Source organism: Buteo buteo, chromosome 3, assembly GCF_964188355.1.
Source record: "Buteo buteo chromosome 3, bButBut1.hap1.1, whole genome shotgun sequence".
Classification (NCBI taxonomy): domain Eukaryota; kingdom Metazoa; phylum Chordata; class Aves; order Accipitriformes; family Accipitridae; genus Buteo; species Buteo buteo.
This window is the reverse complement of record NC_134173.1, coordinates 75,005,227-75,149,405: the sequence shown is the minus strand read 5'-3', so window position 1 is coordinate 75,149,405 and position 144,179 is coordinate 75,005,227.

Genomic DNA, 144,179 nt, shown 5'->3' with positions numbered 1-144,179 from the left:
AGCACAGACATAAAAGGAGTAAATTAATACTTATAAATCTTCTATTTAGCAATGAGGAAATTAAGAATCTATAAGCTAATGTTTGGCCTCTGCGCCTGCTGAGCTGAGAATATTGTTTCCTAACCAATGAAGGAGCTCTGCTAGCTAGAGAAAAAAACAGAAACTTCAGAATTTTTCACAGTCCCTTATTTCATAAACACAAGGTTTGGACATCTGTGACCACAAATCAAGCAGTAACTCACAACAGCAACAACAGGTCCTCTCTTTAGATATCAGAGGCTATAAAATATGAAGATTGCAAGAATTTTGGTAATTTATCCTCCTCTGTTCATTTAGATTGAGGATAATTCAGTGCCTTTCAGCTTGAGAAAGGTGAGTTGGACTACACTTTTTTTCTTTTTTCTCCTGCCAAACCAAAACCAGAAAGGAGTAGAAGTTGATATGTGATAGTAGTCATCCAGTACCTGCAAAAGAGGTTGCAGAAAATAGAAGATATGGATTAAATCTACCTGTTACTGAAAGGACATGTGCTCAGATCTCTGTGAAATTGCAAGGAAACTAATCTGTGATCTCTATCATGTTCTGCACAGAAAAATGTTTCCCAAATGTAGATTGGACAAATAATTCAACACTTCCCTCCTGTCAATGCATAGTAAATGTCAATACCCTACAAGCATCTTATGGTACAACATTTCTTCTCCAGCTTTTAGTTTACAAGTTTAGCTGCTCTGAATCACATTGGCTAAAATGGATTGTGATTATGCCTTCCTTTTGCCTTTGGCTTTTGACATCAGCGTTCTTTAACTGTATGAATGCAGATCACCACAACCCAAAAAATCACTCTTTGACTAATAACACACAGCCTAAGTCTCTGGGACCAGCGCTGAATATTGGCAAAATAAGTGAAAGTACTTGAGAAAGACAGGAAGGTGTTTGGATAATGAAATGATGCAAAGAGATCTTGACATAGCGACCATCAAGGAGGAGATGGGACTTCCTTTGATATTTCCCTCCTTTTCATTCAAGTGAGGGGAAAAGACATAAAAAGACATAATTCCCATGCAAGTACAAGAGAGCAGTGCAGTCAGCATCTCCACTCTGGAACAGACACTTATTTACAATACAGAAGTCAACTGACAGAGAAATGCAAGGACAGATCGGAATTCAGGTGGAAGAAGACTGAAAAACTTGTTCTGTACCTGATTTTACTCAGAAAGCTGACAAATAAGAGAGTACAGAGTGACAGAATGTGCTTGTGAATGTTATACAGAAGGCAGACAATGGAAGTTTATTGTTCCTACTTCAGCATACGTAACAAGAAAATTTCCAGGAAACTGAAAGCTGAAAAATTTAGAACTGACCAAATACAGTTTTTATCCAATGCCCAACTGAGTTGTGAATTTCATTGTATGAGATACTGTCCATGTAATCTGCTTATCAAGACTCAGGAAGCATCTGGTACCCATGTATATATTTTATCTTGTAAAATAGCATGTTAACAGAATGCAAAAAATTTTTTTTTTAGAGATATAAAGGGTGAAGTTGAATTGTAGCTAGTGTGTTGAACACACACAAATATGCAGGAAAAGTTTCTATCATTCCCTTGGTTTGGACCAAAATTTGAGGCAAAACATTTGAACAGCTAGACTAATCTAATCCTGGACAGCAATTCCTATGTTTCACATAGCTTTGTATATACCACAAGTGAATTTTGCAAGGTATTGTTCTCCTGCTTTGCATAATGTGATAGTGATTCTGAAACTTCCAGAGATTTCCTTGTAAGCTTTGACAAATCTTTATTCTAGCATGTCTTTTTCAGCTTTGGGGAATACCACAATAAGATCAAATTTAGACTAGATAATGCCATGAAGCCAATAAGAATAATATTACTTTGCCTTTACCAGTGAAGGCACTCGTGATAAAGGCAACATAAAATACTAGAAGAAAGGAGCTGTGTAAGTTTTCTGCAAGACAGGTGTTTTCATTTCATTTTGGTTTCTTCTTCATTCCTGCTTCACAACCTTGTGCTTAGGGATAAATACTTGTCAGTGCAACATATCAGATGTGCCCAGTTTAAACCATTCAACGTGTTCCTAAATTAATTTTACCACTTTTCTATAAATTTTCCTTCTCTTTGGACAAGATAAGAGCTGTATACAAAGACCTCTAAAGTCACCCAAGGACCTAACAACTGTGTAATAACAACATTCATAATTTGCCACAAAATTTTCAACATTTTTTGAGTTGTTAGGAAAATCCTTCTGTCTCAATTGATAACCCTTTAACCAGAACTGTGTTTTGACACTTTTATTACATAACATCTCTGGATGCTTAATACTCTTCTCAATTTAAATGATGCAAGGAAACATAACTAAGTTTTAAGAACATTTATTTAAGGAAGAAAAAGATGAAATATCTTCTTAAATTACCTATACGTCTAGAATGTTAAAAGTCACTTGTTTGATCAATTGCATTACTGTTTTTACTATGATTTGATCTAGCCTAAGGACATGGACCCTTCTAATAGGCTAGGAATGGAAGAGCTGATATTAAAAAAATGTATTTTTGCTGATAAAGTCTAAGTTCTATCCATTTAGAGTTATATGTGCAGTCTAAGAAAGTTTCTAGGCTCTATCTGCAGTCAATGCAGATAAAGATGAACACTTCCAGATGGCAGCTCATTCCAGTCCCTGGCAAGGTGTCTGTCTCTCCTCACTGACTGTAAAGAGAGCTTGAAGGTAGAGTTTAATGTGGGTGTTTTCTGTGTGGGCATCACCTTTTAAACAAGTTACTCTGTGTTCCTTTTTATAGTTGAGGAAAGATAGTCATAAAGTTATTAAAGTGTAGATGCAATGTATCTTATCCCACAGGGTATGCCTACATTTGGTCAGAGGAATCACAAACTCACCCTGTAGACTGCATCGGTGTCCTGTGCCACCCTGCCTAGCTTCACATTTTGATGTCCACAGGGATGTGGATTCCCAAAAGTCCTGGTCGTATCTCCTTGCTCTGTGCAGATGCCTTGGATACAGTATGGCACTGCCAGTGGCACTAGATACCCATGTGTTCAATGAAGTTTGTCTTTTCTAGTAGGATTCTGGTGGAGATTAAGGAACTTAAATTTAAGGGTCTACTTGTGGACTATGTGTTTAAGGTCCCTTTGTAATAAATGATAATGTAGCCAATAGAGTCCAGGGGGCACTTCAGCTCTGCTCGAAGTAGACACTCACTACCTGGTCACCTGGACTGCTCTCTGGGCTTGCTTGATGCATTGACAGAGCTTCCCAGGGGATGGAATGATGCTTTAAGATGTATTTGCATTTCCCTCTTCCTTACCACTAAGGCAGGCCTCACCAGTTGAGAAGCACTCCCTAAATCACCCAAGACATGCCAGCCTTTCTGAAGTTACTCCAACCCATTTCTACCAAGCAGCCCTGGGGAAAATCATTTGCAAAATCAGAAGGTCGAAAGCATCATCAGAGTCTCGGGTAATTTTGACTGCAGGGGCTGCCCGAGAATTTATATAAATAGGCAGCCGGCCTGTTAGTTTGAGGACGGTACTCAGGATAAAAGTCATAGGTCTTCCTAAGTGTAGACACAATCTGTGCAGAGCATACATAAATTAGAAGTATCAGATGAGCACAGAGAATTATGAGTTTTAGACAAGTTCAATTCAGCTCTTTAGCCCAAACCTCAGGCACCAACAGGACAAGCAGCTAATCAGGATAGCCCGAAGGCCACCAAGGAGCATTGTGAGATCAATTGGCACATCATTTTAATGCTCACTGGAGGGAAAGGGAGTCAGTAAATTACGGATTCTTGTGCTGCCTGGGACATCGCACATTGCTGCTAATAAACATGTTATGGTGTGAAATACGGTATGGCATGAGAATAATAATAACTTGGAGCAGAAGAAAGGCTATAAAAAGAGGGAAGTTGTTGTGGGTGAGATGGCTTAAACCCCTAAGTTTTCTTCTTTTTGCATAAACTTTTTTCAGGTAGATAAATGGATGCCATGCATTTGAACAAGTAGATATTTATATCTCAAAGAGAGAGCACTTTGTTGAGGCTAACAGAGACCATTATCTTAAATAGTCACACTCTGGTATATCATACAGCATAGAGCCTTATATGGTTCTTGAATACAACCTACCAATATGGGTTTAAGGTGAAAGATATATTTTTTTAAAAAAAGACATACAATCTGTGTGTAAGGGCACAGAATGATACTGAAATCCAGTCTTTGGAAATTATACTTAACAATACTATTGAAAACTAGCAATGTGCATACTGCTTCAATTTTCTTGTTGTTGATGTCCATTCAGTGCACTGGCTTTTGCTGCATTCCATTAGATTAAAGTGTGCTTTAACATTTAGTATTTTCTCTCTGTGAATATACTCAAAGACCATGATTAAACCATATCCCAGATCCTTTAAAGCTAAATGGCATCTGTCTATTTATGCCAGGGATAATACTTAGGTAGAATAAAAGAGTACCAGGTTTGTTTATTAAACCTATTCAGTATGGATTTTGAGTACCACAAGGATTATGGGCATTTTCAAATTTATTTTCATGCAAGTAGTTTGTTGAAAAATCAAAATCCTATGACTCCAAAGAAAACTATTCCAACAATACTTGATCTGCTTTATTCTTGTAGTAGCATAAATCATAGACACATATACTAACTTAGGTTACAGAAGACCTCATGAGGTCATCTGTTCCAACCCACAAGGCAAAGCAGGGTTCGTTAATATTAGGTCAGGATGCTTGGCGCCTGTATTGTAGTCAAAGTAACAATCCTATTGCAAAGTCTGTAGGTAATAACCTAGAACAAATAACTAAAATGGGTACATTTCCATATATGTTTTGTTGTATCGGCATTTTCAAATGGAAGATTGTTCCATCAGAAAATTTTGAACCTCTTTTATTCACTTTCTCTTTTTTAACTAATAGATGGTGAAAGCAAAAAAGAAGATAGAAAATGAAGAAAAGGAAACAAAAACCCCAACTTTGAGAAACAGAGTGGTTTGAATGCCTAAATTTTCTTGGGAGTCAATGAAAGTATCTACACAGAAAATTTCTCTTTTCTGGGACAGTTATCTGATTATATACATCTAGCTTAGGTGTTCAAAGGAAGGCAAACTCCTGCTACTACAGCTCAAACTTACTCAAAAGAAATCATGTTCAATATGAAATTAGAAAGAGCAAATATCAGGTTATGATCCCTTCTCACAGCACTGTTCTTCTACACTATTATTAAGCATAGATTAGTGATCTTATTTTGTATCTGTAATTCTCTGAATGACGCAATGCTACTGACATGTACACAGTTGCAGTAGAAACAGAATTCGTAATTGTTGCCTAAATGTGGCATAGATTTCTGTAAGAAAAAAAAATTGTGACTTTCACTTCTATGCCCAAGAGAACACAGAAATTGACAGAAGGAGTCAGACGGAAAAGTCAATTATAAGAATGATGAATTCTTTCTGTAAGCATCACATGTTCCAAGCACTCAATTAAGCTATTAGCTAGCAAATGTGGAACAACTAACTGTAATTACCCTTACTAAAGACTTAGAATCTGTTTGCAGAATTCAGTGCCATGGGCTTCACTGCGCTGATGATTGTATTTAGCCTGTTTAGAAGAAAAATGCATGCTGGAATTTAAGATCAATATTAATATTACTTATTTTTGTATATGTCTAAATAAAAAAAAAATCATAAAATGCCCCAAGGAAAATTGTTCAGAATCTAATAGGCAAGAAACCATTAAAAAATATCATGATTCTTTAAAAATATATAATATATACACACATACAAAATATGTGTGCATCTAATAAAGTATTATAAAACATATAAATTTATACAATAAAATTATATAAAATGTGTATATATACTTACGTACATAATTATATAATATATTAAAAACATACACATATATATAATTCACCAAAAAAATCCTATATTTTTTTAACCCCCTGCTATAATATTTCAGAAACTGTACTGTGGATGTATCGTGTGAGACAGATACCTGATCTAGTTTTGATTAATTGTGGCAAAGGTTCTGAACAAACTACTTCATGTTTGTGAAGAAGGAATGTCTTGTCTGTTTATCCAGCTTAAAGGGTGACGTGATTGCAATGCTTCAGAAACCAGACTGGATTTTCCAGAGGTTGTCTGGACATACTGTATCCTAACAATTTAATCTCCAGGATGTTCCAAACTACAAGAGGAAAATCATCACTTGCTATCCAGCTGTCTAAGACTTTCTATTGCAATGGCCAAGAAAAAATCACAGTCCTTACTGCAGAATAGTTCATTAACACTGCTTTGTTTAGTTATTCACCAAAACAGGAACAAAAGTAACAGGAAACTTTTCAAATTGTGCAAGTTACATATTTGAACTGATATTTGCACTGAGCATAATGAGGAAGACCTATGCAGCAGGATGCACTTGAACCTGTTCTCATTTCCCATTTGAGTTCCCTTCCACTCTTCCAGTATGATGAAGGGACCATAAAAACAGTAAATTAAGGGAGTATTGAATTTATTCAAGCAATTCCCTATTCTGATTTATGGATCAGGATGGAGGAAGAACAGAGGGAAGGGAAAGGAATTACTGACTGACTGTAATTATTGCATTTTCAGTCAATGTAAAAGTCTTAATCCTGATACCATTCCCCATCAGAAGTATTCAGTAAAAAAAAAATAAAAAAAAAAAATTAAATGTGATGGCTTTGGAAAGTGTCTTTAAAGCAATACTTTCTGCAGATAAAAAATCTATGCATATTTGAGCATCTAAGACATTTTGAGGTGAACTGGGAACTGAAAAGAATGTTTAATTCAGTGGTCAAATGGGTATCTGAATATAAAATATATCCAAGCAGAAATCTCTGAACATTTTGACAAAAGAAGTACCAGGTACCAGCTTGCTAAAATTTATCCTAAATCTGCAAGTTTCAAGCAGTAAAGTAGGGGTTGTTCTTCCATCATCCATGGTCTTTCTCAGCCAGGTGTTACTGTCATCTGCAGCAAAATTGATTAACCATGTTTTCTACAAGTTTATTATCACTCTGTGCAGGTGTGTGTTTGGACTTTGGGACAAATTTTATATCCCTCTCCATAATAGAAAGTTTAACTAGAAGAGAATAACTGGAATTATGCCACTCACAAAGCGATTTGAGGAAATCTGAAGAAAAGTTGCAGACCGCTTATGTGCCACTGAAAGCAATACAACAACTTGCAATTCCAGAGCAGAAATAGCTTACAGCAAAGTCAAATAAAATTAAGTCCTTAAGCCACATGTCCCAGTAAGTGTCTGACCAGTCACTTCATGAGACTTCCCATGTCTTTCAGGGCTGTTGGATCAAGCACCCTTAGAAGAAGAAATATTCAAGGAAACTCGAATATTTAAGATTGTTCCACTACCTTAGGAAGAAGAAATGGGGGATGGACTTCTCTCATACGACAACTTTCCCTACTTAAACAGATTCTTGCTAATTTGCTTTGGCACAATGGAGAGGTTCTGAATTGGGTTGCATTAATCACAGTTTTGAATTATCTGGCAATATCCATAAAATATTATAAATAATAGCCGAACAACTGGGCCTTGATATATTGCCTGAAATCCAGACAAAGTGACTTGTTCCCTGCTAAAATCCAGGCTGTTATTGCCTCATAAAATGGGGCATTCATCTCTTCTGTGTAATTTACTGACTACCTAAAAATGAATAATAGAACAACACCAACCTGTGACTGCCGTCTATGGGCCCAGTTCTGCAGCCCTTCTGATGGCAAAGCTGCCATGGAAGCCATGATTAAGTATTACAGGAGAAGACCCCAGTACTACTAAAATGAGATTTATTTTTATATGACTGGTTTAAAATACATACATTTGACAGTGCCGAGGCTATTATTTTCCCCATTAAAGGAATATCATTGTTTATGGAGTGCTTAAATCCAGGGCATTATGTTTATGATATCCACCCTTCCCTTCACAACAAGAGTCAGCTGCAATGAGACTGAGAGAAGAGAGAGCAAAGGCATTTCTAGGGTATATCCTGGGCAGTCAACCTTTGTTTCCTGTGTGATCAGCTCAGAGAAATGTCCCCCTCTCTTCAGAACCCTTGATGAAACTGCTGCAGAGTGGAAAGAGCTATCAATGATTCTTTGTCAAAATGGAAGGGTGTATGCTGAAGTCGTCGGCTGAGTCTGTCAGTTAACTTTGTGTATTTTTTTCTGTTGGTGTATCGGGTTTGTGTGGCGGGGTTTTGGTAGTGGTGGAGAAGCTGCAGGGCTGGCTCCTGTGAGAAGCTGCTGGAAGGTTCCCTGGCTCCAAGTCAGACCCACCTCTGGCCCAGGCCGAGCCCATCAGTGACGGTGGTAACACCTGTGGGAGAACAGATTTAAGAGGGGAACCTGCAGTGAGTGAGGGGATGGGGATGTGAGAGGAACCCCTCTGCAGATCCCGAGGTCAGTGAGGAAGGCGGGGAGGAGGGGATGCCCCCGCAGCCCGTGGTGAGACCAGAGGGCAGGCTGTCCCCCCCCAGCCCACGGAGGGGAGCGGGGGAGCAGATGCCCACCTGCAGCCCGGGGAGAGAGAAGCCCACGCCGGAGCAGGGGGATGGAGGCCCCACAAGATGGCCGCCGCTCTGTGGGGAAGCCTGCATTAGGGCAGTCTCTGACTGAAGATCAGCCCGTGGAAAGGACCCACCCCAGGGAAGTTTGTGAGGAACTGCAGCCCATGGGAAGGACTCATATTGGAGAAGTTTGTGAAGGACTGTCTCCTGTGGGATGGACCCCACAGTGGAGCAGGGGCCGAGTGAGGAGTCCTCCCCCTGAGGAGGAAGGAGCGGCAGAGACAAGGTGTGAGGAACCGACCCCAACCCCCATTCCCCGTCCCCCTGTGCCACTGGTGGAGAGGAGTTAGAGAAAATCGAGAGTGGAGTTGAGCCAGGAAGGAGGGAGGGGTGGAGGGGAAGGTGTTTTAAGATTTGGATTTACTTCTCATTATCCTTGTTCTGATTTGATTGGTAGAAAATTAAATTGGTTTTGTTTTTTCCTTGAGCCTGTCTTTTGCCCATGAGCATAAGTGGTGAGCGATCCCTCCCTGTCCTTGTCTTGACCCACAAGCCTTTCTTTATATTTTCTCCTTCCCATCCCAACAGGGGGGAGGAGTGAGCAAGCACCTTCGTGGTGCTTAGTTGCCAGCTGGGCCTAAACTGTGACCATTGCCTAGTTAAAAATGAAACACACTTACTATGCTCATGGACAATGCCAGGCTAGAAATGCTTTGGAGACCAACATTAGAATTCTAAATCATCTTGGTGAACTGGTGCAAGAAAGAAAGAAATTCAGTAAGGAGAACAAAACAATACAGTTGAGTTTGGACTCAGCCTGACCTTATCTGAACCACCAAAGCATTAAGTCTCTAGTCCAATTTAGTCAGCTGGATCCCTTATAATTAATGAATACTGACTCCTCAAGAAAGTGAATCAACCTTCCCATTTAAGATACCTGTTGTAGGAAGGAATAATATTACCTTTTGAGATAGTTAAGTCTTTCCAGGATGACCACTGAGACAAGCGTGTTACGCTGGACTAGATGCTGGATTCTAGCTGCTTTAAAGCTGATGATGATAGAGTGAATCTCTTCCATTGTTTTGTAACTTAGGGGATATAAGTAAAGAAGCGATGCTCTGGGCAGCAGTTTGTCAGCAAAGGATTTGGGGATTAGAGTGGATCAAGAGCTTAACAGGAATCAGAATGTCATGCTGTCACAAGGAAGGGAGGACATCAGAGCTAGTTCTTCCATTCTGCTTAGCACTGGAAAGCTGTCAGGTGAACATCTGCATTGATTTCTGGGCACTGAATTTCAATAAAAATGTAAATCAACTGGAGAGGTTCCAGGAGACAGCACTAGGAGTGATCAGAGGTCTATAACACATGGCCTTTAAGGGAACATTGAAAGAGCTGGCATTGGTTTTGCTAAAAATGGGTAGAATCGAGAGAAAAGACATGATAACAAAAATTCAGTTAGACCTAAATAAAATCTTTCAATTAGTGAGGATGGTTAAGTACCAGGGATGCTTGCCTATATGGTGGTTAAATCTTGATCACTGGTGATTTTGATAAGTTGGGCATCTACATATTGTTTAGCTATATGTTATATCATTTCAAGAGGTGGAACAGTTCAGTGATGGTATTGAAGAATTATCTTTTTGGAGGAGTGAAAAAAGTTTGTCTTATGCTGTGTTGCCGCAGTGGTCAATTAATCCGTCAAATAAAGATGTGTTTAGAACTGGAAGTTCATTAATTACTTTTAAACCCTTTGCCTTCATTCTCTTTGCTTCTTTCTTGCATACAGGAGTGTGTGCACTAGTGTTTAAACCACTTGTGTGTGTTTTTCAGATCACCTTCCAATTACAAAATTCACAGAAGCCGCAGTCCACAGGCTGAGCAATGCTGGGCTACATGACCTCTTGAACTGCCTTTTAGACCTGCTTTACTGCAAGGTCACATTCAGTAAAAAGGCACAAGAGTTTTGTTCAATCAGTGGCATTACACAGGTTCTTAAGTTCACCACATGCTTAAGGACTTTGCTCAACATGAGACTAAAGCCACAGTAATTGAGTGGTGAATCAGGCTTCACATTTGATCTGTATATATAAAAAAGGTGAATGTAAAATTCCCTCCTCATGCCAAAAAAATGGCTATTTCTGGGCCTTTATTGCATTTTTAATCCCTCTAAATATTTCATCTTTATGGTTTGTATTATTTATATATTACGATCCTTGTCATCCCCTCAAGCTGTGTCAGGACACTACTTCTCCCTGTACAAAATAAATTGCTTATAAGATTTTTCTTCAGGGGAACTCAGACACAAATAGTAATGTGCACTCCTTCTAAGTCACAGATAACAGGCTGATAAATTGTTGTTCTTAGTACCTGTTTTGAATTTCTTGCCTTCAAGGATATGCATTCCTGTGTATAATACAAGGTGGCTCGTTATAAAACATAGACTACTTTAGGAGAGAGTTATCTCACCTAAATTTGAACAACTAATTTTGGTGTGCCTAGCCTTAATTAGTTAGCTAGGTTTCCCAGATACTCAGAGGAAGACAAGGACTTCCAGCAGGTGTTTTAGCCCAGCTGATCTGAATTATCCTCTGGAGATGCTTGACAGAGATCACAGCCAACATAGACATCTTACTTTATTTCCTAAAGTGTGGTGGGAATGCATCCAAATCTTAAAGAAAGATTGTTCCCTAGCTTTGTCAGATGGTTAGGCATGTGGGAGTTAGTGGTTATATTAAGGTTTCACAGATAGCTGCTCCCAGACCATTGATTTTAATGGAACGATCTGAATTCATCACCCAAGGAATCTGTTCTATTAGTTTTCTTCTTCCATGTCTTACTCTTGCTGGATTTCATGCATCAGCTCATGTATCTACTCCATGAAGAAACAATTTTTCAAAGATAGATGTCCACAAATCAGGAAATCCCAACAACAAAGCTGGAAAAGCACCCTTAATTCTGCTGTTTCAGTCTTCCTAACTTAATTTCTTCCACAATCATCAACTTTGGCCAGACATTTTTGAGAAGGGCCAAGATCACAAAGTTAGGTCCCTCGAAAACCATGGGAAAAGGTGACAAGAGACAAGACAGTTCCTATCAATGCTCCTATTCAGAGAAAGATGCAATAGCTGATTATCCTTAATTAGAGAATCTATACAGGGAAGGGGCTTTATAAACAGCCCAAACATCAGAAAAAGACTTACTCAACCTTTATGCTTTATTAGATAATCAGGAATCTAGAACTCATATCAAGTAGAAAATAGGCTTCAACAGCTTCACTGTTCTAGGCATAGCCTGTTTATGCATGTTTTCCATGTTTGTCAATGTATATAAATAATATTAATTCATTGTTGAGTGAAGCTGGCATTGTGCATAGAGGTCCAGTTTCAGGTTTCAGCATGCTTTGAGATGTGAAAATTGCCTCTCTCTGAAAAATATTTTCAAGGAACTGGGATGCTGAGGCATGTTAAATCATGAAGGACAGATTAAAACTGAATATCAATGTAGAAAGGATCATAGAGTGAGGACCAGAAAGAGAGACCATAAGATAAAAGAATACAAAATTATTTCCTGCTGTTCTCATTGCAGAATTACTTTGATCATGAGTGTGTAAAGCATGAAAAAACTTAGGATACTGGTTACCATGCTGGGGTGGTTGGATGCTCCTGACTGATATGGCCTCTGAGAACTCTCTGTTATTCTACTTCATCCAGAGTCATTCTAGCCTTGAATACCCTTTGCCACACAACACTGTATGTCTTAATCTTACCCATCTCATGTTCACTGTAAAACTCCATCTCAGCACAGCCATACTTCTTGTGCTTCTTTGCTTATACAGCATTAAGTACAAACTCCTGGATAAAGTCCCAAATCGTGAGATTCACTAAGTATTGAAATGGATGCCTTTGGAATTTGACTCTGAATAGCTACTAGGACAGCTTCTTTGGACTGCTGGCTTTTGAAAAGTTTAAAAGAGTTTAGAATGCAAGAAGCTGTTAAAAATTTATTCTCTCTCAACAGTTGTTTTCTTCCAGTGACCTGGAAAGTAAATTCCTCACAGTCTTTCTTTTAAGGTTACTGGTATTTGCAGTTAAGACATCTACTTCCTTCTCTGCATCGCAGATAATATCAATTCCCTTTACTGGACAAATTCTATAATACTACTTAAAGTAAATACACAAAACCCCAAAAGTAGCTGAGGTGATCAGTGGCTCTTTTGCAGGATCAGTAGAAAAAGAAAGTTTGGTCTGAACGTCCTTCATTTATTTAACTCTACTTGGGATCCAAATAGGAGCCCTGAGTTATCCCAAAGACCACTGAAAATAAAGACTTGCCAGAAAGAATATTCTGGTGTAATGAGGGCCATCTCCTGGAGTCCTCTGGAGAAGCTAACTGATATAGAACTGATTTGTAAAGATAATGTGGATTAATACACCAGAGTCCCTCAGGAGCAGGGGTATGTTGGAAGGGAATTATGCAGTACTCAAGGCTGGGAGAATCTTCTCCTGGATGCATATAGATAAGGCAGTGAACGGTTGGGTGTTGTCACAGGAATATGTTGAGCTGTCACTAGAAGGAAGAGGCACCCTTCAAAAGCTATACTGCTGGCAAACAGCTTCAAGTGGTCCACCAAACAGCAAAAACATGCATATAAAGCATGAAGTATAGACAATATGTATCAGCAGCCAGCGTGGGGATTGCACAGGCCACTGTGCAGGAACTGATAGTTCACTGGATGGCTTTTAGGTGTTCCTGATGTCCCGCCTCCCCTGACAGAGCAAAACCAGCTACAGCCCTGATCCAACCCCTTACCCTGTGGAGATGGAGGGGAACCTGGCAGTGGAGGCAATGCAAAAGACTGAGAGGCAGCCCTTGGAGGTCTCACAAGCAAACACATGAACTCTACAATTTGTACTGTTGCAATCATGCTGTAGTGGCTGCATCTCATCATCCTGAATCTTATGCTTTGGAATCCTTTCCCATTATCGTCAAATGCCAGAATAGTTTCCCTACTTAGAGCATTTGAAAGGGATTTTTCCCAGGTAGAGCCAATGACCACCATCATTACTCTCTCCTCTGACTGCCAAAAGTGGAAATTGGTTTGTTCAATCACTGAAATTACACACATCTCTCCATGCAAGACAGTAGATTTTTTTATTTGGTTTTTTTTTTAAACCCCCTTCCACATATGTGTTAGAATCACACGATCATATAATGGCTGGGTTGGAAAGGAACTTCAAAGATTGTATAGTTCCAGATTAGTCAGGTACGATTTCTCCTTTGTGAAGCCATGTTGGTTGTCTCCAATCTCCTCCCTGTTTTCTGCAAATAGTGATTATTTCATTTTTTTGTATTTTCTCAACATTCATTTAGAGAGGGGTGTGAAGTATAAATTTGTTATTACTTCATTCAGGTATTTACAGGAAAAAATGTATATGGTAGTTCCTTTGGTTTGGCTTGAGTTTTCTTATTTTATGCAAGAAAAAACTATTTATTTTGGAAAACAACTGTTTCACCAGTTCATTTGATTGAATTTTTTTATCTTTAATTAGCTTTCAACTGAAATAGGAACATTTAGTTGCTAGAAAGCAAACAACAGAGCTCTTAATTTTCAGCTTTTTAGTGGAAAACATTTCACAATTAGTTGTAGTGCTGTCATGCTGCCTCTGTTCATAAAATTGTTTCTTTCTCTTAATTCCAAGGATTGCATTTGCAAATAAAACTGTGTGAGAACTGCTCAACTGGATCAGTCAGCAATCCCTTCTGCCCAACATTCAGTGTCTGAAAGGAGAATGTAACAGATATTGATGGAAATAGCATCAGAAACAAGGCAAGTATAGATTAATATTACCCTATGTATAAATCAGATTTAGACCTGCCCAAGAAGTTGATTCATCTGAATCATCATACTTCACAACTGCCAATATACCTCTGAATTTGTCCTAATCCTTTTTGAGTCTATGTCTACAATTGCCTTCCAAAACAGCTTCTGATGATGAATTCCATGACTGAATCACGCATTTTGTGTAAAACTATGTAAATTATTTATTTTAGGTAAAACTGTGCAAAATTCTTTTATTTATTTCAAGTCTACTACCTGATCATTTTGGAATTTATGCCAAAGTTAGGTACAAACTTGCACAGAAAAGAAAGGGAACTATGTTCAACTGCATGCAGAAAAGTCTGTTGATTTTTGCCATTGCAAATCTGCAGCAGGATTTCCTGTGAGTATGCATACAGCTGCTGTGCACAAAATGTGTTTAAAATTAGTCTTTTATGTCATGGTTTCTCACCCACTCTTGTCTCTTAGTGTCATTCCTCATCATTCTCAGAGTATTCCAGGAAACCTAGAAATGATCTGTTAAGCTCTATAACCTGCCTTTTGGGGACAAACTACATTAGCTCCAATAGCCAAATATTTCTCACCTTCAGCAGTCTTTTGCCCATCAGCCTTTGTTTTCCTGTGGTTCATGTCATATACCTCCATTGCTTGGGTTTGGTCTTGATGAACTTTAAAGTTCTATTCCTACCAAACCCATTCTGTGATTCTATGTTATTCTTGGAATGTGATAGTCTTATCTTGGCATATAAATGGTCTCAATATTCACTATCCTTTATCCTTCAAGTTGCTTTCAGTGTGATTTTTAGTCAGGATAGTTCACCCTGTTTGCCTGTACAGACAAAGTAACATTGATTTGCTTATGCACCTTTAAGTCATCATGGTGAGGATGTATCATGCACATAGAGTGGTGCTGGTCATGGCAAGATTTCATTAGATGAATTGGCATCCTGGTGAGTCTGGAAGCATTGTAAATATTGGAAATGTCCTGGAGATTATTTGACACCCCTGAGGCTTGCTTAGCCTTCCTTTGTGAATGTTGTTTGCAATACCTAAACTTTCTGAGCAATTTTAGGCATATATTATTGTTTAACTTTATAGTTCAATTTTAATTGTGCTCTTATGCAACTATGGAAAAGCAAATATGACATTCCTAACTCTGAGGATTAGCCAGTCTGTCTGCTGTATAAATAGAAGCAGCTGGGGAACTGTTTCGTCTTACACTTTTTGGTAAATGGTTCATAAACCAACAAAGTGCCAAAGGTTTCTTCTGGACTTATGGATCCTGAAGGGATCCCTTGATGTCTGCTAAGAGTTCAGTTTATGGAGCAATTTCTCTCTAAGCAGGGACATTAACACATCTTTCTCTTCAATTAGGCTGTCTATTTTCACAAAGTATGTAAGAATTTGATGTTTCTGACTTCTGCCTCTCTGTTAAATTTGTCTGAAATTGGCCCATATTCCAGATATGGCTGAAGTGGGTATAAACAACAATGTTACTTACAGATTACTTTGAGACTGAGCTCCTGGTCCATGTGTGGACAGTATAAATTAGGAATCTGACTTGGTATAGCTGACCTGGATTAAAATTTAATGGGAATGAGCACTGTGCAAATCTTTTCTCACATTGTGCAATTGAAGCTGTGTTACTATATGAGTAACAGCACCAAAACCTATTCTTCTTCCCTGCCATACCCCAAAGCTGGATAGCTTTATGTGGAAAGGATGGCTTGGGAACCTTACACACATAGGTCAGAAAGATGAAAAGCAGCAGGAAAATCAGCCATGAATAAAATTGACAAGATAATTTTTCAGCAGAAAGTGCAATTTAATCTAAACATTTCAAAGTAATGTGCCCTATTTCAGTGGCTTTTTTAACACAAAAATGATAACATGAACCATCATCACTTCATCTTTTAGTTTTGACAAAGTCAAAACATTTTCTTTTCAATAAAGCAAAAACACTCCTTTTAATTTTCCTTTAAATTAATATCTTAATATTACTATTGTATGTACTCCTTTCTGTTGTGCAGAAAGTATTGAATAAAACATACTGTACACTAATGAAACATAGCTGATGATACTAAACTGCATTTTTTATCTCATGGAGAAAAATATGATTTTTTTTTTTCACTTTTTAAGATATCGAACATTGCCATGTTGAAATTCTGGAGAAAAAGGCATGGGTTTTGATCTACTCTTGGTACTAGACAGGCATGAACCAGCATGCTTCTGGAGAATACTAAGCAGCAGAAGCAGGACTCAGCATAATGACTATGCAAGGTATCATGGCTAGCATTTGGCTGTTCTTTGTGAGCCTTCATGAATTCATGGATCTAGTGGCTCTGTTTCTACCACATCTTACATGTGGTCCTTGAGAATGTCTTCTCTTTTGTAGAAAACAAGCCTGAAATCACAGGCAGCAATGGAGCATCTCCCTGGAGTGTGTTAGGCTGCACACTGTCAATGTGACACCTGAGCACCTGCCTCGTTAGCAGGATGTGGCAAGAAATGTGGCACATTAAGGGTATTTAAAACTTCCTCCAAGATTATTCTTTCAAGGGATATAGATACAGCCATTGCAACAGGAAAACACTTTCTCTTCATCCAAGGTCCTTTGAAATCAGCAATGCCTTTTCATTAACTTGGCTGACTTCAGCTCTGGCTCAGTCACACAAAAGGTGTTTCTCCTTCCATGGAAGGAACAGAAGGTTCAATTGTTAGCACTAGAAGGTTAAGTCAACATGGGCTGTTCTCCTTTGCTTCTCTACAGAAAGTGAGAGACCAAAGACATTTTACCTAAGTCTTTTCAATGTGCACCCACACTGCTCTCCAGCCCTCTCCTTTCCTTTTGCCCCTGTTAATCCAAGCTAATAGTCAATGTAATCAAAATATGACCCCTACTAAAATGTTGCCAGCAGTTTAAGAAGGAAAATTAAGCAGAAAAGATTTGTTTTGCTGGCTGTGTTTGAACAGCAAGACGTGTCTTTAAAAATAAACTAATGCAGCCTCAGGCTGTTTATCTGAACATGATTGGAGCCAGGGGATTTGTATGGGTACCCACAGTTATAAATAAATGCACCGAGTTTTCAACACATGTCAGATTTTGTGGTCATATAAATGATCCCAGAGCTCTTAGATAAGAGGGATGTTCTGATAACTAAGGCTCTCACTGTATTTTCAATTTTGCCCTCATTATTTTTAGACAAAATCCAAAGGAGACAATTGCAATAAATATGATGAAAAGTCCATTGAGATATAACAGGGAAACCAACCTCTGAGTAGGCTGGGCATTTAACTAATGCTGCAGGAGATACTTGCCAAGAGTCCACAGGGTGAGAAGTTGGGTATAATTGCTGGGAATTATAAGTATTTTAAGAGGATTGACAGTGCTAGTGTGCATAGTTCTGCTTTCGTGGTATGCAGACCTTGCCTTGCAGTCTCAGAGCTTCCTGGCCAGCTGCCAAAAATAAGTGTTATCATGGAAGATACTTTTCAACCTATTTTCACTTAAGAAAAAAAGTGAATAGTTGACTCTGCTTTTTTAAACCTAACAGTACATGTTGGACATAAAAGCATATTGGAAACAGGGGTGCAAGGCTGAGCTCATAGGACTGATGACTGTTTTGGAAATGATCCTTTCAGGATGGTGGAGACACATCTATGAAATCTCCTACTTAAGTATCTAAAGCTGTTGTGACTAAGGCAGTGAGATGGAAGGTGAATATACTGCAGAGCCACAGATAGTATTGGGTGTCCTTGATCGTGTTGTTTAGCTGCTCTGGGGTTCTCTTCTCCAGCCATGAAAAGCAGTGAATGCATCCCAGTACAGAAGAGCAATGCCTTCTAAAGTTGTGAGGACGCTTCCACACTTTATTTTTCAGGTAACGCTGTCTGAGGGCAACAGTTGTGTGAGGGAGAAAATAAGTACTGCATGGTCCTCTTCTGAGGCACTTCAGACACTTACTTTTCATTTTGTTTATAGACTGTGAAAAGATACTTATTTGGAAGAGAAAAACAGATGAGAAAATATCATATCTATCACCCCACCCTAAGTAGACATTGTAATGTAGAATCAAAGCCAAAGAAGTCTTCTATATAGTCTTCTCTGATTAAACTACCAGGAGGGCCAGGATCACACACATGTTGCTTTAAAGGGTAAAGAACTCTGGCAGAAAATAAAGCGCCTTGCATTCCAGCTTATCCTCAGATATCAGAGGGGCTGGGGGTGGCTTGGCTTAGATTCTGAGTGATGCCCAATTCAGCACTATAAGTCCAGCCATGTTCAATATATATTGAACTACCACAATTACAAATGCACAAATAGTGCACTGTACTTTCAACCTAGCTGCGTTCAGCGAACTATCACAGCCAGACTTAGGAAGTTTGGTTGCGTTCAATTAACTATCATGGCTAGATTTTAATGAACAGTACAGTTTATTAAAGAAACAGAAGCACAGTTTCTTTTGGATTGCCAGTGATAAATACACTGTCTGCAAAGCACCTGCAAGTACCAAGAATATGAATAATGCAGTTGACTACAAGCATACTAAGTTATGGAAAAACTCTACAGAGATTTCTAAGTTTCGAGGGAAGCACTTGGTATAACCGAGGGTTCAAATCTTACCCAATAGGCATCCCTATGGGGGGGAAGAGAGGTTCAGCCTGTTGACTAATCCCAGAAGTCAGCAATGTCCTCCTGACTTGTCTACAATGGTGTCTTCCCTAACATTCCTCCTCTCTTAAGCCCTTTTATACTATTTTCTTATTTTTAGGTGGAGCTTGAGTGACTAGTCATCCAAACCTTTATTATGATTGGTATAAAATCTCCTTGCTTTACTTTTAAAGGTATATGCTAGAGAATATTCAGAGCGCATGCTCAGTGAGGGGTGGTCACACCTTGAAGGCGGGTAGCTTTTGGGTTGGAGGTGTGTTTTGTTATTATAATGATGATATAATGAGCAAAGTTCACCCAGAGGACATGATTTTGCAAGTCACTACTCCAGACACTGGGCACTTCTGATATAAATCAGAAGTAAGGCAACAGCACTGACAGAATCCCCATTATTTCACCTCCTTGCTTCAGTGGATTCAATGCAGGCACCTTCCATTCTTGTTCCAGTAGTTCCAGTTCCCCATCCCTCTGGTGATATCACAGAACCTGGCCACGGTGTTTCCACTCCACTCCACCCTCTGTGTTATTTCTCAGAGTCAGCAAAACAAGCTCCCCTGGTGTTGCTAACATCTAAGGTTGCAGGTTATGTTGTTTAGGGAATTATTATGGAACAGATTTTGTGTATATCCACCGCATTCCACCCTGGAGGTTTACCTTCCCTTAAAAGGGGGACATATCACTAAGTCACCTCCAGCAATCATTCCACAACATATCCCATCTGCTTCAGTATGTGAGATCCTTTATGACATTGTTTTGGCTAATACACAGTCTGCCTTTTCATCCAAGTCAAAGTAGTATGGAAGAGGAAGTTTAACAGTAGTAGACCCTATTAAAGAGGCAGGAATATGGATAAATAGCTGTTGAGAAGCATTTAGCCCTGAATAAGCAGGAAACTGGTGTGGCTAGAGTGATGGGACAGAGCAAGAGGAAAGTCCTCATGTTCTCCTTGAGCAGGGAGACTGAAGGCCTGTCTGCATTACCTTATGGGAGGCTGCCCTGAAGGATGAAGGAGTCCAGGTGAGCTGACTGATCTCTTAGGACAACCTCTTAAAAGTGCAGAAGCTGACCAAACCAATGTGAGGGAAAACAGACTGGCATAGCAGAAAGCTAGGCAAGTAATTCTTGACAGAATACAAACCACAGAAACAAGATCTTCCACAAGGTGGAAGAGGGTCCATGCTGCTAGGGAGGAACATACTAACATCATCTAAGACTGGGCTGGATTAAGGAAAGCCAAAACTTCATGATAGCTGAGAAATCCTTGAAGATTTTGCAACCTCATTGGACTAGCAGATGCAGAGTTCAAGAGAGTCCTGCTTTGAGCAGAAGGTCAGGTTAGAAACCTCCAAAGATCCCTTTCAACTGAAATTTCTCTATGATGGTTCTGTGATGTTATGACTACATTGCCCTGTCCTGCTTATGAACATAAAAGCTGAAAATGGATGTTCAGAGTTTAACATTTCCTTTTGTAAGACCAAATTAGGTCTTAAAAAGATTTTACTCCTTGTAGGAAGCACCCAAAAAATGAAACTTGCATTAAAATCTCAGTCAGTAGCAAGCATTGTAAGGAAAGAAGAGACATATACCAGCAGGATACCTATGGTTTGCAAGTAGATAAGGTATTGGCAGGAAGAAAGAACATACCAGAACCTGACCAGAGGGATAAGTCATCTGTGCTAAGCATGGAGCCAAGCCTACTTCTGAGACGAGTGCTACTTATACTATGTGCCCTCCAACCTGCTCTGAATGAGCATCTCAGTTCTCTGAGCAGCCAGTGCCTTGATGGTGTCCTCTGTGCATGACTACCAGTCCTCCAGCACTTTCTTTGACTTCAGTTCTTCCAAAGAACAGTCTATGTGCTTGACCATAGGTGCACCCATAGGGATGGAGGGTGCACGCAAGCTATGGAACTCCTATTGTTTGCATCCCCTTCCAGATGTCACAACCCGGGCTGGACAGACCAGGGAGTCACATTGAGTTCAGAATTCCCTCAGGCTAAATTAAGGTGAAACGACACCAAACAATCAGTTAAACATTTTATTCATGGCAGAAGCAGCCTGAACTTGGGAGGCGTTAACAGCACATGGTGGGGTTTCTCTCAACAGGAATTGGCATGAAACTACATCAGTAAACCGTGTAATCCGTGGTAACCATATACATAAATTCAGGGAAGAAAATAAGGAAAGCCCTCCTGTTGAGTCACGAGGTTCAGAGTGGACCCCTTTGCTTTCTAGACTCCTTCTCAGAGAAGAGCCTAGGGGTGGCTGGATCCACTCCTAGTCCCAGACTTGGTCAATGGCTTTATGTATTAAAGGGATGAGGTGTAGGGATTATAGAAAAGGGGAGAGAGGGAGAGGGGGGAGAGAGAGAGAGAGAGAAGAGAAGAAAAGATAAATATTTCACCTGGGTCCTGGGTCCAGCGTTGGTCTAGTCAGTCTAAAGGTCCAGTTCCAGTGGCTGTGCACATGTGGGGCTTCAATTCGCACCCTTTTATCATCTCCTTGCCCCTCTTTCTGGTGGGGACTCAAATTCATTAGGCTAATTAGGTGTCATAGGCAGTTTGTGAGCCTTTGGGAAATGGGTTGGTGTGCTTGGGGGTCGTTTGGGGAGTAATTTCTCCTTCCTTGCAGACATGACCATTGGTTGATCTTTGTCCAAGCATGATGAGCTGCCCTGCTCAATGTATCAGAACAGCACATCAGAACATGGAGCTGCGCACCCTCCAGCACGCTCTCGCAGTCTTGTTGCTGATGCCCTGTGCTGATCTGTGCTGATCGGCTGCTTTTCACCTGTGGTTCTTTACTATGCAGGGTTGTTATATAGAGTTTGTTAAGCAGAACTTGCCCCATGACAATGTTTGAGACATTCACTCTTTCAGTCTCACACAGACCTGCTCTTCAACACTATTTAACATAACTTCATGTTAGTGTTTGCTTTTGTAAGCATGTGGGAACACCACAAAATGACTTGAAAAATGCATTCAAATGATGTAAGGGACTGTGGGTGTTTTATATGTCCTCTCAGGGGAATAGAAGAGGGACTCTGACACTCTCAATCATTTCTCTCCTCTTCCACAAAATAAGCAGAAGGTTTTTCCCTTTAGCATTGCATTTATCTTGTATTAGATATCCATCTTTCAGTTCATTGGTGAACTGTGCTATTATGAGGAGGAAAAAGGTTTTTTTCAGTAATCAGTTGGAAGAAGGAAGACTCAAACACACAGAGACACAAACATGCAAAGCTCCGGGAGGGAGAATCAATTCACGCTGAAGACCATTTGCTCATCTATCTATGTTTGCTAGGTAATTTAGGCCTTGAAAGCAGTACAGTTAGCACACTGAAACAGCATTACTTGTTACTGTTCAAGGTGAATAATGTGGCCTTCTAAGGCCAGGGTCATTATCTCTCTGAGCCTGCTTGTGGCAAGGTAGAGGAAAGAAATATAGTGTCTATCTAATAAGACCAATATTTTCAATTCAGATGTGCTTTGTATGAAAGAGAAGCTCAGTATTTTATGGGGTGCAGCATCATTTCCAGTATATCTTTCATAATATTTGCTTGGGGCTGGCAGAAAAACTGATCCTGTTGAGCCAAACCCCAGAATTGGACAAGTTAACCACAAAAAGCAGTTACACTTTTCCATATTAATCATAGGATATCTGCCAAGGATAACAGGCAATAGCAAAAACAAAGGAGTCAAATATAAGCAAGTCAGAGCCAGGATGATGGTGTTAGAGCTGAGCTTTCCATTTGACCATTGTTCACAAGGACATGTTCAAACTGCCTGAATTCAGTCTAAGCAGGATTCATCCACACTAAATTCACATGCCTACAGTGTAGATGTCAATGCTAAACCAAGTTATCTGAGATTCTGTTGTAGCTGGAGGACATTGAGTCAACAGAATGGCAGGAGTACAATTCCTCTGACTCACTGTGTAGGTACCTACATTAGGAAGACTTGAATTACACACTAAAATCTATCAATTCTATTGACTACAGACTCAGTTAAGGTAGCTAAACAAAAGCATCCAGTGCTGTTGGAGATGCCTTAGCATATCGCTTTTGGAGGCCATTTGGTAGTCCAGAAGAACTTGAGTCTCCCAAAGGTCTGGTGTCCTATCTGTCTGATGTCACAGGTACCTTAAAGCATTTCAGATATTACTAGATGCCAGTGCTTGCCCAACTGATTTAAGCCACAGCTCTTCACTGGGAATAAATGTAGCTTAGGGTGATTTGTTCAGATGTAGACAGGTTTCAGTAGCTTTTCAGATGGATTTCACCTTCTTATTCACCAGAGGTTTTACCACATCTAATGTCAGGGCATGACTGAAGTATTTGTAACTCCCACTTCCCACAGTGATGGCACTTTCACTCCAAGCTATCAGAGAAGGAAAAACATTTGAAACATGTAAGTTAAATGGGTCTTCTAATAAGAATGATGGTAATTTTGATATTATTTACTATGGGGCAAAGTTGACAAAATTAGTATTCTTCTTAAATGGTTTTAATACAATGCCTACTATTCTCTCCCATTCCCTCCTCTCTACAGGGAGCCAAAGTTTGCCTGCCTTAAGTAGAAGACTGATTTACTCATCACTTTCCTATTATGTCATTGTTGTAACCATCACTAAGTTAAATGATAATTCGAATGTGGCCCAAAGTAGTTCTGACCAATGAGATGTTGACTTTTCCCTTGGTGGGTTATAAATAGGAACTGTTTCCTTCTTTGATGAACTAAAATAGCCAGGTCATCTGGAGGAGAAAAGATCCTAACAGCAGAATTATCATTCTTGCATGTGAATAAGGATAAAAGATCTGGAAGAAGTCAGAGGTCCCTCTGTTCCCCACTTTCTTTTTGTACTAGAAAACAATGGAGAGACTGAACCAGGATCATGACTGTGTCATTGAAGAAATCATAATACACATTCAGAAGAGAAACAATTTCTTACTGTAGAAGCAATACTATTTCAGGTACTTCATAACTACTGAGTGCTTGACTATTGTCCTTGACATTCCTTTCAATAGGGCTACTATAAAATTTATTTTCATAAAAAATGACTAATAAAAAAAATAAACAAATATGATAAGAGTTTTGCAGCTATTCTAAACATTGCAGGAGTCATCAGCAATCTTTAGGTACTTCACTCCCCAGAAAAATCATCTTTCCCTGGAGCCAATGGAATATTTCCATTCTATCTTCACTGATGGCATGATACTATAAGCCCATTTTACTGTAAACTACTATCAAGCCCATCTTACTCTCCCAGACTCTTTCCCTTCATCAGCCCTCTTCTGCCTTTAAGTCTGTCCCCACCTCAAGGCTATCTCCTCTTCTTATGTCCTAATATCTAAAGGCTTATAATTTAATTATGTTTGACAATTCATCATCTGAGAAATACAGGCAAATCTCTGACAGAGGTGACACACTAGATTTCAAGTCCTCCCTCAAAAACGTGGAGGAACTAAAATGTCTAAATCAAATCAGATCTATGCAAATCAGATCTTGGCATCATTTATTTCTTAACAGAGATGCATTAGGAGTATTATTCCATAATCCTGTTCTTAGGAAAAGATTATTTAATTGAGTATGGCAAAATTTCTATAGAAAGCTAAATAGACGTTCCCAAATTGAGAAATCATCATTCTATGTGACATTACTTGTGCCTTGACTGGAATTAAATATATTAGCACTTGAGCTGTTCAAGTTCAGCTCCTGAGGCTGTCTCATGCTGGCAAGGTGCTGATTCTTAATCCCAGTTCCCAGCTGTCAGAAAAACTAAGCCAACAAGAATCTGCTACTGTGGACATGGTTCATTTTCTTGAGATTTAGCTGCATACTCTGGGTTTACAGTAAATCACTGTCGCAGCCCATCTTAAAATCATTCCTGTAGCTGTCTCAGCCCTGAATTCTCCTTCATATGTGATACCTGCCATGTGGTTTTCAGTCATCTGACAATTTTCATGTGTGGTTTGTAATGTCAATAATATAAATTACTTTACCTTCAACTATGTCTCCATAAAAAAGTAATTATTATTGCAATAGAGTTGGATTCAGCTTTAAAACTGGGTAATTTTGGATTTTGGAGCAAGCTAAACTATCATCCTAGCTTCACAACTGCCGTTTCAATGCTCTATTGAGGTGGAAAAGGGCTGAAAAAAGCCTGTGTCATTTTGCCCCCCTTCCATAGAGCGTGCACTGCATACAAAAATTTACTTTGCATTCAGCACAAACATGTCATTCTGAAAGGACTGTGTCAGCAGCCTTAATTGCTTGGCTGGTGCCACAAGACTGATGGATTGTAGGCTCCTGCATTTCTAGAGGAAGGATGAGAACAGATGGGATTTTGCCAATTTAAACTTCTGTACATGTTTAATGTCCTATTTAGCTCTTCCAGTGAGCCTGAAATGGTAATAAATGAACTAGATTTTTACTGGAATCTGTTAATGTCATGAGAAGTGTTTGTGAAGAACAAAAAGCTCTATTAGCCTACATTGACCTGCAAATAAACAACAGGCTGTGAGGAGTGGTTACCACTTTCTAATTTGCTTAATGGCCTTTTAATGAGTGGGCTTATGGCTGTACAGTAAATACACTGGTCTAGCACCTTAGAGGCCTCTATTCATGCTATTTACTGCAACTTTGAGACACCTCCTATTGTTTCTATTCCTCTATTTTTCATTCAGACGAGCCTAACAGTTCATCCAACCAATCCTTAAACTATGTGAGGGGCCGGAATACAAATAACAGTACTAAGACATCCTTGTTTCAAGTCTAAGAATCTCAGTGCCCCATTCATCTGCCTACCAGGTGAAGTTTCCATATCTAAATCCAAATCTAAATCTAAATCTCTGTCTAATGAGTTTCTGTACCTAAAGTGTATTTATATAGAAATGCAGCCTATTTTTGCTGCTGCAGAGATTAAGATTTACTAGGGCACAGAGCTGTAAAACCCATAACATAATGGAATCATTATTGTCTGGGAAAACAAGAAGAGGAGGCTGCACACACCAGGATGACAAGGAGGGAAACAGTTTGTGTTACCTTTAAATTTGTCAGCTGAATCTGCAACACATTTTAAGCTTAGTACAGGTACCTTCTGGTTGTAAGATATTTGTTTATTCTAGCTTAAATCCCTTGGGCATGGAAATCACAACAGAATTATCTTTCTGGTACTGCTGGGTAGAAATTCATGGGAAACCACCCTCCTGTTTGGTCTATAGGAACACCTTCAAGAATCATAAACTCAATTACTTCTGAGAAGGAAAAATAACAGGGGAGAACAGCTTTACATCCGTTTTCAAAACTGAAAAAGTTTGGATGAATTCCAGACTGAATTTTAAGTGATAGAAATATTTTCAACATTGGACATGTTTATAAGGAAAGTATAGCATATCTATCTCATGGGTTTTAGGGCTTTATGAAAGAATTACTTCTTATAGTGCACAGTCTTTATACACTATAGGCACACACAGAGGCACACGAATTACACCATTAGCCTCTTCTACTGAGAGTCACATTTTTTTCCAGGATTACTTACTTTTTAACTAAAGTAAGGGCAGCAGCTTTTGAACCCCTGAAAAACAAAGCCCTTTTTAGATGCCCTGATTTAATCATGCAAATTAGAAAATGTTGGCTCAAATGATTTAAGACCATACCATTAACTTTCAGGAGTGGGTAAATCTCCTGAATCCCCCAGTTTAGTCCCCCATCCTCCAATGAAGAGTATTAAAAAATAGCATGCAAATTACCTTAAGAGGTCATTTGTTCCCCCCGGCCTTACTGAGCACCTTTGTTAATGATTTAGTGCCTGAACACTAAACCAAAAACACTTAGGAAGAGCAAAAAGTCTGCAAATAAATTAGAAAATAGCAAGTTCCAGTTAGTCTCCAAATATAGTTTATGATTAAATGGTTTCTATTTAAGCAGCAGCAATATCAAATTCTTTTATGCAAAATTGTTAAGGCTAACTTAAGAGAGAAAGAAAGGAAGGAAGTGTTTTCTCAGCTTAGATAAAATGACTTGTATTTCAAACATCAGTGTACAAATACATTTACCCTTTTTGCTTTGCTTTCAGAACAAGGTAAGTAGTAAAGCATTAGCACTTATATGTTAATGGATAAGGACCAAAAAAAGATTAAAAAGAGGTAAAAATATAACTAAATGATAGAGATGTTGATCTAGAGGTCACTGATTTAATCTACTTGAATGATTTTTATAAACAGAATGCCAGTTTATAGGTAGGTGCAATCTTTCTGGGAGAGATAGTGCTGGAAGGAGAGGTAGAAGGATCACAGGATATGAAAGTGGTATTTAAAATATCACAAAATGACATCTTCACAATGAAGACTGTTGACAAAAAAAACTGGAAGGAGGAACATAAAAGACAGCTTTGACCTACTCTCTTTCTTTGAAGAGCTTAGAGAAAAGGAGGCTGCATTATATCTACACCAACATTTGCAAGGTCTAGAATGGATGGTGGGCTTTCAAACGAATCTGGAGCCACTGGAATCTCAGTGGCTGCTGAGATTTTTTTTTTTTTTTAGTTGGTGTTATTTTTTATAAGTTCAACGGTAAGGTAAATTGATAACTGTCACACTATACCAGTTGACAAGGTAGCATGAAGTTAAAATCATAATCTAGAAATGCAGATTTTGTAGGAATTGTTATTCTTATATGTTAGACATAGGGAAATTTGGACTGTGCTAGCCCAAGCACAACTCAGAACTGATGTAGTTCACTGACATTGTACAACCAAGTTACACAATGAGTTACACACTGGTTCTTCAGGTGTCGAAATTTACCAAAATGTTTTTTAAAATCAAAATAAACCTAACAGTCAGAGATCACATACTTAGAGTACTTATGTAACGTGGGTCTCTATCCAACAACCTGTGCTTGGAAAACTATTAGCACACAGAATATTATTCAGACATAGATTAATCCCATTTAACTTTCTGTGCCTAACTAAATCACCTTGTGAGCAAGGATAGTGATCTATGCTCCATCTAAATTGAAAGGAGACGAATCTACACTTCAGAGTGATTCATATCTTGGATAGCTTCAGTTGCCCATGGGAATTATGCAAGTCTATCTCCACTGTCTGGAAAGGAAACAAAATAGAACGAATCCTAAGGCTAGCCAAGATAAACCATAAAAGTACACAGAAATAAAGGCTTCAACATTTCCTTAGTAGTTTGTTGTATCATCTGAAGCTCATGATTAATTTCTGTTTACTGTTTGTCTTCAAATTCCAAATTTTGAACCTTGTGAGATCAAGCATAATGCATTGAGCATAAACTGGGAGCTTGGAGTATGCAAGGGGTCTCAAAGGTCACGTTAGCACCTTATGGTCAGTAATACCTTAGCCAGCAAAGTGCACAGGTTTCTAAGATGAAGCCATTCGGCAGCAAAAATAACCAGTGCAATTAGAGGCACAGCAGTGCAGAAAAGTCCATTTATGCATGTATAAATTCAGAGATACTGACTGCTAAAAGTGAAGAGTTTTTAAAGATAAATCAGGAAATCCTGACATCTGAAGAACGTCTTCACAGTCAGTGGAACAGGGTTTCTAGTCTTAAGATATCGAGAATTAAAATAGTGAAAAGTATGTATAATATTGCCATTAATGGAAAGTGTCCACTAAAATATATTTTACATAGTTAAATGAAAATATATTGCTACTAACTTTAAAAGAAAGGATAAAGCCTGAGGGTGAAATTCACCCCATATAACTTTATTTGCACTAATTATTTTCACACTCAGAGAGAATACCTGAGGAGTTGGGCTGTCATCTATTTGGATGACTGATAACATGTGATGGCACAGACCAATCACTTCATCTAGATAGTGACTATCAAAATCAATGCAAGCTCAGGTACTTTGTGAACATAAATCATTAATGAGTGAGTGCATGTGAATAATACAAGAACAGAAGAGGCACTAACAACCTTGAATTAATTGCTGGCTTGGGATAATCCTTTACTCTGTAGTGAATAATGAAGAATGAAAATAAATAAAAGGGAATTTTATGACCAACAGCAAGATAACTTTCCAATGGCTTGTTTCATTAGTTGGGAGGAAAGTCTTTGCAGCAAAAAGGCTCATTTTTTAATTTGAAATTAAATTTGAATACAAAGAAACATGTAAGTAATTGGAAGTGATAGAAAAATAGATTAGATGTTAAACCTTGGATTTCACAAATAGTCCTTAGAGTGGGGAACAAGTTTTCCTGATGTCCAAGATTTCTGGGGTCAAATTAAAAGACTTTTTTTTTTTTTCCTAAGTTAATTGTATATTCTAACAGCTTCTAGGTAAATATATGGAAGTCGCCCTATAAAAAAACTCTGTTAGGGCAGAGAAGAGAAAAGACAGCTGTGCATTTGTTGATGTTGCCTGCACAGAGTGGAAAGATACAGGGAGTCTCACTGACATTGTTGTTCATTGGAAATTTGTAGCTCAGCTCTTCAACTGGAGAAAACTATTTTCTGAAATTACATATGCTTGTGCAAGCATTGCACACCTTTTTTGTAGGTAATTAAGCATTGGCTGCTGAATAATAGAGTGAGGTTTGATGTAGTAAGGTGCCTCTTGTTCCCTTACATATCTTTTATCTTGAAAATGAAAATTTGAAATAGTGTGTGCTATCTGCCTGTTAGCAAAGTTAAGGATTGGATGGTAATGACAAAGACTAGGCAAACCTACAGTTCTTCCATCAAACCTTCTTAGTCAGTCAGTTCAAGAAACTGTTACTCCTGAGCTCCTAAATATATGTTAGGATGCAGATTTGTTTCAAGTAACTTCAGCAGTCTGAGTTAGATGTCTAAACTGTCTACCTATTTTGGTCCCTTTGTAGCACTGGGGAGACATAACATGTCTGCTGAGTGATTCATCCCACTTATATTAGACATCTATCTTAGATTGGGATGAATCACCCTCTGGAACTACCAGTCCCTCCTGTGTGATTGCTGGGGAACTTTAAATAACTAGTTAAGAATTGTCTACTTAGAGGGGAACTTTTACGGACTGCAGCCATATGTGTGTTATCCTACTATTGGCTGCAGACCTTCCAGGATGGTATAGATTACAGCAACTGTGAAGATGGTTTTTTTCCCCTAATTTCTCTCATCCTTTCCTTAGAAATAAACTGACTGACCATGTGTGATAGCACCTGACAGCTCACCAGAAAGGAAATCAGCAGATCTTGTTTGCGTGTTTACTTAAAGAGGTAAAAATTACCAGATAGCTTAAGTAAAGCAAGGTCTACCAGGTCTTACAGTTGATCCCAAATAATTTTCCCTTTCTGACTCTTGAAAGAAAATTATGATTGGAAATCCTGGAGAAGAAAGTCTCACATTAACTCCCCCTGTGCAACAGTAATCAAACCTCCCATTTATGCCCTACCGAAGTGCTTGATCCTATTCTGGAGAAAGGTAACAAAAATTCGGTACAATTTCCACAGTTAGAATTAGGATTTCACCTATTTGCTGAGACTACCAACAAGAGGATGATTTGGTGCCACTTACAGTCTCAGCTTTTATGCCATGAATACATTTCTCCTGCAGTTCCCAGTTCTGTTTCAGTTAAAGAGTTGATGTGTGATAAAAATTCTGAGTCTGCACAAGTCTAGGCTGGGTTGGAATCAGATACCTGCAAGTGATATTTCCTACCTCTCAACTAAGCTTCAGTAAATGTTGCCCCCAGCATCAATATGATTGCAATAAATTACTTATTTAAGTGCCCTCAAGCACCACCAATACAAAAACTAGCTGCTCCTAAAAACATTCTAAAAATATTTCAGTTACTTTTAATGACAAATAAGATTTTAAAGGAACAATATTTAAATACCTTAATTTAAAATGTAACTCACAGTAGAAAATTACTAGCTGGTCACCCTTCACTTAGAGTTAGGAGGTACTCCACTTAACGCTAAGTTTATTAGATTGTTTTCCATCTCCTCCGATTTTAGTCATTTAGCCTAAAACTGCATAGGGAAAGCATTTCTCAAGCTTTTGTTTAATCAAGGCAACTTGAGATTGACCAAATGTTTTTACAGGTTTGCACCAATTTGTCCTTTAGAGATAATGGCAATGACACTCTCATATCTGTCCTTTAATATGCTTCTATTTCACTTCTAATATGAAGCTCAATTAAGAAATAAGTAAGACTAAAACAGGTATAAGAAAATATCCTGAGCCTCCATCTAGCCCCCAGATTTAAGTAGGAGAGAACACTAATTTAAGACTAGAAATTATTTATACATTTTACATGGTTTCCTATTAATCAGCATCAGAACGAGAGCAATTTGCAAAATTCATGTGGCTTCTATTAAACATTTTCTTCTAAGTAAGTAATTCTGGTGACGCTTCATGGATTGGTAATGGGTGAGAGATACTAAACACAGAGGGACATATTAAATCTGTACAAAATGCAAAATACTCCTCAGATCTCAACTAAATTCATTTAATCCATTTTTGCATGGTTTAAGGCCTGTCAGATTTTATAAATATTGATACAATGTAGTGAAAGGTGACTGCAAAGAAAGGACAAGCATCACAGGGAAATATCGTTCAGCATGACCACAGTGTCTGCACTGGAGTTAGACTTTGGGACATTCTTCATTTTCACTGTGACTCTAAATCTGCCTGAAAAAGCCAGTTTCACTGAATACTCTATTCCAGGGTGGGAGGAGGATGTCTATTTTAGAAATACCTGGGATTCGAATAGCTCATTAGAAGCTATATGAGTTTATAGATATCCAAATGAAATCCATTCAGACGAGATTTAGAAAATGTTTCTGAGGTGACAAGCAGCACTGAGTAATGGTTTAAAAGACAGTTTCCTAGTTTTTTGGACCAGCGCCATCAATGCTCAAAATTCCTGCTGAATTAATATGAACTTTTGACATAAAAGGTTCAGTTAACGAACTTGCTAATGTTTCTACTCTATCATATCCAGTGAAGCACCCGCAGAACACACGTCATGGCCTCATCTACCATGAGTGTTCTGTGAATCACGGTGCTTGAACCATTCTCTGTCCTGTCTGTGGCTTCGATGTACCCTGGGGAAGTCAACTTCTTTTCACTTGTTTTTGGAAATCCCTGGTCTTTTAGAAGTCCCTGGTCTTACTTTGCTGACCTCTCTTTGCTCACTGGTCATTTTGTCAGGAAGAAAAGCTCATCCACTCTTATGATGTTGCCATTTGTATTGCTGTGGCGTTCAAAACAGCAGCCAGACAGAAACTGGTAGTAAGAAACATGGTCATGGGTAGGTCAATAGCAGTGACTCTGAGTGGGTCTGTGGGTACCACTGGAGTACAGATGATAAACAAGCTGTGCTTTAATTGTAAAGACCCAATGGCAGTGAGGAGAAGAGGAACCTGTAGATGGGTTTATGATTGGAGAAAGCACTATGCCATGCACAAAGGCAATCCCTGGCGGTATGATGGGACAGCAACGTTCACAGCGTGTTCTTCAAAGAGACAGATGAAACCCAAATATTGGGAAGTGTTCACTTGAGCAGCTTTGCAAACTGGCCTTCAAATGCATAAACCCAACCAAATCTGGGTTCTACCCAAGCCTATAACAAAATTCCCGCAGATTTTGATCCAGTTCCAAATTAATTAGAAAACATGGCACAGTTTTCAGTTTTCCCGACTAGAAAAACTGCTTTGTAATTAAACTCTATGTCCATTTGGGCCAATTGGTGACTTCAGCACAGATGGAGATGAAAAGTCAATTCTTGCGAAGATAGTGGGAGTTTATTCCTGCACAAAACAAATGTAATAAAAGAAACATTGACTTGCATCTTTACTAGAAGAAGGTGAGGATGTTATTGCTTCCAGCTGTCTCCCCACCTTTTCCTCCATCCTAGTGGATGGGTAGCTGAAATATTGGTAAGCCTGAACTGCCACAAGCTATAGCACAGTATTTCAACATAATCCAAAGTCAGATGAGGTTTTCCTGGAATTCCTGATGGCATCTGAAGCCACTTAGAAGTGACTGAGTTGCATTGCACAAAGGAGGGAAGGGTGGATGACTGGAGGGTTGCTTCCTATTAGCCACACTATGATATGCCTCCCTCCTTGTCAGGTAGGGCAGGACCCTCACATCGCTTTGTGGGAATGACCATGCAATGATTTAGGGAAATGCTAGCTTTGCAGAAACAAACAAACAAAATCCTGTTTCCCCTTTGCTTATAGTCTCCCAAACTTATTTAGCTTTAGCTGGCAAGAAATTGAATGAGTGTAAAATTCAGTTTTACTTCATGGTTCTCTTTCTTATTTGTTTTATTCAGCTATGCAGTGCTGTGGTGCCAAAACATTATCCCAACTTATGCATTATTTACTAGTTAATATCTCAAAACAGATGTCTCTAAATAAAATAATTTTTTTTCCTCTTGCTTCTCTGCCTGAGGGCCAAACCTGAGGAACAGAACACCTCCTTGATAATGTGCAGTATAATCAAATCATGACATTGGGATCACCAAACCCCTGTCAGATTTGGACCCTGGGACACTGAGAAATCTGTAGCAACATGTGTCTCTTCAAGTCAGTGTCAGTATTTCCCAGTTCAGATCTCTCTTATACCTCTGGCTTTTAATCAGCCATTTTAGCCCTGCATACCTACTGATTTCGAGGATTATATATTTCTTGTAGATCTCTGTGTCATAAAGTCCATGTATCAAGGGATGGTCTGGCTGGGTCAGAAAAAAACATTCTCTGGAAGCAGGCAAGTGCCCATAAGAGCAGGCACAACTCTGTAATTAGCCAAGTGGAACATGCATTTAACCAATGTATTTGACTATGTATTTAGAACATATTGCCTTATCTCTGTGTTTTTCAAGCTGGTGCAGAACATTTCATAAAATATTGGGATAGGGTCTTTATGTTTCTTTTTTCCCTCCATGGGTAATTATTTTGTATCATGTTACTGATCTTTCCTTTAGGTACTGGTGAGATTTGTGGAGTAGCAAAAGGTTTCATAGCAAGAAATTTCATGAAGTTGAAATGCCCCTGAGAACCCTGTTCACAGTCTTCTCCCTAACACACAAATGACATGTCTATTAAGTCTCTGGAAAACATATGGGCTGCAGGGAAACAAGTCCTCAGCTGGCATGGGCTAATTCTCTGGAGGACTTTGACATTCAGGACCAAAGACATGAATGGGGTTGGCATTTCACCAGAGCCCAAAACACATCTGAGCTGTGCCTTCATCTTGTTGATGAAAGGATGAAGGACTGATCAATGAATTCTGGTAATTGGACTTTCTCCACAGGTGGAAGCTTTACCCTCAGCTTTAATGAACTGTAAGAAGCACATATGTAAGTCAGGACTCTGTAGTTGCCTATGACTACATCTGGACTTTCTGTCCAGATAGGAATTAAAATGGACAGTTTTAGGGGAGTCTTTAAAAGGGTGCCAGAGAGAATCTAAAACTGGTCGTTGGTAACTTGATTGCAGATATCGATTTTTCCTGTATTTGTTCAAATCTGAAAGTCGATCTGAAGGGCAAGAAACCCAGAAGGTTTTTAATTTGTATATTTTTTCATTTATCTGTTTTTGGGGGGCATCACTTACCCTATATTCTCATAGTTTTCACAGAGAAAGTGGGTTTTCTTACAGTCTTAAATGAGTGTACTAGGAGAAAGGTAAGTTTCTTCAGCACAGGATCAACCTCCCAAACTCTCTAATTTTATCTAAACAAAGCTTGAGATAAGCTGTTTTGTGAGATATTTTGACCTATGCAAGGCTTTGTCACTATACATGGTAAAGAGATCTCCTGACCTGAGAAGGTTGCCATTTATGGAAAAAAGAAGGTCATGAGTGGGACAAAACAATCACTCTTGTCCTTATTTTTAAGAATGGGACCCAAGAGACTAGGCACAAGAAGGCCACAGCCAATCTTGTGGCCTTCACGGGAGCTCATGGTGTGCCTGGGAGAATGAGGATGTATTGAGTGTCTATAGGAAGTGTAGAAAAGACTACACTGTGATTTGGGTGGTAGTAGGTAGGCAGAGCTTATATTCTGGGTGCTAGAAAGAGGAAAAGACAAGCATCTACTGAATAAAAGAAGAGGATGAAAATATGATGAAGGCAGTGAAGACAGCCTAGAAAAATATATACTTTATGATCTACTGCTCTGGGTACAGAAGAAAGCCTGAAGTGATTAATTCATGTGCCAATAATCACAAAGCAGATAGGAAGCAAGGCTAGGAGTAATACCCTGCTGAGTCCACGGCCGGAGCTGTAACCACAAAGCCATTCTGCTCACAGCTGTGCTCTGCATCTTACAATTTGCATACCTTCCCTATAGATTTACTTGCCCCTGCAACACTTGGCAAAGCACATGTTCTGAATTTCAGGGAAATTTGCAGAAGCAGCAAAACACAGCCATTTCAGAGCTTAATAGCTTGCTGGAAAGAGTGGAAAAAGGTAAAAAAAGGAAAACAACAGTCAGGGTACCTCGTCACTAATAGCAAATTATCTAATTATAAAGGAGTCAAGACCAAAGTTAACTAATTGTTCACAGATTTCTCATCCTTACCCCTGCCAACCTCTAATATACATGTACCCCTAGCAATTACCTGGCAGTTATCCACAACATTTACAAAATTAAGCAAATTACAAATGGGCCTACTATGGGCAGCGCATGCCAGGCTTGGCTCTCCAGTGAACCACATAATGCTCTGCAGCATTTGGCTTCTCTCAGCAGGTACATTAGTTAGGGTGTATGAACCTAATCAGTTGGAGTGAATGCACACCAGTAAGCAAGCCTGGAAGAGTGGAGACATTTGACTTTCATGAGAGATGAGGAGAAAGAGAAACTCTGGCTGCTCTGCTTTGGCTTTTCTCCCCTCCAGCGGCATCTATGCAATATGGAATCCTGTCTTCAGTCCCATAGCAAGTGAGGTAGTGTCCCTAGGCTGCTAGCTTTGACTCTATCGTACATGTCCAGAGTTGGCAAAGATACCTAGAAGGGACCTGAAATAGAGCAAGGCAGTTACCAAGCATTTTCGGAAAGAACTGCTGAAACTTTAGAGGATGTTGTTGTCATTTCCCAGTCAGCAACTGGGGATTTGTTATGGAGGCTCACGCAATCAAATCCAAGAGGTGTTAAAAAATCAGATTTATTTTCCAGTAAAAAAGTTAGTTAAAACTCTGCTAACATCAGTGAACCACAAGCTCAATGATGTAAGGGGAATTAGTACTGCACGGCCGACTTAAGCATTCTTGAGGTTTAAAAATGATGACTCAAAATGAGCATATCACTCGCCTAAAAGATGAGGGTTCTCAGCCTCAAGGAGTTGCCTAGGGTGGCATCCCGATCCACTGGGAGAGTCCCTGACTGCAGACCCACTGCCTCAAGGAGAACTGACTCAAAATGTCCTCCAGAGGGGCCCCATTTGTACCCTTGCTGAATCTGATCTGTGGTCATTTTTAATCCCCTTTGGCCAAAAGGTCAACACGTCCATGTACCTAACGCGTGTTGGATTGGTCAGTTCAACTTTCAACCCGCGGCCTCTAGGGTTTTGGGTTTTTTTACCTCTCCTCCCTGTCCAGAGAAGTTTTGTTTCTTGTCGGGGCGGGTGTACAGGATTGAACCAACTAGAGTGAGAAATGACCATAAGTGTTAGAAAATAAAAACAAGCCAATTGAGACAAGACAGAGATGCCTACGTTTCAAGGGCTGGATTTCAATATCCAGTCTCTGCTGAGTCAGTTCAGCCTGGTCTGCCTCTAAAAACCACATCTGGTTTGTACCTGAGCTAGCTATTAAAGATGGCTCTGGGAAACTTGATTGTCTAATGTTTCTGGTCTCTTTTGAGAGTTGTGTTGTTCTTTCTTGGCCTTGCTAGTGGGTCCTCTTGTCCTTCCTCTTGCCTTTCTTCTTTGCAGAAGGCCCAACACCACTATAGAGGAAGAAAAAGGATCAGTCTCTGCCTCCAGCCCAGCTAAATGAGCAACTGATACTATTTCTGACAATACCTCTGCCCTTATCACTTGATCTTGGGTGACCATACTTCCAACTTCACATACTAGAGAAGTCTTCAGCTAGGGTGACGTTTCATCCACAGTGATGTATTTATTTACTGTGTACGAACACTCGTCCTTCTCTGCTAAAATTATTTAGGATTAATCTCCAGGAAGTACTAGCTTTTGCAACTGGTACAGCAGGAGAAAAAAAGGTATTTGTATCCTTATGTCATCTGGAAAACATGGAATAATATATTGAGAAACTCAGAGAGATCAAGATAACATATTTGGCATATGCTGAATGTTTTTACTATATCATTCTGTAGCAATAGCTATATTGTCATTTTACCGTCAAATAAACCAGATACTAACATGAGATGTTGTAATCTCTGAAGCTCACTAGATCTGTTTCCCAGGAGAGCTCTGAACTGTTTGGAGAACAAAAAGGCTGATATTCCTCTCTGGGGATAGATAATTCAGTCACTTTGAACGCCAAGATATCTCTGACTGAAGTTCAGAGGGGAATGTATGGATTGTCAGTATCTAAAGAAATGAATCATAAATATTACACTCCGAACTTGCACCTGAATTGATGCAAAAAAATGGAAGGAAGAAAGTTCATATGAGAAACCCTTATAACTGCGAGATAGAGTCCATGTCATCTATCTTTTTTTTTCTATCTTAAAGTTAGGTGTTTACTGTTAGCTTGTCAACCAGAATCCTTCTATGGTCAATAGAGATGAATAGGCACCTACAGAGAGTGAATCATCCCATCTATCTTAGGAAGGGATGAATCATCCACTAGAAGTGTATTTCTTTCTCCATCTTTAGTTTCAGATCTGAAGAGAAGTGTGAGCAACTGAAAGATGTGTTCAGGTTTTTCCAACTGCATAAAATGCCATAATAAAAATACTACCTCTCTTTACAAACTCTGTCTTGCTTATATCTTCGAACCATCATAACGGCAACAATAAAGTTCTTCTCTGTAGAGAGAGTTCAGTTTAGCCTAGAGGCTTATCTTCCTGGTAGATGAAGGTAGGTGACATGAATCCCATGCAAACTGTTTACAAACTTTTGTCTAAAAGTTACACATACTTTTCCAAAGGCAATGAAGGAAGCTTTGAACACTTTTAAGTGTTTTTCAGATATGTTTATCTGATTAGGAGATAGGTAGTTCTCTTTCTTTGAAAGAAAGTTGTCTCGGGTACGTTAACACTTCTTATCAAGCTTTGCATACAATTGCCATGAGATTCAATGTGATTAAAAATAAAATGTTTTTAAATGCTTTTGCTTTGTTGTTTTTTCCTTCCCCGTGGAATGGAAATTGTTTTCTGGCCAGTTCTGAGTAAACAGTGTAAGAAATTCAGCTTTATTGAAACGTTATGAAGGGAAAAAAATTGTCAAAGAACTGATATTATGTCCAGACATATCCTTTAATTCATTATCAACTCTCCCAAACAAACTTAGGAGAAAACTGAAAGGATATGTTTCTGGTTGAATTAATATGAAAGTTATCCTCAGCATGTTTAGCATACATGGTCTAACTCAGTCAAATATTCTAAAGGGAAAATATTTTTTTCTGTTCCAGAAATATAAGACAACATTTCTAAAATCTGTTCTACACTAGAGCTCAAATCAGATGATTGTTGTTCCTGGCCATAAACCACATGAATCATAAAAATGGTCTCATGACATTTCTAGCCCGAGACTCTAAATCCTAAAGGCCTTGACATGTAAATAAGGCTTGATTAAGGCAAAACAAGTCTACAAATCCTTAATCTGCCTAAATGGGAATGTATGTGGAATTTGGGGGAAACATCTAATTTAGCCAGATTGAAATAATCCAAAATTTCAGATCGCAAATTAATTTCTTTATTGTTTTTGTAGTTCATTGAAATTGTCTCTAAATAATGTTTGCATGCATGGCCACAACAGAAACTAGCATATACCTGCTTTTTCTTCTGTGTGGCCACATTTTCCAGTGTGGATTGAAGTTTTTGTCCATTTACCTATGGTTATCAGTTGACCAGAAATCGTAGGTCAGCTATTACTGTGAATGGCCAGGAAATGCACATTAGATTAGAATGAATCCAGAAATCCCAGCACATGCATGACAGCATAAGTCTAATGATCAAAGTTTCAGATCTCTTACGCATGTCCAGAACTGCACAACACAAGTGCAATGAAATTTACTATAAAGTTATGAACATGTTTCTTTTGTTCATTTTTCTATCATTAGACAAAGATGAAGACAGTGTGATCTAGTAGTATAGCTAAGTTCTTTTAGACCTATTAATGAAAAGTGCAACAAGGTTCAGCTCGTGAAAAGTGACATATTTCAACTGGCTCTGTAGGTGTCACGTCAACATGTACCAGCTGAAATTCTGGCATAACAAACAAAGATATTAAGATATGGCCTGTTCTTTCATGACTAAAGCCAGGATGCCAACCCAATGAAAATCTGTGGAACAGCCATTAAAAAGCATTTTAGCACTTTGGAAACCAAGAGACCACATTAAAAAGTTTAAGTGGACTAATTACTTGAATTACATTACATTACAAACCTAAGCTGGGTTTTTACAGCCCTGTATTTCAGTCCTTGCTGTTTCTTGCTAATGAAGTTAGCTATAAAATAAACAGGATGATGCTCTGGTTTTTACTGACCTGCCAAACATAAAGACTTTTTACGGCTCAGAGCAGGGGCAGAATGCAGGGGATGAGGATTGAGTTAACAAGCTCTGTGAAAACTTGTGTTCTCCAAGCTGTAGGGAGAAGCAATATTTGTACGTATCACAAAAATTTGGCTCGGCTCACAGTCAAACATGTCTGTCCCCCAATCCAGCAAATATGCAAGTCATGCTTTGGCACTTGTCCCGATGCCAGATGGTTACATATGTGAAAACTCTAAAAGCAGGATCGATGTGATCTCTTAACAGTTAGCATAAGGAAGGCTTTGTATGACTAAGTGATGGGGCATTAAAATTCACTATATTTGATAGTACAGACTATAGGGAGTTCTCTTTATCTCTGATACTGTGATAATACATTTCTCATGCAGCATTATTGATCATTGTGCCTCCTCTCTTATTTTGATGGTCACGGGGTCATGTAAATAGAGCCATGGTACTAAAATCTGTTCCCCAAAACATAACTCCATTTCTATCCAGCAACACCTTTCCAAATTTTAGGAAGAAAAATTTTCTTGAGCACAATAAAGAGCAAAACAGTGCTTCAGAGAGTCCAGAGTCCTTTTGCTTGGGGGCTGCAGGATGAACCTCATTCCTCAGGTTTTGAGCACTTTAAAAAATACAGCTGCAGGAATAAGGTCTTAGCTATTAAACTATTAGATTCGAGTAGTATTAAAATTCATGCCATCCATTACCACAGAAAAGGTAAGCCTGTTAATTGCTGTGTAGCATATTTGTTTTACTCTGCTAAACAGACTTCAATTTTGTGAGTAGAATGATTTAAAAGAAACAAACATCACCTGATGGAATCTGTTTAAATGATGGAGAATCCACTGGCATCAATACACGCATGCTGAGACACAGCCAGATCGTTTTACCATCATGGCATTCATTAGCAGACTTGGATCATCGCTAGATTTGCATGGACGGTGTATCATTTATGGCACATTGTGCATAGTAACAAGAGTGCTTTTCTCTTCAGGAAATGGCAAGCTTTTCCTCTGGGCACAGTGTAACTGAGAGCAGTCTGCAGCCTGTAGTTTTTGGATGATGCTTCTGACAACCTTAGAGAAAATGCTGCGAAACCTCTCCTCGACTTTTGCTGAGTTACAATCATTAGAAGTGCTGATGTTCCACAAAAGAAAACTGTATAGTAAAATATGACCAGATTGGCCTTCAAAGAATCCCTAAGAGAAATTCAAAGGTAATTTTCTTTTTATGACTTACCTGATTGTATCATAATTACATTTTATTTATCTATTGTTTTTAAAATTAACTCAGGGCACCAATTCAAGACTTTTGGTTAAACTTTTGGATGGGTACTGCAATACTGCAATCAGCACCTTGAAATCAAGTTCTTATTATATGATTTCTATTGCAATTTCTCCATGATGTATTTTATGTTGTACTGCCAAGTTCCTGACCATTCATTAGTGGTTTAGCACAGATTCAAAGTTTATCCACTTGGCTTAGGAACAAATAAATCCTCTGGTGTTTTATTAAAAACTTCATATTCTACTCTGATGAGGAAAGGAAATGTTAATAGTCCTTTCATAGAGCAGCAAAAATGAGGTTCAGACAGGCCAGGCACTCTTTAGAAGTTGCTTTCAGTGTTTTGAATACAACAGGAAAAGCTCTTGATGTAGTCACCCAAGCACTTAGGAGAAGGAAATTGCTGACCCCACATTCTTTGTGTTCACCATGCTTGGAGGTTGCTGGACTGTGTTCAGAGAGGTTTGTTTTCAATGACACAGCGTTAAATTACATGTAGCACTGGGGTTCAGAGCATTTGGTTTTGTTCTCTTATTGATGCCCTAGTATTTAATTAAGCCAATACCAGATCAATGATATAGGAGAAATAGAGAGGATGTCACAAGAGAAATAGCAGCCAAAAGAGCTTGTCCTGGAGAAAGAAATGAACTTAGAAAGCAGTGATAATTGTTCATCTTCCAGTAAGTTTTGGGAATCAAGACCATGACATTCACTCTTGATTTTATAGGCAGCTCAGATGAAAGATCTAAATTGTTTATTAAAAATAGAGAAAGAAAGAGAAATTTTATTTCACAGTCTCTCTGAATAGATTATTTAAGTTTGGGAAGGTATCCAAGACTATGTATCTTGCAGTCTTTGTGAAAGGAAATTTGCTCAAGACAGACTGCTTGTAGGATGAGAACCAAAAGAATAGAATGGCTCTTGTAGTAAATTACAGGAATGGTGTGCAGAAATTATCGGAGAGATTAATGCATGGATGGCTATAAAAACGCATACAAATGCTATTTTTCTTCCTTGGACTGCAATGCATAGCATACACCAAGCCAGTCATGTTCTGGTGTTCATTATCTGTGGACAGTTAATTTAGTTCAAATGCAGAAAATAAAAGTAACTCCCAAACTCCCCAAGAAATAAAATTAAAAAAAAAAAAAAAAAGAGTGTTATGTGTTACATATTCACCTGTGAAACAGATACTACCTAGATCAATAAAGTTGAGAAACAGGGGGCTGGGTGATGTTAGACCTTCCTATGTGCTCACTACCTCTAGTGAGAGAGTTGGTGTCTTTATTTGGATTGTTATATATTCTATCATGTTACTTCACAGCTGTCTCGTTGAACAGACAGCAACATGACTAAATGCCTCTTTGTCTAATGATCATGCTGGAGTTTGATTAGAATGAGGTGTCTTTGGAAACATGTTTGCCAATTATATAGATGGGTTATGTATAAAGACATATGCATGATGCTTTTGATCACTGTAAATATAATAATGGAGAAAAGCAAGATGGTAAAGACTGTCTTCTTGGGTAAAATGCCAATGAATAATCTACAGTGAATTCACAGTCCACGGGCATTTAACTGGGATGTGAGGGTGCTATTCACACTTTGAGGTCTCTCTTCTGAATTCCTGTAAACATAAACCTCCCAGACTGTGTGTTCTGGCTTCATGGCTGAACAAGCTTATCCAGCCATACCAGACCTGTGTATTGCCCTGGCTTTCAGCTGAGAGAAATTGATGCTCTTGTCTTCAAAATTGCTGAGATCCTAGAAGCAATGACAGCCAAGAAAAATTTCCTAGCAATAATTTACCAGAAAGGATGGTCCTTGGGATGCCATCCCTGAAAGTACCATGTTCATGAGTAGGTCATTTCAGGACTGGCAAGATGCAGCTTGTTTGAAGAGAGAGTTGATCTAAACACATAGAGGTTTAGAAACTTAAGTTGAATTTCTAATTTTTGCAATTTTTTTTTTTTTTTAAGGAAAACAGCTGCCACTTAAACTCAGATAAGCAGCCCAACAACTCTGATAATGTGTCTGAATAGACATTTCAGAGGAATGTGAAAAAGAAATAACCACCTCACAGTGAAAACATTTGCCCTGCAGGAAAAAAAAAATGTTGGATGAAACATAAGCTTCAAAGTTTTGTGGCTGATGAGTTTTTTCTGAATATTTCCTATTTAAGCACTGATTATTCTATTCAACCATTTCAATGTTAATCCATTATTAAATGGGTTAAAGAGGCTCTGAAAAATTCATGACAGACTTTGTAACTGCCAAAATAAGATTCTCAGAAAGTGCTTTTGGAAGGAAGGAATCTAATTAGTTCATTGGTTAATGAAGTAAATCGAAGGAGATTGGCTATGGAACCAATCTCATTCATTGCCTTCACTAACTCCTAAAACAGGGTGGGATGTTTCTCTTCATGGCCTGGTTATTGTCCCTGTGCAAAGCAAGAAGAAAAATGTAATTAGCATCTGGGCTAATCGGTGACACATTTTGTGACATGCTGCCCTGGCAGATACATTATGATGGAGTGTCATTCTGTGTTGTCAGAAAAGAGGTATGACACGGCCATTTATGCTATAAAGGGGAAAAGGAGGAAATGCTCCAGTTTCCATTGAATTTCAGTTATAAAAGGTTGCTGGAAGCACCATCCCATGATTACATTTAAAACTGTTTTTCCGTATCTGTGCTAAAGCCATTTCTCAGTATGGATACTGTACGTTGACTACTGTTCTATACTTCCAATAATTAAGAATTTGAACCAATCTGTAGGCTAAATGTTTTTCTCATCTGAGCAGGTTTAATGATACAATAATTCAGCTGAGTCCAAATGAGGACTGGGTTCAACTTCATTTGCTTAAGCAGTCCCTATTCAGCCAGTGATCTTCCATCCCAGGAACTTTAACAAGCCACCAACCTCCCGAGCATGAGTGACACATACAGTATTATAAACCTCTCATACATAAGCACGTGGAAAAGCTGTATAAGCTGGTATCATTAATTTTATCTTTCATCTGAACTGGACTATGGAAAAAGGGCATAAGGATTTGGCCAGAACCAGCTGCTAACTGGCACTGCACATATTTCAGTACGGACAGCAGGTGAAACCCAAGACTATTGATATGGTAGCAACCACTTCACTGCCTTGTGGGCTGTTGTATACAGAAACAATAGTCAACTGTTGCATAGCCCAGTGTAAACACAACACTTAAGAAGGACCTTTGATCCTTTTTTAGCAAGAGATGCTTCCCAACCACTTGAAACAAAATCCCATCAAACATGAACTAATGTTTGCTGCTTGGGAGTGACCCTTTCTATCACAAGTTTGGGTAATTTTTTACATGAATGACATGCACACTGGAAATTTTGCAGGCTGGCCTCCAGAGGATTCATCAGACTTCAGTATTACTGCAGCACTGCATTTGAGTGAAAGGCCAAAGAAAGAGCATATTTATCTTATCAGGATATTGACTTTCTTGCAATTCTGTTGTGCTACTTTCTGGGGATGTAATAACACAATGTAGTGTTTGCATAGCAACAAGGTAAAGGTTTCTTTTTTAAATGCATGGTTCTGCCCTGAAAAAGAAAACCTAACACCATGGCAACACATAGTGATTCCTCCATCAAATACACTGACAAAAAGTGCTCTGCTAGATTTAGGCATAATTATTATTAAAAAGAAGAGAGATATTAACAAGCTTGCTTCCAGGTTTTTTTTTTACATTCACAAGCATTATTACCTCCACCTTATTTATTAGCTAAGTATTTATATCTGCACAGACTCCTACAATATTCTTCCTGCTAACCCTCCTGCTCTTTTACCATCTGTCACTTCAGTTGCAACAGTAAAACTGAATATTTTTTTTTTAAGCCTGCTAAAAGCAGTCAAGTTCCACCCATCTGAGCTCTTAGTTAAAAAGCATGTGCAAGCCTTTATGTGCATATCTAAGAATAAGGTAGACAATATGTGCACATCTGCACCAGGAAGAGCAGTTCCTCCACTGGTTCAGTAAGTTCTTCGCCTTCCCACGCAATCTGTATGACTGCAGAGTCTGTGCATCAGCCTGTGAAATGGAGTTAAGAACTGCTGAGGAAAACCAGCTCTTTCAAAAGCCTGGTTCTCCCTCCAAGTGACTGACTTCAGAAGCTAGCAAGACCAGTGCTTGTCAGACACTTCCAATCAAAAAGCACCCCAAAAAACTCCAAACAAACAAAAACCCCCAAGCCCCCAAACAAGCAACAAAAAAACCCCTAGCTGATTTATTTTTTTAGATAAATGAAAAGAGAAAGTCTGAAAATCATCTTACTTAGATAAACTTTAATGGCAAATTACTTTCACATTCAACCAAAAAAGGATTATTTTTTTTCTCTTATTGAGCATGCATTTCTTTCCTCTATTTGCATGTGTGGGGAGGTGCATGAACCTCTTCATTTATTGTTTGGTTGATCTTGGCTCCTGTGGACTCCCTTTGAATGTCATTGGTTGGATATCACTGATTTTACATTCCGGTCAGCTGTGATGGGGAATCATACAGACAAGTGCAAAGCAGGACTGATGAAGAGAGGTTTCAATGGTGACCTCTCTAACTAACTCTTCAAAAATGTGATCTCCCTCCAAATAATTTCCACAGTCTGCAGGTCAGAGCCTTCATGACGGTGGCAGGTCAATCTCCGTCCAGGCTTTCATGATGATCTTGCAATCAGTTCCAGCTTCACAATTGATGCTGCAATCAGATCCATGGTGCCTGTTGAATTTTGATTATTTTTGCCCACAAGTGATTAGGGACCAAAATCCAAAGAGAGCAAATAAGAGGTCATTGAAAAATGTCCCTACTTATGACAGCATTTCAAAGCCTTTCAATAGACAGTATCATGGTACTTAGCTTTCCTTTGCATTCTTCCCCCTCCTCTGCCAGTCTCAGCTTTGAATCGCTGACAAGGCAGAGAGGGGAAAACAGAAAAAAAGAAAATAGGGCACTTAAATCCACCACCAAACTGTCATTGTTTAGCAGATACTCTCCAAAGGTTAACTGTAAGCTAATGTGAACTCGTTTAGCCCATGGTGGAAGGGGTTTAAGCTAAAATGGATCTTCCTGCCTTTGCCTGGTATTGGAACTGCCTGCACAGCCAGTTACTGAGATTAGCAGAGGTGTGAGAATTTAACACACCATTAAAAATGTTGATTGTGAGTCTGAGCCCTTGTTCTATTTCTATCCCATTCTGCCACCTCCCAGCTAATCCCACATGCTTAGTGAACAACACCTCATGCACTAGTAAACGCTGATGGAAAATGCTAGCATTTGCATTACTGCAAGTGGCGGTTCATACCTAGGACTTCACGTGTCAGGCTGCCAGAAAACTGCACAGTTATTCTCTGATCAGGTTTTGATAATTTTCTTCTTGCGTCAGAGACTGACTTTTGGAGGGCACTTAGTCCTCAGACTCTCAGCATGTATGCACACACTGCCCCATTCAAGCATTTTTGTGACAGTGAATGGTCTGGTACTGAATAGGGTTTTTTACACACCCGTTGGAAGAAATTTCCCAAAAACTAGTAAAGGAAAATCTGCTCCCATTCTGAACATATTCAAAAAATATTTTTTAAATATAATCCTTCCCTCAAGAAAATTGAATTTCTGTGGAGCTAAGCAAGCCATGCAGGCAACATGGCATAAGAAGTGATCATAAATAAGTCTGCTTTTTAATATAATCCATTTAGAAAGATCTTTTATGGAGCATTCATATCGTTGCTTAAGGCAATCGTTCTTCTGGTAGGTAAAGCTATAAAATATATACACGGTGAAAGCAAAAGGACAGAATTATCTCTAATAATGAGTAGATTAATTGGCAGTTTCAGCCCTCATATACATATATGATCAATGCTTCCAGCCAAGACTGAGCAGACATCACCTCCAATAAAATATCATTGGTCAAGCCCTACCAGTGATGAAGTTTGGAGTCTTGTACCCAGCTATTGTAAGGAACTCTGAAAGGTCAGAAGAAAATTGGTCTCCATATAAACTTGTCAAGCAGGAGGCAATTCCACAGCTTTAACCCAAGCTCTATTAGCATTTGAATGCCATTGTTGCAAACATGTAATTCCCCAGAATTCACAAATTTCTGTAAAATGAAAGATTTGCCAGATTTCTAGAGGGAGTATTTCCATGGGGATCAGATTAAAACACTTTTTAGTATAACACCTGGCCTTTTACCACAAAAATGTTTGCATCAAAGTACTGCATATTCAGTACATTTGTAATTTTTATTCATTGAGTTTTTCCTGTACTGAAGTTTTTACTCATCTAAAAGAAAAAATGAGTGTGGGAGTTATAAAGAGGATTTAGCCAGTATTCTGAGTCTCTGCTGGAAAATATCATTGAGAGATTTTTAAGAGAAACTGCTATTCCAGAAAGATTTTGTTCTGCAATGCATTGCTTCATTTCCCTCCCTCTATTTTTAGGTATGAGCCATCTTCCTCTCCTTCACTTAAGTAAAACAGGACAGTTCCGCTTTCTCCAAATGGTGCCTGTCATCTTGGAGTACCTTCACCAACCTCTTGACCTTGCCAACTGATAACTCTTGTGAGACAGCAAATGCCACCAGCTGCCACTGACCCAAGTCATCTGGAGAGAAAAGGACGTAAGGAGAGGACACCTTGGATGGGAAAAGCTGACATTACAAGTTAAACGGTAACATAACCTCACATGTATGTATCTAGTACAGATATTTACACTCGACCTAGTCATCCCAGGTTCATTTTGTAAAGCAACAGAGAGAAATATACCCTTTCAGGGTTCAACTCAGCTGAACTGTTTTGCACATCAACTTTCAAACAGGGTGCATTGCATCTCATTGTACCTCAGCTGTAACATTTAGACCTCTCTGACGAAAAAGGGAATCAGTTTCCAGCTCACACATTCCACATCCACAATAGGAGGAATGTGACCAGAGAGAGGAAAGGACTGATGGGCAGAAAGCAATCTGCAGCAGTGCAGGTTAGAATTATGGCCTCTATAGGCCTGCTCCATAAAGGACTCCTGTTGCTCTACAGTAAATGAAAAGGGAGATTTAAAAAAGGGAGGAGAAAGAGTGAAATTGTGTGAGTTGTCTTACCTCTGTGCTTTAACCCGTGCCACTTCTAGGGACTGGTGATTGCAGCCAGCTTCTGGGACAGGGATGGACCAGGAAGGTCCCTGTGCAGTACTCCAGAAGAGTAGGGCTGGCCTACACCAAAAAAAAATAATCCTTAATGCTCTTTCCCTCGTACCAGTTCCATGGAAATAACCCTGACTTACTTGAATAGCAAGAGAAGAATCAGGACCCTGATTATTCAGCGAGTGCTGAAACTGTGAGTGGATCAGTATCTGGAGTTGGCACAAGCCCTAAGAGATGACGACTATCTTTCACATAGGACCATGTGCCATAACCAAAGGGAAATCACATGAGACAAGGTGAACAAAGTGTTAACAGATACGGGGCAGAATGGATACATTCCTACCCAAAACTAATACCCAGTCCACCACAGAATTTGGATTTCCATTCGAGGGAAGCTGTGGATTCTCTGATGTAAATCAATTTAACTTCCTCCTCTTTCTTTCCCACACAATACAGAAGGTAATTTCTTACTTCATGGTTAATTTATTGGTGCTCTTTACTATTCTGCTTTGCTATGATAAATTGCCTCCTTAAATCTTTTCTTCTTTTTACATCATCAGTTGCTCATTCTCAAAACACAGTATTGTATCTTTCTGGGTGTCAGTGTTTAACAGAGATGTGTGCAATACTCTGTGGCTCTCCTGATAATGTAAGTGTGGTACTGGCTTTAACTATTGCCATCTAGCAGCCGAATGTGTATATATATCTATAAATATGCTAGTGGGTGCTAATAAAGCCCAACATAAACTCAGCTTCACGAGCCCTTTGGAAAAAAGGAAAACAAAACAAAACTGTGATCTTCTTTCAAAGCACATGCAAATATAAAATTTCTACATTTCTCTCCCAATTTCAAGTGCTACTCCCATCCAAAATCAGTGCCTAAGTGGGGTGTAATCTGTCTGACGCTCCGTAAATAAGCAGAGCACCTCTATCCTGTCTGTCTCCCTGTGCTACCAGGTTATTCAGTTCAGATCTGCCATGGCCTGCCTTTTAATTTCCAAACAAATAAGGTCAACAAAGCTGGCAGCTGGTAGTTAACTCAGTATAATAAGATTTTGATTGCTTTCCTAGAGCAAGGAGTATACAGGGAGACAAGTACATTATACTTTTAAGTGAAAGCACAAGACCTATTTCAAGGTCTTCTTTAAATGTATTTACCTTTAAAGATAGGAATACCAAGTAATGATGAAGTAAATAATGAGACCTTAACTTCACACGCTGAGCTGTAATAAAAAAGGAGCCAGCAAGAGGGGTTACTGAGAAGTAGAGATCTTTCTTTTTTTTAATAGGGACGTTGACTAGTATATTTATTCTGGAACAAAATATGGCAGAATAATGCCTTGCTTTGTCACTGTAATTAAAAGTAAAGGTACCTGATTCTGCAGGAGGGACAGGGAAGGCATCCTCCCTACCTACATCTGACTCCACATAAGATCTTCTCTAGTAACAAACATCATATCCCAATAATTGTTACTGGAGGAAATATTGTTCAGTACTTTTATCACTGATCAGGATGAAAGCACCAGATGCACCCTCAACAAATTTACAGATGATATTAAACTAAGGGGAATGACTGACTTACCAAATAGGGTTTCAATCACTGAAAATTTTGATAATTGGGCCAACAGAAAATTCTTGAGATTCAGAAAGGAGAAATACACATCTCTACACCTGGGTGTGACAACTACATTGTGGTTTGACCACGGCAGACAGCTAAGCCCCACACGGCTGCTCGCTCACTCACTCCCTTCCAGCGGGATGGGGAAGAGAATTGGAAGGGTAAAAGTGTGAAAACCTGTGGGTTGAGATAAAGGCAGTTTAATAGCTATCCCAGCCAAAGTCGGTATACCCATGCACCAGAACAGACTGGGAATCAGCTGCTGGAACAGCAGCCCTGCAGAGACGTACCTGGTGGTTACAGCGCAGGTGAGGTTGACTGTGAGCCAACGCTGTCCTTTCGTTGTGAGCGTGTGAAAACACATACTGGGACATGTTGGGAGGCTTTCTGGGCCTGTAAGGTTGGCACTGGACATAAGGAAAGCAAACTTTTTTCACTAGGAAGAAAGGCAATGCTGAAACAAGTTGCCAGAGGAACAGTGGAATCTGTACCCTTGGAGGTTTTCAGGACTCATCTGGACCAGGCCTCTGCTGACCACAATTAGTATTTGCTGCAATCCTATTTTAAACACGACTAGGGATAGCCAGAGGTTCCTTCCAAGCAAAGGATTACTTCTGTAATCTGAATTTCTGAGTCCCAGTGATTCCCTCCAATGCTGTGGGCTATAGAAGAATGATGTCCATTTTGACAGGAGGTGGTTTTATTTGACTATCCCACTGTATCATTTCATTCAACGCAAACCATCTGCTATTAAACCATTGTCTTTGCAAGGATTATTTGGCTCCCAGTTTAGTTTCCAAGCCAGAGCAAATCCTTGCTTTGGAGGATGGGATGCAATAAGACTGCTCGGAGGCAGTTAATATAGATTTATCTACATGTTGCAAGGATAGTCATTCAGCAATTCCTTAAGTCTTAGGGTAAACATTATGATAGGTGCTCCATTGTTACTGTTAGGTTTTTCTGCTGCTACATGTGCAGCTTAGAAGTCCCAGGAGTGGAGGGATATTTACTGCTACCCCTCCATTTCCAAGGAAAAGTATACAGTTTCTCTGCACATAGTGTATGATACCAGGAATTTGTTGGCCTGAGATGGGAGCCTAACTGAAGTGGCATTTCCAGAGAGGTCGTGCAATTTAACAAAGACAAGATCCTTCCACACAGCAGGCTTCCTCCTTATGAATTTCCAAGTAAGAAGCCAGATTCCCAAGTAGGGCACATTTAAAAGCAGCTATGGACTTAACCCACCATACTGAAGAGCTGATGTTTTATTGTTTCTTTTCCTATGGTGGCAGCAATTTTCTTTTGTAACAGACAAGATTGTAGATCATTTCCAAGCACTAATGACTCACAATAGCTCTGTGTATCAAATGAAGATAAGTTTGCTAATTTAAAAACAGGGAAACTGAGGCATGCATAGGTAAAGAGACAGCGAGAAATGTTCCTCACGGGTACTGTCCTATAGTAGGTCTGAGGTAGAATTATTACATTTTAAGGTAATTAAACATTTTTTTCTTTATCACAATGGACATTTGGGGGGTTCATGTAAGCTGACATGAAAAAGACCCCAACGAAAGCAAATTAAGATAGCAACATATACTGCTGCCAGTCACATAGTACTTGTTACAGAAAATCAGCAGTTTACACCTCAAAAGGGAATTGGTATATTTTATAGTTAAAACTTAAAACAGTTTTACAATTTGGTTCTAACAGCAAACAGGATATCATGATATCAAGGCACAACATCTGAAGAAAGCATCAGAGGCCGTTCTTTTTCTACCTTATTTTATCTATTTAACACACTCATTTTCTAAGCATCACTTAGCCACTGGTTAATACACCTGGATGTAGTTCCTGTTGGTTACAGAAATCAAATGTACATCAGCACTTAGCATCATATTACCATGGTTTTAGTGTTATTACAGCTTTGCACTTTGCTACTATCAAGATCAACTACAGGAAACTACTCAGACCATCTAAATAACAGGATTTCGTAATATTTTAGCAAACAAACACGGTCTCTATGATCTTTGCTAATAAAGTACATATAATGCAATCCACTCCTGAATCTTTCCTGCTTGCATTGCTGCAAAATTTGAGGACAACTGCTCCATGAAAAACTGTGTTCTTGCCAGCTCTCTTCCTGCCACTGTAACATGCACTGCAGAAACACCAGACAGGGTTTGTTTGTAGAGGTGTATTATTATTTCATGGTTTCCAGAGCCTATTTCACCTGGTATTTTCATTCTGTGGACAACTGTGAAAAAAAAGGAGGTTTTTGAGCTGATTTGCACTGAAGGAAGCCAGAGAGACAAGGAGACCTTTCAATAGGACATCCTGTTTTTCAGATCAGTCTGCCAATGGGCACAATATCCCTCTTAGCCTTCTTTGGAATAGCCTGCACCATTACAGTTCCTAAGGAAAGCAAGGGAGAAATAAATAAAATATAATTAAAACAAACAAGAGTGATGTAGGGTCTCCTAACTTCTTTTTTTCAGAATTACTTTTTGTCATCTGAAGTTGACCTTAAGCATTGTTTCCATATTTTGCAAGACAGGAGCCAAATTAGACTATGAGAAATATCAAAAATCTTACTTTGCTAGTATCTATTGGACTTCACTTGTAACTCCCTGGGAAGTTGCAAGATGACAAAGAAATACTTAGGACCAGGCTCTGTTTTATTTTATACCATTCAAAATCCAAACTCACCCATTAGTCTTCTTTCAACTGAATTGCTGATTAATACAGAGTGGTGGATAGGTTAGAGGGCAGGGAAAGGCAGATGCAACAATTTCTGCTTTAGCTGCTGCTCCTTACTTGCTGCATAACCTTGAGCAAAGGACTTCAGTCCCTGTGACTCAGTTTCTGCTCTTCATAGTGCAAGCTCTGCAAGTTAGGAACTATCTTTTCTGTATTTCTAGAGCAGATAGAGTAGTAATATCCGATTCCCAGATCAAGCCTCCAGATATTATACCATGGTGAATAATAGAGAGTGTGAGAGAAATCAGCCCTGAACCATTTTTTTTTTAAAAAGCTCCAATACCTCATTCTCATTTGTTTCTGCAATTTAGGAAACATACGTTCCACAGTGCACTGAGCTATTTCTAATATGCCCAGCTGTGCAGGTTGATAGGCTAGAGATAAAATGATACTGCTAATGAAAAACAGCTGCTCATTAGTCAGGAGAAAACTGGGTAGGATGTTTAGAGATACAATTATTTTTACTGTTCTTGTCCCTTTTACGGTTATACAGAAATTATATTATTATCAAATCATGTTAGACGGCGTCTCAGGTTGAACATTTTAAAAATGAATGTGGTTCATTAACAACATGATGAATATTTAAGCAGGATTACAGAGCATAATGAACTTCCTTTAATTTTTTTTAAATAGAAAAAGCCCAATAAATTTGCTAATATTTCACTGGTTAATGTTGCAATTAGGTGTGCAGCATCTTTTCCCAGCTTTCTGAACATCTCTCTTTTACTGCTGACTCTGAATTTAAGTCTGATGCAAAGGGCTGAAAAGCTGCATTTTTTTTTTCCTTGAACATCAATCAGAAACAGGCTGATAACTTAAGTCTAATCTAAGAGCTAAGCAGTTACCTCACCTACAAGAAAACTCTGGTAAAGGAAAGGAAATAAAGACAAACAGTCTTCTCTGATGGTCTGGATCTCAAAAGTAAAACAAAATTGAAACCTCATCCTCTAAATAACCCTTTCTGTGATCTTATGTTTCTCACAAAATTGACTAGAATTTCACTTCCATCTTAAAGATTCTTCCACTTTGTTTGAGAAAAAAAAAGCCAAGAAAAACAAGCAGTAGAAAGAAACATTTGAATATCATTATTGTTAAAAATTCCCTTAAAAATCTAATTATTTTGTTGCCACAGCCACATTTACTTAGGGTCTAGACCCTTAAGCTAGCAGGTTGGTTGTGGAAATTTGAATCTTTCTGCCATGAGCAGAGTGGGCTTAGTGCTTTTGTGTCCACTCTGATCAGACAATCTTCAGCTCTATTTACTAGGCAGCAAAAGCACCGAAATAAAAGAAAAAGATTGATTGAAGATCTGCCTAAGTCTCTGGGGTCAAATCCTTCTCTCATGCTCCCTCCCTCTCCAGACTTAGAGTTTGAAGGCAGGAATATCCCAAGACAGAATTTTAGGCAGACTCAGAAATCCACATTGGATAGCTTGGCAGAAAGCTTTTAAAACAGAAAAACCTGGCAGAAAATATCCTTATGGAAAATGAGGTTTGGGTAGAAAGTTGAGCAAGGCTGGTGCCTCGCAGAAGTTTTTTGACCATGGTGGAAGGGGAGTGGGGGAACTCTCCACTAAGCTGCAGCTGCCCAGAGGTATTGCAGTGCTCTTTGGTGAGTCCCTCTTCTCGTGAAAGACAGCAGAGGGCTGATAAGAGGGCACTTTTAGGGGGTATGTCATGGGAGATGCATGGGGAAAAAGTCTCATGCCTAAATGTACATGAAAAGAGAAGATGTGTGGCTTCAAGTGGCTGAAATAACATGCTTTGAAAACAATATTTAACACTTCACCCCAAATTCTATTATATGATGACACAAACCCTGATTTATTTTTTTTTTCCATAAACCTAAACTGGTGAAATTAGAGAATTATTTCACTGGAACTTGCTGAAGGGGAAGAAAGGTTATTTCCCAATTATCTCCAATAGCAAAATCTACACATCAGGAAATATACACAGCTCCTCTATCTGCTGGCAAGAGCAGAACTGGAAACAGCAATTCCATTGTAATGCTAATTCATTTATCTGGAACATTTGGAGTTTACCAGTACATGTCTGTTGTGGAGAAACAGTGAAAAACTGTATCATAAGAAAATTTCAATCAATAAATGCCCTGAAGAAAATTCTTTTTTATCTCTTGTATTACAGGTAAAATAAACAAGAGAAATTATCTGCACTAACTCAGAATCCCAATCTTGGGACAAAGTCTTTGTGCAAGATGCTGTACAAACATCAAATAAAAAAAAAGTTACAGTCCTGGAAATCTAATAGACTGAGTAGTTAATAAAAGACAGACAGGTAGAGATGGAGACCAGGTAAGGATGAGAAGCTATCATTTTTCTGGAGATGAAAGACTTGTAATGTGCTGACAAGCTACCTGTTGTCAAGTTTTTTGAGTTGCAGAACGATGGAGAATTTTGAAAGATAAGGAAACTGCTTTGCAGGTGCAGAGAAAGAATTATTCCCCTAAAATGAGGGCCAAAACAGTAGTAGGCACAAATCTAAGATGGAAAGCAACACCTGTGTGGCATTATTGAATTTTGCCATGGCTGTGGCTCAGACTAGCTCTGTGTCATCACACTTGACAACGCATTTCTGCTATCTTGTTATGCGGCCGAAGTTCTGGTCTTTGGGACCATTTCAGGTGTCCTTCTGTAAGGTCCTGGTGTTCTTCCACAAACATCACCACTTTGCCATTACATGATGGCTCATGAGACAGTCCAGCTGCCATAAGAATGAAAATGCAGGTTCAAGGCTGGATTACACAATCCTGCCCAAAAGATGCGCAGGTTGAAACACATGTACTAAATTTCTAGGTGTCATCCAGCATGAATAAACATCCACATCTACATCTGCATGTGCATATGTTACAAATTTGATCTTCTAGCACACAGTAAAGCATGGAAAAAAAAATAAACCCATTGAATTCACTCTTGGCAGTGCACACCTCACCTGCACATATCATTTGAGAACCTGAGACATCGCACTGAGGAAACCATGCTGTTGTTGCTGTTAGTTTCCCTTCTGATCGTTGCCTCTGTGTCTTTCTCTGCTCCCAGATTCAGAGGACTCTGGGGAGCTATCACAGTCTTTCATTATATGTGTACAGCAGGTCCCTCGCCCAGAGCTGTCAGCCCTGTCATGCAAACTGAGAAAGAAATCCCACTGGCCAACAACACTAGTAGACTATTACCATCATGCTGAATCAGATACCAGAGGATGCTCTGGCATGTGGTAACCTGTCACACGATAGCCAAAACAAAAAAAACCCCAAATATAAAAGCGTAGTTTTGCATTACGTCACCTTGAGCCACAATAGCTCAGAACACGGAGCTACTTATTGCTCTGCTACTTACTAAAAACCTTCAGTTTATGTACGGTGCTGAGTAAATAGTAAATAATTATAATGATAATCTACTCAAAGCCCATTTAGTCTTTCCTTTCCAGGTAGCCTCATCGCTGTGCTGTAACCTAGAAGAGCAGTCAGTCACCAAGATGGAAACTTAGCATGGCAATGGCCAATTAGAAAAACAAAAATTTTGTTAACTTCTGGTCTCCAGTGAGGTAGAAGGCTCCAGCCTGGCTTTGCAGAATTATGCTACCTAGTTGGGACAGGTTCCTTTCACCTTGTAAATGAGGGTGATAATCCTTACAACATTGATGGTAATAAGCAGCAGCTTGCTCTGATTAAACACCTTAGCATCAACTGGGGAAAAAAAAAAAATATTAAAAAAAAATTATAAATTATACAAATAAATTACATTTCTTTTTCCAAATTTGTAATTTGGTGAAGTAGGGAGCTAACTTTCCCTGTATAATTTCACTACTGGTTTAGTCCTGGGATCTTCAGGAGTTTTGCAACTCATGTGCATTCCTCATTAGCTGGTATGCTGTTATTCTGTTCCAGGTTTTACATCAGGGTTCTGTCTTGGTACCTTGAGTCCATCCTGTAATAATATATTGACTCATCTAGTCCTAGATCTTAGCCAGCTTTCAAATGACTCATGTCACGTTTTGTCAGTGCTCTGAGGGTTGGAGTCAGTCCATCTCAAGCTGTAGCAAGCCCTTGGGGGTGCAGGGGATTCAGACTGAGGATGAGAGACAGGTTACCAGGCTCTTCAATATTTCAGGGAAACCAGCAGTGAAAGGTGGGACAAAAATCCTGGGAAAGAAATAAATATACCAAAAGTAGAAGATGATTGTAGGAAAAATGATTAGGTCCTGGAGAGGAGCTGGCAAAGCTCTGTTATTTGCTCTTTTCTGTTTTGCCATAGCAGAGATGAATTTTCATAGGTCATGAATGCTATCAGGAGGGAAAAAAATCTTAACTTAGGCTAAAATAACCATAGAGAGCAGGTAACTTGGATTTTCATTCCGTCAAGCAGCTAAAATTCAACCTGATGCTTCCCACAGGCAATAGCTAGAACTCTTAAATTGAATTCAGATTTACTAGATTGGTGCCAGGATCATAGCCCTTTTTTTTTGTTCCGCAAAGACTTATATCATATTACTTTTCCCTATTTGTCCCTCCTCACAAATCACTGTCGAGGGGGAAGGAAGGAAGGTAACTTCTTTGCTTTGAACATGACATTATGTGGAAATTTCCTCTTAAGAAATAACCTTACCATTGTGAGGAAAATAATGCACTTTAATAAGGCTCTTTCAGTAATCACATTTGTAGGCAAGAAAAGGTCAGAGGTGGAAAAGGAAAATATGCAGGGCATGGGGAGATGAAGATTCCTGATTTGTTTATTTACACATCTAAAATTTTGAGCATATGAACTGAAGACTTCATGAACGAACATAACCTGACTTGTAAAAGAAGTGGATTTTTGCAAAAGGACTGCTAAATGAAGCTATCAATAGAAATCTTTTTCCCAGGTGGATTAGAGTCTCTATTTGTGCTCCCAGAAAGGGAACAGAATAAACCAATCTCAACAAGCACACTTCAAATAAATGGTTTTCAATCTGGTTTTAAATACTTGCTCCTGGAGTAAAGTAAAACTGTCAAATCACAAAATGGGGACATTTCCAAAAGAAATATAGGCTTTTCTCTTTACTGTAGTAGTGGTTTTGATATAGTAATGTAAATGAAAGGCCAAGAAAGAGAAATTTGAATATAGATACCTGGTTTGTATTTAGCGTAAGAGTCTGAAGTGCCCATTGTGTAAACATGAGGGCTATTCATTATATCTTCAGTCTGCAATGCAAGGACCATGTGGCTGAAATGGCTAAATTTTACTTTCAAAAGTGACTTAGGACTAAACCTTCAAGGGAACAGAATAGGTTTTGGCATGGTAATCTAGGCAGTTTTGATGAAAATATGATTTTTTTAGGCAGTGAGGCATGAAATTCTCATTGGAATATTTTTTACTATTGACATGCACATAATAAGGATTCAGTGATAAGACAGACAGGACTAGAAGAAACGGCTGCTGATCTGAATTAATTTTTTATTATTATTATTTTCCCCAGGGGATGCCCAGGTTGTCTTGCTAACACACAAATGAAGAGTGTTGCTTCTGCCAACTGCTTTAGCAAAGTGGCAGCTTTTCACCCCTAAAGCTCTCCCTGAGGGGTAACTCTTCAAGGAGCAGGGTCTTGCTGCTCTCTCTTCTCTTCTCCCCAACTATTTCCTATGCAATTAATTCTCAGTGGTCTCCAAAGAAAATGCATTTGGGTTCTGATCCCTGTCCCACCTCAGCTGAAAACTGAGAAGAGGAGCTTAGTATGTCTTACATTTGCCATCAAAGCTCCAAAAGTGCTCCAAGAAAGCAGATGTCTCATACTAGTTTCTTCCTTCAAGATCTGCTCCACTTCACCATGCAAGCTTCATAATAACACAGCTCCAAGATAGCTGCTTTGCCCCTTACAAGATCAGAAAAAGAAATCTTGTTAGTCTTCTCTGAATTGTACTTAAGTTGCCCACAAACAGGCATTTTGGTTACTTCAAGTCTCATTCAATCCAGCTGAAGATGTTGCTGCAAGGACCTTTGCAACCAAGACACCTGTCTCCATCTATGCAGCAACTGACCATCCTCTTGGGGAGAATAGATTTCCAACACGAGCATTATCTTATGCTGAGATCCCCCAAATTTAGGGGTTTTTGTAACAAACACTTTATATGTGTCTGTGCAACAAACCTCTGGGTAGCAACACTCCCTATACTAGCACCGTCAAAACCTTGGCTGATGGAATAATGACAGATAATAAAGGATTAAAAAGTTCCTTAAGAAAGAAGCCCATACCAGTGCCAGTGGCATTTCCCTGTTGGATAGTTCAGGAAGAAGCCTTCCTTTTGAAACTAAACCTAATTGGATTTTGTTTGGGATTCAGCTCTCCTACTGACTTAACAAGCTGCTGGAAAGTCTAATAAATATTGACATGATCCTTTTCCTTTTGGCAGGGCCTTGTAAGAACTCTGCAGCTCAGTGATGCCTCCCTGTGCTGCCTGTGTTATAAGGTACAGTAGAGGAAAAAAACATGGTCAGCACCCACTTCCACATGGAAATTTAATGAGTGTGTTTCCAAATTTTCTCCAACCAGTTCAGCTGAAGCAATCATGAACTTGCTTCCAAGCAAAGAGAGATTCAAGCCCCATTTCACAGTGGGCATCTGGTACCTGCATGGGTTTCACCCTCCCAAAAAGGGAGGACATGGTGTAAATTAGTTATGAATTCCAATGGTTGCACTTTGGTCTGTGCGTACTTACTTGATATGCTTCCTATTTTGTCAGAGCCCACGGGAATTAAAAGTTAAATTAACCCTAGTTACAGCAGATGAGAATACTGCTTGCCTCTGTCACAACCCAGGATGGACAGACCAGGGAGTCCTGTTGAGTTTGGATTTCCCTCAGGCTAAATTAAGGTGTAATGACACCAAACGATCAGTTAAATATTTTATTCACGACAGAAGCAAACTGAACTTGGGAGGCATAGCAGCAGATGGTGAGGTTTCTCACAACAGGAATTGGTGTGGAACTACCTCAGTAAATCGTGTAACCCGTGGTAACCATATACATCAGTTCAGGGAATAAGGAGATCCCTCCCGTTGGGTCACAGGGTTCAGAGCAGACCCTCTTGCTTTCTAGACTCCTTCTCAGAGAGGAGCCCGGGTTGGCTGGATCCACTCCTAGTCCCAGAATTGATCAACGGTTTATGTCTAAAGGGATGAGGTGTAGGGGTTATGAAAAAGGAGAGAAAAAGAGAGAGCGAGACAGGGAGAGCAAGAGGAAAAGAAAAGAGAAATATTTCACCAGTCCTGGGTCCAGTGTTGGTTCAGTCAGCCAAGGGGTCCAGTTCCAGTGGGCACACACACGTGGGGCTTCAATTCGCGCCCTTTTGTCATCTCCTTGTCCCTTCTCCTGGTGGGCACTCAAACTCATTAGGCTAATTAGTTGTCACAGGTGGTTTGTGCTTTCAGAACCTTTGGGAAACGGGTTGGTGGGCTTGGGGGTCGTTTGGGGAGTAACTTCTCCCTCATTGCAGATGTGATCTTTGGCCATACAGGTTGAGTTGCCCTGTTCAGCACATCAGAACGGTTTATCAGAACAGGGAGCTGTGCCCCCTCCAGCACGGCCTCCCCATCCTGTTGCTGATGTCCTGTGCTGGTCTGTGCCGATCAGCTGTTTTCCACCTGTGGTTCCTTGCTGGGCAGGCTTCCTTGTTATGCAGAATTCATCTTTAAGCAGAACTTGCCCCACCAGTGTTTGAGACATTAACTCTCTCAGTTTCTCACAGCCTCTGGGTGGGTCACAGGGAGTGGAAAAAGGGAACGGAGCAAAGGGGGGAGGCATGGGAGGGAGACAGCAGAGTTTGTTTTGAAGCTTAATTGAGTATTATTTGCTGCTGTTTTGGAAGGTATAAAATACAGCAACAAATAAATCCATAGATAAGAGTAAGTTTATACTTTCAGATAAAGACTATTCAGTGTCAGTTTAAAGGGGTGATAAAAATTCACAGTATAGTAGGAAAAAATAAGTAGAACGAAATTGGGGTGAGGGGCAGCTTGGAAGAAAAACAGATGCTGTATAATCTTAGGTGATGATTTAGGAGGAACAAAAAGAATAATCATACACCATTTTACAAGGTCTTGGTAATTCCCCTCTTCGGTTTTCATATGTGTCCTGAGCTACACTCTCATGTTGCTTATTTCTTCACTTCTGTAGCTGCCACGGTCTTGCTCAGCCCCATGCTACTGGGCTATGTAGTAGTGTCTTTGGGGTTGCAGCTGTGGGGCAAATAAGTAACTGATTCCTTGGATACGACTGGAAGAGGATGGGGATATGATCTGCATTTAAAAAATAACAGTTTTGTTCTCACGTATCGCTTTTCAGCTGATTACCTTTCAGCTGATTGCAAATCAGCTTTTGAAGGAGTTAGTGGTTTTGTACTTAGTTCACAGACGGGGGAACTGCATTAGTGGGACGGAGGATGCCTGGCTCAACACATCTGGGCAGAAAAGGAGTTTAGACCTCAAGACTTACAGTCTGTAGTTGTGAGATGACTTCCCTGCTCTTTCACGTGCCAAAGAGCCCAGCTTTGCAGCATAAAGTCAGTAGCATATGTCTAAATTTCCACCTACCAGAGTAGGACCAAGCAACACCGAATGAAGTGATACTGCTGAACTTTCACAGTTTTGAGGTGAAATGTGAGCCCATGACACGATTAAGCGTTGCTTCTTCTCCACAGCATGTGTGAGGCTGGTACAAACTCTGACATAAAACTTCCCCGTAGCGTGCCTTGCCCCACCCTAAAAAAAGCAGCCTAGTTCCCATGCGAGCCTTGCTCACAATGTGGCCAGAGCAGCATGAAGCTCCTTGGGGAGAGCAAACCAGCAATGGAGAAAAGTCTTATACATATTTATCTCTAGGCTCATGCAGCTATGCTGCTCGTAGCACGGCACAGAGTCTTTCTAAGGAGTGCTAGAGTTATGTGAGGAACACCTGCAGCTCAGGCACAACCTCAGCCAGACGGTGCTTTGCTGCTGATTCAGCCGTGGTCTTGTTCTACAGTGGCTTGATCTACAGAGAAATAACTGCTACAGCGCTTATCAGTGGCACTTTGCCCCCTTGATAGGTAGACGGTTTCAATGAATGTGCTTTAGCTTGGGTAAGAGTGCCTGTAACAAATAACAGATGCAAATAACAGTACACAAAATTATATCTATAAATTATATATATAAAATAAAAAATACATATATAAAAATTATGTAAAATGTAAATGTTTTTGGTTTGTGTGGTGGGGGTTTTGGTAGCAGAGGAGGGGATGCAGCGGTGGTCTGTAAGAAGCTGCTAGAAGCTTCCCTGGCTCCAAGTCAGACCCACCTGTGGCCCAGGCTGAACCCATCAGTGACGCTGGTAACACCTGTGGGAGAACAGATTTAAGAGGGGGAACCTGCAGTGAGTGAGGGTATTGGGATTTGAGAGGAACTTCTGTGCAGATCCTGAGGTCAGTGAAGGAGCAGGAGCTGCCCCTGCAGCCCATGGTGAGACCAGAGGACAGGCTGTCCCCCCCCAGCCCACGGAGGGGAGCGGGGGAGCAGATGCCCACCTGCAGCCCGGGGAGAGAGTAGCCCACGCCGGAGCAGGGGGAGGAATCCCCCCAAGATGGCCGCCGCTCCGTGGGGAAGCCCGCGCTGGAGCAGGCTGGGACTGAAGGACTGCAGCCCATGGGAAGGACCCAGGCTGGAGCAGCTCATGAAGGACTGCAGCCCGTGGGAAGGACTTATGCCAGAGATGTTCATGGAGGACTGTCTCCCATGGGTGGGACCCCACTGCAGAGCAGGGGATGAGTGAAGAGTCCTCCCCTTGAGGAGGAAGGAGCAGCAGAGACAAGGTGGGATGAACTGACCCCAACCCCCATTCCCTGCCACTGGGGGAGAAGGTAGAGAAAATCCAGAGTGGAGTTGAGCTGGGAAGGAGGGAGGGGTTGGGGGAAGGTGTTCTAAGGTTTGGGTTTACTTCTCATTATCCTTGTTTTGATTTGATTGGTAGTAAATTCAATTGATTTCGTTTCTTCCCCAAGTTGAGCCTGTCTTTTGCCTGTGACTGTAAGTGGGGAGTGATCCCTCCCTGTCCTTGTCTTGATCTGCCAGCTTTTCGTTATATTTTCTCCTCATCCCACCGTGGTCGGGGGCAGGAGTGAGTGAGCAGCCTCATGGTGCTTTGTTGTCGGCTGGCTTAAACTAGCCTAGCTATAGCTAGCAGGACTCACCACTCTTCTCCTCACTATAATAATAATAATCACTCCAGCAAGTGTCTCTGTCTCTGTTCCCTGGTGATGAGTGTTCAGAAAACTTAGTGAAAGCTGGAGTCAGAGGGTTCTTTCTGCTCTGCCCTCTATGCCAGAAAAAACTGAGAATGCTGTGATGGACTACTTGGTTTAATGTGAGTGTGAGGCATTTTGTTTTTCAAGTCCATGAAGTTAAAAGCTATTAAAAGGCAGCTGCTTATTGACAAGCTATCAAATAAATTTGGAATGCATCCTGCTGTGTAGCCATCTGATGAAGCCGAATGGGAAAGCTAATGACCCTAGCGATATACTTGCTATAAAATATGGCCTTTATTTCAGCACTTGAGGTTTATTCTGTAGTGAGGTAAGGAGGGTAAATGTAATGCATCCCATTTTCCTCCAGCGCAGAACTGCACATGTACATATTGGTTACAAACCACCCAGACAACTTGGTCTTTATAGCCTGCCATGCACTCCTCCTGCAAGCTTGGTAGTGAAACAGAGCTAGTAGTCTGCAGCGAGCAAAGCAGCTTATGATTTCCTTGATTTTCTGTTATTTGGAGTTATTCCTTAAATATGGAGAGGAACATCAGTTGGGGTATATCAGTTAATTAGCTCTGCCAGTTTTCTTCTGCTGAGAAGCTGACCCAGTTGTTATAAATAATTCAGAGCATTTTCATGCTCCACGTGCTGCAGTGGTGCAACTGTCTGTAGAGTTTTGCTGATAGTGACATCTCTTATAGTCATGTGACTACCTGGGATAAAATCAGAGATTTATTTTGATTAGCATCGCAGTTTACATGGCATCGCTTGTGTCCTCTAATTGGATGAAAATAACTGAGAACATGATTTCCAATAGCAAAAATGTAGTTGGAGATAATCTTTGTGGCAGAGACTATTTTTTTTCTCATTCTTTGTCTGTGTAGCACCCAACAAAATAGCAGCCTAGTCCCTAACCATGCCTTTAGTGTTAGCAAAATTCAAATAATAATTTTGAACTAAAATACACCCAAGTGCAAAGGGTAATCTACTGTTTAAACTCTCAAAGTGAAGGATGTAACCCATTTGTTCTTGCAATGGGATACATTACACATGCTGCAAACCTCCACTATTTGCTGAAGTATTGACTGTTTTCTTTAAAGCTGCTGCACAAGGTAAGAAGCAAATAGAATGAAGGCATTAGGCACACTTTACTCCTAGACACCTAACTTAAGCTGACAGCAAGAACAAACACTCTTGTATGTGTAACCATACATCTGTCTCCAATCCCTTACACAGTCAATAAAACTGGCACTTAAGGCCATACGTTTCTGATTTCAGTAGTCAGCTCAGTGAAAGACCAACACACCCCACTGTCCATGTAAAATGACACAACAAATGAACTTATTTTTATTTTTCATCAATAACTGAGCAGTTGATGAGAGGGCCCAGTGGCAGTGGAAGAGATGTCAAACATGGAGGTGAGATTTTGGAGGAAGGTCATTTCTGGGGAGCAGAAAGAAAGACAGGGGAGAGAGAAAATCCAAAATCTTTATCTGTCCAAAACCCCATTCATCTTTCTTAGCCACCAACCCTCATATTGCCTCAAATCCACCCCAGTTTCCCTCATTCACATGAACTCCTTAAACCTACTTGTTGCTGTGCCAGAATTCAGTGTTATTACCCCCTGAACAAAGATGCAACATATGTTACTGTGAATCTTTGGATGACAATAATCAGTTTACATCCATGTCTGTATACAAAAGAGCAAGCATGGTGAAGGGCAAGCTCATTAGACTCTATTAAACACCATGGTCTGAAAGAAATCACTATCTCAACAAATCTCCAAGCCATTTGCATGCAGGAGCTGGAAGGCTTTATACCAGGGAAGGAATATTATACTCAAAATACACCTTGCTTCCTATGCATTTTTCCCTAAGTATCCATTACCAGCCACATTCAGGGATAGGCTAACTGAGTATTGCACCCCATATGGCCATCCTGATGTCTTATATTCTCACATTATGCAAAGTCAAGTTGGTGCTGAATTAAGTGGTATTTCAGCCTCTGTAAAATTCATCTCAGCTAGCTATGGCCATCTAAGCAGAATATAGGACCTCGCCTATTTCTCACACGACCACATCTGATGTCTACAGCATAGGCATCAACATCCACAAACCACCTTAGGACTGTCCTACAGCCAGCTGGAGACTATTCCCTATCTCAGTAGAGACTAGGGAGAGATTCCTGATTTCCCTAAGTAGTTCTGCATGTTTTAATCAAATACAAAAGCACACTGACTGTGACTAAATCTCTTATAAATATAAATGGAGCTTAGATTTAGACACCTAAAAACAGGTGATGTGTTACCCTTAAACTAACATAAGCAACAGAGTGAAAAAGATATTTCCAGAGATCAAGACATCCCACCTTTGATGCCTTGTGAAGGGTGGAACGTAAATGACATCTTTGATATCCTACAAATCTAGCCTGATTTTTAATGATTAATTCATTCTTTTTAATGATTAGTTGTATTCCCTTTGTTTAAAATAAAGAACATCATGAGTCTTCTGGCCAGATATTTCACTGTAGAAGTGGAAAACAAAGGAAGTTAAGAACGAAAGTGCCCTTTAAAACCTGGTCTTTTGGGTAATAGGATGAACTGATGAGATCTTTCCCTACCTATTGAACATTGTGTTGCATCTAAAATGAAATGCATAAGCTTTTCTGTAAATGTCCTGCTTTGGGCAAATTTAGGATTCCACTTCTTGGGAACTGAGCATCTATTTTAACTTCACTGCAGGCCGATCAAACATAAGTCAGCTCTTTTCTGGGTTCCCTCCATGTTACCATTGCTAAGCCCAAGTTAATTAGCGTAGCTGAGAGGCTCATTTCTCTTGGGTAACACCTAAGGGCTACGAGGGTGAGCGCAGGCTCCAACTGGTGTCTGCACTGCATCACTGGCCATCTCATCCCTGGAGGCAACACAGACTGAAAAGGGCTCTGTCATTCTCTATTTGAATGCTTGGCTCCAGTTTGCACCACTTGGTGTCCCAGCAGTAAATCCGAGTGCTGTAAATCCGTACACCCCCACACTTGGCTTTTATCTCCCAGCAGGCAGCTGCAGAACAGCAGCCCCTGAAGGAAGAGCATTTTCGAACATTCATCGCTGGAGATTGACTTTTGCCACCGAGCAGGCACTTTACAGCCCCTCCTGGTCACTGGGGGAGTGTTTTGTGTCTCTGTTTTGTGCCAGTTCCAGCTGTAACGACTTTGCATACCCTAGTGCCAAGGGCTGTAGCTAAAACTGTGTATTGCATGCATCTAAATTAGTAACCACATTTTTTTCTGATGAGGCAACATCTCAGCAAGTAAATTAAGGAACCCTGAGAGCATTTTCCAGCACTGAGGCCAGCAATGACCTGTGTTTATACAATTAAACTCTTTTAGTCTGTAAAGCAAAGTTGCCATGTCCAGACTGCCTATTGGGATTGGTTTGTGGGCTATGCCAGCAGCTATCAACCGATGTTCAGGAATTGTACAGACAGCGCCCAGGCTAAAACCACAACAGGGATCATTGTAAAAATGTTTATCAGCAAATTCCAGCACCCAGCAATGTTTCCTGACACTGTTTTATTTCCTAGTATAGCAGTAGTCCACTTATCGCTTCACTATGTGACGACCTGGGTTCTGGACATCCTCCTAGCAGGTGACTGTAACACTCAACATTTGTTTGAAAATAGATGTTACAGTAGTTGCAACAACAAGCTGAGTTGGTGTGCACAAGGGCTGGTGGCTGCCTGTGAATCTTGCAAAACGCTTCAGGAGCACCCGGTGACTGTAAATTCTTCCAGGCAAATGGAGAATTTCTGAGGAGTGAGCGAGATGACTTTCTTTCATAGATGTTTCACATACTAGGTGTTGCCTTCATAAAACACTCCTCTTTCCATGTAGAATATTAAGTGATCAAAACATCTCAAAGCAAATGGACTTGCAAGTATACCCAGTATGTTGCTATGCTATTATCATGCTGAAAGCCCTTTCTGTCATCAGGTTTTTTATAACTGATTGGAATTAAAGCTCTACAGAGCCAAACTTTGAAAGAAAGTGACTGTTTATTTTATTTCAATTTTTTCCACAAACTTTTGTTCTAGAAACTCTCACAGTGATAATTGTTAAATAATGACAATATATAATAATAATTCTGCTCTCTCCTGTGTCTTGAGCTTTATATAGCACAATATTATGAATATTCTATGGGATATTTTTTTTCAATGTGATGGAAATGTGAAGTTATCTTAAGAAAGCACAAAGAGTCACGCATTGTTATTTTTAACCTTTATGGGGAGATGGAGCAAATAGCCCACCCGCTCAGAAGGAAATAACAATACTTCTTATTAAACATAATTGTTTCCATGGGATTGTAGGGCTGAGAGTATAGAGACAATAAAGTTCCTAGCCAAAACGTCACTTCATCTTCTTGCTTTATAATCGCCCATTGTACAGCTGTTTAGCTCACAATGCGGGTGGCAGATCTCTATAATAGGGCTTTAGAATCTCTAAATTTGCTAATGAAAAGTATTTAATCCCTGCTCGCCAAGACGAGTCTTTAATTGGTAAGTCTGGTGGTGCTGCTGTGCTGCAAGCATTATGTAAGAAGCCAGGCTCCGTTCGCACGCATTCGGACACCATGGTTACCAGCAATGCTATGCATGAGGGTGGGGAGCACAAATCCTGAGCCTCCATCACCACCAGCGCTGGCAGGATAATCAATGATTTGTATCCTTGCTCCAGAAGTAGACTTCCATCTCCTCAGTGAGGCAATTACTAAAATACCAACGCAGCCCTTAGAAATGGAGCCGGTTCACTCTTAATTTACCGGCTCGTCATTACACATGCCATCTCCCGACTCCTCTTCTGCTGCCTTAGTCACACCACCAAAAGCAGACAGGATGTTTAGAACATGCTGGAAGTTAGAAATCCTGCCAGTAAAATGGCAATTATCATGTGTAAGATTAGAAGGATCATGAATTTCCAGCAGCAGGATGAACTGGAAGGCATAAGTTTTCCACTGAACATTTTATGGAGGAAAACTGAGGAAATAGAGGCTCTGTAGACTTGAACCTAGAGTGTTTCTGAGAGGTGGTGTGCATCTTACACCATCCGTCCAGGGTTTTCGTTGGTTCATGAAATGACACAAGACATCCAGAGGAGGGGGAAGAAATCTTTAACTTATACCTCTGTGTGTTGTTGTTTCCTTCTGACTGCTCAAAGCGGTTAACTGACTGGTGGTAACTGGGTGCTGCCAGGACTCCCAGTTGAAAGTCAACAGATCCTTGTGAACTCTGGACAGGAGGCTGCTGCTAACCAGCCAACCCTGATGCTCCCAAAGACAACAACTTGCTGCCAGAACTGGTAGAGTAACTAAGCATACGCTGAACTCGGATCTCAATGGGCTTGTGGGCTACTTCTCGCCAAATTTGGTATCTCACCTCAGAACTCTGTGAGAAGCAGTCTCTTTAAGCTGCCTTCTCTGCTGAATTCAGTAATAGCGTAGCACCCAAGCCCAGAGAAACATCTCTAGTTTTAATTTTTCTTCATTTCAATCACCACATATATAAATATCTCTTGGCATTGTGTTTCAGATTAAAAGCATCATTGAGGAGTAGGAGCTCAAAATGAAACACAGAGAATGGAAGAGGTGTGTCTCTTTTCTCTAAATGCAGGAGGCTACTTTAGCGTGAGATGAATCGCAGTCCCTCAAGTCTATGGACTAGATTTCTATTCATTATAATGGGAACCTGAACAACTTAGTGCAGATGGAGACGTTTACTTTATAGACACATAAAAACAGGGGAGGTGAATCCCGCTCCCTGTGTCTTCACTGCTGCTGTGGTTTAACCCCAACCAGCAACTAAGCACCATGCAGCCGCTCACTCACTCCCCCATCCAGTGGGATGGGGAAGAGATTCAGAAAAAAAAAAAGTAAAACTCATGAGTTAAGAATAGTTTAATAATTTAAATATAATATAGAAGAAGAAGAAGTAATGATAAGGAAGAGAACAAAATGAGAGAAATAAAACCCAAGAAAGACAAGTTATGCACAATGCAATTGCTCACCACCTGTTGACTGATGCCCAACCATCAAATACTGAGCATGACATATACATATATACTGAGCATGGCATCCTGTGGTATGGAATATCCCTTCAGCTAATTCAAGTCAGATGTCCTGGCTATGCTCCTTCCCAGGTTCTTGTGCACCTCCTCGCTGGCAGAGCATGGGAAACTGAAAAATCCTTGACTTAGGATAAGAGCTACTTAGCATCAACTAAAACATCAGCGTGTTATCAAGATTGCTATCATACTAGATCCAAAACACAGCACTGTACCAGCTACTAGGAAGAAAATTAACTCTATCCCAGCCAAAACCAGGACAACTGCCAAAGAAATGTATTAAATCTTTAAAAGTGACTCCCTCCCACTCATTTTCTTTTAGACTTGGTACCTATTTAAATATCCGGAACAATGAGAAGCAGCTCTGCCAGGAAAGGCTATGAGAGCAGTAGCATAGACTATTCAACAGCTTTGTGAGGACAAGTCTCTCTTCAGAGCCAGATGTGAATTCAAGTTCCTACAGGTAGAAAACAGTCTGAACTGACACCTGCTGCACCCTCCGTGAACATCCAAATTAGTAAATTAGTAGACACAGGAATCTCCAGATTTTACCGTTATCAAATAAAGTCTGCCACTATTGTAAGAATTTATTTATTTAACATTTATTTGGTTAACATTTATTGATTTATACCTTTTATTTAACATTTACAGATATTTACCCAGCTATAGATGACCAGACAGTTAAACCCAACTTTATATAATCTTGATGAAATATAAAAAGAAGGTGATAAAAATACAATACATTCAGAAAAGTTATGCTGGATTGACTAGCTAGAAATAATCAGTGTGCTATGTATAGAGATGCATAGATATAGATGCTGTTACATTCATTCCCTTACCAGAAATGATCCAGTGGAAAATAAGGCATGCTTACTCTTCTATTGTACATAATATTTTCTTTTTTCTTCTTCAGAACTCAAGAGAGTATTTCTGTGAATAAACTGGGAATGATAAAAAGTCCCTTTCACTGTCTGATTACTCGTTACTGACACTGCATCCAATATAAAAATAGCCCATAGCCTTTATAAAATTCAACAAAGTGCAGATTTTTGACAGCAATCATTTCTGAATTTAGTAATATTTTCTTTTATTTACAGTCAGGAGTGAAACAAGGCAGAAAAAAAACCCACCCGTCCCTTTTATAAAACCCACAAGTTTCACTGCAACAAAATTAAATGATACAGATGTGACACAGGAGCAAAAGACGTGATAACAATATATGTGCATTTTTTTGGGATGGGGGAAATGAAAGAATGAACTAATTGCATTTTTATCTTAAAAAGAAGTTAATAAATTACCATTTCAAAGTGGGATTTACATATTCCATCACTTTGCAAAGATTAGCTTTTTCTTTGATAGTTTTTTATTTCTCATTTTATTATTCTGCCTTTTGGATGAGATACTAAAAAAAAAAAAAATTAAAAAAAAAAATTCCAAAGCCCATTCCTTTGCAGTCATTAAAAGATCCTGTGGCACTTTCCACAAGAGCTGAAAGTGTTTTAAACGTCAGTGTCCTGGCAAAAGTCCAAGTTGGGTAATTACATTCCATCCTGCCTCAAAGAAACCCTTTCCTCATGCTGTAATTTCTTCTGGAGACATTGTTCCATACTTCTCTGCTTGGAAACGATTGCTCTGTGATCTCAGCTACCACATTTCAGAGAGGAAATAGTTGCATTTTAGGGCAAGTAAGTGTTTTCTACAGACTTACTGTCACTCAGACTTCCACACTGTGTACCTCAGTCCAATACACACTCTGCAAGCTGCCTGCTCACAGTATGCACCTGGGTGAAGCCCTCAATATGCTATATACACTTGATAGGAAGTATACAGAATATTGCTCTATAGTTCACAGAAGAGCAACTGCAGTCATTTGTCATTTGCTGTATATGGGCACCTTACAGTTGCCACAGTTTGTAGTAAGAAAGTTAGAGGTAAATAGATTTGACAGATTATATCACTAATTTTCTTTCTGATAAAGCATTATAATGAATGATTCAGAAATGCAAAATGGCAATAGAGACTTCAGAGAAAAATGTTTTCCTATAAACACAGGGTGCATCATGATACTATCGCAGATTCCTATGACAAGATCTGAGTCCTCTTCACACTGAGCATGATGAGAGGAGGTCTCCCAGTGTCTTTTCAGATTGTTTCCATGGAATTCAAGGTGGAGATTATGATCCTCATCTGCATAATTTATTCTCTCATGGAGTGGGAGCATCTTGTCTAATTGCAGACAATTAAAAGATCTACATCTAATCTAAAGTAGGTTTCAAGATCCACTCTGCCATCAATGGAGAGCAAGAGTCTCACAGGTAAACCATCCCTTCTTAAGATAGGTGTCTAAGAAGATGAATATACTGTCCAATCCTTGACATTACTACAGATAAATTATGCAAGATGCTGGATTCCTCATTGCTGATGTTGGGTGAGATCAGTCGTACCCAGAATGGAGAAAATTTGAATGTCAATCAAAACATGGGGTGTTAAAATGAAAAAAGAGCCTGCTGTAGCACAGCATGAGTAAATGGTGAAAGCTGTTTCCCACCCTGAAGACAGAAAACTACACAGAAGTCCAGTCCTGCCCTCTCCAGGTGGCTGAATCACAGAGCATTTTTATGAGTCTACTTAAGGGAAATGGTCTAGTGATTCAGCAACAAAGTTTGTGCCCTCTGATGCTGAGGTCCTGCAGACATCTCGGCAGAACACCTCTGGCTATGTCAATCCTCAGCTCCCAGAGGTTTCAACAGGGGACTGATGTACACACAGGCAAAGGGATTCAGCATCTAAAGCAACACATATAAATAGAAAGAAAGATTTTCACAGTCTTCAGCAGGTGCTACATCAGGACCTAACTCTTAGCTTCATATCTTAAGAGGGAATTTTCCTTTTTTTGGATGGGACTATGCCAGAAGGATTAAACTCCGACTTTGCCAGTTTGGAAAGATTATGTCCTTGACTTGATGTCACTATTTTCTTTCCCCCTAATTAAACAGAAAACTCAGCACAGGGGTAAGAATGAGAATGAGAGCAAGAGGGAGAGAGAAAAGAATTAAGGAGAAGCTGACCGGAAAAGCCAAGCAGTTCAAGTCTTTTAATTTAGTATTTAAAAGCTTTTCTGTGAGTCTGCTTCTCAGAGATATGACTGTTAAAGAAAATGGATTTTCCTACTTCCAGCCAACCACAATATATGTACATATTTATACACACCCACAAGTGCACACATACAAATGTACAGAGAGGAGGAGGAGAAAAATTTATACTGAAAAAGATGTTGAAGTTGTATCAAAAGAATAAGACGCAGAAAGAATCTTTTTTGAGAAAATCCATTTTGTGAATCCATGACTAATCCCTGCAGAACATGCATACACACACACACAGAAAGGTAAAGAATGAAACACCATAGCTATACTTAAAAACATATTCAGCTCTTGGCATATATAATCAGGATTGCAGCTAACCCCTTCAGTTTGTAAGTTGCCCATCCTTTTTTAAGCACATTTTTAAATAATGTATTTTACCACTCTGTTAGGAAAATAAATAAATGCATATCCAAATCCCACCAAAAAACAACACAGGCATCTTGTGGAGGAGGGGGTGAGCTAAAAGACCAGACCAAGCTGGAGTGAGGAAAGAGAGCTCACCGTAGAGGTTTATTAGACATTCATGGTGCCATTTGCAGCTTGAATCTAAATACAGCCTTAGGACCTTCCTCTCACTCTCTGTAGAAGGGATCATTGAAGGAAGGAGAGATCTGCTCAAGGGGCAAAGACTGGGGATGTGTCAGAAGAAAACAAATTGGGGGGTAATTAGTTGGCTGAGATTTAGATGCTCAGGCCATGAACATGGCTGTTCTCCAAGGAAGCCCAGAGTTATTTGGCAGTCCCTCCAGCCCATGCAGTCTCATGAAGGTCCCCCTTGTCATTAATACAAATTTCATTGATCTAAAAACAGCCAGAGAATCAAATAGCTTGGGCTGTGAGGGATTTCTGGAGGTTTCTGATGCAACCTGTCATGTGAAATAAGGCCACGCTCAAAGTTGTATATAGCCCACATCCCTCCTTGGTTCATCTCGGTTCCATAAGAAGACCTAAATACAGGCAGGAGGGAATAATCTCTCCCTTTGCCCTAAGGCATTGAGCTAGTTAATGCAACTGGTTGACTGTGACTTCCCCAGCAGAGGTTTTAAACAAACACATACTTTCACAAATCAATGTATATACACACAAACATAACTTCATATGTCTTCTGAGAATAGAGATGGACATGTATGCACAAATGAATGGCTAAAGAAATGCGATGCATGTTCACTTGTCCTTATACACATCAACAGAAGAATTAACTTTCCCACAGTTTGGTTTTCTGTACAAAAGAAGCCCAGTGCCCACATCAAAAAGAAACTGTGGGACCGGCTGCGGTCCAGGGTCACCAACAGATGAAAACCCCGTGGACTGGTCAGGCTCACATTGGTATTTTGGGGAAGGCAGCACTGAGCATAACGGGGCCATACGGTGCAGTCACTGTGATCGCTCACACATATGGCAAAAGATCTCTGACCAGTTCTTTCAGCATTTGCAAAACTCGCTCAGCTGTGACCGTGTTGCTCCTCCTCTGGGAGGAATTGGTCCCTAAATCCATATTTTGTCACCTCATCTAAAACAGCATGATTTCCAGAAGAACTGAAAAGCGGAGAGTAAAAAAATACAGCACCTTCACAAAAGAGGGACACCAAGATCTGGAAAATCTGGCTTTTTCAAACAGGTCTGAAAATGTAGGTCACCTATTGATGGGCTTGGATGGCTTCCATCCCAGCCCTTTTTCTGCTAACTTTTTAGCTAGCCCCTTTCTTTCTCCTTTTAGATCTTGCTTTTTCAAGCTCCAGCCCGCCTCTTCCCAGCCAGCTGTGTATATGAAATTACTTTGGGACATGCTGGCAGGGAATAGGTTTAAAAATAAACATGGTGATATTCACCAGGAAGACACTGCAGGCTGCAGACTCCTTTCTGGGTGTTAAAGATTTAATTATTGCATGCTGGCCCTCCTTACCGTCTTCCCAGCTGTAACAGGTGCCTGAGTTTCATCTTTCTTCCAGCTTTTTCTCAAGGTAATTAAATCTTTATCCTGGAGATAGGTATATGTAAGTATGTGAGACTCTTCCTGCTTTAAAGGGAGACATTTTTATTTTTTATTAACTCTACTAATCAGCAGAGGAATTATACATAAACTAAGCTAGGGAGGCTACAGGGAATTCTAGGTTTTATCTAGTACTGTGTTTGCCTGTAAAATAATCCCATTCTGGGGAAACATGCTATGATTTTGATTTTAAGCATAGGTTGTGTTCATTTTGTGATCCTGATAGCTTTATTCCACCCAACCCTGGGATTTATTTCTAATCCTGAACAAAAGGATTTTTCATGGGAGAGAAAAAAGCTGCAGCGATGAGGACAAAGAACCGGCCTTCAGCGGGATTTTTCCTCAGGCTCATTAAGTGACTTGAGGCATGACCCTCCATGGTACATTTTATAATGGATCTCAAGTCACTTTGATGGCAGTGTGATCAGATGCTCCTAAAGTCTCTCTGTGCTTCCTATCACCAGACGTTGCACTGCATGGTTTATGAAGAAATACAGAATGTAAAACAGTGCCATTAAGACATCTGGACTCCAGAAATGTGAATTTCACACGTAACACTTTGAAGATAACAGTAGTGAATCTTTCTGGACTCTCTAATGGTGAATGGCTGGAAAAAAAATGGTTGGGAGATTCACACTGAGAAACTCAGGGCAAAGACTGAGGTTGGAATTTGGGTACCGTGTTACGTTAATCATGCACTGCCCTTTTTACAAATGTACGTTGTTCATCCAAGGAATGGCTTGATATAGGGTGTCGTTGCAAAAGATATATGAGCTTAAGGGGATACAGAATATATGTATGAAAGAAAAATCAATTTTGAAGTAGTAAATACATAACAGAAATCATATTCAGTCCAGAAAGTCCATGAGACATGAATGACTATTCCCTCAGAGGAAACAGCGTATGAGATTGTGCTCTTCTGATGCTGTCAGAGACAACAGAACGAGCTGAAATGATTTAGTCAATATGCCTATTCTTGTGTAGCTATGCAAACTCTACTATTAACAGAAATAAGTCAACCATCCTTACATTATTTCCCCTGCATGAGAAAACAGAAGTGGGCTGATTTCTGACACGTCATTAGGCATACCTCCAACCCCAGTATTTTATCTTTATGCTTTGAAAATCCATGTTCAGATCTTTAAGGCATACAACAAATGAAGGTAAATGACACTTACTTCTCCCCTACTGTCCCATGCTTGGAAAAAGAAGTCACTGGTAAAAAAAATCATTGTCTGCAGAGGCAACCAGCTTGGGTAGGTAAATTATGGGATTCAAAGGTTTTGCACATAGAGCTGAGAAAGTTAATTTCTTTTCTGTACTAAGCCACCTTCGGTTTCTTTCTTGCCTGTCAGTAAGGTGCCATTTGTACTGGCTACTGAATTAAGACAACACTGCAGATCAATAAAGCTTCAAGGAAATATGTTCCATATTTTTCTTCTTCAATGTAGTTGTTACTGGGTCTGTAAACTCCCAAGTTATAGAATTGAATCTTCAACTGTTGTAAACTGGCTTATGTGGATTGTTACAGCTTACAGCTTCACTGAAATGTAGTTCAGCTGATGCACATTCAGTATTGAGGTACCATATTGTACCACCTTGATTTGCTTCAAGAGATGTTTCTGTGTGAAGTTTCTGGCAATTTCCTGAGACCCTTGGGGTAACAGAATCTAGTTCTGTTATTGCAAGCCTATATCACCTGACTCCTTGCAGACTTTTATCAAGCTCCATGAAGCCCCATTTTGGCTTCTTTTTGCCCCATTGTTCCTACCAAAAATCTGTTTCTGGAACATGAACGTCTTAATGTTTAGGAACGTTCTTGTAATTGCCAGTCTAAATTTATTCATGGGCAGTTTATTCCTCATTTACTCTTCTACAAACATCGTCTCTGCATTTATTTTCTTACTATTACCCCTTCTTGACTTTGTGCGTAGTTCAGACCTTGTAATGAACACTCCCTCTGTTATGCGCATCAATTACAGCAACTTCTCTGAGCAGAAGCTCCACTTTGAGCATGCAACTGGGACTTCAGTAGGTGCTTAGGCACTTTCTGAATTGGAGCTTTAAATGGTGGGATTGTACCAATAAAGGTAAGAAATGTTCTCTGCTAACTGTTTCACCCTGAAAGAGGGAAGAAAGTGAAATAAAGCAATTGGAGCTTGGGGAAAGGAAGGAGATACTGAATTTCTTGCTGCTCTTTCTTTCCACTTTCTCTTAGTTTAACTGTGGTGCAAGTCACCGATTGCAGGAAGGTTAAATACCTTGAGATCTTCTGTCCTTATCCTGTCTTCTGAAGCTGCTACTACTGGCCCATATCAGAGAAAAGATACCAGACTAGATGAACCTTTGATCTGACCTAGGCATGGCCATTTTTGTGTTATGCACTTATATCAGCTCACACAGTTAAACAAAATATAATTAAATTCACAGCAGAGAAGGGATTTTCTTTAAAAAAAAGAAATACTAATAAAAAAATCAGTTGGAAGTAAGTTGTCCACTTTTAAGGAAAAAAGAGGGGGGTTTTTTTTGATGCTATTTATGCTTCCCAAAAGAATCGTAGTTTGTAGGCTTGGTCATAAATAGCACTCAGTTGAGACAATGTTTTATTACAGTGCAGGGAAAGTTGTCATTTTCACATGAGTTTTCCTCTAGAGGTGGCTGGGAAATAGAATTTCTGTCCTCTGGGAAATTTCAGCCTCTCAGAAAGCAGTTTTCATTTGTCAAAGAAAATTTCAGAATTTACCGCATAGTGTAAATTGCCCATCAAAACTGATTCAACCATCAAACATTTTTAGTTTGTGAAGTAGAATATTGCAGCTAATCCAAAAAAAGAAATTATGTTAAACATAATCTTGAGACAAAATTAGAATGATTAAAATAGAATCACAGAATCATAGAACCATAGAATGGTTTGGATTGGAAGGGACCTTAAAGATCAGCTAGTTCCAAGCCCTCTGCCATGGGCAGGCACATCTTTCACTAGACCAGGTTGCTCAAAGTCCCATCCAACCTGGCCTTGAACACTTCCAGGGATGGGGCTTCCACAACTTTTCTAGGCAATCTGTTCCAGTGCCTCACCAGCCTCACAGTAAAGAATTTCTTCCTTATATCTAATCTAAATCTACCCTCTTTTGGTTTAAATCATTTAGCGAAATGACACGGCCTTTATGAAAATAAATAGTATTTGGGTTTTGATCCTTTTTTACAGTTCAGAATTGCAGTATTTCAACAAAAGTGGTTTTTTTATGTAAGAAAAATTGCTTGATCAAAAACTTTTCAGCAAGCTCTGTCTATACACGTAGGGACCAAGAGACATATATATATGCCAAAATGGGATAGCACTATGGGTAGTCATTTACAGAGAGCTGCAGAATATTGTTGGCTTTGGCTGGGTCCTCATCTACAGTTTAACTTCATCCACACCAGGGTTGGTTGATGACCCTGAAGTCTGGCAGTGGTATGTGTTCATGTCCTTATCATATAGGGCCAGCTTTTTGCAGGGCGTGCTGGCTACTCCACACTACATGATGTTTGACTTCAGGTCTCCTCCAAGTCCTTTGACGGACCTCTTTGGTCTTAGGATCTATTAGCATATTTGATGTGGTTTTACATTCAGTCCCGAGTGTGTAAAATAATTTAAGAGTTGTGTTCTAGCACACCACAGTCACATACTTCTAGCATGAAACTGAAAGCATGCGCCAGGCAGTGTGGCATGAACTGGTATCAGAATGGTGCTGGGTGACTATATCTGACTGTCTCCTACATCATCCTACATCATCCTCTCCCTGGCATAAGCCCCAGATGTTGCCTGCATCCCTACAGGTCTTTGCTCAGCACCCTCAAGCAAATGTCTTTTATCTTCCAGCTGCACCGTTGTGTAAGAAATCATTATGTGATGAATCCTTTCCAGATAAACTTTGGTAACCTTTCTTCTGCCTTTCTTTTTCTTTCACAAAGCCTACGTTGTATTTCTTTGCACTTGAATCCAGCAAATTCCTGTGAGATGTTAGTGAGCCCCGACTGCTTTTTTTTTTAACTTTTGGAGAGTTCACCTTTCTCCATGGTCTGCTGCTTAAACAGAGGCTGGGCTGCTCAAGGCAAAAATGATTACTGGCCTGGGGAGTAAAATTGCTGAATGGCAGAATAACAGAATGATAGCACCAGCCCTCCAGTACCAGCAGATGCTGATGGAAGAAGAGAAGCATGTACACAGTCTTCTCACAAATTAACACCTCCCTGACACATACCTGTAATGCCCCATTGTAAATAATAAAATTTACCCTAATAAAACCTGGCAGACGTTTAAGAAAGACACCAGCATTGTGATGTTAAATCTGGTCTCTAAATCAAATCCAGAGCAAGCATTTTACATCCAGCAAATGTCACACGGAAAAACTTCAGGGAAGGTGACTTCTAGGCAACATTTCTGTAATTTTTGTCCTCTTCTTTGAAAGATCATCTTAAAGCTATGGACAAAAGCATGAGCTCCTGAGTTCACAGAAACTTGAGTTTTTGAGAGAGGAAAAAAAAAAAGATGTCTTAATTGCTCTTTCTCAACTCACTCTGCAACATGACTGCTAGTTCTGACATAAGGAACAGCAGGAATGTCATCATTTTTGCCAATGTGTGCAGAAAACATGCGGTCAAACAGCTGGCAGGACTTCCTCAAGGTCTTTGAATATGACCATCTCTTGCTTTTCCAGTTGCTGCTCATCTCCTCTAAGCCTGTCTCTTGCCTGTGTGTCCTCTTGTGGCTACACTCAACTCTTCACTTAGAGCAATGGCTCCAGGCCTCAGTGCACATCTTTTCTTCCCCTGGTTTGATTTTAGATGTTCCTGATCCTACTGGTGGCAATCACTGACTCTGAGCCAGTCCAACACTTCCTTTTTCTGAAATATCTACTTTCATCTTTGCTCCTGTCATTTCAGGAGATAACTTGGTTTTTCGCCCTGCTCTCTCATCTACTGTGACTGCTGCCTGGGCTGGCACAGAGGATGCCAACTAGGAGAAGGGCATTTTTTTCCTTTCTCTTTTCCATTCTGGATTTCTAAATACTGGGGTTGGTTAGCTTACTCTCTTTGGGCCACCAATGAAAGCCGTCAGTTGGATCTAGGTTATTCACCCACAAAACGATCTCCTCCCCTCATAAACTGTCAGCACAAAAAATCAGCCTTGGTACTGAATTTGTCCAGAATCCTATTTGAAATTCACAAAACCTACTGAAAACCTGCTCCAAACACCACCCATTAGGGAACAAGTCTATTGTCAGGTGCTTATCAGGAGCTGACCTAGATATTTTGCCCAGAGCTTTACGTTATAATTACTTTAATATCCCTTATGTCTGGGAAAGTGACTAAGAGCTAAAAAGCAGTCTTTAAATCCCAGAAGAAAAAAAAAAAAAGAAAAAAAAAAAGTCCTTTTAAGTCTCAGCAGAGGCCAGTCTGTGGTGGAGTGACAGTGATGCTGCAAGGTAATGATCCCTGCCTCCGAAACCAGAGCAGATATCAGTGGCATTTCCTCAAGTGGCATCAAGCATGGAGATTTCATTAGACCGCTTTCGCCACCTGCCTCCTTCAAGGAGAAGGTCTTCAGCTGTCACTTTGATGCCTCTGTCACAGTGTTTTTTCTTTTACAAGCCCTTTCTTTGCTTTCATAGAAACATCCCGTTCATACAGATGGATCGGGCTTCCTCAGCAGAAAGCAGAGGGGATGCGGCTCGTTTCCCTTTGGTGCAAATGCTGGAAGCAGCTGGAAGCTGTTCGGTGAGAGGCAGCGTAGGATTGCTGCGCACCACTTCCCAATGTATCTTGGGGTAGCAGTTCCAGGTGATAAGAACTTCTTACAGCACAGTCTGTGGAAGGATTGCTCCTAATTCCTGGCATTTCTGCCTATTTTCCGCCTCTTGCATTATGCTCTTCCCAACTACAGTGTGGACATGGTCCCCAAAAGTGAAGCTGTTGTTGCATTGGGGTTGTTGCATTAGGACATAACAATTTAAGACCTTTTAAAAAAGAGAAGAAGAAAATAACCTTGTTGGTACTCATACAAAGTGAGGTATGACTCAAGGTATGAAGTGACTTGGGCAAGGTTACACAGGCTTCTGTGGTAGAACAAATCACACTCAGATCTCCTTGGTTTCCAACAGAACCATTCAATCACCAGACCACCACTTTCCACCTCCATTACCTGCCTTGCAAGGTGACCTGCGAAGTCTTTGAAAAGTTCAAATAATTGGATGAAAATTAAAATGGATCTGTCTTCTATGCATTTCCAACTAATGAGAGGCAGGCCTAAAATATATTAGCATTGTTTTAAGGAGTTTGGGGGATAATACAGTAATTACCTCAGCCACACCTGCACTGCAGGCTACAAAGACACTTTCTACACTGTGCCTTGCAACAGCAAGACATGAGTGTGGAGTGTGAGTCCAGGGGAAGAGGCAACCATGTCCAGCATTGGACAGAGGGATGGAACACGTCTCCTATGAAGACAGGCTGAGAGAGTTGGGGTTGTTCAGCCTGGAGAAGAAAAGGCTCTGGGGAGACCTTACAGCAGCCTTCCAGTACCTAAAGGGAGCCTACAAGAAAGCTGGAGAGGGACATTTTAGCAGGGCCTGTAGCGATAGGACAAGGGGTAAAAGTTTTGAACTAAAAGAGGGTAGATTCAGACTAGATATAAGGAAGATTTTTTTACAATGAGGGTGGTGATACACTGGAAAAGGTTGCCCAGAGAGGTGGTGCATGCCCCATCCCTGGGGCTCTGAGTAACCTGATCTAGTTGAAGATGGTCATTGCAGGAGGGCTGGACTAAATGACCTTTAAATGTCCTTTCCAATCCAAACTATTCTATGATTCCATGAAAAATGAGGACAAGATGCCGCAGTTGGCCTAAGCTACCAATCCTGGGAGGACTTACAGATGAGTGGGGGTAGCTCAGCTCCCTCTTACTCTCTTGGTAGATTCACATGCAATGTCAGCATCATGCTTACAATCAAGCTGGTTAGAGTTGAAGTTACAGTTTAAAAATGCAATTCAGCAAGTGGAAGAGGCAGATGAAATAACTTGAACCTTAGCCATGCTACCCTGTAAAGACTGATTCTGCAGACTCCTGCTTTCCCAGGGGACTCGAGATGCTACATGTAATTTCATGCACATTTTAATATTGACAGGGAAGCTTTCCTTCAAAAAAACGTGTATCAGAAACTTCAGCAATTTTGCCTTTGTGGAGTGTATTGAAAGTGCTCATTGGACTCACTCCTCAGTCAAAACCATTTCTGGTGAACTTTCTGGGGAGAAAGATTTTTTCTGGCTCTAATTAACTTTCTGTCAACCACTGGCAAGGCAAAAGGATAAGTACATTTTTTTCCACCAGAGATAAGGCTGAGAAACTGAGAACAGAGCTTATGCTGACAGGCATTAGGCACTATTAGACTGATCTATCAGCCTGAGCGATGATTGCCCCCTGGAAGCAGTGAACACATCACCACTTAAAGCATTTAAAACTGATCTGGACACGGCACCAGGGAATATTCTGGCAGAAACTATCCCAGACTCGACGGAGGAATAAAGTAGATGGTCTAGTGATGTTGGTGTGGGGGTGTTTTGCTTTGGGGCGGGTTTTGTTTCATTTTTAGGGGTGTTCTTTTGTGTGTCTCTAAATGGCAGGAGCCACATCAAGAGGAGGACTGAGCTCCTGCACCTTTCACAGAAAGTGAGCACCACGAATTTCTAACAGGTCCATGAGCTCAGGAAACCCTCCAACATGGGGTTAACTTCAAGCATATCAGCCATCCCAGTGGAGGAAATTTTACTGCCAGATTTAACTGAGTATGTCACAGAGCATTTACTAAAGAAACTGAGAAGAACAGACAGATTAATCACTCTGATGATATCTGAGGCCAGTCTTCAAAACATACTTTAACACGTAAAAGTCCTGCATACACACTTTCTGAGCATTAATATCTTCACACGATGTCATTCCCAGGCACAAAAAACATCACCTGAAATGCAACTGGGATGCAAACTTTTGATTTAGCCTAGATAAAAAAGATATAAATACACAGGAATAATCAACACTGGTGCCTGAAAACACTATAGGCAAGAAAAGCTACCAGAAGCACCATATTTCTCAAGAATATTATTATTATTTTAAAGGGAGTCCTAGAAAAACAATTGCTGCAAATTTAGCTGTAACAGGATCAACTTCCCAATCTCATTTTGTTGAGCTCTATACTATTGCCTGAAAGAAAGGGAAAATGAAGCAGGCAAAAAGCTTTATCTGGTGAGGAGTTGTGCTTATGAAGGCAGGCTGAATTAGCCTGAGGGCACCTCAATACAAGCCTGTATAACAGGATAGATGCTATTAAGGCAAGAAGATTTTTCCCTCTAATATTCACAGGTTTCTTTTGCTCATCAGGGCAGTGATGAGACTGGATAAATAGTTCATGCATTTTATATCCTCTGACTTTATGGTGGAAGTGTTGGAAGAGGCCTCCTAAACAGAAGACGACGATCCCTTTATCAAAGCCTTGGCAGCCTTTCAGTCAGGTGAGAAGAAAAATCAAGTCATATACTGACGTTTAATTCATGTGCTCTCTAGAGCCAGAGGAGATACAACCTCTCTTTGTATTATTTATTTAGAAATACCTGAGGAACCTAAGGGGAGTGTGTATCTTCCACCATTGGGGAATGAATGCTCTGAGAAAAGTGGCATTGCTCTTCTGGGAGACAGGGAAAAGTTTAATTATATCTCTCAGTCAGGAAAAGAATCTGACCAATCTGCTGTCTGCAGGAGAAGCCCAAGTCACATAAAGCTTCTGACAGTAGAGAAGATAGTTTACATAACTCTTTGATGCTGATCAGGTTTATCCAATTTTTAGTTTAATTTAATAGGCCCTAATTCAGATCTTCCTTCAGTAGCTTTACACCTCTAGGCATTTTGGCATGGCTGTTGTCACACAACTATACAAATGCTTTCCTAAATCAGGATTATAATTTAATTTAGTATTGATGTATTGTACTCCCATGCTTTTCTTGCTTTCTCTTTTTTTAAAGCCTGTGGTCACTACCAGTTGGAATAGTTTCAATGCCAGCCATGTAAAGTTTAAAACCCAGGTTAGGTTTCTGCTTTTGTAAATGAAGAGGGAGCCATGAACCACAACCTTAGGTACTTCGTCTGCATAGGGGTGTCGGGCTGAGCAAGATCATTTTGCTATTCGTAAGGTTGCAAACTTTTATGCTATTTCCAGTAAAGACAGCACATTGTGTCCATCAGCCAGGTGATGGTACTGGATTTTGGATGTCAACAGCAGGTTCTGGGTCAAGCACACAAGGTGTTTTAGTTATTTTAAAGAAGCTTGTGGAAAGAACAAAACTTCTAGTACCATCATTTTGAAATGTACCATAGGTGTACAACATGGCACAAAATTACTTCCGTGCTGATTTCAGTCCCTTCTGGGTGTGATTCATATACCTAGACACAGCTCTCTGGAGCCATCAGAAGTGCTCAAGGTTATCTTTCTTGAATCTTGAAAGATTTTTCTCCTTTACATCCTCTGTTCTACCTGCTATCCCTAGAGATGTCTCAAACACCCTAAAGTACTTCAAACTAAAATGCTGATTTTCAGATAGATGATTAAAGCTCCCCAAGGAAGGGTTGGTAGGTCTTGACTTTATGAGGGTCTTGTGAGTAGGAGGCACTGAGATTCCTATATGGAGAACCATAAAAACATCCATCAGAGTCAAATTCCCACCTTCTTCTCAGGGCTGTGTGCCAATAGCAACAGCTGGAAGGGTCACAACTCAGATACTATGTACAGCAGCAAGGGTGAATGCTTGCCTACATCTTTCACCCAGCTCACTAAGAGACAGGGTGCTTTTTGCATGCTCAGCAATTAAAGAAAATCGATCTTTCCACCTCCTCTGTTAAGACTAAGATATTAAAAGCAAAGGAAAAACTCCTCTTACATGACACGGGCGGGAAATCCATTCACTTCAGCAGTGCTTCTGGCAGTGGTTCCTGGTCCTGAGCTCACAGACTGAGGCTGCTCCATCTGTCAGAGCAGGGAGGCCATATATCCATAACTTCCATTTATCTACTTTCTGCCCATTCTTTGCCAGCGCTACAGCAATAAAGGATTACTAAGCACGGTGTCAGCTAAAAGCAGATTTGTTGGCAAAGAAGAAACACTTTTGGAACTGCCACAGACAAAAAAAACCCAAACAAAAACAAACAAACAAAAAAATCCCCAAAGGTAGAACATCTTGATGTATTTAGAGGGTGCAGGGTACAATTACATGGTAATTTAACCTTGTAACAGCAACAGGCTCTCCTCCAAACTGGAAGGCAGCAGCTTTCCTCTAAGCCTTTCCACAATGGTGCTGCCTGGAGGTGATCTTTGCCACTCTCCCCTTTTGCCCGTGCTCCTCCATATATTGACTTGAAAGCCTAGATAGCATATAGGGAGTATCCATAAATACTCATGAGGAACTTAGAGCACCTTTTCATAAAAATGGCTTAGGCTCTTTCATGCCCTCAAAGGGGTCTAAATTTTTGTCCTGTCCTTTGCCATCTCCTGAGAGCAACATATCATATCAGCTTGAAAGAAGTTAAAGGGGGGTGGAAAGGAACATTTGAAATACTCTTTCCTTTTACTTGCTCTGATGTTGTGAGAGAGTGTCTGGGTCTCTTTAGTTAGCATATATTCTACCTTTATCACTGAAAGAAGCTCTGAGTGTAGATCCACACCTGACTAACTCTCATATTAAAAGACCTGTGTCAGCTCCAGTCAAAGTCATGCAGCATCTACAGTTAAAGACAGATAACAACAAGATTATAAATCTGTGGAAAAGGAATACCATCAATTTAATGTGAGTTTATAATGCGAGAAAACTAATAGAGCTTAATCTACAATAGGTGTTTAAATATCACCTGCCACTGCGTCTGTTAAAGACAGACTCCTGGGCCAAATGGACCACTGGTATCACCCCATAGGATTTTTTTCACATCTCATACCTAACTCCTATAGGACATTTCATTGTAATGTTTGGTTAAAAGAGTGGAAAATTCAGAAAGCAACATGGCATAGATCAGACAGAGCAATTTTTGGTCAGCAGATAGTTCATACATTGCAATTATAATGCAAAACTATTTTTAGTATGGTATGCTTCTAGTGGAGTTTTAAAGACTGTCTTTCATGCTCATTGTGCAGTGACCTGGAAGAAATCCTTACTGATAAGCCTGTCAGAGGACCCATGAAGAGGAAAGGATGAATAAAGTGGACTCTCCCCAGGGAAGATGTGACTCTGAAAAAGATTTGTCCTTACCTCAGCCAGGCTGAATGGGGTCGAACCCTTGCCTGGGTTTTCCTTCAGAGAGGGATATTTCAGACCACAGTTTATTCCACCAAACAGATAGGACATGTTCAGAGTTTCCACCCCCTCTCAAAACACAAGTATGATGGCTAAAAGGACAAAGGGATCCTTCAGGGCTCAAAGGGTTTTTTAAGGGTTAGAAAAGGTCTATAACATATGAATTTTTACCTACTGTGGCTGCAACTAGACTATCTTTTCCATTTACTAATATTTATGCTTCAAGGATGTTGCCCAGTTGGAGCAACCTAAAATATTCTATGATTCTGCATTTGAAATAAAAAAAGATTTCAAGGAGGAGCTTGATGTCTTTATTTTGTTAAGACAAGGTCAAGGAATGACATAACAGGGCTGTGCAAAAATTAAATGGGGACAAAAATTATAATAGTAATATTGTCTGCCAGAGAAAGAAAATCCAGTGCCTGAAAATGTGGACAAGGCCAATATGACCTTAAAATAACTGGCCACTGGAACAATGTACCAAATGCTTTCATTGTTAGATATTTTCATCTCTAAATCTGTTTATTTGTGTGTTGTGGGGTGGGTTTTTTTGGTTTTTTACCCTCTAAAGAATGTATCCTGCTACAGGCAAAATCAGGCTTAAGTCCAGGGAAGTCATGTTTATGGAGGTGGTTGGAAAAGTTAGACATTTCTCCTGGCTTCTAAATAAAGTGGTTTTCTAATTCTCTTCTCAGCAGCTGTACCTCAAAGCACTCTATGAAAGAGACTGGTTGCATTTGAAATGGGGACACACAGAAGAAAGGAATTTGTTCCACAGGACTCAGGAGTCCAGCAGCAAAATTGGGCATGTGCCCTCATCTCATGCACCCTGTATGGAGTCTTACCCCATTCTGTCTCCAGACCCCAGGTTGCTTACAGGAATCCCTAGTTATGATATCTCATGCACACACTAGTCTTGTATATTATTAACAAAGGAAAAAGTCTCTGCTCCAGATGCTGACAGCTGAACTGTAAGGGGGAAGCAGAAGGCAGGGGAATTACACCAGAAATATCAACACTGTTCTGATAGATCCTTGTACCCCTAGGGAAACCACATCTTCATATGCACTTCTGACTTGCAACAGCTTTGCGTTTATTTTCTTTAAAGCCAAAATTACCATCAAACAGGTTCAGGAGTTCAGTTTGGATGCCTAGAAAGCTGAATCTCATTCCAGAGGAAAAATGAGAGGGTGGTCGTGTAGCCCCACAGGAGGTGCAGTTGCACAAGACTAGCACAACTTCATAACAAAAAAACCTAAAATTTTGCAGAACAGAGTAAAACATAGAAACAAAAAACTCAAATTATTAAGAAGTGGTCAAATCAGGAGATGCAGATTTTTTATTTTTTTTTTCTCTCCTGGGACTGGAAATAGACATTACTATTACGCAGTGCTCAGACCAAAAATAAGATGTGACATTTTGAAGTGCATACAATCTGGTAAAATATAAAATATTTAATAAATATGTAAATTGGTCAAGCTGCTTCCCCAAGGAGGAAAGCTTCAGTCGTGCTTTACAGCCCTCATTCACTTACGCAAATACTTTAAGAGGATCAAGGATGGATTTTAAATGAAGTTAAAGTTTAACGAGAAATATATAATCCTTCAAGGAAGAGATTTTGTCGTCTTCATTTATAATTTCTTGCAAGTTTCAAAAGTAAGAAGTTGAGGGAGTAGCTTTCTGAAGCTTTGTGCGTGCGAACTAAGTGAACTGAAGCAGTCCACCTGAATCCTGCAGTCAGGGATGTAACAAAATGCAGAAATTTATGATTCCTGGGTTTTCCCAAGGATATATGTAAGTTCACTGTTCAACTCATTTCTACAGGATCCAGAGACGGTCTTCTCACATTTCTTCTTTGGATAGACTGACAACTTGAAGGGACATCCTAAGTCACCAAGACCTAAGTCACATGTCATATATCCCCTTTTGAAATCATTTCAAGTTCCATCTTATAGTATTTAAGTGTTCTGTTTTGCAAAGCTGAATCTTGCTCCTCTAAAACCTCATTTCTTTAGCAGTTGGGAACCGTATTTAAATTTCTAGATCAAACTTATTCATACTTAAAATATACCCATACATTCATACAGCCTCTTTAAAAATAAAAAGTTCTATGATAGACAGAACATAGGAGAGTTTAGAGAAAGTTTTTCACACTCTTAAACCAGCCCTGACATCAGTCCTACTTTCATGGTATGTTCAGTTTCTGGAAACTGCTTATGAGTTAAAGATAGTTTTGTAGGACATGTACAGTGGCATGTTCTCATGACACCAAGTTTTTAAAAGCCAGTAATAGTCCTGAAAAAGCTGTGAATACTAAGGAAGCTATTGAAGAAAAGAGAAGTGGCTAGGTAAAGAAAATAAGAAAAAAATAACCCAGGAAGTGCCTTTGTACTGGGGAAGACCCAGGCAAAGGGCCATCCTACATTTCTATTTTGTAACCTAGTTCTGGGTTACAAGGCAAGGTGAAAAAAAGCAATACAGATTGAGAATTGTTGAAGCTGGAGAGTGTTTATAACTAATGAAAAGGTTGTTCAGGGGCTGGTATCAGAAGGCAGAAATTTCCCCTGACACATGCTTTGCTCTGCACGCTTGTGCATTGCTCTGTTAATTTTCACCATTTCTCTGAGTAATTTCACACTAGAAATAATTGTTCTTCCTGCTTCATGTGCTCAGACTTTGCATGCTGGAAAGTTTGAAGCAAGTTGATAAAGCACTCAAAAGCCTGTGGTGTTCAAAATTTTCTTTTCTCCCTACCAGGAAAACCATTAACTCGTGCTTCAGTGATATCTGCTGAGAGACCAGCATTCTGCTACAGGTTGCCCATCAACTTGATAAAGGTCCAAAGAGGTGTTGTGGTGATGAGGAAAGTGGATAGGAGTGAGAATAGTTTCTTTTATTCAAAAACCAGACTAAATCTGCCTAAACATCACATCATCCATACAGCACAGTAGTCATATTTTATCTTCTTTTTCACCTTTGCTGCCCATGTGGGGAGAAGGATGAAGAGAAGGACTGTGAGAGGGGAAGAACTGAGAGATCACAAGCCCAGTTATTTTGGTCCTCAAAAGCAATCATCTCAGAGAATCCATTTCATTGTTGTCTTGATCAGGTTACTGTAATATTGTGTAAGGTTTTCTGGAGTGTGGCATATGCCTCATGGCAATACACTGAATACCAGTTTCTTGACATATCCACCACAGCCAGAATCACTGCTTCACCACCATGTAGACATGTTGCTCATCTCTCACTCCAAAGTCTGTGGGCAGACATAATTTCTACAGCCCAATGATGAAGATGAAGCTTGGCGCTCCTCCAGGTGTAGACTAGGCTATTACTGCCAAATTCACTCTCCCTACACATGTGCAAAAGATTGACATAGATACCTATGGAAAGTTTCATCGCCCTTCACTTTAGGAGTTCAAAAATAATTTATACAATGTGTTTGGGCAACTAAACTGCCACAAGTGTCAATGGAGATAGACAGTCACTTCTGGAGCAGTGTCAGCAGTAAGCAAATCATTTACCTTGTGGACGACCTTCTCAACCTTCAGTGAGCTGCTGAGGAGGACTAAATTAATGTCTAGGTTAGACCACCTGCATATCTTCTACCTGGCCAAAGTTCAGTGCAATGAACCTAAATTCAAGAGATTTGCATGAAATTCGAAACACTTGCTGTTTGGAAATTATATTCCCTTTCCCCCAGCTCCCTCAGTCAACAGGGATCTGTGAGCATTTATTAAGATGACATACTAGAGATTCCTGTCTAGTTTTGGGTTTTTATTATCATTATTTTGTTCAAATTCCTATCTTTTCACACTTTTTTTTTCTCATGGGGAGTGCAGGAACCTTCATGTCTGCAGTCACTCACCATCTCCCTGTGTCTCATCTGTGCCTGTGCAGAGCAGTACGCAAGGCTTTTTCTTTGTTGTAGTTGTAGCCTGATAGCAAGGAGACAGTAGAGAGAGCTGTACATGTAAGTAAATGCCTACTGAAAATTAGTTACACAGTCTGGCAGTCAAGCAGTTAAACCAGGCATGGAAATGGTTTGCAATCTGTTCCACTAGTCTCTCAAGTTTCCATTGTCAAAGTGGGATTATTTTTCAGCAAAACGGTCGCCCTCCAGTACCAACCTCGGGAATCAGTGTAATTAAAAACAACAACAAAAAAGTTTTATTGTTTTTAAATATATCTCTAAGCTACAGGGGGAAGGGAAGGAGAAATCTATTGCAAATTAGAATATTTCTCCTTAGTATTCACACTTACCAGCCTGTATCCAGTTACAAGCCAAAGAAGCTGGGTTTGATCTCTTGCATTTGAGACAGTCTTTGCTGTTTAAGAAGGAATACAACCTCGGTGTTCGTTCATGGTGACAACAAAATGTTCCTCACTGCTGGGAAGAGCATAAAGGGTGCAGCTTTCCTCAGCTGCAGGAGCAGCCTGTGCTCGGTGCTGCTTGAGCACAAATGTCACAGCTTTTCACGAGTGTCTCCCATGACCTTCCTCAAGGACACCTCTTTGCAGAAGGGAGCAGGGATGCTGTTTTCCCAGTTTGCTGTGTGTAGGGTGCCTCTTAATGCGATTTTATGTCAGACCTAGAAGTCTGGGGGAGGTTTAATAAGCATAAAAGGCTAAACTTCCCCCCAACTTTATGCTGAAATCCACTGTGCTTCTGCTCTAGGTTAGCCTGAACGCTCAGAACAAGCAGTATGATGCCTTGTGACTGTTAAGCCCTGATTTGAAAAGGAATTGGCCATTCCCTAAGCAAGCAAAGGACATGTAGTGAAGAGAGAGAAAAATTCAGCAAAAAAATTTTCAAACTTCAATTTTACTTCAGTCACTTTCCATTACATGAAAGCTGCTGCTTTGTACACAGTTGAATGTCCTTTTTGCCATCTTTAATGTCCGGCCTCAGAAAACAGGACAAATTAAGAAAAAGAAAAAGCCAAGATCCACAGGAGACCTCTGCTCAGACAGTCTAAGAGCGATAAGTCAGTAAAGACTGGAAGGTTGTTACAGGGAAATAGCACTTGACTGACCTCTCCTTATATTCCTGCCTAACCATCTGCAACTGGTCAACATCAGGGACAGGACGCTGAAGGACAAGATCCAATGGTCTCACTCAATCTTTATGTTATTTTTCACACCAATAGCTTCAGTGTGACGTTGATTTTTCTATTAATTCTGCAGAAATGGAGCTACTTCCAGGAGGATGTTTTAGGGCAGTCAGTAATGCCACGGCACAGCTTGAATAGGAACTCAGGAATATTTTTATGCTGTTGCAACAAGAGATGGGAAATCAGATAGAGATAATCAAATCAAACAAAGTGGATTTAGTGAGGATATGAAGGCTGCAGCTTGTGATTCCAACAAGAACAGACCATCACTATTGAATTTGAATGGTCAAGGTTATTGGGGTAGATGTTCCTGCTGCTGGGACTAAACTGTGACTTTGATCCAAAAGGAAAAGCAAAGAACAGAAAAGAGACGTGAACAATGTCTGAAAAAAACCCACCCATGTCTCTACACAAGAGGGCAGGGCAAGATAATTCAGCTGGTGGGGCCAGAAACATCCTGTGACAGGAGTTGGCAGTTACTAGGCATGCCTTAAAGGTTATTGTCATCAGTCCATATCCAGTTAGCCATCCTTCCCTGACTGCTGACCAATGTCTGCCTGTGTGCATGGAGACGTAAGTCTCCCAACCACGGAGTCATGGGCAAGCAGATGTTTCCACTTCCCCATCCCTGCAGGGCTGAGAGCAGTGGCCACTTTAGCACGTTTGGCAGCACAGTGTCAAAAACTCCTATCTCCCTTCAGACAGCAGGCAGCAGTTTAATTCCCATCTCCACATGGAGCCATGTTGCAAATTGAATTAACTAAACATCTGAAAGGGAGGAAAAACAAACAAAAAACCACCCACAAATCTCCTAAAATGCATCAATCTCTTATTTTTAGAGGCAGCTTTATTTCATTGACCTGTTCTATAGTTTTATAGCTTCGTTGATATAGATGAGGAGTTAGTAAAATATAGTCCTGGACAGGAACAAATGACTGGGAGTGGGGAAAGATGGAAACCACTTAAATCCACTTTGCCACAGAGAATGTGCAGGTGTGGAAGAAAACCTAACAAAACATGCATGCCTTGAGAATTAAGTCCTTACATTTGTCTGATATTACCTATAGCAAAGTGCTATTCTGGCTTTACTCATGACAAAATAAACTTTCAAGACAAGTATTTTCAAAGAAACTGAGGGGGCAATAGCCACACACCCTCCCCCAACTTCTTCATATAGGCATGTTTTGGTCATGTGTGTACAACCCCACTCCCACGTAATTTAAAGATTTATGAATTACAACACCGTCTTCTAGCCTTCTAGCCTGCATCATCCGGCCAAATTTAGCCATACTCATGGAAGGAAAATAAGTGTGTAGATCCTTCTGGATAATCCCCCTGCAGACTGCAGTCCCCATTTGGATACTGGCTCCAGTTTCACCAAGAGCTGTGGATATGTTACCTTTAGTCCAAGCACAGGAATTGGTAGCTAAGACTATTCCTGAAGTCACCTGCTAGTATTGGTGGTATAGAATGGTTGGGAAATAGATGTTCCTATTCTTGTCAAGATCTGAGCAGCCCAGGCAAAAAATATTGAGATATGTATCTCCCATAATATATATAACAAACATAATTATATATAATACTACTTTATATATAAAATATATTTATTTATTGTCCCTGTGTATGTATGTACATTTATGTACTGTAGATCAATACATAAAACTTTAAGAAAATAGGGAATTCTCTGGGAGAATCACCAGTATTTATTCTTTGTAGTGGCTTTTGTTCAATAGCATTTTATAATCCCTTCTTCTGACCTGTTTTAATGTTTCTTTCTTGGAGAAACTGAGAAACATTCCCAGTCTGAAAGCTGAGTAGTGCGTTAGTGACAACCTACATATCAGGAATTTACTTATGGTTGCCCTAAGGTTTAATTCTGAAAAATTGGGAATCCACAAATATCACTTACAATTCTTACAGTATTTCTCAACATTTCTGGTTTCTGCTAATTGACCTGGGTCTTTGGTTCAACACAAAAGCAGAAGGAGGCATGCTGCCAACGGGGCTTATGTCAGAGGACTACAGCCCAAGTCCCGTGGTCTAAAAAGAGGTGACATGGCTGTAGGAGTTTTTTAGCAAGGCAATGTGGAAGGCCAGTCATCCAGCAGGTGTAAATCACCAGCTGGAATTTGACCCTGCATATGCAAGTTAATATGTAATGCCAATATATAAAAGTATTCCACAGCAGCCTCAACTAATTGCTAAATGAAATTCAAGTGAAAAATTGAAAGCAAAAGGAAACACCACTGCAAAGCTTTATTTTTTTTTTCTTTTGCCTTTTTTTTTTTTCTTTTTTTTCTGAGCTGCTGTGCAGGTGTTCCACTCTCCAGAGGAGAGAAATGTTTGACAGCAAAGGATATTTGTGTTGGCAGTATCACTTGATCCATGTTTCAGGAGCCAAATTGAAAACATATTTTCACAAGGTACAGCCATAGATCATTAGGAGCCAACTTCTGTGGGTTGCAACTACCTCTGAGAGAAAGCAGATGTGTAAATTAAAATATTCCCCAAAACCTATCAGAAATATATTTGGGGATGGGAAAATTCATTAAGGGCAGGAGATTTTTGTGTTGCCATCTCTGCTAAGGGTCCAGGATTGGTTCTATCTGCTGCAGTACATTATTATATGGTTGGGCTTTGCTGTTCCTTCTGCAATGAAAGCTCTACCTCACCTTTCTTCCCACTGCTTGGTCTCCTGCTGTTATTAAAGGATAATCTCATCTCTCAGTTGCTGCTCTCGAGAGCACATCATATGGTCCTCCCTGGGGATTGATGTCAGCCTAGACACAAAATGACATAACCCTCAGAGAAAATGCAGCTATTTGAGTCACCCATGAGTTTCCCCAGAGAACCCAAAAAACAGGACTACAAATTTCTGTTGTGAGTTGTCGTCGTTTAAGCCCAACCAGTAACAAAGCACCGTGAAGCCGCTCACTCACCCTTCCCCCCAGCCTCAGGGAGATGAGGAGAAAATATAAAGAAAGGCTCGTGGGTCGAGACGAGAACAGGGAGGGATCACTCACCACTTATGGTCACGGGCAAAAGACAGGCTCAGCTTGGGGAAGAAACAAAATCAATTTAATTTACTACCAATCAAACCAAAACAAGGATAATGGGAAGTAAAACCCAAATCTTAAAACACCTTCCCCCCTTCCCGGCTCAACTCCACTCCTCATTTCTCTACCTCCTTCCTCCCAGTGGCACAGGGGGACAGGAAACAGGGGATGGGGTCGGTTCCTCACACCTTGTCTCTGCCGCTCCTTCCTCCTCAGGGGGAGGACTCCTCACTCATCCCCTGCTCTGCTGTGGGGTCCCTCCCACAGGAGACAGTGCTTCACAAATTGCTCTGGCCTGGGTCCTTCCTGTGGGCTGCAGTCCTTCAGTCCCAGCCTGCTCCAGCGCGGGCTTCCCCACAGAGCGGCGGCCATCTTGTGGGGCCTCCATCCCCCTGCTCCGGCGTGGGCTCCTCTCTCCCCGGGCTGCAGGTGGGCATCTGCTCCCCCGCTCCCCTCCGTGGGCTGGGGGGGGACAGCCTGCCCTCTGGTCTCCCCACGGGCTGCAGGGCCATCCCCTCCTCCCCGCCTTCCTCACTGACTTTGGGGTCTGCAGAGGGGTTCCTCTCACATCCCCATCCCCTCACTCACTGCAGGTTTCCCCTCTTAAATCTGTTCTCCCACAGGTGTTACCAGCGTCACTGATGGGCTCGGCCTGGGCCAGAGGCAGGTCTGACTTGGAGCTGGGGAAGCTTCTAGCAGCTTCTCACAGGAGCTGCCCCTGCAGCCCTTCCCCCACTAAAAAAAAAAATCTGCCACATAAACCCAAAATATGAGTAAACACCAAACTGAATAGTGCAGTTGATTCGCTTGAGGGAAGGGATGCCATCCAGAGGGAACTTGACAGGCCTGAAAGGTTGGCCCGTGCAAACATCATGAAGTTCAGCAAGGCCAAGTGCAAGGTCCTGCAGATGGGTTGGGGCAATCCCCAGTATCAATACAGATTGTGGAATGAATGGATTGAGAGCAGCCCTTTTGGAGAAGGACCTGGGGATACTGGTAGATGAAAAATCATCCATGAGGCGGAATAAACTTGCAGGCCAGAAAGCCAACTGTTTCCTGTACCTGCATCAAAAGAAGCGTGGCCAGCAGGTCGAGGGAGGTGATTCTCCCTCTCTACTCCACTCTCATGAGACCCCACTGGGGGTTCCGCATCCAGCTCTGGGGTCCCCAGCACAAGAAAGACATGGACTTGTTACAGGTCCTCCCAGAAGAGAGTCACAAAAATTATCGGAGAGCTGAAACACCTCTCCTATGTAGAAAGGCTGAGAGAGTTGGGGTTGTTCAGTGTGGAGAAGAGAATGCTCCAAGGACAACTTATTACGACTGCTCAATATGTAAAGGGGGTTTATAAGAAAGACAGAAAGAGACTTTTTACAAGGGTTCATAGTGACAGTATAAGGGGCAATGGGTTTAAACTGAAAAAGGGTAGGTTTAGTCTGGACGTAAGGAAGAAATTTTTTATGATGAGGGTGGTGATGCACCGGAACAGGTTGCCCAGAGAAGTTGTGGACACCCCATCCCTGGAAGTGTTCAAGGTCAGGTTGGACAGGGCTCTAAGAAACCTGACCTAGTTGAAGATGTCCCTACGCATGGGAGGACGTTTGGACTACATGATCTTTAAAGCTCCCTTCCAACCCAAATCATTCTGTGATTCCATGATTGCCAGGTGGCTGGAGAACTGAACAGGCTCCTAGCCTTGTCCCCTGGGATTCAACTAGCATTTCCTGGGCAGTGGAGAAAAGAGGCTTCATTGTCTCCTCCACGTGGATGTGATCAGGGGTTCTTCCTCTTCAGGTCTTCCTCCTTGCAATAAGATCAATCAAGCAAGATGTTAATCAGTGAAAGCTGAGGACTTTGCCAAAACAGGTCAGACTTCCATAAAAGCATGATTCATTCTCAGTCAGTGATGGGAAAGGCAAAACATCACACCATTATAGATGTGAGAAATCATTAGGGGTCTCTACCACAGGCTGTCCCCCTTGCAGAGACACCTCCATTTTCTTCTTTCTCCAGAGATGTGATATGAGGTACCACTAACAATGTTGTCTATGGGCAGGAAACATGTTTAAAGCCAGGAATTTATTGTTAGTATAATTGAAATCATAACAGTCTAATTCAAGAATCATTACTTGTCTAGATCTAATGATTGCAGGATTAAAAAAAAAAAAGGAGGAAAGAATACTTCAGAAAAAGTCTCAATAATAGTAACATTGTAATTAAATATTTAATACATCCAGTTCTTAGTTTCTATGCCTTGTTCTTGGTGTTATGCTCATCCTTCCATTGCTCCTCTGAGTCTTAAAATTGTTAGCTTCAGACTGCTGAGGGGGTGGCGTTGTTAAGTCAAGTCTGGAGGGCTTCTGGGGTCTTTCGCTGCAAGGAGTAGGATATTGGTGGTTTCTTCTCCCTCACTTTAGGATTCACCGAGGGTCATTTTTACACATTTGCTATTCTTTTTCTTCATTGCTCTGTATCTCCATATTACAGCCAAATTTACTATATATGGTGCCTCTAACGTAGGTTAGATACTACTCTCTGTACTCTTTGTTACCCCCAAACACAGTTTCATATAGGTCCAGGTCTTTATTTCTTTAAGTGACTATTTGGGTCTCCAGTGCCAAGTCCATGTCCCATCTTTCATCATCCCACACTTGTACTTCTCAGTGTCACATCCTGTGTATTCACTTTCAAGGCCTCTCTGCTGTGATGGTAAGCTTGTATTTCTCTATACTACATCACTGTGTTAGAGTCATAAATATCTCATTCTAGGGGGAATAATTCCTTGTTACTGCCAGCTATGGAAAACTGTGGTTGCACCATACAAACGCCAGCAGAACAGAATAGCCATAGACACCTGGTCATTTAGAAAAAATGCTGTTATAGCTAAGACATGCAAAAAAAAGCTGCAGGCGGGTCAAGAAAATTTCAGACAGATCAAACCTGACAAGACCTTGCAATCTCAGTACAAACCTTACGGCCCATGACTACCACTGGCAATACCTTATTGCAGGGCTACATACTCACACACATGCTTTCTTCTGTCCCACATGACCTACGGCGAGTATCACAGTGACATCTGGTAGCCCAGAAGGTGCTTCGGGTACCATCATTTTTCTGCCGTGACATGGTGATGTTGTCAGAGCCACACCTGGCAGCAGGCACCGATTTTGTTGCACAGAACGAACATTCTCATTAAGGGGAATCAGACTTACTCATTTTCTAGCACTGTGTAGAGAGACACCTTGTTTCACATTTTAACCCTGTTATCCATTAGAGTAATTCTCAAGGATCCCTTTATATATGTCAGGAACAAATCTCTGAAGAGAAAGATATTAAAATATTGCAAATGAAAGATTCTTGTAATATCAAGAAACTAGAAAAGTAACTCAAGCATTACTAACATTGTAGAGTTCAAGCCATTCTTGACATGAGAACATGAACCTCCCTGGAATTACTTCCATTTGATTTGGAGGCTGGCAATTTACTTTTTACTTTGAAAAAACATTTTTTTTTTCCCCTTCAAAGCAACCAGTAGTCTGTACTTCTTTAAAAAGTTTCTCTACCTCTCTTTTGCTTACAGTAGCATTTTCTTGATTATATTTCTTAATATATTTATTTATTGACCTATCACATATCTAATATGATATCCAGAATCCAATCCACCTTTCCACAACTTCTGAAGTGCTTATCATAAGCCTTTAATACTATCAAGTGTTTTAAAGAGTCTGATCAGGACAAAAATTACAAATACTCTGATTAAACATATGCTTGACAGTATTCTGCATTTCAGATGTCCCTTGTTTGCTTTTAAAAAACTAAACTGATTTTTCACAGTATTTCCAAATGCAGCAAAAATCTATTAGATATGTAAGAAACTTGCTTGTTAAGTATCATTGTTAGCAATAATGATGGTAGAGTTATTAGATGCTGGAACTAGCTAGAAAAGAAACATCAGTCCATCCAAATCATAACTTCTGAATCAGAGAACTGCATTGATGAAAAGTGCCATTTATTTTTCATTCTCTATGAAAATATTTCACTGTGTCTTAATAAAATATGTAATGCTGAAATCCAAATACTAAGCGAGTTTTAACAACACTTTTTCAGCTAAGTTTTTTCTTCATAGTAATTAACCTCTCTGGAACTTCCCACATTTCTCAGTTGCTTTCTAGGGCTCTTGCTAACAGTGGTCCCATAAGTGGTGGAGATCCCCAGCAGTGCAGGTGAGCTGATAAATCTGCACAGTGTCACATTGAACCCTTTCAACTCATGATGGTGCTGCCTCAGAAAGATTCCTTCCTCAACAAACTAATGAGGCCCAGATTTAAAGGAAATTTGGACATCTGAATTTCACCAAAATAAACTATGCCATCACAGTTCAAGCAGCCGTAGTTGCAGCTGTCAAGAAACTGCATGAGTATGGAAGAAAATGTAACTTTATGATTGCTGTATTTATATATTTCTCCATAAGCATCTACCATTAGACATGACTAATAGTGGACTCAATAGTGCCTTAGTCTGACCCAGAGACACTTTTTCACAGAATGAAAGAATGGTTGACTTTGGAAGGAACCTCTGGGGATCATTATGTCCCACACCCCTGCTCTAGCAGGGCCACCTAGAGCCACTTGCCAAGGACCTTGTCTAGATGGTTTTTTTAATATCTCCAAGGATCTCCACCACCTCCCTGGACAAACTGTACCAGTGCTCAGTCACCCTCACAGTAAAAAAAAAAATGTTTGCTAATGTTCAGAGGGAACCTCCTGTGTTTCAGTTTGTGCCCATTGCCTCTGGTCCTGGCACTGGGCACCACTGAAAAGAACCTGGCTCCATCTTCTTTGCACCATCCCTTCAGGAGGAGGTGCAAAATATATTTCTATACATTAATAAGATCCTTCCTGAACCTTCTCTTCTCCAGGCTGAACAGTCCCAGCTCTCTCAGTTTTTCGTCATATGTGAGGTGCTCCAGTCCCTTAATCATCCTTGTGGCCCTTCATTGAACTTTTTCCAGTATGTCCATGTCTCTCTCATATAGAGGCGCCCGGAACTCGGCACAGGACTCCAGACCCGGCCTCCAGAGCTGAATAGAGAGGAAGGATCACCTCCCTCGACCTGCTGGAATTTGCCTAGTGCGGCTGAGGATGCCATTTGCCTTCTTTGCAGCACAGGAATGTTGCTGGCTCATGTTCAGCCTGGTGTCCACCAGGACTCCCAGATCCTTTTCTGTCAAGTTGCTTTCCAGCTGTGTGGGCCCCAGCATATACTGGTGCATGGGGTTCTTCTCCAAGTGCTTTACACTTGCCCTTATTGAACTTTGTGATGATTCTGTCAGCCCATTTCTCCTGCCTATTGAGGTCCCTCTGGATGGCAGTAGGACCCTCAGCCACTCCTCCCAGTTTGGTGTCAGCTGCAAACTTGCTGAAGGTATGCTCTTCCCCATCATCCAGATCATTAACGAAGATGTTAAACAGGACTGGACCCAGTATTGACCCTGGGGTCCACCACTAGTCATTGGCCTCCAACAAGACTTTGCACCACTGAGCACAACCCTATGGGCCATGTCCATTCAGCCAGTTTTCAATCCACGTCCCTGTCTCCTCATCCAGCCCATACATCAACGGCTTTACTGCGAGGATCTTATGTGAGCCAATGTCAATGGCCTTCCTGAAGTCCAGGTAGACAATATCCACTCCTCTCCCCTCATCTATCCACTGTTCTCCCTTCATCTACCAGGCTAGTCACCTCATCATAGAAGTTTATCAAGTTGGTCAAGCATGACTTCTCCTTGGTGAAGCCATACTCACTAGTCCTGCTGATTTTCTTGTCCTTAATGTGCCTAAAAATGGTTTACAGCATTAACTGCTCCACCACCTTCCCAGGAATAGAGGTGAGGCTGACCAGCCTGTAGTTCCCTGGGTCCTCCTTCTTGCCCTTCTTGAAGATGTATGTGATATTTGCTTTCTTCCAGTCTTTAGGCACTTCTCCCAGTCACCATGATCAAAGATGTCCCCTTCTTTGTATCCTTCTGCACAAACTCCTGCACAGACTGCTGCATCTGTTGGCTGCCTCTTTTAAATGGCTTGGTGGGACAAATCCTTAAATTCTCTATCTCAGTCTCTTTTTTGACTGTTGTTCTTCTTTGTTGCAGAGGTGTCTGTTCTTTAGGAATTAGCCTGTGTCTTGCTATACCTGCTATACCTATATTATGACCATAATTTGATATAGATAACGTGCACCTCAAAGAACCTGCATCCAAATTAGCTCAAAGACAAGCCAGGAATCACCATGAGAGAGACTAAAGGAGCTCATGGGAAGTAGGACCTTTGGCAGAGAAGAAGGAGCTTAGGAGGAACAATGATTCTAAGACACATTTCTATGGTTTCCAACCATGTCTGTAAGCCCTGTTGCTGTCTGTATCAGGCATCTGGGTTTTTTTCTACATGCAAATGTAATACTATTAATCGGTATGGTAAAAGCAGTGCAAAGTTTGCAAAGTGGTGATTGCTCAGAAACTCATGTCTGGGTTAAGAAGTTGTCTCTTCTAACACAGAACAAAGGGCTCTGCCACCCAATTACTTTCACACAAGAGACAACAGATGAGATGACAGGAAAGTAAAGAAACAATGGCACAAGAAAAAGATGCACAGTGCATAGCCTGGAGTCCTGACTGGCTATTGTAATTTAAAGAACTAATTAACTTAAACTGCTGTCCTTCCTTTCTGTTTTCAATAATGTCAGAGTCCAAAGCAGCCCAAAGTAAAAACTGGCCATCATTTTGCAATACTCTGTTTTCAATTCTTTAGCTATATAGCACTGGTTTTCAAACCTCTGTTCTCTGTCTTGCTTTCCTTCTCTGCTGGAACACCAGTGTGAATGTGCATTTATTTCCATTTTTGGAACCTAATCTCCCTGCCTGGCTGTGATTTATCACTACAGCTGGTCCAACAATAATTGTTCTATTTCTTTTAAGCATACTTTTATCTCCACTAGCATTCACTTAATGAAAGCAGAGACTTTGGGTTTTAAATATGTATGGGGGATGGATACATAATGAATATTTATAGATATTTAAAATATTTAGAATGTTCAGAAATATGTTTATATTTTTTTCTCCTCAGCACAATTGCATTTTTATAATGTTTTCAATACTAAAGCATTTTTGCTCTATTTTGGCATTCATCCTGCTCTGTTGTCCTTTTCCATGTATCTGTTTGACTAGACCTTTTAATAGTTCAAGTCTAAGACTCCTAAACAAAGCAGAAATGCTTCTCAGCTCACAGGCACTCCAGGAGGTAATAAGGTCACATAGATATTGAAGTTCCTTTTTTCTTTTTCTTACAAAGGCATTTATTTATTCTTAAGAAAAACCACATATTTCAATAAATGGCCATGGAAACTTGTAGTTCCGTAAACTGTAGCAGATACATAGTAAGTATAGACTAAGTTCAGTACCAAGAAAACTGAACTCCAGATACCTAAATTCGACCAGCTTATTGACAGTAAATTGTGATTATTTTAAATAAATGATTCCTTTAGACAGAAGTTAAAACATGTGGGGTTTGGTTTTTTTTCCTGATTTGTGGGCAGGATTTTTCTGACCTCAGTTTAGCTCCCTGAAAATTAAATACATCATTTAATGTAGCCCTGCAAGCTAACTTTTACATTTTCAGCACAAAAGGATACAGCAGAAAGTGGTCTGGAGGTTTCCATGTCTCTGTGCCAAAGGTGTGTGGACAAGTAGCTGCAAACAGACACCTAAATTTTCAATAGCCAAAGTGAAGTAAGATGAGTCTTGGTGAGAGCTCTGATCCACATTTTCAGGGATTTTAAACATTCTACTGATTTGTAATGAAGAGTCTAATTTCTAAACTTATCCTGACTTGGTTTTAACTAACTTTCTTTTTTATGAGCCACAATACCACAGATGTAATAAACAGCTATAGCTATCCTGACTACTTTATGATAAACAGTCCCTGATTCAATGTTAGTAGAACTGCTTTTTAGATTGAAGAATGCATCACACTCTAGCTAAAGTGAAATGCATTGTGGGTGCAGCGTCTCAGGAATAAGGAATTTCTTTATATATTAAGATATTTATTAATATTAATTTTGACAACTGCATTAGGGAGACATAGCTTGTACCCTCTACATTATATAGTGTACTACACATAGTCATATCACTTATAAATATCTAATGTAGTTATAAATATAAACATTAACGTGCATATATCTGACACAGGCAGAGATACATGACAGGTTTCTGTAAATTAGGCACTGAGCTATTACTTTAATGGCACTGTGTGGCCCTCAGTCCTCAAAGGACAAGTACATCCTGTCACTCTTTCCATGCTTTTTACAAAATTTTCTAGTTTCAGCTTTGAAAAAATGTGACTTTTGCGGACTAAAAATCCAGTTTTAAACCATTCTAACCATCAGTGAAATGTTTGATGTGGTTTAAACACATCGCTTGAGCGTGGACTTACAGGTGGTGTAGGACTGGGGTCTTCATGGCTTCAATTTGTCCTCTCAAGGGTCAAGTTTTGTGTCTCATCTGTAGGCTGCCCAGCACTGTTTAGCAGAGGTTTCTTTCAAGAGTAATCGTTTTTCCTTGGATGAAAAAGGAAGTAAAGTACATTGCTATTCAGCCACTAGTTTCTCCATGAATATCAGCAAGAAAAGCCTATTAAAGAAAAGTGTAAACAGATTAGTATCAGATTGTAGAGCTGGATTGCACATGGCTCTAATCATCCTCAACAGCAATTCCCTGCCCATCCAACAAAAGAGACCTTCACCAAAATGAGTTTTCACTTCTACATATCCATGGAAAAGTGCACATGAGGACTTTGTGTGCCTGAGCTGAGGAGACATACTGCAGAGGTAAACAGCAGAGTTTCACAGCCCTACACGCAACTGTCATGCTCATCGAGGCAGAAGAATTCAGGTTAGGGAAGGAGTGGAAGAAACTCACCCTTACAGCCAGGGCAGACTCTGCAAGGCAAGGAACCAAAGACCTTTCCACCTTGCAGCTGGCTCAGACGCTGAAGAGACCTCCAGCTGCTACAATCTTTTGTCTGGAGAATCTTCTTCTTCTTTTGGTCATGCCACTGCACCCTAATGAAGAAAATAAGTCAAAATCACAATGCAGCAGGAAGGGATTTGGACTAGAGGGACCCTGGAAGCTCCTATGTGATCGTTCATATCTATGACTTTGTTTACCCTCTTCCACCACTCCTTTGGATGTGGTGGTGGTTGTGCTGGTGGAAAGAAAGAGATCACCCACTAGAGGTGTTGCTGAATGAATGCTGCCATCTCACATCTGCCCACAACTGCTCATCACTTCCACTGAAAAAGGAGGCAAACAGCCACCAGGCAGTGCAGTGACATCCCTGCACCGTGCAGCAGAGGAACAGTGAAAGGCGCAGAGGAGAGCATTTAGCCTGTAAGCTGTTTGTCTCTGTTGTCATTGCCATTAATCAACCCGTGCTTAATGCCATTTCCTTCGATTCACTAACTCTCTGCTGCCAAGTCCGTATAACCCTGTTCTGCTCACTGTCTGTCTGTCTCCTGACTTCACCTCCTTCCTACTGACTATTCTTCCCTTGCCCCCCACCTGCCTCCAAAAAGCCATGTGGCATGAGTTAATGGAAAGCCGAATATTTTATGTAAGAATTTAAGGCATTGGTCTGGACATCAGACTGGAGGCTCCTTCGGGCATGAAGCATGTCTTCTTTTGTGATCATCATCACAAAATCACCTTTGACCTTATACTGTCCTGAACCTGAGGCACTGACCATTACTGCAGGAGTCACTACAGCCTGTTGGAAAATGCCAGAAATTTCTCATTGAAAAAAATTGTTTTATTGAAATCGAAATGCTTTAGAAGGAAAAAGTGATTTTTGCCAAAGTTTTCCATTGAGAAAGTGGAAATGTCTCTTCAAATGTACCACAAAGGTTTTGGGGGAGCCCACTGAAGAGAGTGATTCCTGGAGTTCTAGTCTGGCCAGGATATAAGGCTTGAAAGCAGAACAACAGACCAGGACTACGGCTTCTATGAATCTCATAGCAGAAAGCAAATGGCTCAGAGAGGGAAAGTGTTGTTCTCAATCAATTTTGTCAGAGCTTTTCATTCCATTGCAACCTTCAACGTGTTGACTTCTTATTCTACCTTGTGGTAAAAATAATGCATAGCAATACAATGTTTTTCCTTAAAGATAGAGATTACATTTTTTTTAAATCAGTTCTAATTCAAAACCAGAAAATACAGCCTCCTAATTTGCCATCATATGCAGATAACTTAATTTATATACTGTAGAGCATGACTTCTCTATCCGTTGAACATATTCATAAATATTTGCTTTGTATTATTATGTTCCACTTACCACAAAGCCGAGCTGTGCTCAAGCTGCAGAGCCATAATAACATTATCTGGGGATGTACCAGGATGTGCTATCTCTGTTTGTAATGGCACTTCAATAATTGCTTGTCATATTTAATCAAGGAGTCTGAAATGGTGATGTGACTTACTGTGGGTAGAGAGAAGGAAGATTTGTTTACAGAAGAGTAGAGAACGACTGACCATGATAGACCAGTGTCATGGTTTAATCCCAGCTGGCAAATACACACCACACAGCCGCTCGCTCACTCCTCCCCAGTGGGATGGGGGAGAGAATCGGAAGGGTAGAACTGAGACAACTCGTAGGTTGAGATAAGGACAGTTTAATAGCTAAAGTAAAAGCCACACATGCAAGAAAAGGAAAGTAAGAAATTCATTCACTGCTCCCCATGGGCAGGCAGGTGTTCAGCCATCTCCAAGAAACCAGGGCTCCATCACATGTAACGGTGACTTAGGAAGACAAACGCCATCACTCCAAACATCCCCCCCTTCCTTCTCCTTCCCCCAACTTTATATGCTGAGCATGACGTCATATGGTCTGGAACGTCCCTTGGGTTTGTGGAGAACTGTCTCCCATGGGAGGAACCCCACGCTGGAGCAGGGGACGAGTGTGATGAGTCCTGCCCCTGAACAGGATGAAGCAGCAGAGATAACATGTGATGAACTGACCGTAAACCCCATTCCCTGTCCCACTGGAGGAGGTACATAGAGAATCTGGGAGTGAAGTTGTGCCCGGGAAGAAGGGAGGGGTGGGGGGAAGGTGTTTTGAGATTTGGTTTTATTTCTTATTACCCTACTCTGGTTGATTGGTAATAAATTGAATTAATTTTCCCCAAGTTGAGTCTGTTTTGCCCATGATGGTAATTGGCGAGTGATCTCATCGTGTCCTTATCTCAACTCACGAGTCCTTTATTAATATTTTCTCTCTCCTGTCCAGCTGAGGAGGGGGAGTGATAGAACAGCTTTGGTGGGACCTGGTGTCCAGCCAGGGTCAACCCACCACATCATTTTATTATTATTACTATCATTATTAGTTTCTTCCTTTCTGTTCTGTTAAACTGTTCTTATCTCAACCCAGGAGTTTTACTTTTTTTTCAATTTTCTCCCCCAACCCACTGGGTGGGGGGATTGAGTGAGTGCCTGTGTGGTGCTTAGTTGCTGGCTGGGGTTAAACCATGACAGAGGTTTTGCTTTTGACAAAGAAAAAAAAATTGGTGATAATTTCCTACTAGCTTGTAGAAAATGTCATCTTTGTTTTCAAACCTCATTTACCAGTTCTGATCCTTTTCTTTCCTTAGAGAAGAGTCCAATATTCTACATATTGGAATTTAATTTACAGCTAATGATGGATCTAAAAAGAACTGAAGAAAATCAGTCGGTCATTGTAGAGAGTTTTTCTTCTTTCAAGTAAAGATGGCCGTTGATTTAAATTATACAAGTATCTTCCTTGAAAAAAGTAAGTGGAATTAAATTTCCTGTGTATCATTACAGGATGTCATAAGGACACAAAACACTAACAATGCTAAAGTAACTAAACAAAAAAGCACAAATAAAGAAAAAGCAAGACTTCTCTGCACCTATACATTTACTAGAAAAAGAAAATGATAGTACAGTAGTGAGATACAATGAATAAATTTAAGTTTAATCAGTGTTCCTCTGTTCACTTATCTGCTAAGACATAGACAAAGAATGGAAGAATTTAGAAGTATAATAGAAATAGATTTTAAAAGAACACTGAAGGTCACAGAAATTTTTATGCCTTTGAAGGTGCAGTGTCAAAAACTATACTGTGAAGATAAGAAAATATAGAAACCTCCTGAGTAGAAGATTTATTCTAAAATAGAGGAAAGCTAATCTTTACAAATAACTAATGGCAGTGCCTGGAAGAAAATTCCTTTAGAAGTTTACATGGAGGTGAGATGACAGGTGACATTCACACAGTTAAAGCATCTTGGTCTGAAATTATAGCATCAGCAAATTTTGCAAAAATATATGAAGTGCAGCACATCTTCAGATCACCTTCCAGTTTTCCTGTTAGGTATCTATAACAATGTAAATTTTTGACAAACAAGATGCTTTTATGACATTTCTGATGACTGCGTTGGGGAACTACTACTTGTTTGTCACCACAACGTTAACTCTTCCAAAATCTCACCTATAGGAGATTATGGCTTTCATGCCCTATCCAGCTTAGTGTGTTGGTTTTACACCACCTAGTTGGTGATACCCTGTGGCCAGGCCATGAGTAGCTGTCCCTGCATAGTTCACTGCTCAGTAGAAGGAGAGAGGTCTTTTCTCCAAAGCGGTGTCACCCCATCAGGATGAGGATGAGCAAAAGACCCAGCAGGAAGGAGGGGAACATAAACAATCATTCCCTGGTTTAGTTTTGGTTGGTTGGTTGTTTTTTCATCTCTGACTGCTTAGTATGCGTCAGTCACAGGCTTGCAACCCCCAGGGCACCGTAAGTCTGGAGACTGCTCAGCAGAATAGAAGTTGCCTTCTGCAGCAAGAAAAGTTCTGCTGAAGCACATGTCTACGGAGGAGGGAGTTGAGGGCAAACACCTCAGTTCCCCCAACAAGGCATGTGGTGACACTGACTTGTGTCTTACTTGCTCCACCTGTAAACTGGAAATGAGAATTTGGTGTGTGGGGTTAATGATTCATGTTCGGTTAGTCCTGTTCATTAATCCCTTGTCAAAGGGTGTTAAGTCTAATTACTGTCTTTTCTTTTTCCTTTTTGCCTTTCTTGTTTGCATGTGTTTATTGACTGTTGACAGCATCCAACTTGCCTGCTTTTAGGAACATGTCGCTTCAAGTCAGCATCTGCTCAGTGTTTCATTTTTAGCTCAAGAACATATCGCTCTTCAGACACAAACAAGTGATACCCCAACATCTGAATCTATTTGTGGAAAAGCGTGCTGAGGAATGAAGCTCCAAGAACATCTTTCACAGGGCTTATTAAAAAACAAACTGGTTTTTTTTTTTCCTCTCTTTCCCTTAAAATCACTCCAGGTTAGAGAGTATTGTTGTTCTTCCAGGGCAGTAGGATGCTTGGTATGTATCTCTGCTCACCTCCACCCTGATTAAACAATATCCACTTCCATGCACACATGCATTAATAACCCTTCCTCATGTACTGTTTTGATTTTATATCTTTGTCAGATTTCTGAAGGCTAATTTCTCTAAATGTTGGAAGTTATCCCTTGACCAATGCCTAAATAAATTGCAGCCTGATAATAGGTGTCAAGTTCGACTAAGCACGCTGTATATGAGCAGGAGAGAGTGAAGCTGCTTCTCATGGACTCATTAGACTCACCGTGTCAGCTTTGAAAGGTTTCTTTGCTGACCTTAGCATCCACACTTCTGGCACACGTGGCTGCTTAAAATAGATGGAAGCAAAGTTCATGTGCAGTTTTTAAAAGTAAAAATGAGAATGGAAGAAAGAGAGGTATCGGAATAAAGCCAATAAAAATGTTACTGCAATTCAAATTTTTCTATTTCAGTCTCTCATTAGTCTTTTCTGGCCTGGTAGTTTAAGGTTAAGACCAGTGTCTTGACTTAACAAGATTTAAAAGATTCAGTTTCAACTACACAGGTTGTGTTGCAGCTTCTTAGGTAACTTTAGTCAAGCCATGTAACTGCTGAGTCTAGGAACTTCCACATGCAAAATGAGGACAACAACTATGTCCCCAAGTAGGAGAATACAAACATATCAATGAGCAAGTGGTGCCCAGATACTGAGGAACATGCAGGGACCATGGCAACAGTGCCTTTCCACTGATCAAGACCTGTACTTATTCATGTCAGCGGGCCATGACAATGTGCCTCTGTTACATTGATTTGGCAAAAGACACAGAAAAATATGCCTCAGTTCAAGACGGCGACTTCCCAAATGCAGGAGCAGAGTCCAACCTGTGTCTCGTCATATTGACCAAGAAAAGACCTCACAACATCTACTCTATGTTGCTGTGCTTTACTGGCCATCAGTCACTCTTTCTGTCCCCAGCCCCACTAATCAAATGAGTCACAGGTAATGTGAGATAAAGAGTCTCCAACCCTCAGCACCGCAGAGGACAGTCAGCGTCACGTAATTCACGGACTCAGCTATCATGTCTGCTTTTTCATGTTCTCCAGATTCCTGGTTATGCCTGGAAATTGGACAAAGTCACTCAGGTTTTAAGGAAATATATGAGGGGAAGGAAACAGTGGTGGTAAAGAAATCTTATGGTTTTTGTGTAGAACTTCCCACACAGGATTATATAATTGCTTCTGATAGAAAAGGGAAGGATACAATGACCTTTCCGCTGCTTTGTTCCTGAAATGTTTGACAAGGGAACTGACTAAGTTCTAGCAACAGGAGTTTAAGATAAAAATAGAAAGTAGTCTTCTCTCTAGCTTAGCTATGAGGTGCTGAGACATTTTCCCAGCATTGAAAATAGGATTTCTGTCAATGACATGTGACTTGTGTCTACCTTGCTCCTTTTCCTTTTAAAGCCGATTTAGAAAAAATGCTAAGACAGGTGAAATTTCCAGAAGAGATTCAAGCCCCAGAATACTTAATGGTAAAATTGGTATATTCTGCTTATGCATCCATCTTCCTGTCAATTGGGAGTCAGTCACCTGTAGATCCACTGATCTTTGTTTCCCACCATGAATCCCCAGAAAACTGCTGTGAGCTTCCTAACCTGACTACCCTATTGTAGAAGGAAAGAAGACGAGATCTTCTGTCTGAATGAAACAGAGAACATGTAAAATGTATCTGTATGGCAGATATCAGCCATGTAGAAAGATGGGAAAGGAAATCCCTACTCAAAATGTATAGCCCATTAAAAGTTTGGAAAACAAGGCAACCTATTTTGCTATCCAGGGTTGATGTTAATTAAGTGAAGACACAGACAAATGCTTTTTCTTTCCTGGATATTTATCTTCATGCAGGTGGATGGGTAGATATTACAGTCAGCTCCTTGGGGATACTGCATAGAAGGAATCAACCCAATTCTTGCACAATTTGTCCATGTTTCTCTATATATCCTATTAAAAAAAGTGAAAAAAACTCTTCCTGGCTATTGTCTTGGATGTCTTCATGTATATGTAGATGCGGATCACTACATGTACATGTAGATGCATGTTTTGTTCCCTAACATCAGGTGAAGACTATGAGTGCATGAATCCATCATATCTCTTAAAAATTTCTTTCAGCTTTTGTTCTCATCACTGTGCTGCTGATTAATTTCAATTAACTTAATCCAAGATGGTGAAACATTTAGCAGATACAGGTGGCACATCATTGTTATTAATGCTGTCGAGGCTAATTGAAGTGTTATTGCATTCTAATATTGCATTGAATTTGTCAGCTTCTTTCAAATCCAGATAAATAAGTACATGGATTGGATTGCAGTGCAGGTAATGAAATACCTTTTCAAACCATGTCTCCAAGCACTTTTTCATCCTACCAACATTAATAATCTAAAAGGAGATCTTTATTTTCCTTTTTACTTTTTTTTTTCTTCTGTTGTTTTTAAAGTAAGCTTTTGCCTGTTTTGATTCTTAGAAACATAGAAGCTGGAAATACCTTAGAGTCCGATGTTTTAAAGCAATGATATTTCTTATATACTGAGAATTTATAACAGGTCCACTCTCCTACCCTTACCCTTCTCCCAATTGTTAATCATTTTGCACTCTGTAAAAAATGACATTTTTACATTACTCTTCTGTATGGATAGTCAAAGATCCAATTCAACAAAGCATATGATCACAAGCTTATTTTACCTCCTTTGAGCACAATTACATTTAAGACACACTTAACTTTAAGAATATACTTAAGTCTCAAAGTACTTTGTTGCACAGGGGACAGAGTACCCAAAAAATTAAAAAACAGACTTACCAACAGAAAGTTTTATGAAAACATTGATCTGGATGTATATACACCTCAGTTTCCTTTTAATAAAAGAAAGGTGAAAAACAAGGGTAAAATTTTTCTTGTTAGAAATTATGCAGCTAAGGCTCAGGCTATTTGAATGCTTATCTTTTTTTTCCAATGGGCATGCTGCATAGTTGTCAGATGGGAAGATTTCATTTTCTTTGTTTACTTACTATTATTGTAGCAGTTATGTATTTTGCTTCTGTTAAGTTTTCTCAAAGAACACAAAAGCATGAGGGGTTTTTGCTACTTACATAGACAATGCTGGAAGGGAAAAACTGGAATCCAATTACCATCCCTGAGCAACAACAATCGTATGTTACAAACATCCATATCTGTCTTTAAATCACCTAAACATTGATTCACAATTTTTAAGCTGAGTACATCTTTTACAGTTTGTGTAGAACCGTAGAGAGAGATAACAGAAAAAGAGAAATCAAGGAATACCAGCTTTTCCAAAGAGGAAACCAAGTAGGTTCAGACGTGGATCTCAGACAAGAACCCAACTTGCCTGGACTCCAAATAAGCACTCAACCCAAAAGTCCTTTTGTTGCAACCCATTGCATATCCATTTCCCATTCAGTTACCTATTTTGGTGGGATAAAAAAATACAGTGAGAACATATTAATTTATTTTTGAACTGTAAGAATTAACTCATTAAATGTGTTTCAGTTGAGGTAGGAAATGGAGTGCTATGTTTCCTTTTGTAGAAGGGCTGCAGGCTCTTGAAGATTTTATCAAAATTTGTCCCAAGTATATTATGTCTGCCCCAATGAACCCATTTGCAATGGCTGCTATTTTACAGTAGTATGCCATGGGAATGGAAATAATTGCTTTTCACCTCTTTGCTTATCTTTCTTTCTGTTAAGGAGCCTGAGAAAGCAAGGCACTTGAATGTCCTTTGTCAGGTGGATGCACTTCTTGCATCATTAGTTCAATTACAGACTTCCAAAGAAATCATCATTCTCCTGAAGGCAGCAGGAGAAACACATTACCAGGGAATAACTCACAAATCCAAAGAAGAAGGTTTGTTTCTATCATTTACTTCTATCACAGCAATACTGGGAACAGGAAAAGATTCCCCAGTACCCCAGATTAATCCAAATAGCTATCTCTCCAGTGACTAACAATGTTAGTTACTATTTATTTTTGTGCTTCCTCTTTTCTTTCAGGTTGTAACTTGCATCCACCCCCGACTCCGAGTTATGAAAGCTAGAGCCAGCATCCTGCTGTACATGGGGAGATTTTAAATGAAAAAAAAGCAGGCTTAGATCTGTAATATCTTCTCAAAGCATCAAAGAAAGGCAGCAGCTCATAACTCCTGTTCTTGAATGAGTTTTTAACTCAAGAGAAGCTTTTGCCCACTCAGGGACAAGATGTCATCGATTAGCTGTTTAGAAAAGTCCTGCATTTTAGAGAGTCACTGTCTCCTTTTTCCCACCAAGCACCTAATTTATGAAAGAGAAACACTCTGTGATGAAGAAACCTTGAAAGTTTTCCAGAATTTAATTAAAAGTCCTACATACAGCTTTCTGAGGGGTGTCACAAAGCCATAAATTCTTGATTGATAAAAATATGGGAGTTTATACTGTGACAGTTTATATAACAATTTTTTTCATTTGGTCTTTTTCAAGCGGGAATCACAAACTCTAATTAAACATGGTTCACAAAGATGGGTTGCCGCCTTTGACAAACAAGGCCATGCGACACAAGAGCTGGGCCCATGTTTGATTTCAGCAACAAAGAACATGACCATCCACAGGTTTGGCTTATTTGGCACACTAACAGAAATCACAAGGGTGAATCAATTAAGGTGTTGCCATTAGCACCTCTGCAAGTTGCTTGCTTTCTTACTGCCACTGCCTCAGTACTGTTCTGCCAGCCCATCTAAATCCTTCTAAAGAAGTGTCATTTGCAGCATATGCAGAAGGTAGTTAACTTTGAACCTGTATTGCTGCTTTAATTTCCACATACCATTAATTTATTTAATTTCCAAATTGCTTATTTTTGCAATTGAGGGGGTTATGTTCTTTGACCAGTTTCTGTAACAAAACTAATTTTCCCCTCTTCAGGTCTTTGAATTTTGCTCATGTGAACGGTTTTGAAGGGAAAAGGCTTGTTAAAGACATTAGTTGATCTCAAGATGCATGAAATCCCAAAGGACTTTCACCTAATATATTTATTTTAAAGGCATAAGGGAGCAAATGAGTCTGAGATAATTGAAACATAAAATCAATGATAATTGCTTTGCACTTAAGAGCATATCCCAGACATTTTGCTTCTGCCTTCAGTGATATTCTAGGCAATGCTTATTCTACTGCATCTTTTCTTCTAGCTCTTTGCAACGTGCTTGTAAAAATGATTTGATTTAGGGTGTTGACTTTGGTTTTTTTGTAGCACCAGATCCCTCTCCTTAACCATCTTCCTTATCTATTCAAAAATCAGTAATTATATCCAGAAGGAAACATTTATCCTCCTCCAACAACCAGAAAAATTAAAAATTCTTTATAACTCCAGGCACTTACTCTTTTTTTTTGTTTGTGGTGGAGTTAATCCCTCCACTTGCTTCTTAGTTCTGAAATTGCTGTGATTTTTTTGGCCCCTAATTTGGCTTAAGGTCTCTTTATACCAGCTGTTCTTTAACATAATATGCAGTGATATCAGCGCTTATGGGAACATGAGTTTTGGCAGCTGGGGTAGTTACAATGCAGCATAATCCAGGGCTTGAAGAGGTGGTTACTCAGCAGTAGCCAAGGGTCCCGTCCACCACTCATCTACAATAGAAATCAGCTCCTGTGCCATCACACTTTACTTAATAAGACAAATCATTACCAATCATGGTTTATGATAAATCCACCTGGCTGCTAAACCAGAGTAGTGCCAAGCAGCTTCCCAACAGTTCAGCTTTTCTTGTTGTAGGAGTAGTAAGTACGTGAAGCAACCAAATGCAGCCTGCTCTGGCAGTCAGTTTCCAGCACCCATTTTTGATCCCCATCATTCTGGCCCATGAGCAGCATGCTTATTTGCTGCTGACCTCAAACAAGAATCAGAAGTCATCTTCTTCCTCCTCAAATCTTTCTTCTTGTGTTTCTTCAGTTTTGTTTCAGTAGTACTGATAGTTTAAAGCCAGCTTTTTAGCGATGTTGGAATATTGAGCAACCGTGGCTGTGAAAGGAAATTTGCCTAGCCTGGATGAAATATGCACCAGAAATTACTCACTACAAGCCTAACTCTACTCACAGCGACACAGCCAGTTGACAACAATAAATTGAAGCCTAGCCCTTCAAACCCAGGGATGCCCTTATGGGACACCAGCCCAGGTAAAGAGAACAGATTTTTTTTGCTGCTTGGCTACATCTCTGCCTCTTCGGATCTTACAGCACTCATAACCCAGGGAAGAGTGGGGAATCAGTGTCTATTGGTGGAAACAAAAAAGCAATGGAAATGACTATATGATGGTGAGGATGCTAGCTTTGCTCTCCTGAGTTAGTAAAGCTGTGCAGCATCTTTTGTATGAGGTAGGATGAAAGAATATGGGGCATTAGTGGAGTTTACTGTAAACTATGTAGTTTTGAAACTACGCTTGGGTTCATTGGCTTCTGCAGAATGGCAGGCTGGATAATTCCTTGTCCCAGGCACTCTGCTCCTTCTGGGTAAGGACTACAATATTGCAAACATGGTCCTCCTTGAATGGAAACAGGCAATTATCATCATACTCCCCAGATGGGCTTGTCATCGTTGCTGAACCAATTTCTAAAGGAGAATCTACTTTTCAGAACAATGATAGAGATTGGAGTTTTTGGAAACTTGTCCATCATCTTTGTTTTATAAACTATAATGTTTCAGAAGGCAAGAGGATTTTGTGATTTTGTCTTGTAAAGCATTCATGCTCAATAAAGCATTTATGTGCCTTCACTTTCTACAAATGGGGATGGACACAGTAACAATAAGGGTGAGTCCTCAAGTTGATTGAGGATATCTGTATAAATCCACACAGTACTCTTGAGTATACATGCTAGGAGTCTTACCTAAAACTGATATTTAACACACCATCTAAATCCATTGCTCTATCTTAATTTATTCGTTTGGTACTTCGGTAGTTCCCTTGGAAAATTGCATGTTTAATGTTCTCGGCTTGATTCTACTTATATAGGAGAGAAAAATCTGACACAGAGACCAGCTTCAGTTCATCAGCTCACACTAAGAAGACATGAGTTTTCCACCCTGGAGGTTGTTTCTGCCACAGCTGCTCCATCTGTTCTCATTTCTCACCCTAAAACCAGCTGTGGAGGAACTGTCATACACAGCATTGCACTGGCACTGCCTTCCAGCAACTGAAAGATTTTGGGGACAGAGACAGCTTCTGCTGGAAACCTTTCTAAACTGAAATCTTTGTAAAGTCAGGGCTGAGAGCTACTGCCCTGGAGTAAATCCCCTGATAGTGTCTTGATTTATGGAAAAAATGTCATCAGATTTTGCATTTAGGAGAGAATTAATCTGCTGCCTGGGTTGAATGATAAAGGGATCCTCAAGGGGGAAGCTGCAGCAAACAATAATAACAACAATAAACCTTTTATAAAGAATCTAGGCCTCCTTTTGGTTAGCTTTTGAGAAACAGACACACAAAACTGTTATTTTGGAGGTTGATACTGTAGCCTGCCATAGTGAGGCACAGTGAGCTAAGGACCTCATATCACTGTATATAGTACTTTTTCTGCTACAAAACACATTTGAGATATCTGATGGCTTTATCTACTCACCCCATTCACCAAACAGTAAAGCCTCTTCAGCTGATATGTGAAGCAATTTGTTTAAACAAATAGGCTGTTGTGGTTTAACCCCAGCCTGCAACTAAGCACCACACAACTGCTCACTCGGTCCCCCCAACCCAGTGGGATGGGGGAGAGAATCGGAAGGAAAAAGGTAAAACTCCTGGGTTGAGATAAGAACAGTTTAATAGAACAGAAAGGAAGAAACTAGTAATGATAATAACAATAATAAAATGACAATAATAATAAAAGGATTGGAATGTACAAAAAAAAGTGATGCACAATGCAATTGCTCACCACTTACCAACTGATGTCCAGTTAGTTCCTGAGCAGCAATCCCTCCCCAGGCCAACTCCCCCCAGTTTATATACTGGGCATGACATCACATGGTATGGAATACCCCATTGGCCACTTTGGGTCAGCTGTTCTGGCTGTGTCCCCTCCCAACTTCTTGTGCCCCTCCAGCCTTCTTGCTGGCTGGGCATGAGAAGCTGAAAAATCCTTGACTTAGTCTAAACATTATTTAGCAACAACTGAAAACATCAGTGTGTTATCAACATTCTTCTCATACTGAATCCAAGTCATAACACTATACCAGCTACTAGGAAGAAAATTAACTCTATCCCAGCCAAAACCAGGACATAGGCATAGCAAGAAACTCCTCTCCTCCTTGTGCTCTACTTGTGGGGGTAAATGGTTGTTTTCATGTAGTCCAAGAGAGTGATTTGAACAAAAGAAAAACACTGTTATGAAATCAAAGGAGAAAATAATTTCTGAGATGGTAAATGTCTCAAAAAAAAAAAAAAAGGATCCATAAATAGACAAATAAGTTTATAAGAAAATGGAGATAGATAAAAATAGAGAGGTAGCCTGACGACACTGCACAGGGCACGTTTTTGATTATTAAAACAAGGTTTCCCCTTAGATCTCCAGCCCCAAACTCCCAGTTTTCTGCTGGTGCTTGCTCAGTTTTTGATGGGTTTCTGTGTCGTAAGTGTCTGCCATAGAAAGAACTGACCACGGTGACCCAGAATTCACACCCTCTTTTCATCTTGTGGACCCTAAGTTTAAAAACTTCTTGGAACTACCTCTGCAAGGTTCATCTCCATTGGCACCATGGAGTTTTCCCTCCCAGCCATTGCTTCCAGAGCCTCCGTCTTCCTTTGGACCCGATGATCCCAAAACCAGAAGCTGCGCACTCAGATCGCAGGGTGCCAAGTGCTTTAGAAACACGATAGAGAGAGACATATGTATCAGTAAGAAGGCAAATAAGAAGACAAATTTGAGCAGGTAAATAACGACAGGAATATAGCTCTGCCTGAGTGCATCGATTGAGATGGATTGAATTGTTTATCCTGTTAACCATTGCCTCCACAGTAATGGATATTCAGGTCTCTGAAAAGGCTATTTTATTAAATATCATCTGTCTGTATTTTCCATATGGTTTTCTGTATTTATCCTTCAACAACAGTGAAAGAGTATTTCGTAAATCTAGCCGAACTTCTGCATTCCGTTTCCATCAAGCATCTGCAGCAATAAGCCCAGGTAATTAACCAGCTCCACTATTGGCACCATGTTGAAGTCAAAGTGCTACCAAAATTTGTAGAACAAAATAATAAGCTTTTACCAGTATTACTTTGATTAGCTTTTAATTAGATGGCTTTTGGGACTGGTCAGAATGCAATCTTTCCCCATATTATGCAAGGTTAGACAGTGGACCTTGGCATGATCTCAAATAGAGAAATGACTTAATTGCTTAATGGATTAAAGTTCTCCAAAACTGTCAGTGTGTGGTTATTGGCATCTGATTTGAAGCTTATTTGTAGTTAGTACTAGCTGTAGGTGACCCCATGGCTGGGTTTTATTTGCATTCTTCCTTAGAGGAACTGGGAAAAAAAAAAAGATTATGAGGATTTCTCTCAGTGCACTTGATGTCATGTTCAGAATATGAGAATTCCCGTTTTCACAGGTTTTGGGTTTTTACATTGCCTGTTCCAGATGAAATCTGAAAGCCAGCACCTAGTGTCCCAGCTGAATCCCCTTGAACACCCCCACAAAACACACACTCTCAGACCCCTGGTACCCAGCTCCTAGACCCATGGTCTCTCCATTGACCGGCTCCCACATGTGCCCATGTTTGTTCTGGTTTTGTGTGGTGGGTTTTTGGTAACAGGGGAGGGGCTGCAGGGGTGTCTCCTGTGAGAAGCTGCTAGAAGCTTCCCTGGCTCCAAGTCAGACCCACCTCTGGTCCAGGCCAAGCCCATCAGTGACGGTGGTAGCCCCCCTGTGATAACATATTTAAGAAGGGAAACCTGCAGTGGGGAGGGGATTGGAATGTGAGAGGAACCCCTCTGCAGATCCCGAGGTCAGTGAAGAAATGGGGGGAGCAGTGAGCAAGCGGCCTCATGGGGCTTTGTTGCTGGGTGGGCTTGAACCATGACAACGTTCACACAGGAAAATAATCAGGAATAGACTTTGATACACAATAGGACAGATGACATTGGTCAGGTGGTGGACTTGGCCAAACACGAGTATTGAACCACTTCCATGCAACCAGCCCTTTACCCTCATCTCCTCTCCATTCTCCCATGTTTTCTCTTCCCCATCAATCCTTACCCCTCCTTCTCTCTGCCCTTGTGCCCTCCCAGATAAACAACTTAGCCCTAATTATTTTTTTCTCCATTTGTTCCCATTTTGCCATAGCCATACCCAAATTTGTTATTTCTGATACCATTTACCTATGTAATCCCAGCCTTATTTACTATTACTGATATGGTTATCTACCTTGGCTTTGTAAAACCCCAAAGGTCCCCGGCGTTCCCCTCCAATTAGTGGTGAAGTTTGGTTGTCGTTCACATAACTCCACCTGTGGAATCTGGCCATTTCTCATGGTGCTACCTGTAACTTTTATCAGCTTCTCACTCTGTTATGTGCTATGTTCTCCAATTTCTCTTGTCATGTCCACAGTTTTGCACAACCTGTTCAGTTAGTTTAACCTCAGAGCAGAGCCTAGACGTCTGCTTACACACCTTAATGTCTACCATCCTTATGGCTATATCCAACAGAGAAATAAATTAAAAAATTATTAAAAAAAAAGTAAAAAGAAAAAAAAATTAGAAAGGAAGGAATAAAGGAAAAAGTGAGTAAACCCTGGATAATAAAACAGTATGATCTCCTGCCAAGGTGATAACATGTGGGAGAATAGGTATTGCTTTACACAAGATTAGCTTCTGGGGATGTTTCCTTCTGCTGCACCACTCTCCATGGGATGTAGAGTCTGTAGCCCTGGATCAGACAGTGATTTTTAGATGCAGAAATTTTAATGCCAGAAGGAGTACACTGGCAACATAATCTGACCTCATGTATCATACAGTACACAGCTTTTTACCAAGTTTCTCCTCCAGAAAAGCAACAGTGGGTACTTGGCTACAGCATTGCCTCATAGGAAAGCTGTACACTTTTTGAAAAGATATCAAGAAATGGAAATTTCATTACTTTCTGTGGTGGTTTAACCACTGGAGCATATCCTCCTCACATTTTAAAAAGAAATGTATCCCTCTGTTGAACTTGTCTGACATGAAGATTGTTGTGGATTTTTCCACTGACTAAGCTTGTAGAGCCAGCTGTTTTCTTCCCAGTACCATCAAGTCAGTTCTCACCATCTTTGCAATAAGCTAACTGGTACTTCAAGACCTTCACTTTAAGAGAAATACCTTGTGACTCTTCCTTGCCCCTTCTCCATGATTTGCCCATCCTTTATAAATGGCTGGCACTCCAGAACTGTTGTGGCATCCCAGTGTCTGCAGTTTCATAGAATACAAGTAAAGTCCTCTGTCTACCCCAGCTCAGCAAACCTTTTTGAATAAACCCATGGGCGATGTTAGCTTTTGAACACAACATCTGATTGGCAACTCAATTTTGTTCCAGGTTTTTGCTTATAGCAGATTGTCTTTTTTTTCAGAAATACAGCTTCAACCTTTTTAGGGAAATGGTACTGTCTCCTGTCCAGTCAGTAAGGGTTTGCATTTGTTCTGCCCACACATAGGATTTTGCATTTGATGGCCTTAAAGCACATGTTTATATGTATTCCACTTACCAATGGATCCAGACTATATAGCATGAGTGTCCTATCCTAATCTTAACTTTCCTCTTAGAATTCTTTTGGTTAACCGCACCCTTCATCAGCAATAGGTTTATAAGATCTTGTTGAAGTCAGCCTTGCTGACACCAATGCTAAAATAATCTATACAAAGACAGTAAATAAATCCAAGCATTGGATTAAACGTTCAGCTGAAATACCATGCTGTGAGCTTTTCTTCTTTGTGACCTTGAGCGGCCCATAAATCTCTCTTGAGACATGGCTTTGCTTTCTTGTTAAGATGGCCAACCATTTCATGTCCTGGGAATGCATAACCCTTTGCATTTGGCAATAAAAAGCCTGTCCTTGTCTAATGGTATCCACATTAAGAGATCCCATATTCTGTGAACAAATGACCTAGTATTTTGCACCCCATCAATCCATGCATCATATCTAAACTATTATCAGGAACAAGGTTGTAGTTTATTAGCAATACAAAGATCGGATGACATTGGGTCAATAGCACTGGGACCCCATTAGAAACACTCTGTTAGTTGTAGGGCCAGATCCTGGCTTCTCAGCCAGGAGACAAAATGGAATTCCACTCCCCAAAGCAGAAGATGTCAGTTAAGTGTTCCTGTTTCTTCACTAAGCAGTCTTTATGCCCTTATCAAGACCAAAAATAAAAAATACTCTTTGCTGCTATTCCCTTTCTCTAAAAAAAAAAAGTTTTCTGCTGTTTTCTCACAGCCAGAAAGTTAAACAGCTTACCAGCAATACATTTATCTCTCGCATTGCGCTGCGCAGGCATAGAGTCAAAGTGGTTGGAAATAGCATGATTTCACACTGATGGTATATATGCACTGGAAAAGCTTCTCCAGCTTTTCCCTAAATGATTTTTATATTGTGTGTGTCTGTTTTATCTGTTTTAAGTGATCACTAGGCTGGGCTTGTCAGCAATACGCTGCAGAATTAGAAGGGGGAATACAGGCAATTCATTAACAGCAGAGTAGCGGGTGAGGTTGGCACAGCTTTATTGCATGAAGAAAAATAGAGTTTAGATTCCAGGTGTGGTACTTCCTCTCAGAGCCTGACTTCAGGCAGATAAAATCACGTAAGAGTATGTATTAATCAGAATGATTTTGTGTGAAGCAAAATAATGAGATAGATGTGCTGTTCCACAGGCATTGCTAGAGGAGCTGTGAGCTCTGGCACATGGACCAGACTTGGCTTTTAGGCACAGTCACCGAGAGGTTTCCAGAGCAAATGTTGGCCAGCATAGTGAGTTCAGAGTCTATTATATTGGAGGGTGGAAGTAAATTTAAAAATTCCTTTTCTGCACAATTTTGTTCCAGTTCTTCCTTTTCTGAAGGTCATTTGCTCACTGCATGCCCATGCCCACATGGAGAAGAGGTAGAAGATTTGCATGGCTACATTTTGAGGAGAGAACAATGTCACATAGTGCAGAGAAAAGGGGAAAAGAGATGCAAGTCAGCTGCTAACTGCCACAGGAGGGAAAGGTCCTATCCTATCCTACCATGGTGGTTTCTCCAACTTGGTGGCAGCAGGAGTGAGCTGCCATGTAGGAATTTTCTTCTGCTGCTGCTCCTACATTTGCCCTGCAGCACCTCTCAGGAGATAAAGCACCACAACTTGCCCTCACATTTCAGCAGGACACTTAATGCACTAGTCTAAATTCACCCTAATGAGGCTAAAAGATGGAAGGCAGCTGGAGATCGGCAGGAGTGTAGAAATCCCTGTGTCTCAGAGAGCTGCAGGCAGACAAATCTGTGCAACAGCAGACCTTCATATTCTTGGAAAATATTTACTCCAGCCAAACCACTTCCTCGTCACTCCTTTCCCCCACCCCAGAAACAGATTTGCAGCATGATACATTGAAATCAATGCCGTGTTGGTATGCATCACTCATTGCCCTGCTTCTACTCAGAAAACTGTCATTTCTGGGCCATAAATATTTCTAGTGAAGAGATAATGCTCTGGGTTTCTTCCCTTCTCAGCCAGTAAGGTCACTAAAAGCTACCCTATTTATAATCAATATTTCATCTGCCATACTTTTTGTTTACTGACCTTAAAACTATTTCACATGAATTCATCAGGAAGGCGTGTCCTTTGCTACTTTGGCATTTACTTACTGCTAATAGGGTAAATGTGTGATAAGTATTTTTAAGGAATCCATCCCCTTTCATACATTCTTGGATAATAGTTTTATTACAGGGCTCCCTCTTTCATCCGTGTTATCTGTTTTCCATGGACAGAGACCCTTCATCAAACCAGATAATTTTATTTGCTGAGAGACGCTTTTGTGCAAAACCTGATGCCTAATTTATGAGATAAGCTGGACTGACAACAAAATGACCTTCTCCCTCTATCTGGTTATTAAATTGTTTGTGATCTAATAAAATGCTGGTAATACACTCCGTTTTGGCAGGGCTTTAATTTCCTACCTGACATTTAGATTAAAAAGAGTATGGATTCAGGGAACAAATTTGTCACGGTCTGAAACAGGCTTGAGCTCGAAAGCTGAGCTCTGCTACCCCTCGAACACCTCAGAGGGAAGGGCTGTTTGCAGTCCGTGCCTTTGACTCTGAGAAGGCAACGGCTCCTGGCGTAGAGTCAGCAAGGCAGGATTTCCCTCCTCCTTCCCTGGAGAGTTACTCATATTTGGTTAGCTGCTGGATGTCTAAGCACAGTGAGGATGCATGTGGACACGTGCCATACAGAGATCTGCCCTGGTCCTGGCTGTAATCTTCTCCACAGCTATTCATGAGCCTGCACAAAAGCAAATATTTCTTTCTGCCATCCCCACTGAAAACAAATATTGCCAAATAATTCAGGAGTAGGGCTCGCTTCGCCAATGAGAGGACAGTGCAACATGAGTCCTCGCTCTTCTGCCGTTCTCTGGGCATTCTCAGAGATAGCATCATCGCATCATCCAGCCTCTTTGGTTATGTCAATACAGTCACACAGGCAGATGCTCAAGCCTGTTCTCAAAGCCAGATTCAACTACATTCCTTGCTCTCTGCTCTCCAGACAAACATGGGCTCAGGAAGGGAATTAGCCTACTATTATCTCAGAGCAATACACATTTTCATGCAATAAAAGGAAAATGGGACATGTCTTCACACTACAATATTTTTCTGTATAACACCAAGTCTTGCAGTATTTCAGTAAATGCAAAAAATCTGTTCACTGCTCTTCCCAATGTACTGAATAAGCATTCCCTCTAGAAGATCCAGATTTTCCTATGAAACAAAAGTACAGAATGAACATAACTGATTTTCAAAGATTGTAATGTCATGAAATATTATTTGTAGCAAGCAGAGCTCTCCACCAGGAAACACTGTACCCTGAATCTATAATGTACACTGAATCAAAAGATTTAATACATTCTAATAGTCTTAGCTTCTTAAGAAAGACTGAAAATACACCCTTTTAGTAAATGTAGAGGAAAATTGAGTGGGAAAAACTGAGAGGGAAGAAACCTCACTAACACAAAAATACCATAATGTGTCTCAGTAACTGTGGAAACTTATCTCAGTGAAACTTTAAATTTTTCTGACTTCTTCAGTTTTCACTCAACAACTTATTTTGTCACTCAGTTTGGTCTGCAGTGTTTTCTGGCAGAAAAAGAAAAGAAAGTTTAGGAACATTTAACAAAGGTACTGTATAGTAGAAAAGGAAAATGAAAGGGCACCTGGGTCCTAATTTGGAAAGTTTATACCATCCTACTTATTGTGGGAACACACAATGGCATAAATCAGCTGACAGCTGTTTGAGGTTCATAGAATCATAGAATGGTTTCAGTTGGAAGAGACCTTAAAGATCATCTAGTTCCAACCCCGCTGCCATGGGCAGGGACACCTTCCACTAGACCAGGTTGCTCAAAGCCCCATCCAACCTGTGTGATGGATGCACTCGACCACCTTAACCAAACTCACAGTAGTTTGGTACAGGCTCCAAAGGAGGTAAAGACCTAAGCCATAGCTGGGCCAAGAACTCCTCTAGAAAACCCACAAAGGAGCAGAGTCACCCCGTGGGCACGGATGCACATGAGCTTGGCTCACCAGTCATGCGATGAACACATGAATAGTCAGTGGCTTTTCATTTATCAAGGAACAAAGAAACTTGTGGTACCAGGAGTCTCATGCATACCTTTCCCGTTGTATGCAATTTGACTATGAGCCAACCACTTTATTCCCTAAATATGACAGCCTAAGTGAACCTTCTTTGAGCTCTCCCTGCTAGGCGGCGTGGCTGCATGGCCGTGATCTCCCCTTGAGCTGTGATGCCTCTAGGTTTGCTCCTTAAGGCAGAGAGACCTTTTACCAACAACAGATCTTTGGATAAGCCCAATTTGAGATCTCCCCAAATTGCAAATGGATGGTACGCCAGGTGACTCTCCCCTTGAGCAGGGACGCCTCTCAAAATTTGAGATTCTTTACCTGAGACTGAGATCCTTCCTTAGCCAAGGTGGAGAGACCCCTTACTCGTAACAGATCTGCAGTAAGTGACTGAGAGCGTGATGAATGAAACATTACTAATCCATGTAGCTACTCAATACTAATTATTACAAACTTTGCATATATAATCCTTTAGACATAAACTGTTGTTTTGGGTTTGTGTGGTGGGATTTTGGTAGCAGGGAGAGGGCTGCAGGGGTAGCTCCTGTGAGAAGCTGCTAGAAGTTTCCCCAGCTCCAAGTCAGACCCACCTGTGGCCCAGGCTGAGCCCATCAGTGATGGTGGAAACACCTGTGGGAGAACAGATTTAAGAAGGGGAACCTGCAGCAGAGAGGGGAGTGGAATGTGAGAGAAACATCTATGCAAATGTCGAGGTCAGTGAAGAAGGCGGAGCAGTTGGATGCCCCCAAAGAAAGCAGTGACTCCATAGGAAAGCCCACGCTGGAGTAGTCTGTGACTGAAGTACTGCAGCCCACAGAACGGACTCATGCTGAAGTTTGTGAAGAACTATCTCCCATGGGAGGGACCCCACGGCAGAGCAGGGGCCGAGTAAGGAGTCCTCCCCCTGAGGAGGAAGGAGCGGCAGAGACAACGTGTGAGGAACCGACCCCAACCCCCATTGCCCGTCCCCCTGTGCCACTGGTGGGGACAAGGTAGAGAGAACAGGGAGTGGAGTTGAGCTGGGAAGGAGGGAAGGGTGGAGGGAAGGTGTTTTAAGATCTCGGGTTTACTTCTTAATATCCTTGGTTTGATTTGATTTGTAGTCAGTTAAATTGATTTTGTTTTTTCCCCGAGTTAAGTCTGTTTTTTGCCCATGAGCATAATTGGTGAGTGATCCCTCCCTGACCTTGTCTCGACCCACGAGCTTTTCCTTATATTTTCTCCTCCTCATGTCACTGGGGCTGGGGGGAGAAGTGAGCGAGCGGCTTTGTGGTGTTTTGTTACCAGCTGGACTTAAACCACAACTCTTGACCGAGTCTGGGACTACAGCTGAAGCCAGCCACACCAAGACTCTTTCTGAGAAGGAGTTTAGAAAGCAAGGGGGGCCATTCTGAAACTTGTGACTCAACAAGAGGTTTTCCTTATCCTTTGTATTAATTCCATTAGATATAAACCATTGTCCAAGTCTGAGACTAAGTTTGGACCTAGCTGTGCCTAAGCTCCTTCAGGAGTTTAGAAAGCAAGGGGGTCCACTCTGAACCTCGTGACTCAATGGGAGGGTGTCCCTCATGCTTTTGCATCTTTGGTCTCTCTGTAAATCATTCTAAATCAATTCTAAATCTATTTTCCTATGTGTGTCTCTTCCATGTAGTAAGTAATAGAGTGAACCTTGTCATCAAAACTTGTTAAGTCTCACTTTTACAAATTCATGCTAAACCCACTCCTGCTGACACCTTTGACAGTGATTCTTTAAGCAATCTAAATCACTCACCCACAAGAACCTGGCCTTGAACACTTCCAGGGAGGGGGCATCCACAACCTCTCTGGGCAACCTGTTCCAGTGCCTCACCACCCTCACAGTGAAGAACTTTGTCCTTATATCTAATCTAAATCTGCCCTCTTCCTGTGTAAAGCCATTACCCCTTGTCCTATCACTACTTGCCCTTGTAAAAAGTCCCTCTCCAGCTTGCTTGTAGGCCCCTTTAGGTACTGGAAGGCTGCTATAAGGTCTTCCTGGAGCCTTCTCTTCTCCAGGCTGAACAACCCCAACTCTCTCAGCCTGTCTTCATAGGAGAGGTGCTCCAGCCCTCTGATCATCTTTGCGGCCCTCCTCTCGAATCACTCCAACTTTTGATTGTAAGATTCTTCCACTGGGAGATCAGGGAAAGAGAAGGAAAACCTTTCTAAGGTACATGTTAGTGTTGGCTTTTATAAAGCTTTGATCAGGGAGCTTCTCCCTTCTGAGACTCTGGGTCCCTTTTTTAGGTCTGTTTTCAGTGATTACTGTACCACTGTATTCTGGTTTTGTTTTACATCAGGCCTGCTTTCACTCCAGATTGCCACCAGAATATCTACTTTGTGCAATCTTATTTATCAACTAGGTTCTCTTATAACATTTTGTTCCCCTGACCTACTTCGTGTGCATGAATTTTCTTTCAAAAGCAAAAAAATTAGAAAGTTCCGTATGTAACAGAGAACAGCAGGATTGTTCTTTATCTTGAAAGGAGAGGCAACACCATTCAGATCTAATTTCCAAGTGTAAACCCAGAATTACAGTACTGATGAAAATAGGGAGGAATCACATGTGATAGATATGGGTCCATCAATGATAAAAAGTAAAAAAGGGTTTCAGAAAGGCCTTATTTCTGGTAGACATGAGGGGCAGAAATCCTTTGGGTTACTCAATTTCTTTTATGGCCACTCAGATGCACCCTACCTGTGTGACCCTATAACACAGAAGAACCTTGATGAAGCAAACACTGCGTATTCTTTCTTTTTGTAGACACCCAAAAGGAGAGTTATTTTATAGACATCATAGATCAGCAGAGCTAGCATTAGACTTATGAGTTATATCTACACTTTTAAATAAAATGGTCTTGGAGCCATTCTCTGGTTCAGTGACTATTTTCTGGTCCCAAGGTCAGTAGTGCTGTCATGTCCAAAGATCTAAGAAATATTTGTCTTATTTAAAACTCATCCCTGGTGGGAGTATATCTGGCCAGTGTCAACCTCTGGGCTCTTCTCAGAAATTCTTGGAGACTGTCCTAGTCAGCTAGAGTCCCTGGCACAGTTTTGGGTTCACAATGGGGTTCACTGTGACTTGGTGTCTGACCAGTTCTGCCTGGCTCTGTCTGGTTTATCACTATATTCCAGTTGTGCTATTTGATCATGGTATGAATCCTTGTGGTGCACAGCCAGAGCCAATCTTCTTTATTTCTATGGAGCTTCCAAAACTACTAAAAGAGTTACAGACAAAAACTCTCAGAAACTACAGATTAAGCTGCCTCACAGTGAAAAGGAAGTATTCACTTATCTTCATTTGTTTCCAGTACGTACTTTTTTTTGCCTCCCTCACCTAACGTCTGAAATTTTAAAGGCAAGGCAGTTGAGGTATATAAAGTGACAATGTAACTCACTCAACAGTTTTTCTAAGTTTTGATTCATCTTCCAAAAGGCATTGCTTTCAGCTGTCTGTAAAACCGGTAAACAACCTATAAGAAGTTATGGGAGGAAACATGGAGATTTCCTTTGCGCTTTGCACAGGTGGGAGCTGAGGATCAGTCAAACTAGCGCAATAGAGTGAAATCGAGTGGATGGAACAGGAAATTCAAAATTGGAGCTCTAGGAGAGCTACTGTTCCTTCTCTCCTTGCTCTGTTGCTTTGAACATGACGCCCAGGTGGCATGTGATGAAGCCTAGAGCAGAGCTTCCCCAGACCAACCCTGTCTGAGCTGGTACCAGAATGGGAACCCATGGATGAGCCATGCTAGAACCTTTGAGTATCACCCCAAAGCAGTCGTCAGAGCTGCTTTAAGGGCCAATCAAGCAGTTTTCTCCAGCAATCGCCTTAGAGCATCATCAAAGAGAAATTTAAATGCCTGTATCCCTCTATTCACTTTTTTCATTGGGGAAAAAAGTCTGAAAGTTATAGAGAGCACAATGAGCAAGCAACAGGGACAGGAAGAAAGGATCGGATTAGGAGGATACTCCAGAGCTGCATGGGAGGACAGTGAAATATGTTAACTCAGTTCTGAGCTTACCCATACAGCCTCTGGGCCTGATGACCTCCACTAGACTCAACATTGCATAGTTTGCAGGTACTCATATGTTTGGAGCAAGGTTAGGGTCAGCACTACACTTCATGGTATGGCCTCAGGTGTCCCCATCCCAAGAAAAATGAAAACATTTTCTTTGTAGAAGTCAGATTTCAAAATTTGTGTGAGGTCCTAGGACCCTTGCAGTCTTCAAGATGTCTTCACCAGTACGTTCCTCACACTAATTAGTTGATCAGGTAGTCTCAGTTCCCCCACATCACATAATTGTCCAGATAACACAAAGCCCATTACCCAACTCTTCGAAACATGACATGCATCGTAGGAGTATGAGCACGAGGCTAGCAGCTCCAGCAGCACTGACATAGCTTTTGACAACATCGGAGCACTTCTGAAATAATTTTCTTTGGTAAAATAGGGAAGCTGAGGCATGGTTTAGACTGTCACTTGACATCCGTTGGATGCAGAAATAGAAGATTGGTCTCCTGACTTATGCTCAGAAACAAACCTTATGCCACCAACTCACAGTATCAGTACAGTCATTCTACAGAAATTCGTGAGTTTGCATAGTACATGAGCATCCTGACTCTGGCAGGAATAGACAGATGAATGAAGGGGTAATACCTGCAGCTAGAAAAACAAGAGGGGAAAAAAAGGCTGATGAAAGAAGCTTTGATTAATTGCTTGAAGACTGCTTTATGCCTTTAGTTTGATCTTTTGGCAATGCTCTTAATCTCAATGAAACTGGAGGATAAATAGCACTGCAGGTGGAGAGCCCCGGAGCCATGCAGGTGCTGACGTGCTGGCTCTGCATCTTTTATCCAGCAAAGGGACTAAGATATGCATTTCTGGTGAAAACACTTCCACCTCCTGCTTTGTTACTACTTCCCTCTGTCTGCAGCTCTGCTACCCGTGTCAGAGAATGTGTGAATCAAAGGAACACAAGATTTTAAAGCCTGATAATTCATGCAAGATTGCTTAGGAAGGCTGCACTCACATATAGCAGGATGTCACAGTAAGCCCCACTCAGATCTTCAGAGTGCTAGAAAGGTTCAAGGACTCATCATGGTAATGAAAGAAGCATTGCAAGTATAAGCATGACTTTATGTGTTTTTACTGCTGCTTCACCGAAGTGTGAAGTGACACTGTATTATACCATTTATTCAGGCTCTGTCAGGATTGGGTCAGTTGAGGGAGTTAACACAAGAATGATGGAAATATGAAGAATGTGTGTAAGGCTCATATAATGCCAACATACTGCCTCACCTGCTTTGATAATGTAATAAAAATCAGAGATCAAGGAAACCTAATAGATGGTACAATAGATGTCTGTAACTTTATTGCCTGTAGGATATTGTATCCATTCTTGCTTAAAGGTATCAAGCAATGGGCAGGTTTCTCCCCCTTTCCACGGTCAATTATTCCATGTAAGAGTAATGAGCGTCCTCACTGTTAGAGCATTTACTGTATGATTCATCTCACTTAAGTTTAGATGCCTGTAATATAAAATCTACTGCTGAGCTTGTCACCCTTGACTACTTCTATAGTAAATGGACAAAAATAGGTGTTTTAAGGGCTTCATTCATCTGCCCTATGACCTGTTAGACCTTAGGAAGACATGACTCTTATCCTTAGCTCTAGGGATTATATTAATTATCCCTCCGCTGACTGTCAGGCAAGCTTAGGTTAATGGGGATGTCAACGTTTAATGATTTGAAGAATATTCTTTTCTAACTAAAGATGTCCTTTATTGCTCTCATTGTATTGTTATGACCTCAAATCCATATCATGCACCAAAGAACACTGAATTTTGAGGAACAGATGGAAAGGAGGGGTCAACTTCTTCCTTAGGGCAAGAGCCACATCCTAGGAGCATCTGGCCGTTTTCCACCTTACAAACCTCCAGTTATTGAAAACAAAAGTCCAAAAGCAACATCTTCAGTCTCTCCTGCTTGCTTCCTTAGGCGCCTTGTTATTTATGTAGGTTTTGGTGGTTTAAAATATTTAAATGTATCAAGTTTAGCTTGTGACAGTGCGTTGGGGAGGCTGTTTTATGGCTTATAGCATTTGGGGGTGCACACAGTGAATTTTCTGGCATCCAGCATCCATGGCATGATTTCCATTGAGTGAAGGAGACTGAACTCAATAAGCGGCACGGTCCCTTCCATCACTAAGGTATGAATAAACTCCCATTCCAGCTCCTAAATGTGTAGATTTTACCCCAGGCACCTGCCAACCACAATTCTCCACACAAGGTTTCTCACTTGTTCCACCAGTGGTGACAATATTTTCTTGCTCACTTCTTATCCTCAGCTGCTAAGCTTTCACTGGAAAATGTTCTCCAGCCTTCTTCAAGCCAAGATGTACTGCCCTACCAAACCAAGCACAGGTACCTTTAAAGTCATTGTATTCGGTGGCCTTTTTGAAGTCAGTGAGGAAAACAGCACTATTTCCATAGGAAATTTATTCTGATGTCAGAGTGCACAGGGAATTTATTCTTTTGTCAGTTTTATTCCTTTCAGCCATTAAAGCGTAAGTGGTTTTCACAGGATTATGGCATGTTTGGCAGTTTGGTGTACTATAAAATATCATTTCTTTACACTCTAATTCCTTAAACAATTTAAATTTATTTGTGTGTGTATATGTGTGTGTAAGCATTTTCCATTTGTGGCTACACATACACAAAGCCTCTTCTTTCCTGACTTAATCAGCTCAACCCCAAACGTTGATTTCTGCTGTGTTGTTTTTTACGATTTAGTTTGTAGACTTTTTTTTTTAATTTAAATTTAATGTAATGCTACTTAAAAGAGCTGGGATTGACAGCCCTGAAGGTCTAATGCTGCTGTTTATCCACAGCAAAGGTACACTGCCAGACGATGCGGCCCAGTCTAATCTGGAAGGAACAACTGCAGAACAGGTGGAGATGCTCAGTTTTAAGATCTGTTGTCATTCAGCCATTCAGCCCACTAAAGCTACTGACAAGATGATTCATTACTAAGACTCTTAAGTATTGTTAATTAATGGTAATGATTATGATTTAGCTTCCAGTGACTGAGGAACTAGGGTTTTGTTTTCCTCAAACTCATTTCTTTCCCACTGCTATGTCCTGGAATATTTTTTGTGTGTTTTGCAGTCATATAAATGAAAGTTTGGCCTCCTCACTTCTATCCCTTGCACCGTAACAGTTTAGCGGTTCAGCTTCTTATCAGCTTCTTATCTTCTTATGGCTGTTGAAGACCTCTGTCAGAAACTGAGAGTGCTTTGCCTCTGTCAGGGTGAGACCTTCACATGGGGCAAAATGCATTACGTTAGAAAATACAAGTATTTCATGGACCAATGATCTAGCTAGGCATCATACTTTCTAAATGCAGGAAGACACACTGAAATTGCAATTTATTTTTTTTTTGGAAGGTGGGATTTTTTATAGTGAAAATCATCTTCTCTTAGATGTTGAATTAAAACTTGAAATCTAGCTCTGCTTTTCTGTTGTAAAGCTTGCTAACTGGGATCTTAATGTTGCCATTGCTAAATTCAAAGGTAAGCACTTATAGATTTAACAGGATGGATGTATTTAGAGTGCAGATGATCAGAGTGAATAGCATGTTTAGTTCTAATGATCAATCTGTTACAGGATAACAGCCTATTAGCTACATGAGCAAAGTAGCTCTCTTTGTTGTATGGCAGTGATTCAGTGTAGAAGCATCCGGGTTCATAATCCTGATAAAGATGCAAATGTGAGATCAGACATTCCTGAAAGCAATTGTTGCTGCCTGAAAAATTGGAGGTCAGTCGGGATATTTCTTGAAAACAGTCTCACAAATTTAAAGTAGTAGGAAATTAGTTTTCTCTCTTGTGAAATGAGTGACTTCCCATGACTTTCCCCTCCTGGCTGAAACGTCAATCCAAGTCTCTGAGATGAGAGAATACATACCCAGGGTCTATTAAAGGGGGGGGTGAGGGAAATCATATACAAGATATCCTAGTATATTAAAAACCTAGAAGGAAATATTTGCAATATCCTGTAGAGAATATCAGAACGTAAGATCATTATGTGTAACCCAAGCTGCAAAGCCACATGCAGTAGGCTGGCATAGTATCTTCTTGCAGATACTACTCCTTTATAACTCAGGACTAGAGAACAAATGAAAAGCATGCAGAGATGGAGACCATGCTTTTAAATGTTTACCACTTTGAACTCTTAATTCATGTTATTATGACTTCAAAACCACCTGCCACACAAAAAAAGAGCAAGGAACAATACCATGCACAGAGGGTTTGTTCATTTCCTTGCTTTTTAACTATGATGAGTTTTGATTCAGGCTTGAAAACATTTTAAGAATTCTGTCTGCATTAAGCAATCCCAGAGAGGACCTTGTGTTTCTATATCCCTATATCTCTCTGGTCCAGAGACTGACCCGATCCCTCCAATTTAACATAATGATGCACACCTTCTTAGTGATTTATTTGCAGCTCACAATATGGATTGCAATATGGAAGTGCTTATGAACAGATAAGAGAATAAGATTGAAAGGGAGTTTCTCATTGAAGCTCTAACTTGGCCAGCAACTGTACCACATACTCAGAGGAGTTGCTTTGTTCATAAATTGTAAAAGAGGCTTGTGATCAAATGTGTAATCCCTGCACTGGCCAGGAAAGGATTAGAGAGCTGCCAGGGGCTTTGCTTTGCCTGTGTCCACTATACGTCCATAAGCACATTTCCTTACCACAGTGAAGACCCGTTTCACCCATCAGCCAGGCTGTAAACCTTCCCCCTGTCCTCTGTCTGGCCAGTACCTTTGTGTAGTCCCATATTCCCTTTTCTGCAGTCTGGGTCAGGTGGATATGAATGGCTTCAGCACCTTAAAGACTAGTCTGACAGTAAATTTCCTGAGTTTTGTTCCTTTTTTGGCACCCTGCGTGCTCCTGAGCCTCTCCAGCAGCTCTGAGGATAGAAAGCAAAGGGCTGCAGGGTTCGGCTGACCAAAAATTGACCTTGAGCCAGATCTTTTTGTCCCAGAGCAGATAAATGAAAGGCCATTGTGTGTAAAAGCCTTGGTGAATGAAATTAAGCCTAGAGAGGTCTGTTGCATTGGTTGCTACCAGTGCAGACGTTGAGACATTTTGTTGCTGTGCTGGTTGTTGAAAGATTTTCTGAGGGTGGTGCTCAGCCTTAAGAGAGTGACAGCTAAGTAAAAGCCTCAGAGCTTTTGTGTCAAACAGGGAATGGTGCAATGGCCTGTTGTGAACACTGGAAGAAAAATGTCTCATGGTCCCGAAAGCACGTGACCTTTTCACCAAGGTTTACAAAGGAAGACTGTATCTGTCATCATTCTCCCAGATTCTAGCAGGCTCTATAAAATCTTTCTCCTAGCCCAACCCAGGCTGCTTTCTGAAATGTGATGTTTCCCAACCTCCTGGTATCGCCTCCATCTCAAGAATCTGAAATGCCTCTTCTTCATTAGCCTGCAAATGGGCAAATGGCCCACTTGGTGAAACACTCTGCAGATGTGGGGAAAATTTAGCCAACAGATCATCACAGTAATGATTTCCCCTCATCACAGAAACAAAGGCACAATTAAGGGACGGGAAACATCCGAATTATTTGCTGATGATGAAAGGAAGAAAATTGGATTTGTGTTGTCCAACTTTGAATATGGGAAAATGATGTCGCCCTCCTTTCCCTGGGCCACAAAACTTGGCTGTTGTTATTAGTCTTTTCATTCCTTCTATTGTTCACTCAAGGAGCTGCAAATTGTCTATTTTCATCAGTTACTGCAATTAACCACAGCAGAGCCGTTACACTCGTGCTAACAAAGGACCAGAACGGTACAAAGTCATTCAGCTTTTCTTGAGGGGTTGCAGAATGACACTGAAGTTTAGGAAAATTTCCTCTGGAGTTACCAGCTGGGGAGAGAAGGTAGTGGAGGCCTTCTCCATAGAAAACCAAATGAAAGGTATAAAAAAAAAAGAAAACTTTTCTCTGGGACTTCCTCCTGAGAGTATTCTTCAAATCATGATTTGAAAGAAGAAAATGTGGAGCTCTAGATCTGTGAATGGATGAAGAAATGATGTGCTTGGGTCCAAATTTTTTGTATAATCCATTAGGATCTATTGAAACAGGAGAATGCAAATCCACAAATAGTATCTGAGCTCTTTTTCCCAGGAATATAACCTTGGCAGCTGCTTCTAGCTTTCCATGAAAAAAACTAATTCCAAAAATACAATGATGCTGTTTGTTTGGGGACTGTTGAGGAAAGAGGATTTCCATCGCACTTTCTGAACGCCAGCACCAAAATACTGATACAGTGGCTAAAGAAAGAAAAAATCTAATCTCAAATCTATACTAAACTGGGTAGGGGGATGAAAATACATCTGAGGGAAGTCACAGCGGTTGGTTTAGCCTTGGCTACTTCTATAGCCAATGAAGAGAAAAAGTTTCTTAAAAGGCTGGCTCCAAGTATAAGGCAAACTTCTATGTTCTGACTGTCTGCAGAAATGTGTGTTTCCCCACAGATTATGAAGAATTGAAATGCGTAGCCTAACACCCTGTTCAAAGCAGGATCAGCTATGAGGTCAGACCCATTTGCTCACAGCTTTACCCAATCCAGCCTTGAAACCTTCTGCCAACATAGGGACTGCACAGCTTCTCCACTCATGGCGCTTGGATCCTAAATCACTTCTAAGCTGTTAAAAATCCTGTCCAGTGGGAATTGCTTGTGGATCACTTATTGGATTGGAAGCCTCAGGGATGTTAGAAAACATGCCTCAGGAGATGTCTTCATCACCCATCTGGGACCAATAAACTGACTAGGACAAAAGGACTCCTGCAGAGGGCAGAAAGGAGTATTTCTTCCAAATGCTACTCAGTTGCTCAGTAAACGATGAGTAAAGTTCACCTTCCCCTAAATTTCAAAGTCTTGACCAGAGTTTGACATGGCAAACAGCAAGTGCCAAGGTACTGGTGATTCTTCACTTCCAGTATAGCAAATCCTTCCCATTGTATGTGAGATTCATGGGTATAACCTCATACGTTCTGCATATCAGAGATCTTCCAGCATCTGGAAGACAACTTCATGGGAAGAGACACGTTTCTGGCCTTAACCTTTGGTTCTGGTGCCAGGTCTCTACATGGCCTCTACAAATCAGAGAGGAACCAACTCTTTTATCACTGGAGCATAGTAAGACTGTGCTGGGAATCTTATTAGTTTGGGTTCCCAGCTGCAGTTAATGTCACAACAGGGCAACTGCAATTCAGCACCTAAAAATTGGAGGAAATATTTGACTTTAATTTTGTGCATCAGATATCTCTCTCTCAAATTAACATGATCCCAAAAATAGTAACATTTTGAAAATTAACTCCTAAGAATTTGCAAAAGTCTCAGAAGACACAGTATTGAAAATAAAAGCCCAGGACAGTATTTTTAGTTTTATTTTTAGGACAGGGTTGAGTGAGGTTCAAGGATAAACTTACTGCCAGTCCCTGAACAGGAAAACAAAACTGACATATTGTCTGTCTTCTTTCTAAATTATCACTGTGTTCTGTGCACAAAATAAAATATGAATCTGAGGATTAATGTCATTGTATAATTAAGACTACCTCCAAATGCAATCCCAGTCATGTGATTTTATTTGCTTGGTGCATTTGAGATTTTTATTATTTATCCATGCCCTAGTTAATGCCTAAAGGCAAAAGTCTGAGACTTAAGAGACCTCAAAAGTAGTCTGGAGATTTTTGCCAGCGTTGGAGTCAGGATCTTATGCATAATGGCTGGAGAAAAAGAAAAAGTGAAGGTGAAATGGAGACAGAGATGGTGGGAAGACCATCAGGAGACATGTTGCATCTCCTGTCATAATGAGTTAACAAAATAGCTAAGTTAAAAAAAGACCTAAGCTCTAATCTCCTTAGAGATAATGAGGGAAACTGAATCTTTGACAGACTGCAGAAGGAGCCAATGTAGGGGTCCTTCATAACCCCCATTAGAGGGGTTAGAAAATCAGAGCAATGAGCCATAAAGATATTGTAGGCGGAGAGTCTAAGGAAAGCTGAGAGGACAAAATATCAGAAAGTTAGGTCAAAGAGAAGACTGTAATTTAATGTGGTCATAAAACTGAATCTTCGAACTGTAAGGAACTCCAAGACCTTGCCATCTGTCCTGGCTGGGCATCAGAATGTGGAGGCAAAGTACTGACAATATGGACAAAATCATAAGGGCAGGAGAAGAGTGACTTGGAAATATGAAAACGTATCCAGAGATAATGGCAGATCATTTTTCCTTTCATCTGGACAAGAAAGAAGTGTACCCTTTTGATATTGTCTTAATACAGTAAAGTACATTGCTGTCACTACAATATATAAATATAGCATTACAATTATATCAAACATAATACAGAAATCATAAATAAGTGATAGCTCAGATTAATTCCTTCAACTTAGCAAAATGAAAAGAAACAATGAAATGATCCACTCGATCTCTTCTACACTGAAATTCTAATTTCCTACAAAAAGTTCAGAAAATGTGTGTTTGCTAAATAACAGGGGTTTTTTCCACTGAGATCTGTTTATAATGGGCAAGATGTTGCTGGGTGAAAAAAAGGTGAGATAGGCACGTAAGAAAGACTGATTATAAAAGTACAATAAAGGAAATAATCATAAGATTTTCCTATTATTTGTTTTCCTAGAAAATCTGAACCCAAATAATGGATTTGTTGGCTTGGATAATTATTATGTTGGTTTTGTCAGTAGTAGAAGGGATTCTCAACACCTCAGTGGAAAAAAAAAAATAAAAAATCAAGAGCTGAGACTGGCGATGTTAATGTCCTTGCTGGAAATTGAAAGGGAAATGTCAAGGATGGGCTGAGCTATGGATGGGCTGAGCTGTGTGACTGTGTGGTGATGAGACAGACCCAGAATAATGGGAATGATTTTTTGAGTCATCAGTGTCAACTAATAAAAAAAAAAAATAGGGATCCCATGACTGGGTCTGGGGATGCCCAGGGAAAGAGGAGCAGAAGGATGAATCTTGTGAACCCACTTGGAGACTTGGGAGAACCCCTGAAGGACAGATGATGAGCCCATCAAAAGTGAACTGGAAAATTATTGAGAGTTGTGAGAAGACAGAATTACGAGAGCTGAAAGGGGTCAGGATTTCAAGGAAGAGCTGAAGGCATACAACCTGTGCAGTACATGAATCAAACAGTCTTTGTGCAAAATTTAGCCTTCATTCTTTGTACATTCCTCTTTGTTGTTGTTGTTTTAAAGAAAATGATCTTCCAGGAAGTTATTACATTGATTCCCGGTCACATTAGCCCATGCTGAAAACTAAGGTCCTGCCAAGTGAAACAATAGAGATGAAAGATTTTATTTTCCTCTCTTTCAGTTTTTGATGTAAGCTATTCCACCTCAGGTGTCTTTGCTAACAATGAAATTTCTCTCTAGGTGCTAGCATTATTAATTCTCCCTTATGTATCTGGTTCGGTGTTCTCCACCAAGCTTGATGTTGCTATTTTCTAGAGCACGGACACATGAACAAACCATCACAGCACAAGCAAAGTGTGGTGCCTAAGCAGCGTCCAGTGGGTGCTCTGGAGTGAGGGAAGATTTTCAGACTCTTGCCCTGTAGTAAGAAGGGTCATTGCAACAGGGAATCTGACATTACCCTAACTTGTGATGGCACACATCTACATCTGACGTCTCAAGATCAAATCCCTCCAGCAGAGAAGCAATCATTGTAAATACAGACCTACAAAAGAAGATCTGTTCCCTGGATTAAGAAGATAACGTCAGTTGTTATTTTTCTCTGTTGATGCATATCAGTAACGTCCCCTCTAAAAGTGTTTCCTTTGTGGATCCATTTATTGTGCTGGGTGTCACTTCTCAAGTAACCCCTCTGCACCTGGACCCAAGTCCATGTGTTAGAACAGCCTGCCCTGTTTTCTATAGCTGTGTCTCTCCCACTTTTTCTCTGGTGGTTGCACATTACCTGAGGCTCTACTAGTTGCACTCTCTAGCAGGAGTTTTCTGTCTGTTCTTTGATATCAAGGGAACAGGCAATTTAGCAGTACAGCTGTTTGAAAATGCTGTGCTGGGAGATTTTCGGCTTTAACAGCTCATTGCAGGATTTGTTTGTTTTTGTTTTGTAATTACTTCTCATTTTGAAATGTGTGCTGCTCATTATAATACATCACACGTAAGGATATAATTTATCATGTTGCAAAGTTGAAATTGAAAAAAAAATGCCATACATTTTCAAAACTTTCTTTTTCCCTTTCGGATTTTTATACCTTCATTGTAAACATTCATTCCAGTCTGGAGTGATGATTTCCTTCAAAACAGATCAGCATTTATCATAGAAAGGATATTCTGAATTTCTCTCAGCTCTAATAAGTAGATTGAGAAATCAGTGATGGCTCTTTAGTTTAAGGGGAAGCAGGATGTTTTAATCAAGGGGCGGTACTCCTTTTTGAAACATCATCCTCAGCTGTTGTGAGGTGCTGTTCTGAGAGAAAGGATGTTTTTTTAAGTTACTTTCACATTCTGTTGCCACCGATTATCCCGTAATTGAGCAGATACCACCGACTTTCTGCAGAGAAGCTGCAACAGGTGAGAATTAGTGCTTCCACCTTGTGTTTCACCTTTGAAATCTCAGTTGATTGGGCCTGTGTGAAATTCATTAATTTCAACAAGGCCAAGTGCAGGATCCTGCACATGGGTCAGGGCAATCCCAGGCACAAATAAAGGCTGGGGGATGAAGGGATTGAGAGCAGCCCTGATGAGAAGGACTTGGGGGTGTTGGTTGACAAGAAGATCAACATGACCCAGCAATGTGTCTTTGCAGCCCAGAAAACCAACTGTATCCTGGGCCGCATCCAAAGAAGCATGGCCAGCAGGTTGAGGGAGGTGATTCTCCCCCTCTACTCCGCTCTGGTGAGACCTCACTTGGAATACTGCATCCAGCTCTGGGGACCCCAACATAAGAAGGACATGAACCTGTTGGAGCAAGTCTGGAGGAAGGTCACAAAGATGATCAGAGGGCTGGAGCACCTCTCCTATGAAGACAGGCTGAGAGAGTTGGGGTTGTTCAGCCTGGAGAAGAGAAGGCTCCAGGAAGACCTTATAGCAGCCTTCTAGTACCTAAAGGGGGCCTACAAGCAAGCTGGAGGGGGACTTTTTACAATGTGTAGTGATAGGACAAGGTGTAATGTCTTTAAACTGAAAGAAGGCAGATTTAGATTAGATGTAAGGATGAAGTTCTTCATTGTGTGGGTGATGAGGCACTGGAACAGGTTGCCCAGAGAGGCTGTGGATGCCCCATCCCATGGAAGTGTTCAAGACCAGGCTGGATGGGGCTTTGAGCAACCTGGTCTAGTGGAAGGTGTCCTTGTCCATGGCAGGGGGGTTGGACTTAGCTGATCTTTAAGGTCCCTTCCAGCCCAAACCATTCTATGATCCTATGATTTTCCTGCTTGGCTCTTTCTTCCTCCCAGGTCAGTGTCCTGTGTGTATTCTATTGCAGTGTCTACCCTGATTTATTCTTCATTACCACCCATTCCTTCCTTTGCTTATCGGTGGTTTGGCCTGGATGTAAGCATAGCAAATGGACAGAGTGCTTTCCCTGGGAAGGAACATGAGTTTGCAGCACAGCTCTTCTGTCGGAAGTTCGTCCTCCAAGCTGCAGCCACTCATAAGCAGACAGCAAAGCAAAAATGCCAGATTTCACAGTGACACAGGCATCCATCCTGCTGACTGCCACTGAAGTGATAGATTTGATCACAGGCTGATGACTGACAGAGGTGACTTCCTAGAAGACTGTGGCGACTTCCTAAAGACTGTGGCAAGATTAGCCAGGGCTCCTTTGTCAGTTCTCTCCAACTGCAAGCAGAGAACATTTTGGCAGGCAGCTGCCCTGACAGCTCACGCTCTGTCTCTCGCACCCACAAACACGTGTGTGTGTACAACCAAAGGCACTGAAGGAATCACTAGTCAGATCTACATGCAACAGCTCCTAAACCGTGTTTTTATTTTGCAATCACAACAGTCAGCACCAAGGAAATTACATATTGATCAAAATTATTGCACAATTAAGGCATGATAACAAGCATCCAATACTGCTGCTAATGTAATTACAGTGTAATATCACTTAAAGCTATGCTGCTGGGTGATTAGGCAGGGTGCTGGAACATAAGTGTATGTCTCTTTCCTGTGCTCATTCAACATTTTTCAAAACTGCAGCTAAGTAAACCTGGGGAGGAACAAAAGAGAAAATCAGAAATAGAAATGTCACTTGCGGTCCCATCAATTGTTGATAGAAGTGGCTTTCCAAGGGATAGGTAGCAAAACCCAGGCGTGTGATCCGTTCCCATCCAGCCCTAACTGGGAAGAAGTTGACAGGAACTTTCTGATGACATGTGGGTGATGATTATATGTTGTTGATCAGCATAATTCCTCATACAGCCGAGACTGCGTGTTGTGTGACACCAAATACCTCGTGACAATAATCTCAGCCAGAGCATTAATACTAATTTCCTCAAATATATGTAGGCCTGAATCCAAGTGCAGTTAGTGACAGTTACATGCCACCGTAAGTCAGAGAGAATCAGGTGTTGACATGCTCCAGCCTGGCTGTAGGGATGAATTTGTTTTATGTGTGAATACTCAACTACTTTAAGGCAGATGCTCTGATTTGGGTCAAGCACATAGTTCTCATAGGGAACAAGAACTATGACAAGAAAGAAGAAAAGCATATTCTTTATGACAAAACAATATATGAGCTTAAGTTATCATATGTTCATTATCATCCACCCAAGGCAATCAGATTTTTATTTCAAAATGTTACAGACTAAAATGACAAGAGCAATACTATATATGGGAATTCTGAGGGGCCTACTGACTTTCTGTGCCCTAGGTTGTTCTGAAACATTATATTTTAAGAAGGGATGGACAAAGGGGCGGAGTTTGGTTCCAGTCAAATCAATTCGGAGATGCTGGAACAAAAAGAAGAGGAAACTGAAGATACCAGTCAGAATTCATCATGCCGGTGGAGCATGGGAAACAATTTTATTTTTTCCACTGGCCATGATCCCTTGGCTGTGGATAAGGCTTGTAGGATAGTGACAATCAGCTTGTCTTACAAGCATAAATACTGCATCAGGGAATATTTAGAGTTCAAGTGGCAGTCTCAGGTTTGTGTGCATAGCATAAGGAAGGCAGATTGGTTCTGCTAGTCATGCTTGTGCAAAAGTTAGGCACATATGTAGGAAAACGTGGATGTTCAAAGCTGTCTGCACTTCAATTATAAATGAAAAGTGTATCTTCATTCCATATGTAGCATGCCAAATTGAGAGGATCCAAACAAAAACTGTGCCTGTCTTGCACTTCCAGTGTTGCAAATGCTAAAAAAAGTGTTGGACCTTCTTTCAAAATGTGGATCTAACTACCTTCAGCAACATCATTTCATGGAGCAATAACGATCCAATGGAGGGTGACTCAAGATCCGAGTACCATTTAAGATGTCGACTTATTTCTTTAAAATTACATTTCTGTCTCCTCAGGGGGGAATCTCAGAGTTAAGACTTGTAAATAACCAGATTTATAAAGGGACTGTTTTACTAAGTTGAATGTGTCTAAAAACCTAGTCCTGAAACTTTAAAGTGCTTCACTATTCTTTAGCAATATAAAGTGTAGGCAACTGTGCTGATCTAGTCATCTATGTTGTGGTTCATCTCAACTAATTTTCAGGGGTTAGATCCAGCTCTGTATCATATAACTTAAACTTAGGTTTGTACATGTAGGTATGCATATATGTATCAGTGCATAAACTTGCATTATAGTGAATGGAGAACTAATGAGTCAGTACAGTCCACTGCGTCTAGACAATTAATAATCTGGAAAATTACTAGGGACATAATTAATGTGTCTAAACATATGCTTTTAGTGTGACTTGAGATGCCCCAGGTTATGCTTCCCAGCCTAAGGTTTCTCCTGTGGATGTCTGGGGTATAAAAAAACATCCACAGGGAACATCCCAGGTCCCGAGACTTAGTCCTTGTAGTGCCAGGCTGGATAGCTAAAGAAATATATATATATATGCGAGGCAGTTTCCCAGGTTTCTATAGTAGTCAGTGGTGATCTTGTGCATGTTTCAGTTGCATAAACATAGATTTTTAGTGCCATTTTTGATGCATTAAGGTATCCCTCCTGGATCCAGTTATTAGTGCAGAAGAGATCCTGCGTCACATCTGCCAGTTTCCTATGAAAGATCGTAGGGTCTCTCAGATGGTACCTTATATCTCTGTTGATCGATACATTCAATGCATTTAGGGGAAAATTCACCTGGCCAAATACAGCAGTTTGTTTTAGGATGAGGTGGATTAACCTTGAAATCCACTAACACTGTTAACTGTTCCCCATTAACTCTAAAGGCAACCCATGGTGACTTGTTCACCTATAGCCACCTAGCCTAACTTGTTAACACCCACACTTAATTAAACGAGTAATACCATAACTAACAGGCGTTTTTGTAGACAAATTACATTTTTCTTCTGTTTTGGTAATTGCCTTGGTTTAGGCAAACACAAAGTCTATAACTGGCATCCTTACAGATATCTCCTTGGTTCTAGGAGCCACAGAGCACACAAAAAGTAAATTACCTCCTTGGAAGAATACAGATCTTTTTTTGACAACTCTTTTCTCACCTCATTATTTCTCCATCACAATAACTAAAGCTGTCAGATTTCTGACGGAAAGCTGCAAGAAAAGCATGTTGCAAGCAGGTGGGCTTCACAGGGCTGTTGATTTCCCCCCTCCCCGCCGCAGTCCCAAATGTAGAATCCACAAACAAAGCAAAACAAAGCAGAAAAGACACTTTTTCTTCCACCTGTGCAGGTTTGCCAAAGAAACAGGGAATTTCACTGACAAGTTCACAAATGCGAGACTAGATAATGAACTAATAAATAACTGGATGATGCAATGTGTGTGTGGGCTTCCTGAGCTGGGCTCTAAGGAAGGAATCATGTCATGGATGGGTTATCCTTCGTCCCTCCTGTGGCTTCTGGGATTAGGCATTTGCTGGCCGTGCTTTGAGATCCACAAGCGGAAAGCAATGTACAGGAGCTAGGAATTATGGCTGATGCTGAATCTAGAAAAAAAAGTAAAAAGTTACGTGATAAAAAGCTCGTCTCTGCTCACATAAAGGAGAGCAGAGGAATAATTGCAGATGGGGAAAATCAAACAGTACCCTGATCCAGCTACTCCCAGGCCCATCACAGGAACCATCACCCCATTTAAATTCCCATCACCCCATACACAGAGAGGAACAAATAGGGGGGGCAGTCCCAATATGGGGGGACACTCACCTGATGGGTCAATGGGAGAAGCTCTCCGGGACACGTTACAGACCCAGGAGAGTCACTGCTTAGGGGTATGGGACACATTATGGGATGCAAGTGAAGAGCATTTTTGGGTTGCACGAGGCTTGTTGTAGTGTGTTTAGGTGACAAACACCCTAAAGTAAGGAAAAGTGGTTTGGGGAGGAATAAGTGTGGGAAAATAGAGGTCTAAGGGGATAGAAAGAGCAGGTCACATACAACGAGTTTGCTTGTCAGGCCCTATCCTGCAGCTGATCAGCACAGTCTGGTCTGTCCTCTCATTAATCTCATTTTCTAACTATTTTCCTGGGTGAAGGACTCTATTCTGTGTGCATGTGTGTACAGGGCTTTCAGCGCAGCAACTGGAGAAGGAGTCCATGTGTCCACCATGTCAGCAACTGGAACGAGCATGAGCACACAAGGGAAGGTGTGAGCACTAGCAAATCATCTGCCATGGGGGCTTGGGATTTACTGGGAGGGCCACTTGTATGTGTGTGGGACAGAGCTGGAGAGACCAGGATCCATGAGCAGCTACTGGGTAGACTGTGTCCAAGTCCAACTGTAAGAGGGATCCATGTTGTATATTTGTATACATGTTTCCCACTAACAGACCTTCATCCTCATCAGCCAGATGGGAACAGGATAAGGGATTTGCCTGTTTTCTACCCACATCTTTCCCAGCACCTTACACCAAAGGATCCACAATTACATGGGTCATACTGCCCTTACCTTGTACCCTCGCTGATCATGAAGGCAGGTTAAGAAGGAAAGGCAACAGCTGGTCTCACTACCATGAACCCTCAACCAAAATGTCACATATAACCTGTCCAGAGTACAAAATGTTCCCTGGTGGCAGAGGCTTTCACCTGTTTTCTACAAAAGCTCTTCTTCCCTGTGAATCTTGTCGCTTCCCTCTAAAAGGTTTAGAGAGTTGGATTAATTGCATTAACTGTTGGGCATTTATTTCAAGAAGTGGTTATTGCTAGTGAACCAACAGCTTTTAGACCAAACTTTTCCCTTGGAAGAGGGAAAAAAATCAAGATTTGGTGTTGATATAGGAAAACCATGTAGCTATACAGCTGCTCCTGCCATATAAATTGGGTCACTTTCCACATCACTCACTCTTAAGATAAATGACCATTTCTTGCTAAACCTTTCCAGTCCCCCTGCTTTCTCCACAACCAAATAATAAACTCACCCCTGAAATATTTCAAAGGAATTGCAAGTTTAAAAAAAATAATCACTGAGGTTGTTGACAGTAATTTATATATGTTTAGGCTACCAATAAATCTTGGAGTTAAAGGAAGCCCACAGCAAGCAGAACCCCTGTGCCCCAGCAAGCAGATCATTTAGGGAAAGAGTCTGCATTATCAACATATTAAGCTATCAGGACATCACTGCTCGTTGGTCTTGGTATTCCTCTGATATCATTATCAAGGTAGACATGACAAATAGTATTTTATGTCTATGAATGATAATCAGCACACTGCACAGCAGCTATCCTTATTGATTTGATTAAGGGCTTTGATCTGGGAAATTACCAATTAATGCTATCTAAATTAGTCTCTGTGGGTTTGGACAGAGCAGCAGGAAAATAATTCTCTAGTAAAGCTAGTGATTGGACACAAAAGCGATTTGTTTAATCATGCTAAATCTGAAGAGAAAATATTCAATTTGGAGGTCTCCTGCAGGTCAGTCCTCAGTTCCTCATTAGTCATTAATGACTGTACTTCAGCCCCACTCTCTGAAATTACATACGCATTTTACAGAGGTTTAATTAAAAAAAAAAAAAAAAAGTCTTCCCTAAACAACCGAGTCTGTGACAACTGGTTCCGCTTCAAAGAGCAAGGAC